The sequence below is a fragment of the Poecile atricapillus genome, chromosome 3 (genome assembly GCF_030490865.1).
Source record: "Poecile atricapillus isolate bPoeAtr1 chromosome 3, bPoeAtr1.hap1, whole genome shotgun sequence".
Lineage (NCBI taxonomy): Eukaryota > Metazoa > Chordata > Aves > Passeriformes > Paridae > Poecile > Poecile atricapillus.
This window is the reverse complement of record NC_081251.1, coordinates 47,048,635-47,192,813: the sequence shown is the minus strand read 5'-3', so window position 1 is coordinate 47,192,813 and position 144,179 is coordinate 47,048,635. Positions and strand designations below refer to the sequence as shown.

Below are 144,179 nucleotides of genomic sequence, written 5' to 3'. Positions count from 1 at the left end.
CATCTGCTGTGTCTCTTCTCGCACTACCACAAGGAACCCAAGCCTGGAAGATATGGAGCTTGAAACAGAACTGTCACCGCGTGTCATTCTCATTGAGTTTCAGGAAGGGGTTGCGTAAGGGTATGGAGAACTGATGCAATGCAGAAATGGATACAAAAGGCATATATGTCCTCTAAAGGTCCCAAGCTTTGCACAGAAAATGAGACTGTCCCTATCCTTTCTTTGTGAAAATAAGGATTTGATGTGTACTAGCGCATTAATGAATGAAGGCATATAGAACAATCTTCAGTGCCATAAGATGCTTTAAGAATATTTGGATGAGCTGCTGACTTTTATCCTATCTGAAAATTGATGCTAACCCCCAAGAGTGAGCCTCAGAAAACCTGTCAAATATATTTGCATATATTCCAGCTCAGAATCTCCCCAGGACAGGAGCTACACTCTATTTATAGATAAAAGGCTAGTTGATAATCTGAGGGAGCAGCTGGCCTTTTGAAGTGCTAAGAGCAGACCACAAAGGGTTACACAGGAATTGCAGAGTGAGAAAAGACATAGACTCATCACAGTCCAGGACTCTGTGAAGGAAACAGGAGTTTGTCATGGAAACCTTGGGAATATTTTCACCCCTACCACACTCCTGCCAACTTCGGTAGAACAAGTCATGGCATCACATTCTTCTCTCCGTAAAATGGGTATAATCCAGTGGCACCTTGGTGCATTACAGTCTAGCTCTCCTTTCTCCAAAAAGGGGACAACATCTGTTCATTTAAAACTTATTCCTACTTTCAATCCAGATCTTGTAACCTCTCCATACATACTACCATTCTACCCCATAACTTGTTTTCTGCCTGTTTTTATCTTCTTCGTGGTATTTTTCTCTAACTGAACATTGTAATGATATGGAAAGAAAAATGTGGAAGAATTCCTATTGAAAAAGCAAAACCTCCTTACTGACACCACGCACTCTGCTTGGTTTTACCAGACTTCAATCTTATTTTTGCATCAGGGCAGTGAAGGTTAAGTCATGAAAGTTGATTCAGCATGCTTTAAGAATGAGTGTCATTTTTAAGCTATCTTATTTTCATTATTCTTTCTAATATGTCTTCATTATGTCTTGGTAACTCAGTGCCTGAAATCTTCTATAGTCTAAAATTATTTGAAACTTACCAGGGTACAACCTTACACAGGTGGGTTTGTTTCCTCAGTCAAGCACCAATGACTCTTTGTGGGCAATAGCAGCTCCTATGAAGTTGGTACTTTTTTCAGTCTGTGGGACATGGCATTATCACACTTAACCTAATTCATATGAATTACAAGAAACTGCTATCCCAGGGTGTAGAATGGCCTGGCAAACCATACCAGGGGAATTACATGCAGCTTTTATCAGGATGGAGCTATGTATCCTGTATAGTCCCAAAAGGCATACTCGGAGTCCATTGCAACACAGCATTGTCATGATTGCTCTGGGATTATCATATTTGCAGATATGGAAACATACTGAAAGGTTCATATAGAACTCAAAATTATCATGATAAATCAGAGGTGCAGTCCAACAGAAATAGCATATTCAAAGGAGACATGCAGAATTTACTGTTGTTAGACTGTCAGCTGCTCAGGTGCTGGATGGCAGATGACTAATCAATTCTGAAAAAAAAGGAGCTGGCAGTTACTATGGATCACAAGCTGAACATGAGTCAACAACATCATGCTACTGAAAAAAAAAAAAAAAAGAGAAATATCACACTGAGGTGAAAAAATAGAAATCATATCTTCATCCTACACAGCTCTGGCCAAATTTTAACTGGGGTATTGCACTGCATGCTGCTCATAAAGAAAACTTCCAACTTTTGGACAAGAGCACCCAAGAGACTGATGATTAAATGAGGTCTGGAACATAATCTGTGAAGAAGAAAAGATGATATTTGACCTGTTCATCCATAGCAGAAAAGAGCCAAAAGGAACATGAAAACACTACAACAAACTAGGAAATTGCCATCTTTGAGGATTTGCAACACTTGATTGAATGAGGTGAGACTCAGCCTGCAGTCCCAGAAGCTTGAAAATACTGTAGGACTGGAGCACTTCTCCTGTGAAGACATGCTGAGAAAGTAAGGGATATTCAGCATGGAGAAGATTGTAAGACCTCATAGCAACCTTCCAATACCTTAAGGGGGCCTACAAGAGAACCAGTAAGGCAAACTTTATCAGCAGCTGTAGTGATAAGGCAAAGAGCAACGAGTTCAAACTGCAACAGGGGAAATTCAGGTTAGGTATACAGAAAAAATTCTTTACCGTCAGAGGATGCTGAACACTTGGGAAAGCTTGCTGAACAACCTGGGAACACGTTTCCCAGAGAAACTATGGATGCCCCATCCCTGGAAGTGTTCAAGACCAGGTTGGATGGGGCTCTGAGCAGCCAAGGCCAGTGGACTGTGTCCCATCTCATAGCAGAGAGGTTGGAACTAGATCATCTGTTCTGTCCCTTCCAACCCAAATCATTCTATGATATGATGGCATTGGGAGGAAAGGCTCCATGTCTTAGAGTTTTGGGGTTAGGAATGCTAGGTTTTGTTTGGTTTTGCAGGGTAGAGGTCTGCTTGGATTTTGACTGCTAAAAAAAGTCTCTGGTGGCAAGAACAACTCCCTTGCCAAGCAGAGGTATTTGCAATAGAGATTTATACCAAATTGCACAGAGTGAAATCTATGCAAACACTAGCAGCAGACACCCCCCGAGAGAGGAATTTTACTGAAAGTGCTGACTGCAATGCACATTAAACACTCCCTTGTTCCTACCTCAGTTCCTAACCAAACTTAGCAGTAATGGAACTTCTGCCCTCATCTGTAGGACATAGTGCTAGAAAGAATTCACCACACTGGGTTTTTCATTCCTTTCCCGTGTTTGCCCCCAAGGTAAAAGATCTATTTTGTCTTGTTTACTGCTGATCATAGTCTTTATCTTTAAAGAAATCTGTTTCTTATAGTCAGGGTACTTAGTTCTATTGTGTGTGTGCTACATTCCTTGTTGTTAAAAATTTATTCTAAGGAGCCAGTGGCTGTCACTGATTTTTTTTCAGTTTTTTAAGATCATTGCAAAAATATTTCTTTGAGGGCTGAGAAATGAACATCTGCAAAAAATTAAACTTTAGAAAAAACTTAACTTTAGAAAAATATCCAAGAGCAGTGGTCACCCATGCTGGCATAATGCCAGCCTTGACACAATCTCTAACTCACTGGCAAGCTGTTTTCAGGGATATTTCTGATATAATTTCCTTACATCCATTGCAAATTTCCTTTTTATAAGGTGTAAGGTTCTATACTGCAGCTCTGGGAGCTATATTAAAGGATCTTATTATAGGATAGAAACAACAAGATAGAAAGCTGGTGTGGAAGCTAAATATTTATAGGAAATCCAAAGGGATTCCACAGAGATTGCCTTTCAGTGGTTTCATGTATTGTGAATGTTAAAAAAAGCCATCTGGAATCCCAATAAGCATACCAAATAATATAACAGAATTTGGTTAAATAAGAAAATCCCCAAACATAGGGGGAAAATTCCTCCGTATAAAGATCCCTCCTGCCTTCAGCAAGCCAACATCAAATACCATCCTGGTACTTAGTTGTGCCTAGATTCATTTCTCTTACCACAGACAAGTATAGTACACAGTCACCACAGAGTTGTTTAATGGAGATGGAAGGAGAAAGGCAACAAAACACAAAATTTTTTTCCAGACTGGATGAAGATGCACATTTTCCTAGGTCAAGTATAGAAAGATCTAAGAAAGACACTAAGCTCCTGCTCTAACTGTTGAATTCAGTGCCTGGAACTGATGGGAGTAAATGCAGCCAGCAGGTCTATCTACAACATATGGAGCAGCTTTTAAGGAAGGTGGAGGTTCATGCCTTGGTTAAGGCAGCCTCTTGCAAAAGCCAAGCTCTCACCTAGGTTTTAATGGAACCTGAAGGAAGCAGATTAAGTCTTTAAGACTGTGTAAATTCGTGACAGAGAAAATGAGAACCACATATTTTGGTTAACATAAAAAAAACCAGCCCTCCATACACCCTCAAAAAATACTGCCAGACATTGCTATAGATTCAAAACAAAGTGCAAAGCAAAGTGTTTCCCCCTGGGTTGTCAGCAGCCTTCTTCAGCTCTCCTGTTGTTACATATCTGAATAAGAAAACATCCATTTATTTATGTAGTCACACTGACACCAGGGCTTTCTACAAAATCTCTCCTCATGTTGCCTCTGCACTCCACCTGGTTCCACTTAAGCTCATTAGTGAGGAATGATACCCCACAGGGTGGTTCCCAGCAGGGCTGGTCCTTTCCTCACAGAGCAGGGCCAGCTGCTCTCCTGCATCCTGCCGTGTCAGGGCAGGCTGTTGCATGAGGATGTGGTGCTGGACTCTGACCATAGGCAGCAACTACAGCTTGCAGTTTTGCCACTGGCCTAATTTCAAACAACCCCAGCATGGACACAGTGGCCTGGATGTTTACCTCTCTGAGATAAAAAAGTTGCCTCCAACTTACCTAAACTTATTTGGTGATGTTGAACTAATAAAATAAACCTTGAATAGCCTATTTTTCAACACTGTTCTTGTCTCTGTATGCTGTAAATACTGTGATGTTCACTGCAGGGAAGCTGAAATTATGGAGACTCCATCAGAGAAAATGAAAGGAAAATATCAAAGTATGCATTAAAAAAATCCACTTGACATGTTGGCAAATAGACTTTCAAAACTTTTCAAACTTTTTGTTGCTGAAATTACAGTTGTTGAATATTATCAGCCAGCACATGTTTATCATGAGCAATAAGAGCAGAACAAAATAAGGCAGTTCTTAGAAAAAAAAAGTAAAATGTGACCGCACCAAGAGAGGCAGATCCTCTTTTCAGAGAGTAGTTTCTAAGAGTAAGGGCAATAACTTGCAACTGATTTTCCTTGTAGATGCTCATCACCAGAGGGAAGCAGTTATCTGATGGTTGGTCTGCAATAGGCAAAAAGGCAAGCCACTGGTGAAGGGCACAGCTGCACAGGCACCACCCTTGCTCAAGTCAAGGCATTAGCCTGTGGGTGTGGGTCAGAAAGGTGCAAATCCAGGTACAGGCATAAGCTTAACCCAACTTAGGCAAGGACCAGCTTAAACACAGCTTCCAAGTCAAGGTCAGGGATGCTGCAAACAAGACTCATGTTGAATGAAGCTGGACCATGCTCCCTGCAGCTGCCAGGAAGGATACACACCATGAAAACCTGATTCAGCTGCTGAAACCTCTGCTGTCATGGCACACAGGGGTAGATTTTAGGGTGGAGCATTGTGTATTGTTAGCATTGATGAAGCACTGTGAGACACAGCTCACAGGCTTCCTGGTGGCCAAGCCTTCTTAACTTGAAGATATTTTGCATGTGTCTGAGCCAACATTAGCTCTTTTCCCTAGCTTCTCATGCTTCAGCAAGATATTCAAGTGTTTTAAGATACTGCCTGGAAGACTGCTCTAGTGCTTTGACAGCTGTGAAATATATCATGCTGGTTTCACAAATGGCTTGTTATGGCCTTTGCTCAGAAGATTCCCCCCAAGTAAATTTTGCAAGCTCACGGGTCTTTGATAAGTATCAAATTACATAAGGGCTTATCTCTAAGGAGCAGATGAGGCCTTTGATATCAGTGAGTTTATTACCTGACGCAGGATTTATCAAGAGTGAAACTCCTTACTCTGAATGCATTCATATACCTTTTAATATACAAAAACTGTATATTTACATACCGCATACAGAGCATTTGGCTGCTCCATCCTAGAGAAACATTTTCTTAGAGGAATCCTTTTGTCTATCCTTCATCTCCATCAAAAGCAAACAAACTTTCATAGTGACTGCTGCCTACCAGGAATCAAGTAGTTGCCTCCTTCCATATATAAACAACAGTCAACTTTAATCAGCCTTTAATCTGTCAGTAGCCCTTCGATAAGAAAACTACCCATTTATACTTCATTAATCATGTTTCAGCAGAGCAGGCCAGGATCTGCTAGTTCTGTGAGCAGAAACAGACTCTCTTGGGGGCTTTGGTTTGGGGTATTTTTTTAAGGCCACAAAAAGGGAAAAAGCATGAGTAGGTGTATGAATATGTGTCAGTGAGTTCCACAGGAGATTGCCAGCTGGAGAGGCATTAATCTGCATTGCGTTACATCACTGAGCAGATATTAGAAAGCACCACAGCCATTTTTTCTCAACCCTGCATTACATCTTTTCAGGCTGCACTGGACTTTACACTTTTAGAATACCTCAAGACACAGAAACAGAACAAGAAAATAAAAAAGCTTTCAAAAACAAATTTTAGAAAACAGATACATTGCCTATTCTCATGAGTGTCCAGTTCATGCTTCTACTTTGCTTTTGGGGGCCTTAACATTTTGGGGAAAAGGGAGTCCCCACAAACAATTTTAGTTGATTCAAAAGACAGACATTATATTAAATAGCTAAGTTAAAGCTCTTATTCAAAAGACTAGGTGAAATTTTTCTACTAGTTTCTGATCCATCTCAGGTTTTGTACATTCTTACCTAAAAAAGCCTGATCTAATTGAACACACTTATTGTAATAAGTGCGAAGGCCCCATGATTGTCACAAGTATGTGTAATAACAAACGACAGGATAGAAGGATAAAAAGTGACACAGAAGATTAATTAAGAAAAGTAAATCAGCTAAAAGTTTACTAAAAAAAAAATAATTCTGTGCTTCTCTTCCATCTTTTGATGTTCCATAGCTTCCACGAGAGCAAAAAGAAGACTTACATGTAAGTACTGTTTTAGGTGACTTTTGAATTTTGCAAATATTTTAAGTGCTCCTTATTCTTTTAGCTTGGTTTTGTTAGAGTCACTGATGAGTCTTTCCTGAATTGCCACTTTTGTTTTGCTCTTGAAGCAAGTGCCTGTAACCCCGTCTATCTCTGTCTTTGCCTACATAGAGCAGTGACAGGCTGGGTAAACTGCAACAATCTCCACGTTGTTTTTTAAGCTGCTGAGAGCTACCACTTTGGTGCCTGCACCTAATTAACTATAGACTTGGAATAAACAGAGGGGAAAAATCTCATAAAGTAGAGTGATGTATTTCATTGGCATATCTGATATATCTACAGCAGCAGGATGAAGTCAGACTCAACAGGTCACTTCCACAGGCTGGTGGGAGGCAGCTCCCCTCCCTCTGAGCAGAGAGCGTACCATCATCGATGACAGAGATGAACAATAAGACTCACACCCTGAAAAATACCTGGGTGCCTGCTGAGAGGAACTCACCAGAACCAATTTACATGCTGGCCTTAGGATGAGATGACTCACTGAAGTTCAACAAGATGAATCCCACTTTGTACACCTGAAAACTTGCACTCATTCTCTTGCAGTACCCTGTGAGCTGGTGGAGGATCCCAAGAACCCTTGAACCACCCACCCCAGCCAGAACACCACTGTTTGACATGCAAATAGCACTTGACACATCACAAACACCTCCCCTGTTTCTCTCAGATGGAATCTAAGCTTGACAAAAGGAATGTCAGAAGTGGAATCATCTCTAACCATACTATCCCTGGCCATCAAAAGCACCCGCCTCCCTCCTCTCCCTAGCAATGAAGCCCTTCAAGACAAAGGCTCATCACAACCATCTCAATAGGAAGTCTTTTAAGTTGCAGGAATCATCAATATCTCATATTTCCAGAGGCCAACTCTCTGTGCTAACTGTCCACAGGGTCCAGCTCCAAGGGAGAATCACCATCCTTGTGACTTCCTTGCAGGCAGCTTTGACAGCCCATCTCAGGGCAGTTTCCCTGCCAGCCCCAAAAGCTGTCACCTCACAGGAAGGTGAGGGATGGCAGCACTGGCAGCCTCAGGCTGCACAGGAGGAGCTCACTTCCAGGCATGCATGGCTTCATGCCTGGATGCCCTTGCAGCAGCATATCAATCTCTCATCCCCAGTGTCACAAACCCCCTGCTCTTTTAATCTAAATGTTCACATCCTCACTCCCAAGAGTAAGAAACCACTTATGCCTGGGAATCAGCAATTAAAATCACAGGCCATTTCTTATCTGATGGTTAATGCTGTCTCCAGCAAGATCCCTTCTTTTCCTCAAGCCTTCTATCCAGCCACCAGCTCAGTAGGTACCACTTGCCCCTCCTTATTCCACAGATAGGCAGGATCAGACCTCAAGGCCCTGCTGCCCCAGCCTCCCTTCCCAAGCCCAGCCCTGGCATTCCCTATCCCTGCTCAAGCAGCCCAGTCCCAGCCACCTCTCTCATGTTGGTGATACTGCAGAGGCACAGCCCAAACACCCTGCTGGAACCCAGGTCCATCCAGATGCTCTGCTGCTGGCCTGTATAACTATCTAGGCCATCAGTACCTGCTAGAGCTTGCCACTCAATTTCAGGCATCATTTCACATTAATTACTATTCTCTAATTTCATTAACAGCAGTAAAACACTTTGATAGAAGTCACTTCACACCATGTCTCCATTTAAGTTCACCACTGGTACTTCTGAGACGAACAGCTCAGAGTTGGCAGCAATGGGTCAGCTGAGAGCTATAGACCCACAGATAGTCACATATTAATTTCGCATTATGGAAAATGGGGAAAAAGCTCTGAGATTTGCTACTACTACATCTAAGAAAAAATGTAAACTGATGGAAAGCCAAAGGAAACACAGACAGGCTCTGTTTAATATGATGCCATATTGCAATTTAAAAAGGTCTTGTGCTGTGCTGTCTGACATGCTTCACTTGGAAATGAAAACTTCTGGATTCATCTCATTTCCTCTCCCTTAAGCTAATGGCAACAAACATTTGAAGCAATTGCTCCCCCTAAGCTTCACTCACTGTTAAATTACAGACAATTTACAATGCAGGTCAGAGCCATGGAAGGCTGTTTCCATGTAGATGCTCAATCTGGCACCCTGCTGAAGTTAATGAATCAACAAAATTTTGTAAAATTTATTTTAATAATTTACTTGTCTTTCTCTTTCCTGAGGAAAAAAGAGTAAGTCCCTGTAGACACATTTAAAGGGACTAAACCCTTGCTAAAGTCATTCTGAGCTGTGGGAAAAAAAAAAATCAGACCAAACTTTCTAATAGATATATTTGAACTGGTGGAAATAAAAGATCATTTGCCATATTGAACATCTGTATTCCTGTGTTCTGTGCAAACTGTGCATATTATTTCCCCTGATCTTAGGATGCAGGATGCACAAGGCAGATTGAAATCCTAATGATGTTTTAATTGTCCATATCCAAGAATCAATAGATACACTCAGGTACTACATAACCATCAAGACACTGGAACTGCCTTCTAAAAACAATCCCTACTCGACACCTTCCCTTGAGTTTTTTTCACAGAGGGTACATGCTTGGCTCTCACTGGTGCTGCTGTGTTTTGTACCTGAGCCCCAGAATGGTTTTCAGTGTTGGTGACCCCTCTTCTGCTTCCCGGGGTCCAACCTGCAGGGCACCTCCAGAGTGTGAGCAGCCACCTCAGCATGCCCACATCACACAGCAGGTGCTGTGAGCATTATTTCCCCTGAGCACCCCTGTTGAGACAGGGCTGACACATGCCAAACAAAGCTCTAATGACTCTTTTGCAGAAGGGATTTTGATTAACAACTCTGTCTCTTCATGGTGTTTTTCACACAGCTAGTTATTTACCAGGTGTCTGATGGCCAGCCAGCCACCTGCAGAATAGGTTAACACTGACATTGATTGTCCAGATTTGCTGATAGCTGCAGAGCTGAGATATGTACTGAGTCGGCAGAGCTGACTCTAAGAGGTCACTTTCTAACAGAGTTTATTAAGACTCTAAGAAAATCTCTCTGAAGGGCAGCAATACCACTTGTGAATTTGTGTAAGATTTGCAGGAAAATTGAGATGCTGGTATATCCAGACATTTATAAAAGGTCATTAGGAATTTCCATTAATGAGCAAGTAATTTGATTATAAAAGTTTGAGGTCATTTCATCAGAGCCAAATAAAAAAGGAATATTTTATATCAGCTTAAAATAATATGAGATCATTTTGCACTGCATGGGTGACATTTGACAGCGCTCCTAAAGAAAGCACTGTTGTGGGCAGTTCACCTGGGAAGAGTGTCCATAAACTATAAGTCACTGAAAAAAACCTCTATACTGCTAAAAGAAAAGAAAGGAATTTCACCCAGGAACGAGAATTACATGAGGAAATGAAAATAATGAAACATCTCAACGAGGAAAAGATAGCCCAACACGGAGCAAACAATATCATAAAAATGGCATTATAAAAATGACATTTTTATAATACATTCAGAAAATATTTGAGGCAGAGAAGGGAAGGGTTACAATGGATTACATATGATAAATCAGAACAAACTGAATGACCTGGTCCTTCACTAAATGCAAAAGAAATCTGGTAGCAGATGGCTTTTGCAAGGGCAATTCATTTAATACCTTATTTTTTTCTTCGATCTTTCTGCTTCTGTCTTCATTAAGAAAGTAAACTGGGCTCAGGTGGCTGACACGATTAACATCAGTGATAAAGTGGTAACTGTTCAGGCTAGAACAAAGACAAGCCAGAGATTACTTACCTGTGATACACGAACACTTAGTCCCACTTCCACCATCTCTAACAAACTCAGGGACCTTTTCACCAAATACATCATGAAAAAGAGAAGTACCAGAACAACACAGAAGCCCAATATAGTACCCACATTTGAAAATGGAGAAAGGACACAAAAAAAAATGTTGTAAAATGACTGAGCTAAGTGTCATGCAAGAACACTGGAAAATATAAACAAGATTTTTGAGACAATAAGGAGATAATCATCAGGCTGATATAAATGCTTTCAAGACCAAACTGTGAAAAATAACAGAACATGAATTCTCAATATAAAACTGGCAAAAAGAATGGATCTGATTCTTGTGATCTCTTTGTGTAAAGAGAGCAGTGAATAATGTAGTAATGCTACTCATTGAAACCACAAGATTTCATTTCCCATCATGAAATCATGAAATTAATTCTCAAAATCAGGGAATGAAGTGAAATGAATAGACTGGACATGACACATGATGAAATGAAATGCAATTTCAACAAATAAAGAAAATTTGAAAATGGAGTGCATACAATTAATTGCAATGGGATGACATGAGGTGAAAAGAACCAAAGCATGCCAAAACAAGACTCACTGAAATCTCAAAATCTGGAAGAGAATTTAAACAAATTGAAACAAACAGGCAGAAGAAGACATATGATGTAAGAAATGCAACTGGGGAAAAAAAAATCTAAATTACAAAAGTGAATAACATTAAATGGAATGGGATGACATAAATTGCAGTGAAATGGATTGAAACTTGCTGAAATGATATTCATAGAAATCACAAAATTTCATTTCCTTTCATGAAATGAATATACATTAAAGGAAAAGAAATCTCAAAATCAGGTAATGAAATGATACAAGCACAGGGAAGATTAATTAAAATGGAATACAATCAAATATAAAAGAAAATTCTGAACTGGAGTGAAAATTAGTCAATGAAATATTGAAGAGGAGTGCCCTCTTCAAGTCACATACAGACTGCTCAGCCTTTGTCATCCTTAGCTGGCTTTGAATTGATAAACTGAATGTATGGAGAGTCAAAGCTAATCACCAGTCTTCATTTTCCCTAAGAGAGATGCATGATCTGAGAGTCATAAAGACACCAAACACAGTGCATGGAGCTTGTAGGTTTGGGAGGTCCATCTTTTATTCCTAGTTCAGACTTCATTGTTAACAGACAAGAAACAAAACATAGAGAAGGAAAGTAGCATATTAGTGATTTCCACAGTTTTAGTTAGTGTCAATAAGTTAACTACAAATGCATTAGAGTGAAATTATGCTATTTGCATTAGGAATTATGTGATGTTACTTTTGTGACTGATGTAAAACCGTCTGTCTCTTCATGGTGTTTTTCACACAGCTAGTTATTTACTAGCTCAAAGCTCCATGTGGAAGGGCAATTGTTTTGCACTGTTGTTCCTGGTTATCTCTATTAGCTATGTGATAGTTTACCCTGGAGTGCTAGCACTTCAGCATGGTGAAAGGGATTATTTTGCTAAATTCAAATTCCATTTAGAAGCTGTGAGTGGTTTTATTCCCTTTTCGTCACTTTTCACTGCAATCTTATTTCTTGGTCCTTCCTACAGCTGTGACACATCTGTATGTCAGCAGAGAGAATTTGGCTTTATAAATTATCCTTTCCAAGCTCACTGCCTTCCCAAAGCATCATTGTACCTCTGACAATAGACATGAGAGTCAAGGAAAAGACCGTGTTTCATTGCACCATAGAAAATAAATGAAACATGCTGTTAATTTTTAGTTTATAGGTATTTTAGTAAGCAACTATATTTGTAGACCACTGTGTTCTTTCTTCAGAGTTTGAGGAGGGGGACATAATCCAGCATACAGTGCAATGCAGACAGAGCCTTTGCTCTGAACTAGAATGGGAGAAGCACACAAATAAGAAAGTTTATTATCAGTAGGTTTTCCAGTCTGCACAGACTAACAACTTCTCCAGTGGCTCTTCTCTAATCGGTCTTTCCAGCAGATTGTTGGACCCTTTGCTTTATTTCATTATAAAGCTGTTAAGAGTCATACCCATTTCTAGAAAAGGGTATCCCCCAAGTCTCCCATGTAAAGTGATTTTCACATTAATACTGTTATATCTATCTAGCCAAAAGAGAAGGATATGTGTCAGACCTGACACGAGTTGATGTGCAGCCCCATAACCTTGAACCAAGGAGAAGAGGTGGTGACAGTGAGGCCTCAGCTGAGCATTGCTCTGTTTTGTCTCTCCCCTCATTCATCCCTTTTGTGAAACCAATAAAATGCTTTAACCTGTCTTTCAAATTGCTTTTTCACGCAGCTGAGAGGATGCTGTGGAAGCAGTGCTAATGATATGGTTTGCCTGAAAGTGCCTGAACAGATGATATATCATTTGGGGTAGTCTCAGATGAGCTAATATCCAAGATGATTCATTAAATTGCAGTGTGAGAGAGAAATGTATTAACCCTTTGACACACTCCAGTAGACCTTCCTTGACAAGATTTTTGTTTAAAAACAGGGAAGCAGATGTAAGGGTGAGAGAGCAGGTGGTAGGGCAGGAGTTTGGGACTAAATGGGATACAAGCAAAAAAAACTCTGGAGGATTAATTATGACCTGGGAAAAAAAACTACTGAAATCCAGTTGTAATAAGGATATCACCACTAAGTAAAAAAAGGCACAAATTGAGAGTTAACAAAAATATTAGGAATAGTCATGCTACAAAAATCTCACATGACACAGAAAGAGAAACAAAACTGGTTTTCTAACTTAACCATCATCACTTGAATGTTCCCCTTGTCCAGAGGTCTTGTCTTTCAAAGAGAATCTGTAGGTACAGATTCAGTAACACAAACAGAAAGATCAGCTCAGCAGGAATAAAATGGTGTTCCATTATTCACTTGGTTGGGTTACTCACCAGATCAGAAAACAAGAGAGATTATTTTTTTTTTTAATCTATATCACAAATAAAACAAATTAAAAATTGATAAATACTTGGTAGTTGTCAATTGAAATTCTTCACGGTTACAGAAGCAGTTTGAGGGGTTTAAAGAAGCTACAGTTCAAAGAAATTCTTGACAGGTCCATATCTGGGAGTTTTAAATAAAATTCAACTCTCAATAGCATAGAAATTAAAACATGCCAGATGTTACATGGATTTGACATAGTTCAATGAGGGTAAAGTTACAAGTTTATTAACTACAGCAGCTGGTATTGAAGGATTCGCAATTTTTTATGTGACAGAGAGCTGGTGCATGTAAGCACACAAGGGACATGAAACACTGTTGTGAAAGACCCACAAAATGAGAACTCATTAAAAAAATTGGAAGAATGTGAAGGGTAAGGGAGTGTAATAAATTAAACGAACAGCAGAGGTCCTTGTTAAACAGCCTGCAGCCATACAAAGATGAAGAGATGCAATAAAGGATTATTTATTTAGTTTGCCAGCAAGAAATTTAAGAGCTTTTGTGAACTACAAAATCTTTTCAAATTATGCCACTTGTAATTAAATCCATCTCCCTGGAACTGAATAGAAAATGGGCCCTGTAGATCTGTCCTCAGCTCACACATCTCCACAGCAGAGGTCCTGCAGTGAATCTGAGCTGGAACTTGGCAACATTGGGGAAGGACTGCTCTCCAGACATGCTTGTGAGCCCATCCTGAAACCTATTAAGAAAACATTTACATGGGTGATTGACTTATATTTAAGCAATTTTATTAATTAACAGGATGGATATAAAGAAGTTACATATTTAGATTTCACAACTATGTTTATCTAAAATAACACCAAAACGCTTCATGATACCTATTAGTTTGTTTTTTTTCCTTGAGGACTTTAGAAAAGCGATATGTAGATTGGTTTTGTTTCAGAGTAGGCAGAGTTTTTCAATTAATAACTTTTAGGAACAGCAGGCCTTGCTGAGGCATACTACTGTGCAGATGGTGGCATTCAAAATGTAATTTAAGTTACATGTAAAGGCAAAAAATAAGACCATTTGTTTGTTGGGTTTGTTGATACTACATAAACTAGATTGAATTCCATCTGTCTGTATTGCATGTATATGCAGATAGATCACTTTTTCATGGAAAATTGTATATAGATAAATACATCCATGGCATAAAAGCATCAAAGAGCAGCAAAGTACAGCAAATACAAGAAAATAACTTAGTAGAACTGTGTTAACAAAACTATGTCAGCCGGCTGGAAGCCCAGGCTGCTACCAGCCTAAGCTTCAAGTTCTGCAGCCTACATTTCACTATATGGCATTCCCAAAACATCTCCCTTTGGGGTTCAAATTTTACACACTTTAGGATTTATCCCTCCCAGCCTTTACCGACCCAAGAGGAGAAACGAGTAATACTCAGTTCTGGTAAATTCTGGCAACATTTTCTTCAAAATCTAGAAGTTTAGAGCACACATGTCATAGATGGCAATGACAGTACAGCTTGCCTGTTAGTAATTGTTTTTCCTACCCAGTGAAAACCTGACCAAATTCAGTCAAGTTGCAGACCCTTCAAAAGTACAGTTTGTTCATGTTCAATATAAGCCAGGTTTACCTTTGCAGCTGAAGAAACTGAAGACCACACAGTGAAGCATAAAACTGCATTATTGAGCTGCTCTAGGGTTGGTCCAGGAGCCTCAGCTTGAGAGGCAGATTTCTATATGTTTTCATTGGTCCTCCCGCTGGGTCTATGAAGAGCAGAAGAAAATTCTTAATTCCCTGATGCAAAGAGAGATTGGTACTACCCATGTCCAGCCAGCCACTCAGAATCACAGACATTTCCATCTCAACCTCTGTAGCTATTTTGCATTTACAGAGCTGGTTCCTTTAGCCAAGTAGATACAAAAACACATTTACTAACTCTGAAAAACCCAGATTCTTGAGTAATGAGTGTTACAGAAAGCCCTGGGGAAATAAAATGCTTTAAAAATCCACAACATGCATTTCAATGGTGTAGGATTGAGTGCAGTGACTTCTATTATGGTGGTGCTCTTGAAGGGCTAAGTAGATGCAGAGCTGCATTTTGCTGAGTTCTGTGGGTGAGGTTCCTCCTCCCAGCTAGAGGTATCTGTATATCAATTCATAAACTGCTCATCATCCCGATTCCCTAGGAAAATGCTGTCCCAGGTGGTTCAGACAAATTTATGCCTGCTTAGGAAATTATGCAGACCCAGTCCTGAAAAGTACATTTTCACATAGGAAATTGACCACCCCTATTTTCAGGCACAGGTTCTATGATGAGGCACTTCTGAATCACAGGCAATGATTATACCAACTTTGCACCATCTTTCAATAGTCAAATAAAGCTCAGGAAACCACCATTAGAAAAGATGCTTTTGTGTACCAGAATATGAAATAGTTAAAAATACATTTCACTCTCTTTTTGTTTCATATCACTGTAGACAGAGAGCAAAGAGGCATGTTAAGAGCTGGAGTGACATTACACAGCTTGTAGAAAAAGTGTCAGCGACATTCTCAACAATCCCCTTTACCACACCTAAGTCTGCAGAGTGGTTTACATTCACCCACAGTGTGAATTTCCAGCATAGGATTTTAAATGAACTGTCTCTCTGAAGCATTGACTGATTACCCAGTCAAATGAGGTTTGATTCAGCACATCTCCAGTATAACTGCATCTCTAGTAAACAAAAATGTGCAATGATACTCTATCTTTCCACTCAGTTTGCATATGTTAAGTGCTGCTCTTTATTTTTTCAGTCACTTTTATTTTCTGTTTCCAAAAATTCTGTCACTCTGCTTTTATATTATAACCTCACTTAGAAGATTTCTCAAGTTTCAGAGTTTTCCCCTGACAATATGCAAACACAGAATTACCACATGAGAGCACTGCCAGTGAGTTTAGCCAGGAACACTTCAGACAGGATGCAGAGTAAATACCTGAAAACAATCTCCTGTCTATCAGTGTTTTATACAACCAAATGATCCACTGATTTTCCAGCAATAAGCTAAGGACCAGTGAGTGAAGCGATGACCTTTGCTCCACATGCCATGCCTTTAGCAGTGACTTACCACCCCTATACCAGTGCATGCTCTGCTAACTAATCACACAGCATTTATGGCTGCTACACTTAAATCTTGGAAACTTGCCACATATGTTAGGAAATTACAAAGGAAATTACAAACAGCTTCCCATATACTTTAGTGTGTATTCTCCCACGTAGTTTGGGATTTTTGAGTTTGGAGGAAGCTGAAAAGTTCCCAATATTTTTTCCATACACTAAGGTGTTGCAGAAAAATTTCATTTGCAAGAAATAGCTTTTCTTTTGGGTTTCAATATTATCTAGCAGAGGTAGACACATTTCTACATCATACAATTTCCTGTATCCTTATTTACTCCTGAATGTTAAACATCACTCTAGCACCTCCCTCTCTTAATGTGGTGTCACTCTTCCTGTTTCCAGTGTGGCTGCTGGAGTTTTCCCGCAGCTGGACCAAGCGGAGGTGATGCATGCACCCTTCCGGGAATTGAATTCCATCCTCAGAAACATTCACTGCTCTTTGTTCCATATCTTTGTCATTTTCCAGCCAAGCCTCCCTCCTACAGTGATATGCCTCATAAATCAAGGCATGAAGGTTTTCTTCATTCAGGAGACTATATTTGTTGCCAAGGAGGATGCCACACAAAGGCAGAGAATTTAACTTGGCTTGTTTTAGTTTTGTTTTTTTCTTTTTAACCAGTTTGTACTGCCACAGACATCAACAGCAAGAGCTGGATCTGAATTTCACCCCACTGTGTCATTTTTCACCCTTAAAAAATAATCATCTGATGCATTAGTTCAACAAGAACATAATTTGATTGCACCAAAGGAATGATGGGAGACTGTAAAACCCCAGATAATTAAGGGGGGAGACTTTATTTTATCAAATGGCACCACTCTCAAGCAATTATGCATTTATTGGTATGGCTGCTTTTTTGGAACTTAATTAAATCAACAAGATCCCATATAAGCTTGCACAGCTGTATTGCCTTCTTGCAGTTTCAGATATTTTCATAATCTTGGGTGGAGCGTGGGATACCAGGTGCTCCAGCAGCTAAGTCTGAAAACAAATTATTTTTTTTAAACTATGTTATACTCCCAAAGTGGAAATAAACATCTCTGCATTCCCATGACTAAAGAATCCTCTTTTATTCTTTACCAAGCAGCAATCAGAATACAGACTATTAACAAAATAAAACAAAACAAAATACACTGCAGGGAAGGATATGGAATTTTTAATGTTTCCTGGAAATAAAGAAGATAACATTTCTTCCTTTCTCTTCCCTATGTGAATAAAAAGAATGCTGAAATTAAAAAATTTATCATACAGCAGCTTCTCCCTTGATGTTAAGAAGTGACACAGGCCTTTTAAAGCAGGTAAATATGCTATCATTTTCAAGCAGATCACTCTTTGAAGTACTCTATTTTAGGAAGGGAGAGGAGGAGAAACAATTGAAAGACTGGGGAAATGCAAGATTATTTTCAAGCTGTTTAAACCTAGAAGTTAATCACATACCCAGATGGGTTGTAAAACGAGATAATACAGTGGTAAAACACCTCTAGAGCTTTTTTTCACTTCTTGTTATTTTCTTAACAATCTAACATTAAATGTAGATGAGTAGCCAAAAATGAATGAAAAGAACTGCTAGGTATCAAAAAGCTTTCTGCTCAGTGTGTGGTAAAATGTGATTACCATGATGGTTGAAGAGTAGCTGAAACCTTTGGTAACAACAACAAATCTCTCTTGTGAGTTAGCACCTGTTTGCTACAGGTTTGATTCCCTCCTCAGACAGGTCTGTGACCATGCTACCAGGGTCTCCCACAGGGCAAAATGCAGACCTTGTGCCTAAGAATGCCCCTTCTGTGCAATTTTTAGCAACCCAAATATGCCCAAAGCTCAGCTGCCAAAAGCTGATCCTACAGTATCATGCTGAGACAGCAACAGAGTTCTCCATAATTTCTTTTCATATTATTCTTATCACCCATCTTTGACATTTTCTTGTCTCAGTGTCAAGCAAGATCTCTCATTACAAGAGCACTCACCACTGCCATCAGAAGCAGGCTACAGGTGGAAAAGGAGGCATTTCCTGCCCAGGGCAGGAGCAGGAGAATGGATTTGTGGGCCAGCAGCCTGTGCTGGCTCCATGGCTTCGCTCTCACACGCTGCAGAAAGACAGACCATCGGTACAAGTTACAGCTCTGCACCTCCAGGCAGGCCTAAGAGGGTTTATAGTCTCATTTGAAGAAGCCACTAGTAACTGCTGATACCAAGTTCTGCAGCTGCCATCAGACCTCAACCTTCCTCCACCTACAAATACCCACAGAAAAATTAGTGCTAAAACCCTGCCAAAACCAAATCCTCACAGACTGCTGCCATCAAAGCCAAGCAGTGGAAACTGCTGAGGGAGGCAGCACTCTACAAGCTTTTGTGCCAAAATTCAAGTGTGCAATAACTAGGATGGGGAATGTAGTTTCCTTTTTCTGCCACCTCCCAGAACTGGGCATCACAGAAGGGCAACCCCGAGCACCTACACACACCTGCCTGGAGAGGATGCCTACCCAAGGACTGTAGTTTGCATTCTACTGCCTCATTGTAGGTGAACAGAGACGAGGGGAAGGAGAAGATATGACCACATAAAAACCAGACAGCAGATTTCCTTTCCAACCGGACCCCCAAAGTTATACTCTGCCATGGACTTCTTTGGACTTCTTCTTTTGGCTTTATCCATCCTCCCTTGCCTCCCAAATAAGCATCGGATGTACAGCTCAGCTCCAGAAAGCCACACACTAAAAATGCCACATATCAGGAATGCCACATATCAGGAATGCCACAGCATGGATATAGGGCCTTGCCACCTGTGCTGCACTTCACTTCCTCCCTCAGCATGAGCAGAAGATTGTACCTCCCGAAAGAAAGGTAGCCTCTTTCTTGGCTATTTGTATTAACAGCTAAAAAAGCAAACTTGTGAGACTTTGCTTTGGCTCATATTGGGTTTTCCTCAATGCGTTCCCTTGTTGCAGAGAAGGTCAGCTGCTGCCACTAAGAAATTAGATATACCACATTTTCAGCTCCAGGTTGTGGCCTAAGAGTAACCACTGCAATTACTTTGGCTGTGATATCTCCTATTCTTCAGTTCTGCTGTTCTAGACATATGGCTGGCACATCTTTCTTTGCCTGTGCAGGGAAATAATGCCCACAAATAGATTTATATCCAGAAAACTTGAAACTATTTTATTTTATCACAGTTTATATTTACTTTGGCTTTACTTTTACTTCACCCATTCACTTTTTATCTTTATATTGCCTTGGGTTTTTTTATTTTAAATTCAAAAATTCTGGTTTCACATAACTTTTTCAGCATCACAGCAGACCATGGTGGAATATTTCCTAGTTGCCACAGAATATGAATTATAAGGCACACAATTATTAAATTTTCACCTGCCTGTGCATTTAGATTCCACCTTCACTAGTATTAACTCCCACTACTACTCTTTTGCCAGGTCATCTAGACATTGGTGGAACAGTAATACCTTACTTTAACTACAGGAAAACAAGATTTAGGGAAGAAAAAGGCAATCACTCAAACATCACTAGGAGGCTTATGTCAGCTCTAAACCAGGAGTAAAACAGCTGACAGAACAAAGAGTGTTTACTTTAGAAATCTACTTAAATCTCTCCTGGGCCTGTTCCCTTCTAGTTCTTTGCTGGACAGGTGGCATCAGTATTTTACTCTTCTCTCAATATTTACAAGTATACGCATAAAAGTCAGAGGATGATACTTTCAGAGATGATTCTAAATCCATTCCTTCTGTGTTTGCCAGCCTGGGACATCTTGCAAACTTGTTTCATTGTACAAAACACAATTTAGTTCTATATGGGAAGTGCTAGTTATAAACAACCTGGTGTGACTGAAAAGCAGCTGGTTTTCATTATCAAGGTAAGTCTGACAAACACTCCAGTTAACCCTAGCACATAAGATCTCTACAGGTTACAGTTGTTATCACTGGTCTTTTTCATTTACAGAAATAATATTTGCAATAGTCTACCCATAATGCAATGGATAGGCTGGGAAATTAAATCCTCACAATAAAACAACTGAACTGCTCTCAAAACTGAATTTCTTGTGTGTCTTAGAACTTAAGAAAAAGAAAAATATAATACTCATTTGTAATGAATAGCTGTCTCATTTTAAGTGAAAGATGTTATCTTAGATATGGGACACGAAGATGCACAAGCTACCCTGAAACAACCCTTTAAGACAGCAAAGTCAAACGTGAGTCACCTGAATTTGGCACATTTCTGCACATCAATTAGGACACTGCTTCTAATTACAGAAATGGATAACAAGCTTATCTGTGCTCGTCCAGTACACTAGAGGATGGTGTTCATTTAATGAGCATCCCACTGATAATTTGTTTTCTTCTCATTATTCACTATCTGGGCCTCAGACTCATGTACAGCATGCTGTTCAGTTGTTCATTTTCCCGATGGGTTTTTCCAAAGGCTTGGCACAGCATCTGAGTGATTCATAAGCGGCATCCTTACATGTTGTGAGAACGTGGCTGTATTTTACAAACAGGAATCTGAAACAGAGAGATATCCACAGGAAAAGTGCCCACTGATTTTGCAACACTTGTGATTGGAAAGTAGTTGCATAAAAATATTCTTATACAATAAATACTCTAAGAATCAGGAGGCATCAAATGTCCCTGGCTGATGGCAGCAGTCCTTTGGAACAGGGCACTGGGGAAGCAAATAATTAAGACAAGTTCAAACTTTGACCAGAAAAACACAAGGAAAAAAAATCCATTGAGGATTATATGACATAAAGATGACAACACTGGCTCAGAAGACTGTTCAGTGCTAATTTTTGGAGTAATGAAACACACCACAGAGAAGTATTGCTATGTGACACTCTTGTTCCTGTGTGCTTTCCAGCAAGCCTGCTCTCAGCCACTGCCAGAGACAGGATGGAGATGGATTATTGGTCTGGGTCTGGCACAGCCACTCCTATCTCTGCTGTGAAACAAAACCTGGCTAAACACCAGTTCTGAGTTTGGCCTTAGATTCCACATGGCTCCATAGAGCTTTATCCACTATTAGGGAGTTTTTAGAATACCCAGCAGCAATATGTTTGGCAGAAGGTGGATGGTTTGTTTTAAGATGTCACATATTTCTGGTTGATAAGGTCTTGGCCCAAATGATGCAGGTGATTAACAGACTTTGGCTTTCAGAGCTCAGTTTCCTCAATCACACCTCTACTCTTGAAAACATTGGCCTTTGGCTCCTACAAAGTAGCATAAAAATGCAGTAGCTTTTGATCACATAACTGGACAGTGAAACAAGAAAATATATACATTAAATTGTTGCACTTTTCATTCAACCTGACGCATCTTTTCAGTACTCCTAATAACATAAAATTAATGGAGTTAACATATGTAGTTTCCTTTAGGTAGGCCACGTTTATCTCAGATTTTTCCTGTCAGAAGTCACCAGACTTTTTGTTGTTGTTGTATTTTATTTCTTCCCTGGTATGCAACAAAGATTTGACATCTAACTGTCATCATGAATCACACAAAGAACTGAGAGTCCATCACCACACACTGGCAGAGGGATCTGTTGCCATTTTCTTGGAATATCAGTGTGTCACCTTGTGTTTAGGGAAAGATGATTTTGATGCTATGTCTCTTGTTCCGCTCTAAAGCATATTTACTTAGAAAAAGTATTTTTACTTTTCATACACTCTTAGAACCTTTGAAAAACAAGAACATCAGCAAAATTTTCTACACGTAATTCTCCATTCCCTGCAGATCTGTAAGTACAATGCAATAAAAGTCTGACCTGAAGGGATTTTCTAACGAGTCAATGCTGCTTCTTTCATTGCTGAGAAACATCACCGTCAAAAACAAGTTGATGTAAGTATTTTCTTTGAATAAAGGTTAGTAAGAAAAGGTTGATAAGACTTAGAAAGGGATTTTAGGTCTGAGAAGTCTCCATTCCAGAATAATGCTCTCCTAGGAGTCAGAAAAGGACAATAAGGAGTAACATGAAGGGTCCCATAGCCTGGGTAAGATCTTGGATATGACTACTGCCTGTGCACCCTTCTCTCCATACAGCAGCTCAATATTGAAGAAATTATTAAATAAACATGAGGCTGAGGAGGCAAACAGACTTTACAGCTTGCTGGTCCCAACTTGGAGAATCCATAGCAAGTCCTAGTTCTATATCACAAAGGGAAAGCTAGAACAAGGTCCTAAACCTGGCATTTAGATGTTCCAGATGAGTGTCCTGACCAACACATCATTGTTTCCTTGGGCTGATCTGGGTAAGGCAGAGAGGTTTCGTGGAAAGTGGCTTGAGAAGAGTTGGTTTCTTCTAACTTTTGAAAACCTCTGAACTGTATCTGTTTCAATTTTTCTCTGAAAGGCAAAAGTTCAGAAACCACAGTAAGTCCTGCAAGATGAGAGAAGTACCCCGCTTCTGCCCAATTTCCCCTTCTCTCCTGGGGTCCAGCAAGACATGGCAGGTTTATCCCTACAGAAACATCTTCTTGCCTGGAGTGCTAATGCATGGAGTGCTAATACACTCCTTCCAGGCCAGATTTTGAAACAACACATAACCCAGCCCAGTATCTTCCACATGGTTTCCACCTGAAAGAACTGATTGAGACATGCCTGTCTCTACCAGTAGGAAGTCTCATCTTCTCATGTTACAGCCAGCAACTGTTTCATGTAAGGGGCTTTGAGACAAAGGCAGGAATCCAAGTCTCTTCAGCTGGGAACACTATCCCCTAAGGACTCATCTGTAGGTAAAGCACATAGGGCATGGACCTAGCCTCTGTAGCATGATCATTTATTTTCTTAAATTATTATCATGGTTCATTGCCCAATTTTGGCTTTTCTTGATGTGGTTTGGAGGATAGCACAAGATATTTCATTTGTTTTTATGGAATCTTCTTATTTAAAGAGAAAAGATAAGTCCATGAACACAAATTCTTCATTGTGCAACTTTTCTTAAGGGACATGACTAAGTCCCGAACTCTTTTTCTTTTTCTTTTTCTTTTTTTTCTTTTTTTTTTTTTCTGGATATAGATCTTGACCTGTGTGATTCGGAGTGAGGACAACATTTGACATACAAGGCACTCTCTGCACCATCTGATAATTAAGGTATTCTCCTGCAAAACCAGACTTTCAGATATGAATCCCATCAGACACAGGAAAGATTTAAGCTTGGATCTGCTGTAAAGATAAATTCTCTTAGCAGGGAGCCTGGGCACCTACAGACAGTGGCTTCATTTCAAATGTCCCGCAGGCACAGCATTTGCATTTGATTGTGCCATGTTGAGCCTGAATGCAAAGGGATTTGACAAGTGCTCCTTCCCAGAGCAGGCAGCATGGGATTAGTGCACATAGAGCTGGCACAAAGACAAGTCTAAGTCCAAGCACACAAATCCCCAGGGACACATCTGTACCAGTAAAGCAAACAGGGAATGGACCCAGCCTCTGGAGTCGGATCATTCATTCTCATTATTAATGTAATTATATTACTATAATGGCTACTGGTCAAATATAAATATGTTAATGCCACACTTTTACTGTCTAGGACGGTGAATATTTATTGCTCCTAAAGCCCAGTGCTGTACATTATGACCAGACACCATCAAGCAACCATTTAATTTTCTGCCCACATTAGAAACCAGAACAGATTCCTATAATGGAGTATGTTGCAGCTCTGCTTATGAGTCCTGTAGTCATTCTTCCTCAGCTTATCCTGGCACTTGAACATAGACTGAATATCCCATTACTTCTGAAATATAACATTAATAAACTCTGAAGAGCCAAACTGAGGGCTTAATTCCCGCACCTTCAATGCTTTCATACACGTTGGAGAAAAGCTTTCTTTTGTGTTGGTACAATAATCCACTTTGCAATTACCAACAGCACAGCAGGTTTGCCTAACTGAAGAGATAATGTCAGTGAAATAGTTTCCTGTTGTAAAATATTTTGTAAACAGAACTGTGTAGAGAAAATAGTAATTTTGATTTTTTTTTTTTTTTAGGGGCAACGTTTTGAGTAACTGTCATTGCACTAAAGCATCAACATAAAGAAACAAAGAGCAGATGATGCTTGTTTTTTTTACAAATTAACAATTTACTGAAATGATGACTCTCTAAGAAAATATAACCAAATCATGTCTCATGGTGTCCCTATCTCTCATATATTTCACCTGGAGCAATAAAAATTCAGCAAAATAAGACCTTGATCCTGCAGAGCTTAAAAACATATCCTTATCTTACTTCATCATTTTCAATAGTGCTAGTGAAATCAATAGTCATTAAGCTGAGTCCAGGCAAAAGCTTTTTCAGGATTGAGAAAAAGTACAATTTAAGGTAGTTAGCAGTACCAGTCTGATTCTGAAAGAAGAAATGTCATCATTTTTTATAAAGCTTTAGCAAATTGTCTCCCTTGCATTTTTGGAAGTTATTTTGACAATCTTTTCCTTAATTTCTGAGTTATGTCAAGCTTGTGAAAACACACCATAATGCCATCACTTTATGAAATTTTGTCTTCCTTTGAAAGGTTCACATAATCCTATTTTTACATGTTACTCACTGCATTTCAAAAATAAAGCAAGTTAATTCTGCACTACAAAGGTGTGGATATAAGTATCTGAGGTGACCTAGTGTTGACAATTGTGTAAAAACACATTTAATTTATTGTTCACTGATTTTCCTTCTGCCATCTGTTTCCCCATCTATACATTTCTCTTTCTTTGTCCAACAACCTCAGTTTCAGGTTCTCTGGGCCATGCAGCTACAGACACTTGGCCTCGTGGGAAAACACCACTTAATGGCACACAAGCTTAAATTTCAAAGGTGATCTCTGTCCCTCTTCTTAAAATTGCACCCCACCAGTGGCAGAGACTTCAGCTTTTTACAAAATAAATGCAGCAGAGGACAAGACCTCACCTGTGAGTGGGTGATGCTCTGAATGAAGAGGACGCTGCTGCTCGGGAGAGAGGAGGACTAGCTGGCACCCAGATACCTCCTGCCAAGAGGAACAGTGGAAGGAAACACTGAATTAAATGTAATTCTTTCTTGCTGATCTGCACCTGTTACAGCCACTACCCTACTAGGACTGTACTTATAATCATATTTAAATTTTCTTAGAAAAAAGACCAGGTCAAACAGTGGAGAAAGGGTAGCAGTTATTCAAGTCAATCTAAAATCTGTGGTAACATAGCCCAAAATTCAGACAGCCTTCATTGTTGCAAAGACTGACTCATGCTCAACTTATTGTATACCAGAACCCCAAGGTTTTTCACTGCTAAGCTGCTTTCCAGACAGTAAGCTCCAATCCCATCTCCTTGCAGCTCCTTCAGGAGCTCGGCATTGCTTGATGCTGATGGAGGTTTGAGTGACAAGACTTCAGCAGCAGGGTCAAGCTGTAAGGTGTGCTTCCTTTCTCCCTGCACCATAAACAATATCACAGGAGAAACCAGGAAAATGTCATAGTCTGTAGATCACACCAGTTTACAGGGAAAGGTGGAAGTCCATGGGAAGAATTGGTAAAAAACATTTCCCAGCTGAAGAAAAAGGTTAGACATCATCAGACCCATGTAGGAGGGACAGAATCCAGAGGCGCTGGCAGTGGGATCTGACCAAGTCCATATGAAAAAGCTGACATTTTTCAGCACTAATACCTCCAGCACTTTTTAGAAGCTGGGGATGGCAATAGACTATTTTGTAGCACATCTCTGCATGTGTCAGCCTGGTTTAGGGAACAATATCAAACAAAACAAGATCAGCCTAAGTTTTTAACAATATACTACTAGCAAGATAACCATATTTGTTTGCAGTACTTCTGAATATAGAAAAAAGTCGCCACGCTGTAGAGGACTTATAACTTACCCTGATACTTCCCTTGGGGACTCAAGTTGTCACCTGGATATCTGTGCAAGCTTGGGAATAGACAGGGAAAATATCCAGTGTGGGGGCCTGTGGACTTGCAGCTTGTATGTGTACTAGAGGTGCTAAAAACAAGAGGGAAATAAAACTGAGAAAGATTTTACTGAGTTAGCAGTTCTACCAGGGAAGGACCCTGCTATCCCCAAGGTAAGAGCCATACAGGTTTCCCAGCCTAAGGCATAATTCATTTCTATCTGCTTATACCTGCAATAATCAAAGAAATGTTACTGCGCCAAAAAGGACAAAAGACACCACTGATAGAATTCATCTGAAGCTACACAAAACCAGAAAAGAGAAAAACAGAACCAGTACAACCTCATTCACTAAAAACATCACCATCTTTCCTCTCAAATCCTTTCACCTCTCTTCCTCCAAATTTCCTCTTCTCTGATTCATCGCTTTTGTTTCTCAGGCAAAATGGTTGTAGATGCTGATAAAAAAATCAAGGAGATGATGTTTTTCTGGTTGTTTGGTTTTTCTCTCACTAATATTCTTTGATCTTTTTCTCCAGAAATAATAAATCTAAAAATCTCCTCTTGTATCTGCCTCCAAACGTGGTCAAGGTGAATTCAAACTGCAAGTTGTTATGTTTACAGCTTCATTCAGATCCTATTTCCATTCCTCTTCTCCTGTCTAAAATCAATCTCTTTATGGTTTTTGACTTCTGTACAAATTGAATTATAATCACTAACCACTACTGCAAATTATAATCACTACTGCAAATTTTGTAGTTGAAAGGCACATGAAATGCTTCACAATATTCATTTCATTGCAGCTTTGATATTGTCTGATCCATTGAGCACTTGCTTTCCTCAACAGAATGTTAATATGTAAAGTCCCCCAAAGCTCCCTTCTAGACTTTATAACAAAATAATGAAGCAGGGAAGTCTGAAGAACAAACAAGTCAGCTACAGTATTTCTTAGAGCTTTTCTCTCTAAGTCTTGAGTTCCCCTTGCAGATCAGTAGACCAGAAATGCTGTCAATTATGACAATAACACCACCAGTTCAGAATCAACTGCTTCAGAATGCTCATATCCAGAGTAAGGGCTATTCCTCAGTAGTATCATTGTACTTAAGCTTAGTTTGTACTTTCCAGAGTTTCCCAAGTAACAAATAAATTGCTAAAAACCAAGGTACTATGTTTCTTTTCAAACACTAAATAGAGAGTTTCTGAGAGGTTCAAGAAAAGCACCTGTTTGGTTCCACACCTGTGCATACACACCCCTTGGTGTCAGAGACCAGGATGTCTAACATCTGGCTGCCACACAGCCAGGACAAAGTCCTGGATGCTGTGGCTGCAGTCCTCTGGGGCTGTCTGGGGTGGTGGCAGGGTCAGCTTGTCTGTACGCACTCGGCAGCAATGAAGGGAAGGTGTCCTGGTGATCATTCACAGAGGGACAGGGACACAGGGACAGAGCAGGGTATTTCAGAGGCTGCTGCACAGCGCTGTGACCCAAGCAGCAGCAGCATCCTTGGCCAGCCAGTCACCCTGGCTGTTGCAGTACCAAATGACCTTTGCAGCACAAACAGCTCACACGAGCACAGGCACCCTGGGCACCTCCCAGCAGCTACCTGCAAGCACACCTGCAAAACCAGTGCAGTCGTTGAATACTATAATATATTTATTGGTAGTCAAACCACAGACAAAACCACGAAGTTGAAGCCTTCAAATTGAAAAGCATTTGCCCTTTGACTAGGAGCACATCACATGCACAAAAGGAATGCAGCCTTTGCCTGTCCAAGTCTGACCTCTGCCCATCCCCTTCATGGCTCCTCCCCACGCCCTGTAGAGGCAGTCAGCCCTTCCCCTGGGAGCAGAAAGGCATCTCAGTGCTGAACTCCTGTTGTGTGATGTTAATGAAGTCTCTGTGCATTTAATCCCTGGGGTTTGAATACCTGCCAAAGCCAGGAGCTAACACAGAAGAGAAGAGCCTATATAAAGTCTGCTCACCTGAAAAAGGGAGACATACATTCAGTGTGAGAATACCTTTGTCACTACCCTCGAGGGAACAAGGGAAAATTCTCAGAGTTCATCCTCACGTGTTTCTCCAGTTGAGAGTGCTACAGCAGTGTGCTGGTTAAGAAAGTGATTCAGCCTCCAAATATTTCATGGTCAAGCAGGAAGCAGTTTTTAGCCAAAGAAACTGAAGGAAGAGCACTTTATACAGACTTCATTTGTGACAGGAGTTTTTTCCAAAGGTGATACTGTGCTGCTTCTGTCTCCAAATAAAACTCTTTTGTTTTATATACAGCCCAGTTTTGTGTTTTAGGCAGACTCAGTGCACAAAATCAGGGAAACTTTCCTGTTGAAGGTAATCAGTTGCCATGGTGCCATTCTGGATAAAGTCTAAAATGGATGTGGTTTCCAACCTCAGGGCAAACACAAAATATGCTGTCCCAAACTCCTGATGCTGCTAGCACTTTTTACTTGTTAGACAAAGCAATGGCATCTGCATTACACAAGGAAATAAACTTGTGAGTCCACGCTACCTTTGTATGTGTGTGAGCTTCTTTCCTTCCCTGCCTGTTTACCTCAGAAATGAAACAAAGCACTCTAGCAAACACTTAGTGAGAAGATGTCCTCAATCAGTATATTTGTGTCCAAAGATTCCAAAGTTGGCTTCTTACATGGCAAAACAACTCCCCTTCTTTATCCTTTGTTAGGATATATAAACAAACATATCTGAGAGTACTATACATTTATATTGGTTTTTCTCCCCTTCAGAATGCAAAGTAAATAATTAAGAAAATAGTTGTCAACACTTTCCTCGTTTTGCTCTTCTTACTTCAGACCATTTGAAAGGAGAATCTCTTAAAGGATATTAAGAGACATTTGACAAGGAGAGACAAGCAGGAGGTGAACAACACTCGGTACCTAAAAGTCAGTTTGGAATTGCATCTTCTTGGAGGTCAAAAATATTTACATTACCTACAGTGCAATCATTTACATATTATTTTAATGCACTAGTATGTCTGTGAATCTATGTCTTTCCCATAGTGTGTGTGATGGAATTATTTTTGCTTGAGAGACGTAGGAAAGATGTTTCTAGTCAGTTACTGCTGCTCTTTACTGATGAAAAGTACTTCAACTCCAGTGACTGCAGTCAGTCCCATATCCCAGAACATTTGGTGATGGCCATTGAGGAGGAGACCTTCACTAAATGGTGGAAAATTATAGTTTCTTGTCATACTTACTTTCTCTGAATTCATCAAGAACCAGGGAGAAGTAGCAGGAAAAAGCTAACAATGAAGCAGTCACTGCACTTAGAAATGCATTCCAATTCCAAGCCACGACATGATCCCTCTTGAAAAACTTTGGCAGTTGTTTCAAAGGTCATCATACAAGGGTAATTTTGGCCTTGAAAGAGCTATTGTGCTCCCAGACATGTGAAGTCTCTTTCTAGACCAAATTAAACTCACAGCATTTTACATGTTAACATTTTCCTCTTCCTCTTCTTCTTCTTTTTCTTCTTCTTCCTTGTCCTCCTCATTTCTACTTCTTCCTTTTGTAAGAGAATTAATTTGCAATACTGCTGAAAGGAAATTAATGCATTGGCAGGGGGATGTGCAGAAGATGTAATCCCAGTTCTCCATGATTCTGTACAAGAAAACCAGCTGCCAAACACTAGGCTTTTTAAAACAGCAGTGTTGTGTATTGTCACAGTCTCTGGAGTGGATTAATATAGGGTGAACATCAACAATACACTCTGCTAAATACAGCCAGTGTTTAACACCATCTTTTTCTTTTCTTCCTGTTGTTTTTCTTTTTAATAGAATCAATCACATTTGCTGAGGCTCAGTTGTGCTCTGGCTTTCAGTCTTGACTGCCAAACTGCTCTGAGTCTTCCTCTTTTATTCCACGTTGAAGCTTTGACCTTTGAGAATTTTTCCCAGATTAAGTGCTGAGAAACATTACTCATATTCAAATTGACATAGTTGTGTTGAAAAGGTTGTTTTTCCTCTGCCCAAACAATCAATGCTGTGTCAGACTAATAGCCTGACCTTGACAATGTTCTATCAGAGAAAGGGATCAGCTGCAATATCTGAGCTGTCTCTGTCAGACACTAGATATTGTCTGCTGTCTTACACATTTTTGAATCTTTCAGTGATTTTTTCAAATAGATGTAAGAATACAGGAATGTAAATTCCAGGCTTAATTATCTGTATTGTATTGTCTCCCAGCAAATAATCTGGTAAAGTCTTTCACTCATACAGACAATTCTTTAAGCAAGTAAGGAGCAATATTAATTAAAATAAATTTATTAAGATCTATTAAGTTTATATGAGTGTTTCCCAAAGCATTCCTTTCCTCCTAAGCATCAGTTTTTTTCTTGGACTACGTGTAGCAATGATCAATAAGTATATATTTAATGTCTTCTGATTTGATTCTAGAAATTTATCTCCTTTTCTTTTTTTTTTTTAATCCACATTTTATTTCTGCATTTTTAAGCCCCTTTTACACAGATACATTTTTATATTCAACCATGAGGCCACTGTAAATGCAGAGAGAGTAAATTCTGGTCTTCTGCTTTATGTTGTAAGAAAAAAATCTTTGCAGTCAAATCCTAGTTCAAGTAAATAAAAAAATTCCTATGGATTCCTAAAGGGTCAAGACATCACCTTCTCTGTTCATTTGGCAGAACTATTAAATGACCCACATGACCTGGTTAAAAGGTTGCAGTCTTGTTATATGTTCAAACCTTTTACTTACATTTTCTTACTGACATGTGGTTATCCATTAAGTCAATTCAGCTATTTGGTTTGCATTTTATTTCATCAAAGTGTGTCTTAATGAGGCCAAACAACCTCTGCATTTGAGAAAAAGGCAAGCAAGTTTTTTGAGTAAAGAAATCGATGAATCCTGACCAATGTTTCTGAATGATCCCTTCATTTAGAAGCCAGGGATCAGGTAAGATTTAGGATATCCTGCTCCTGAAATACAGAGTTTTTTCCTAGACTATTCATTAAACTTGCACTATCAGTAGTGCTTGCTGATCTCTTAGCAACCAAGTTCAGGGAGCCACATGGACTGAAAACAATTTGCTGTGCTTTGCAGAGTAGTCTTCTTTCCTCTGCATCTCTCTGAACTGGCTCACTATAGCATCAGAAAAAGGCCAGTGCTAACACACGGACTTAGATCAGCATAAATTCTCGGGGAGTTTGAAAATAAGACTTAGAGGCAGTTAGGTAGAAGAGTGAGAGCAGCACAGTAAGAATCTGACTAAATTGACATTTGATGACTGCCTTCAGTTTCAGTGCATTCTGCTTGTCATCGTCATCATGTTGAACAGTTCTATTGGACTGTAAAATACCATGAAATTGTCAGAAGATCTATGTAAATATGAAGCAAGTTTGTTCAGAAACTACCCACAAAAAGATCTGCACGAGCTAGTTCATTTAGTTTTCAACAGTTTTAGGGCTTTTATTATCCCAAATAGTTCTATAAAAGAGGAACAGTTTTATAAATAATTTTTTGAGATTCTTAGGAAACCTATGGAAAAATTCTTCTTTTCTTTCATGACACAATTTTCTATTTCTGATAGCACTATCAAAACTGCATGGAAAGTTTGTAATGAAAGTTTAAAACCCAGTTGCTTGTATGTTGCTTGCTTTTTTCTCTGCAGTCTAGAGCAAAAACTTTAGGTTACCACAAGCAAACCCAGGCTAGCCTAAATTCACCATTAACCAACAACAGGTGGGAAGAATGACAGAGGTTCCAGAGCTGAACTTTCAGTGCTAATGCACAAATCCAAAAACTGTGAAATCTAGCCTAAAGCATGTAGGCTTAAAATGTAACCCCAAAAATTGGACATCTCATGCCAGATAATGGCAGTCAAAACTTCCTGCTCTTAAAATCTATATTTAAACTTTCTGGGTTTGCTTCATCAAAGAAAGTTAAGGGAGCATCTTAGCACAGAATAACATCCTCAGATCAAAGCAGTCACAGGGTGATCCAGGACAGGGTGTGAACCACTGACATAATAAGAAGGTAAAATAATCACAAAGCAAAGGATATCTTGTATGATGAATAATGCCAAAATCAATGGCTCTAAGAGAGGACTCAGGCTGGAATGTCTCATGGAAACTGGCAAACAAAATACTTTTAGATATCTTGATTTGATCCACAGGAAAACCTACTCTGTCCCAGCAAGAAATCACAGTATGAGGCCCACAGCAATTATTTTTGCCCTTCTGATGATGCAATCATAAAGGGAAGTTTCCTTTGTTAAATTTGATGGCCTGCATGAACAATCCAGTCTTTCATGCAAATCATAGGATTTGCATGAAAACACAGAGTCCATTTCCAAAGTAGCCAAGTGTGATGCTGGCTGCTGTGGACACAATAAGTGCAGCCACTGCAGCAGCCATGAATATTCCTGTCACACCAGGAAAATTTAAGAAACCACTGTATTGTCTGGTTCAAGCACTCGAAAAGCCTGAAAAGATCTGGAGCTGGAGAAAGATCGTGAGAGATTGTCACAGAAATAGAAAGCAATCTAAAGTTCTACCTGTAGTTATCAAGTAAAAAAAAAAATAGAATGGGAAATAGAAGCTTAAAGACAGCCTTTTGCACTGCAAGTAAGAATAAAACCTAAATGATAATGAAGAAAACTTTTTTTGGCAGCTAGAAGTAATTTTTCAGCTATGGAAACTAGTGATAGGCACTAAAGAAAGTGTTGGTTTCCAAGAAAACCACAATGGGAATGGCATCAAAGTGCTAGTGGGTTTACTCTTGTCTCCATACCAGGAATTTTGACAACTATATTAGATTAGTCATAAGTAAAAATGTATATTGTTTTGTGTTCTGTAGCTTTGTCAGGAGTAATCAGAATTATACCGGCTACACAAGCCTCATTTGACCTTCCCATCAATTATGAGGATAATGGCCAATGTTGTGGAGACACAGAATGTGTGATGGAATGATCCAGTGGACCCTGAATCAGAAGAACTAGGACACATTATTGGTGTTGCTTTTAAAATCAATATAGAACCTGAAAAGCCTGGCTGTACCTCACAGAGTAGAATTGAATCCCTGGTGAAGTCAGTTGATTCTGTGTGGGTGAGTCTTCTGCTCCTGACTGCTTCCACACTACGGACGGTAGCTTGACTGGTTTGCTCCGTTCAATTGCACAGCACACAGCAAAGAGTTCTGTGGGGAGCAGAAAGGGAGCACTGAAACTGGAATGCAAGTGGCATCCATCCACACTCATCATAGGTTAAAGGCTGTTATTCCAGCTGGCCTGACAGCCTGTAGTTACAGACTGGTTTACAGTACAGACACAGTACAAAGATGACCCATTTATTAGGGTTGTTAAATACTTGCAGTTCAGAAATCAGGTCTTGTCACATCCTTCACCTTAATTATGAAGAGCAATTTCTCAAAAAGGTGCTGTCAGCCCAACCCAGGGGAATCACCTGACCTCAGTGCAAAGCTTAGAAAAATCCAAATATTTTCAAAGGTATCTAAACAGCCCAGTGTTTCTCAAAATGTCAGGTATCTAGCTGTGAGAACTTCCCAGCAGGCCTAAACTTTCAATGTGCAATTAAGGAGACATCAAAAGGGCAGTTTTTCCCCAAAATAATAGCTTGCACCTTCATCACAAGTGTAGCAAACTTGCCTTTAAAACTCACCACATCACACTTGTGATCATCTTGGTTTAAGTTAATAACTTTCTACTACTTAGAAAAAGCCACCAAGTAAAGCATCTGATTCCTCTGAAAGGCAGATTACTTTTCCTGTTCCAGACAAGGTCTGCCTAAGACACCAGAGGAGAATCAGCTGCCCGTGGTCATGCACACAGCCTGTGTACCTAAGGGCAGCTCCCTGGCAGCGCTGCTCAGAGATTTACACAATGCCTGTACACATGCGTACACATTCAGGTCTCCCATAGCTTAATAAAAGTGGACAAAGCAACATGGACGTTCTCACAGCTATGAAAGCAAGTGTCTAAAACTGAAGGGACTTGCTTAATCTTGGAGCTGCCTGACTGCATAGCTAATAGCTTGGCAATTAGGGAGCTTCTAGGATTCATTTGTACGTGTGGGTAAGCAACTAAATCAGCCGATTTTCAACATGCATGCACACTGCTCTGTCTGTTGGCTCCATCGGGGCTGGCTGCTGTCATAGCAAAACACTCTGTGCCAGCTGAAAGGTGCTGGTGTCTCCCAAACCCTTTTTCATTCTGCTTTACCAGAAAACACAGCATGGTTGATTTGTGTCATGGCAACAAGTAAAGTCACTGTGGACAGAGCATGACCCCCACAACTGAAAGAAACTTTCTGTGGTGCTGGGTCTCTCTCAAGACAGCTGACATCCCAAAGCTGCTGTTCTTTTTCCTCAGATCTGGACGGATCTGGGTAGCACTTACGCAATTCATTAGCCATCAAAACTTGCTATGGAGCCAGTTTGCAGCTGAAATGGTGTAGCTGTTGCTGTCAGCATTTCCTGGCAATGGGACAGGGGACAGCTGCTCAGCCTGCTCTGCTGCTAACAGACAAGTTGGGTGAGCCGGTATTGTGCCTCCTGTCAAAGGGAATTGTTTTGTTATTCTATCGAGCCTGTCAGTTGGCCAAGCTGAAAATAACAATAAAATACAAAAAAGGTTTTATTAAAAATCTGAAAAACAGTGCTTACTGTACATGGAAAAAAACCTTTTATCACCCTTGCTTTTAAGAGAAAATATGAAATTCCTGCAAAATTGTGTGAGAAATTTTTTGGGTTTTGTTTCTGGTCTTAGTTTCAAACAAATACGTTCAGTTTATTATGCAAATTAAAACTGTTTTGATTGCAGTGAAATCAGCAGTACAGTTATGTTCACTTGTGGTTTAGACTTAAATGTCAAGGCCAAATGGGAAGTATAATAAACACAATTTTAAAAAAATCTAATTAACTGCCTTAGTTCACTGCCTTTCTCATGTAGAGAGCTTCTATTATTCTGATGCCTTTGATTAAGCTCTTTCAGAAAAACTCAGAGAGCTCCAGCTGTCCATCATAATCGATGAGCTCAGATAATTGCATCATACTAGCCAGTGCCCTTCATCAGATAGTCAAGACTTTCATGAGCATTCATTTAGTGCCTGCAGACTTGACATTAACAAATTAAGCTGTCATGAGTACAGGTGCAGAGTGCAATCAAAATGTATTCCTCCTCCTTTCTTACTGGGCCATACAAGGGAATTAATTTTAGCATCCCAAACCAATAATCTGAGACAAAGAATATTCACAGGTCCCTCCACTTAAACAAAAAAAGAATAAATTCAGAACTAGAAAAACCAAGGATTTGAAAATATCGCCATCAGATCATACTGACAGGTAATAGGTGTGATACAACAATCAGGACATATAAGTCTGGATCTGCCTTGCTGAACTGTTTGTGTTATAGGGAAACATTTCCTTTTCACATCACAGCAGAAAAGATTTTGACTGCATTTTAGGCTTGCTATGCAAGGCAACTAAGGACGGTTTTCAAGCACTGCTGGCACAGAGCAATTTTAAAAGTGGTGTAATGCTTAAAAAGGGAATGCCTGAGCACACAGAGCTGGCTGGTGTTGGGATGCCCGCCTACGGGATGTGGCTGGTTGGAAAAGAATGTTCTTGCAAGTCCACTATCTCTCTGCTACATGTAGCACAAAGGGACATGTCAGGGGAAGTTCAGAGTTTTGAGGAGGCTTTAAAACCCACCAAACTTGCCAGAAAACAAGTCACACCAAGAGCTTTTCTGCCCTAGTTAAACTGTTGGTGATCTCAGTATTGCTCCAGTTTTGTTAGATCACATTTTTGCTGTCAGTTACAGGTGACATACTCCTTTTTGGCCACCAGCATATCCTTGGAGTGAGGAGGATAAACTTGAAGGGATCTGAGACAATTTTTTCTTTGTGCTGACCCAGGAGGATCCATGGGAAGTATTTTGGCAGTAAGCCGGAATACGTACTTCTGTGTTGGATTTGGGAGAGCTGTTAGCCAGTTTTCCAGGATCTGGGCTTTTGGGTGGGGGCTCTTTTTTTCAGTTTTGGAAAGCTGTTTTATGGGCACTTCTACAGGGGTTATAAAGTTCAGTGTGGATTTTTATGCAACTCATTTTCTTTTGCCAATGTTCCATTACTGTGATCAAACAACTGATGAGGAAGGGTGGGGAAGCTTCCCAGGAGGAAGAATGAAATTTTTTTTTAAAAAAAGAGTAGCGATATGCAGCTTGAATTAGACAAACAGTTTGAGAGAGAAAGGGAAATGTCTAAAGACTCCAAACAGAGAGGAAAGAGGCCAGTTTAGGTCAAAGCATAATGCATGGGGAAACGTTGCACTGTGGAAGAGTACACTATGTCAGTTAATCAGAGTATGAGTACCACAAACAAGTTGAGAATATCTGCTTAGAAATAAATTAAATAGGTTTTTTTTTGCTTTAATCTTCTTTGGTCTTGTTGTTGTTAGAATAAACCCTTCCTGTCTTGGCCAGGAAAAGCAGCTAGCCCCTTGTGTCCAAGGTTACAGTGAAGGAGACAAGATACAGTCAACAGGAGGAACCATTCAACTAAGAGCAGCCTCCCAAAGGAACTGCTGTAGATTTGGGGACTCTCCAATGAATTTTCAGAGGCAATAAGAGCACGAGTGGCATCATGAAGAATTAACAAGGAGTACCTTTCTATAGATATGAAGGTTTACAAGAGCAAAAGGAAAAAATGTAAGGAAATCTGAGTTTGGGACAGATCTTCAGTTTAAGAGAAGGATTTATCTTAGTGGGATCATTGTTAGTCAGGGCCTGTTGTTTTTATCTATAAAATCTGTCAACAACTCAAATAAACTACAAGCTATGCTAAAATGCCATCTCTTTCTTCATCAGTGTGCATACTGATACTGATACTGAGCATTGACATTAAAAACATACCTGTTCTATTCCTCCTAATCAGATTCCCTCTAGACTCATACAAACCTACAAGCATATTTGATAAAATTAGGGACAATTCTATTGTAAAAATAGCTTTTTTAAAAAAATCTCTCACATAACATTTTGGTTTGTTCTACCAAAGATACCACTTTACTGGCTATAACAGATTGATTTGATTTATCTTGGCTAATTTTATCTTAACAGATAAGCAGACATGCCCATAACTTATAAGAGAGACCATCTGGCAATATTAGGTTCAGGATGTGCAAGCCAAAGTGTTAGAGCAAAACACTGGGTCACAAGAAACTGAATGATTGGAATGTTACAATGGTTCTCTTGCCACTGCAAGATGGCATGAGAATTGTAACAGGAAATTAAAAGATTCAACTGTTTATCCCCAAAAGACAAAAAGCACAGCTTCCATCCCTGCAAATACCACCTTCATCTCACCAGTCCCACCTCTTCTAGTTCAGTTTTTAATATCTGAAAGTCTTTGCTATTTATGCAACACTACAGGCTAACACCTCTTACTCACCTCTAAGCAATTTGGTAGAAAAGCTGTCTCAGAAGCATACAGAATATTAGAATCCACAAGGAATTAAGGAGATATTACCATTAATGGTAGCATAGAACATTTATAGTTCAGGCCATTCAACAGGAATAATGATATAGCAAGAGTACCAGGATGTTCAGATAAGACTGTTAAAAATGACCAGAAGTACCAAAATACTTTTGTATTGAATAACTGTGAAAATATTATTATTACTTATTGGTTTCCTCTGTGGAGAAGACACTGGATTGGGAAAACACTATCCTTAATCTGACTGATTTCTAGCAACCAGTGTAGGTTGGATTTTTCAAGTTATCCAGTATTAATTTGTGGCTCATTTCTAATCTTTCAAGGTCCATAGAGTTCCCAAGGACAAGGCTTTTAACAAGAGAGAGAGGCTGCTCTTTCTCTGTTACACTCTGGAGGTGGAAACCTCAGACATCTTTCCTGGTAAACGAGGTTGCCTTTAATACTGTAGTAGTAAGGAAATTAGTACTACATTTCCATCAGATTTGCAAGATTTTGGCATTCTTAACTGAAGAGTTTTACAGTGAAAAAATTGGGCAGTGACAAGTGTCATGGCCCAGAAACACTATGAGGCTGGTTGTAAGCAACCTGGAATGAGCCAGATCCCAGTGTTGCCAGTAACTAATAACATGAGGGATGAGAGCTATTGGCTTTTAAGTCTCCTCATGTGGGAAAATAATTCATTGATGCCCTTAAATAGTATGGCAAAGAAACAAAGAGCATGATTATGTCTCCCTGCACCAGGTGTACAACTTGAAGTCTGACAGTATGACATCCTTGAACCCTACAGCATAAATTTTACCTTCTACCTGCAAGCTAAGATTTCTGGTATGACATAACCCAAAACACACAAAATAAGTTTTAAAAAGTGATGTTTTGTTTTCATAGCTACAATTCTATTAGCACCTCCCTCTGGCACAAATTGTGATGGACAAATTCTTGCTTGATGCCCCTCAGTTGCCACAGGTTTCTGACTGTAGATAATTAATTAATTTGATGATACACAGATATGTTGCTAACATCTTCTAACCTTTACAAAGGTACTTTGAATGCTGGTTCTAAAATATTTTGGATGCCAAACATCAGTCAACTGTCAACATTTCCATTGGACCACCATGCAACATTATCAAATGTTCAGCTGGTAACATTTGGCACTAGAGCTCAACAGGCTGTTTGCAGATGTCCCACTGGGAAGTGACAAACCACCAGTGGCTCACACACAAAAGCTTGAGATTGGTTAATTTGGAATATGTTATTTGTAATAAGCTTTCCGCTGGATTCTTCCCTTTGTCTTTCACCAGTCCCACTGTCTATCATAGTGAATCAAAACCAAATGTTAAAGATTGTGGAAAGAACTCACAAAAAAAAGCAGAGGATGATACAGTGAAAACAAGGGGAGAAACTGTTGTTTCTGCACCCTGCCATATTGGAGAAGTCCTGTTCCAAATCTCAGTCTGCTTACATAACATAGCTACATCATCACTGCCAAAGATAAAGAAACTGGAAGTCTGTCACAGCATAAATTTATATTTAAAGGTTTATATTTCATGAGTACTCTATGCATACTTTTTAATGTTTTTCAATTTTTACACAAATCTGCACTTTTTGAAAAGCAATAAAGTCTTTTAAAATATTTGAAATTAAATCTGGAAAACTGCTTTTGTAAGCAGTTGGTTTTTAGCAAGCTATTCCACTGTATAGTGATATTTAGGGAAATATATTTTCTGCTCATAAGACTTTGGTCATATTTTTTCTTGTGTGGGACTAATATATTTGGGGAGACAGATCTCGTGAGCTTTGTTCTATTTTTTTATATTTCTGTATTTCTTTAGAATAAATTATTCATGACTTAATAATTCTACCATTTGAAGTTATCTGTGTTTGCTTTGTTATATAGAATCATAACATGAAATTTTTCAACGTTTTAATGTCTGCGGCCAGTCTGGAATTTTACAAAGATACTAAGCTGACATGTTCCTCCTTTTAGGACTTTGACCCTGAGAATAATTACAATATTTCCTCTCTCAAACTGCTGTAAATTAGCATGGTGAACTCTTTTAGAGGGATACAAATATCTTTGTTCTGATTTTACATAAAGAAATATGATGGGTAGCAATGTTTTTTTCACTTGGTAACTTTCGCTCATTTCAAGAATAATATTTTGTGTTTTCTGTAAATATTTTTGAGGCCTTTTGTGTTATTAATAACTTAATAGGTGAGATACCTTCAAAGTCCATTTGGTTACTCGCTACGCATGTGCAAAAAATATCAGGCTTTACCTGAAGAACTTGTAATCTTAGCATCCTTAATGACATTTCTAATGGTGTTTCTTGCTCTGGTGAAGCAGATGAATACTTGAAGGAAGTCCCTCAATGGCGTGTGCAGGGTGCAGATGGTCAGTCGTCTACACTGAGCCCCCATGATGCTTCTTCTTCCTGACCAGGTGAAGTACCTGTATTTCCTCTAAGTAAACCCCCACAACAGTGCCATCCAACTGAATTCTTACTCATAAGCTCTTGATTCTTCCTTCCTCCACCCCTAGGCAGAGCTCCATCCATTCAATTTGCTCTCTCACATAAACAGCAACTCCTCCACCTCACCTTCTGGCCTGTCTTCATTTAAAGTACATGGACAGCCATGACAGCACTCCAGTCATGCGAGCTATCCCACCATGTCTCCCGCTGCAATGAAGTCATGGCCCTGCGAATGCTCACAGATCCATAACTCCTACTGTTTATGCCCCATGCTGAGTGCCTTGGTGCACAGGCATTTCAGAGGGGTAATGGAGCATGCCAGTTTCCCAGGAGGAGTACAAGAGGTCTACATACCCTTCAGGTGGTTGGCCTTCTGTTCTCAGCTTGAGAAGCCTCTAAGGAGAATTTGCTGCTGCTGTGGCTGGCCTGCTTATTATCACCTGGATACCATGCTGTGAGCACTGTCACTTTGGACATCATCTCCCAGGTCTTTCAGTTTTAAAGCCTGCCTTCCCAAGCTGGCCAGCCTCCTGCCAAATGCCTGGGAGCAGATGTAGAAGATTGGTTGGTGACTGCTTTTTTAAAAAACAAAAATTATCAAAAACATTTTCTCACACATGTTATGGTAATTTGCTGCACAATTCACTGGGTATTTAAGAATCTCTACTGCCACCATGGGAATTGTGATTCTATCACTTACTGTCAAGATGTTTTGTTTTCTTTCTTGGCCCCACTTTAATATTCTCTTTACACCTCAAGGCTGTCCCTGTAGCAGGTGGCCTAATGGGATGCTCATGGAGACCCTGACTGGGGCCTCCCTGGTCTTCTACCTCCTGAGCCTTCAGACCTATTACAGGACATTTCCAGGACTGCCATTACTAGAAAAAATTAGGAAAGTCCTGGCAGCCCTGACATCTCAACCTCAGGCTCAGGGATGACTGTGTGCTTGCAACCATATCAGGTTCAGCTAACAGGGAGAAGCATCTATTCCTCCCAGGATAGAATAACCCTCAACTGCCATTTATATCTTTTTCTTTCCCCTTACTAACCTTGGTCCTGAACCTCATAGACTTGCGTCACACAGCATTTTCTTCTCTGCTGGTGGAATATTTTGTCCCACAAGCTTGAGTGGCCTTGCCTGCACAGCTACACCATTTCTGAATCAGGCAGAGTTTTTCACAGTGAACTTCCTTATGTCCCTCTGTACAGCATTTATGTGCCCAAAGCTGTCCCTACAGGTGTGTGGAAGTTAACAGATCCCCAAAACTCTTAATCTCACCCTCAAATGTCTACTGGCTGCTTCCTTGGTTCATAATACCTTCAACCAGAAAGGGTAAAGGGAGGGAAAAAGAAGGAATCCACTCCCAGAATGAAGCCTGGTAAGACAATTTCTGTGAAGATTTAAGAATGAAGTCTGACAGGCCAGTGGAGCTACCACTCCCAGCACACAGGACCGTTGAGGGACAGGGTGCTGACCCCTTGGCTGGAGCACTGCACATTAGTATAATTATACCCTGACTTCATCCAAAAACCTAGCAAGGGTTACTGTCTTGTCTTTTAGAGATCGTAGTCACAAAATGAAGTGAGCTGTGGGCAACATATCCAGCTCGCTTTCATATACACACTGCAAGCCTTGTTACCAGGGCCTCACAAAGCATCTCTTGAAAAGGGAATACAAGATGCTCTTTGTAAATAGAAGTTCATGAGTCTGAGGAATGAAGTCATTTTCCAAAATCACAGTGAACGATATTTTCACGAGCCAACGAGAAGCTGAGAGGTGGGCTTGAGGGAAAGGAACTGAATGAAACATGTTAGAGAAACCACTTAGCCCTATTAGCCTATGGCACAGACAGGCTGTCTCCCTCCTCCTCTTCCTCCTCCTCCCGCCCACAGTCTCCCCTCCCCCATGACATAAGGAATGGCTACTCTAGCGAGGGGGGGGGGGCTTTAATAAATTTGGCACCTTTCTGCCTTCCGCTGAATAAACTGGAGATGTTAAAAAATAAACAGTCAGGAGAGTCAGTGTTCGGAGCAGTCAGATGGAGTTGTGGGGGGTTGGCATGGAGAGGGAGGAAAGGGTGACCTCACTTTCTGAACAGTAAAGTTTGAGTGGGAGGGTCTCCACACGAAAGGTAGAAAAGGGAATGATGTGAACATGTGAAGGAAGCCAGAGCACTGAACGGAGCGTCAGTCTGTATCCTGACAGGGGGAGATAAGGTGGCTGGAGAGCTAGCGGTGCTTTCCTGGAATACAATCTCTGTTTGACACTCTCTGCCTAAGCACTGCCCATCTGTATGTTATTGTGCTGGAGCCTCTGGGGAAAAAGAGGAGCCACAGGCACGGAGAGAGAACGAGGGAGGCAGCAAAAGCGGTTTTCTTCCCTTCTTTTCTTTTTTTTTTTTTTTTGGTTTTTTTTTCCCTCTTTTAAGTCGGGATCCGGTTAGACTGTCTTGAAGTGCCACATCTGGAAACTGAATGCTGAAGGAAAGTTAAAATAACTGAGGCACCACTAAGCCAAGGGGGGCTGATTGCAGAAGAGGGTAAACAATTACTGAGACGCTAGAAGACCACTGCTGGATGTAAGGGGAGGAAATGGCTTTGATCTCCGCCTGGCCCCTCGTTTCTCCTGTATTATTCTTTTTGAGATGCTTCTCCTCCAGCACAGCCTCGAGTGAGGGAAGCGTTTTTCAGTTTGACATTGAAGGTAGCTCAGCGGTCAGCACGCAAGAAGCCACTGTTATCAGAGGGCAGCAGCAGGCAGTAGCTACTGGAAGTTGGGTGCCTTTTGCTGAGGTACAGTAATTCCCTTCTCTCTCTGGTGTCTGCAATTTTCTCTTTTCACCTGTCTGTGTCAAAGCTCCCATCTGGTTAATTTTAGCTTACCCATTCGAGCCTTAAAGCGATACAGGAGGATTTGGGGGTGGGGGGAGGTGGTCTGAGACATTGCATTTTGGGACTGGAGAGGTACAGTTCAGACTTCAAAATGTACACATGCCCTGCCTGCTGTGAGCAGACAGCTGCTGTACTTTGCAGTGAAGCTGGCTTAACATGTCTCTGACTTTCCTGCCAACATAACTAAACAGGCCTGTCCAAACAGAGCTATTTTACAAGAGTTAATTGTCACAACACTTTTCTGCTTGCCTTGTAATTCCTGCAATTGTAATTTACTGAAATTTCCTGAAAGAGTCTGTCTTTTGATGGCAAATTCTGTCCTGTAGAAGTTTGTGCTTTTGCCTCTGAATGCCATCCGCCCCCAAAATCTGAAGTTTGTTTTCACAGTGAAAGCAGGGGATGACAAATCAAATGCATCTAGGAAACTGCCTGCAGAGAACACACCTGCAGAGATTTTGAGTTCCAAAAATTTTGTGCTTGGGATTAGTGACAAATGAAATTAGAGAGATCTGACAAGCAATTTGAAAATGAAAAATTTTGGTTTTTTTTTTTGTTATTCTGTTATTTTGGGATTGATTTACTACTTTTCATTTTAGCAACACTGCATTGGGAATGGGCTACTCAAAAATATAGCTTGAGGAAATAATAAATTACCCCAGCTTACACAGGGGGTGGGGTAAGGTTGGAAGTGGAACGGTGGACACAGCACAGTAATATCTCATGCATGGTAGATGCAAAGTAGGAGGCTAATTGAGTTCCATAAGGTCATGGGAAGGGAAAGAGTAGTTCTTCTAGCATAACATTCAAAAATGAGGTGAGATTAGCACAGCTGTGTCACTGTGACAATATCAAGATCGTAATCCCCAATATCACATCGCTGATTTTCCACGTTTACTCCACTTGCCAGAATTAACAGCCATGGAAATAAGTGCATAAAGCCTGCAGACAGCCAGGGTTGCTGCAGGGCTAGGCAGAGCTCACTCCCCTGCTCCAAGCAGCTGGACAGCCTCAGGAAACGCCTGCCCACCCTGCCAGAGAGTCCGCATGAAACATGACCTGTGTGAGAAAACTGAAGACTAAACCCCGCTTTGCTCAGCATAAGGACTCTCAAGAGCCATCCCAGTTTTTGGACAGGCTTCATGATGTGGGATGTACAGATTTTCTCCTCTGGCCTTGGATCAGCCCTGGGAAGCTGCATTGCCACCTGTTGCTTACAACATGGAAAGCCCCTGAATGAAATGACTTACTTAAGAGCTGGATGGGTTTTGTAACTGGGATAATGAGCAGAAGTGATTATTAGTCTTTCTTGATATTATAGCAATGTATGGTTTTCCCAAAGACACAGTTCACATTTCTTGACATAAATATATTAGATTTTACTTTGGGAAAGTGCTGTGAGATACACTGGACAGTGCAGGGGAATTACATTTTATGTTTCTTCAACCATTTAAATCCTTCCTGAATGTTTGCCAACATAATAGACTCAATAACTGGTGTTTCCTCTGGTAGTTTACTGCAGCCCATGCAGTGGCAGCACTTAGACTCTGGATCCCATGTTACAGCTGGATGACAGTGCCTGGTATCCTCATGCCAAGGCCCTTGGCTGCAGAATGCTATGGCTGCATGAGGAAGAAGCAGGGGAAGAAGCAGGGGCTTCAGGACCTCTTTCTAGCTGCATATTTCAGGCCTCACCTCCATGGCAGTTTTCAAGGAGGCCCAGTAGGATGCTTTTTTTGGGATAGGACACATGGCTTTGTAAAAGTGAGAACCTGCTTACTCATTGACCCATGTGTGTGGTTGGTAATAGGAGTCAAGGAACAGGCTTTAAGCCTGGAGGTTGATGTAGGGGCCGGAGACTGACGGTTTGGTAGTCTCTCATCCAAGGAAGGAGCATTACTTTTGGTCCTCCGAGAACTTCTCCCTCCCACAGGTCACCTCCCCTTCCTCAGCCTCAAGAACAGGGCTATCCAAGCAGGTTTGAATTAGCCTCTTTTGAAGCATGAGTGCTTAACCCACAGCTCCCAGTGAACCGCAGAGTAAACTCCCTTACACAGCGCGGTTTGATTCCGCTCCTTCGTCTAAATATTGACTCAGGCCTACAGCTCTCCCGAGCAGACAGAGGCTGTTAGTCATGTCAAATAGTGCCAAATTATACAAAGGGGGCAGTTTCATATGGCAGAGTTACAAAGCCACAGATGGGCCTTCATTGTGGTCTGTGGTGAGTCAGCTGCAGGATGAAGTGGAATGCCCATGCCGGTGGGAGTTTCTGAGATGTAACTAGTGGGATGCTCTTAAATCCCAGTAAGGGTTTGATATAACAGAATATAACAGGAGATCTCAATTAAGGTAAATACATATTAGTGAATATTTCACAGCTTTCCAATCCTCTTCCTTTACCATGTGAGGCAACCCTATAGTAATTGGGAAGAATGGGGAGAAGTGATTTAAAAAATCAGAATTAATGTGGAACTGTGGAGCTTTGCCTTCTTTTTCCTTTCTTTTTAGTTTTTTTGGTTTTAGTTTTTGTTGTGGGTTTTTTTGGGGGGTGATTTGGATGAAAACCTCTTAAGAGAACTAACTACACTGTTATGTGTAGTTATGCTATGCTGATATGCTGCATCCATGCACAGAGAGTACCATGGGTCTGATTAGGAATTCAGTCAATTCAACTACCCTGGTGCTCTCATTTTTAATCATTATGTGATCCAGAGCACCTAAATTAGGCACATAAATTTTTCCTAGATGTTTCAATCAGAATCATGGACTGTCTTCAGGTACAAATTCCCCATACAGTAGTTAAAACAATAGACCTGTTAAGCCTCTGATTCCTAGTGGTGTTCCCTGGAAACATTCAAAGGAGTCTCTTCCTCTTTAAAGACCTTGTTGGATGCCTGCTTCAGGACAGTTTATAAATTAGCCAAAGTAGATGTTTAAATTAACTGGACTAGATTCCACGCAATGAAATGTTGTGTTCCCTATATAAGGAGCATTGTTAGTGACCACCATGGAATATGATAGCTGCCTCTTGTTTCAAAAAAAAATTGCTTATAAACTTATTAAAATTATTCAGAAAAGTATCATGAGAAGGATTACAGTGTTAGGAATTTGAAGATAGCTGAGAGAGTCTGCAATACAATTTGCCAACTCAGAGGGAGGTTAAGAAAAAATTTGAACTTATTGTGTAAGTACATACACAGGCAAAAAAAAATTAACAATAGCCTTGTTAGTCTAATAAAATAAGGTCTTGGCATATGCAACAATTGAAAACTGAAGGTGACTGTTGAAACAACAAGTTAGTCAAAGAATTTATTTTCAAAAGTGATTAAGCACTGGAGATTTTATTCAATTGTGTTGGTTTGTCCATGAAGAGGCAGATCAATATGAAAAGCACTCTTAAATACTCAGAGTATTTGTGTGCTATTTAGGAAAACTAAGTTTCTTGGCTCACAAAGATAATAAGGGGAGGTGTGGAGATGTTACAGTGACGAACCCTGATGTCTATGGGGAGACAGAGAGAAAAAGAGGGAGTGCAGAGCATTGGATCCAGCTCATCAGTGCAACCCAACAGCAGCTGGTGACATGGAGTCAGAGATTGGTTTTTCCAAACAAGGATAGATTAAAATATTTTATAAGGAAGATTTATAATAGATGGAAGCAAAGGACTTAAAACAGGCACATATCAAATGAAAGCAGACAAGCAAGTGGCAAACATCAGAAATTTTTGTTTTACTGTTCCACTCACAAGCTTGGACACAGCAGAAAGAAAGGGAATGGTGAGACACTTCCAGGTTTGGTGAGGCACAGAGTTGAAACTGAAAAGCAGAAGTTAAGTTCTGAGAACAGTTATAGCCCACTGTCAAACACATGGCTCTAAACTAAGAGGCAGATCATACATTATCATTTAGGTCTGAAGGCCTGCCACTGTCAACATTTGTGTTTGTAAATTCCACTGATGCAATGGTTTTAATCATACAGATGTGGATTTTGTTCCCCATTTCTTCCCAAGGAAGGAAGTTCCTTACAGAGTCTAAGGTGAGAATAAAAAATGGTACAAGACTTCAAATACTAGAGAGTATCACAAATTATTCTCTCTGATCTACACTTCGTTGTCACTCTTCTTAATGTAAAATGAATATAAGGTGACACGCAGTAAAATATTCATTTCATTCTAATGTAAATGATTACAAGAGGCCAGAGACCAGTAGAGGAGATGAGTGTGGGAAGGATTAGGATAAGACAGACATTCTGTGGAGACATCAGCCAAGCAAAAAAAAAAGATAATCTCAAATGTCCTCCATGGAAAGAATTGAAGTAGTGGGAAAGGAGGTAAACTGAAGCAGGAAGACAAAGGAGAGGAAAAAATTAGAGCAAGAATGAGATAATCAAGAGTCTTAAGAGTAAAGGAAAAATATAGAGTTGGGACAGGGCAGGAAGCCAATTCCCAGAGTGAAGGAAGGCATGATATTGTTGGACAGATGGAAGAGGAAAAGTGGTTCCAGCATCAGTGGTTTTGGCTCAGGAGAAAGGCAGAGAGGCAAAAGTCCTTTAAAGGAAGCAATTGTCAGAGACAAGTCAACATTAGCCATTTATTGTAAGAGAAAGTTAGAGGCATAAGTTATCAGATGGGGCTTGTATGAAAAAGTGACATGTTTGATGATCATTTTTTCCCACCTGATCTTTACCAACAGCTGCTGATAAAATGCAAGAAGCAGTATTTGAGATGTTTGCTTTCTGGTTCTTTAGAGTGATAAGCAATGATTAGCATGGGACTTGTGACAAATCTCTCTAAAATGGCTCACATTAAATATATATATAATGACAGCAATCATAAGTGCCAGCCACTTGTTAACAAAGACTCAGACTATCACCAAATCATCTTCAGTCCTTTTCTCCAAAAAGGCTGGAACAGAAAATTTTACAATGTTGAGAGAAACCACAATTTGATCCTTACTTGCAGCATTAATCTGTTCAAAACAAACTAGCACTACAAGAAGCAGCAGAAGACCTAATCCTGAGGTGTGAGCCAAAAAGGGTTTTAGCTTGACAGGAACCTTTATATTCTTTTAAGCTAATGTGAACTGTATCTACTTTTAAAAAGCAGATCTTTAAATTAATTCACTTCAGACCCTTGAGGTTATGTTAACTCCTATAATGGGAAATTTGGATTTCTAGCTGCTGTTTCTTCCTGATACAACAATGTTATGTTCTGAGAAACATCTATTAGTGGGGAGGAGGTTTTATTGCAGATGTTTGTGATTCCAACTTAAGTTTCTCATCAAAACTTTAATGAAAATCAGCTGCTTGGAGTAGCGCCACCAGTCCCCAAACCTTTTGAACCATAGGAAGCTGAAGCAAATGGAAGCACAGGACAGAGCAGATGCATAGTTGGAAATCTTCTCCATTTCAAAAAGGTGTATAAAACACCCAGCAGAAAACAAAATTTAAACTCCACTGCAGTGTATTCCCACAAAGTTTTTGGCAAGTACCAGAAAAGTGCACCAAAGCTTATTCTGGGCTGTGAAAACCAATAAAAAGCATTTTATGCCCACTCTTATTCACAACATGGGAAGCAAGGAAGGAATTAAAAGTCCAGTTTTTCTAGGGGGCATGAGAAGAAATAAAAGAATTGCTTTCTGAAGGAAAACATGGCTTGATTTAAACTGATAAAAATTAGAGCTTCTAGTGTTCAAGAGCTGTGTAAAAAAGGTCTAGTTTCTGAGTAACACATAAGCAGCCTCTGATAATTTACAGCTTGCTTCTGGACCTAGATTTCAAACACCAAAATATAGACCCTTCGGGTCTTATATTTTAATTGGTCCTCTTGAATGCTTGGATCTGATCCCAGTCCATTTTCACACACCACCATGAGCTGGGGATGTTTGGGTTATGCAGCCTAATGTAAGATTCAACAATTGCTGAATAGCATTATACACAAAGCTGTAAGAGCTCCAAATTTTTTGAAATCTAATTCTTTGCCATTAAAATCTCAAAAAAGATTTTCCTAACTGTCAGTCAGGATACAAAAAGTGTGTATTTGACACAATGAAAACAGACTGACTGAAATATAGCAAATATGATCTGGTTTTGTTGTTCCTGTTTAGCTGTATTTTACAATTCTTTATATAGTTATTCTCTTGAAATAAATATTTCATAAATACTAGAACTCCTTTTTTTCGCTCTTGTGACAAACCAGCAAGAAACAGTGCTAAACTCACAGCATTCAAGAGTCAAAGAATGAGAGAGGGCTGTGAAAAATATTTTAGAAATTACTATTCCAACTTTACAAGACTGTAAGAACAACTAAAATGTTATTGTTTAGGTCATGACATATGGAAGCCAGAGAGTATGAGAGGAACTGGCACACTTTAATTCATTTGAAATTAGTTAATTTTTGGCACACATCATTAATTTAAAACATAATTTAATAATTACAAAAAAAAAAATACTTTACCTGGATGAACAACTTTTAATTTGTTCTGTAAAAATAGACTTTTTAACTATAACTGTAACACTCAGAACAGTTGCTTGACTCTGCCTACCCAACAAAAAGAATAAAAATTAGCTCATTCAATCTTTGACTATTTTTGCCAGTAGAAAAGTAGCTACATAGAACCAGCACCTAAGCCAGATACTTTCTGAGCTGTGTAGTACCCTGTTACCACCCTACAATGCATCTTTTTACTCTTTTATGAAAGACCTTCTAAGTGGCAAGAGGTTAGCAGATTTTCTGCCAAGGGTAAGGCAAGACCAATGTGTCCCAGGGTTTCCTACTGTGTTTTTCCACCGCTGAGCCTGGATGGGAGCCCATGGAGAGCCACAGAGAGACTACCATTAATGACTCCCTTACACTGTGCTCCCCACTCCTGGCTCCAGGAACTCTTCCTCAAAAGCATTTTGTGGAAGCAAACATTTGTCTAGATCCAGTATCCAAAAAAGGAAAATAATTAATAAAAAGCTGGCAGGACAAAATATAACATAACCCTCCCTACCCTAGCTATTAGAGTCCTTCATGCTCCAGAAAGGCTAACACAGGGCTAACAGGCCCATTGAGGGCAGGCAAGGTCTCCAGAGCACCAGTACCTAGTGCAGATCCATTCAGGGGGAGGTGGACAGGTTTTGGAGATCTAGACATGGTGTAAAGTCAGGGGGAATGTGCATATCCTGCTCAGCCTTTGCAAGTTTGTGGTTTTCTGTGGCTCTTTACTTCCAGTGAATAGCAGGGATAGTCTGCAGAGGTCTCTAAGGCACCAGCTAATTCAGGGTGTTTGCTGATGGAATTCTGTGGGGGATGAGAAAAGAAATTGTTTTTCTCTTGATACATCAATTCTTCCCTCTCCTTGAGCCAGAAGAAGATTTATTTCTTCATGATCAGACTATGCCTATGATGAAACAAGCCCAGAGCCGCTGAGAGACGGAGGCAGGTTACCCCTTCTCCCCAGCCCTGGCTTTTCCTCTCTCCTTTCAGAGCACAGCCTCTGCCCAGCTTCATCCTGAGTGAAAGGCATGCAGTACAAAGTTAACCATGCTGTGCTGTCTTACTCCCTTCCCACATGTTTGTAAAGTGCTAGGATGATCCCAGGGGAAAGCCCTGTTTCTGAGAACTGCCCAGAAACACGGGATCTTCCCATCAGCCATCCCAGCAGCTGTCTGTCTTGTCCATAACTGGGCTGCCCTTGGCAGGCAGAGATGAATGAAAGCTGCTCTTCATCTTTCAAGGTTTTCATATTGGTTTCTTTCTAAGAGGCTTTTAACTGATGTTATGGCTAGTGGTCAAGCAGATCACTGTTTTTCTCTGCTGTGATTCCAACACTTCAAAGAGCTGCAAAATCAAACCAGGAAATACTGGAAATCTGGAATGGGGGGAAATTGAAGCTTGATATTTACCCTCTCAGTATTAACAGTGTACCACAAGCACATTAGTACTTGCTTTCAAGCCCACTTTTCTTTTTCATCCCTTGAAAATTTTTGTCTCTATCTGTAAATCTTTCAGGGAGTACTGTAGTTTATCAACTGATTATGCCTCACTTATCTGAGCACCTCAGTGACTCAGAATGTACATTTCATGTAAGTGGAGACTGGGTGGAGGCTGGTTAAGGAGGAAACAATGTATCCCTTTTCCTGTAAATTGAATAACTTGGGATTTTTTGAAGAGGAAAATCAACCAGCTACCCTTTCAGCTGCAGATTTTCCATTTCTAGCAGTGAGCATCTGTAAAAGTAAGTTTTTCACTCAGTGGCAACACTAATAAGTAAATTAGAGACTGGCATTAATCTCTGATTCTTAGCCAGCTTCCAGACAGCTAAAACACTTTAGCCCTCCCCCTTTTCAGAAAAGAATGCCTTTTAAGCAGAGGCTTTGTCTTTCCCACTGTATATGGAAAAAATGACTGTGCAGTTCTATGGAGAATGCCTAGCTGAGATATGTTTATGTTGGATCCAGCCCCATCTCTGTTGCTGAATGGCAGTTTGTTTTCCACTTGAACTGGGGAAGGGATAACAGTCTGGAAACTTTTTCAACACAGGAAATTTTTAAAAAATTTGATACAATTACTTAGTCAAGGTAAAAGATAATGTTGTTGTTCTGCATAAAGCCATCTGGCTTGCAGCTATTTCTCTTTTTTGCATGAGTCTGTCGTTGCTGCAGTGGAGGCACACACAAGCTGACCCAAGGAATCAGGACACAGAGTGACACTGGGCTGGGGAGAGGGTTTCTTGCCATTTTCCTGCATGCCATGCTCTGCTTATTGATTTGGAGGTTACCCATGTGGAACTAGCCATATTCACTGCCTCTCCAACTGCTAGCTCTACCATGCCATAGGGAGAAATACAAGTAACATTTTTTTCTGTCTTCGTGCCAGCTGGATTTTATCTAGAGTTGTAGAAACTAGTTTCAGTCTTGATAGTTTTAGTTTTAGCGATCTCTGATCATGGCTTCTGAAACTTTAAGAAGAAGGTTTCCACCAGCTTCATAAACTGTCTTTATTATCACCAAAAATAAACTTCTCTTTTGGTGGCTGATGATAACTCATCAGATAATACATAAATAATCCAAATTGTCATGGATAAGTCAGAAAGTGAAGTTTTCAAGTTAAAAAGTTATGAAGTTAGTGTCCTGTATTTCTTAAGGCAATCACAATTTTTCCAGTAAATTCTGAGGAGACCTCAACCCCTCTGTATACATAAACGATGGAGAACTAGTGTTCAGCTGCTGCTTAACACAACAACAGCTGGAAAACCAGACTAAATTCAATCATCAGATTTAGCAGCTGCAGACTGGCCAGACATGGTGTGCCTGGCTCCAAATCAGCCCTGTGTTCTCAGGTGGGACTCTCACTGGGGATGCAGGCAAAAAGGAACAATATTGAGATCCATGCACATGAGATGGCAGAAAGGACACTGGTAACAGAAAATAACGCTTCAATTGTTTTGTCTCTTATTAAGTAGTTCATTTACTGAAAAGGATTATAGGTTCACAACCAGTGTCACTGGTTTTTTTTTTATCATTGTCTTGGTGTTGGAAGATTCAAATTACTCAGATTCACAAAAATACACTGCTACATATTTAATGAGCATTTCATAGCACTTATCCAAAGCACTCCATTATTACATTAATTTGCCCAGATCTATGGCAAATGCACTCACTGAGGTTTTTTTGTCGAACCTATCTCATGTTAGAATTTCATTTAAAAAATAAGAATATGCAAAAATATTGGAGGGCTCTACTGAATAACAATATAAGCAGGAAAGAATTTGGTTTTACATTTTCAATTTAATTAACAAAATAGAAACCTTGTTAGTGTGCAATAATTACTTTAGTTTGCAGTCTCATTAAATGCAATTAGAACTGAGATACCTGTCAAGATAAGTGGATAAAAAATTACCAGAATTGTGCCCAAATATCTTCACCAATTTATGCTTAATTTCTAATTTACAACATCAGTTGGAACACTGGAAATAATAAATATTTCACAGTTAACAATGTCAGAAATTTAAAAGAGCAATGTAGGGATTTAACGTACCACACCAGGGTGCCTATTATAGAACTATCATGAACACTGATTTGGAGACAAAGCTAAATATCGTGTTCCTCTCAGAAATGTTTACAGTTTTAGAAATAAATTTGAAATTGCAAATGTCTAATTTGCATGAGGTTTCTGCCTTTGAAATGATAAACAATATAGAGTGGCTTTTTGCATGTAGACAGTTCCCTAACAGCTGTAGTGTCCTATTAAATGGGATAATTAACTCTAGCTATGATGTCACACACTGAATTCATTTCTTCAGTAATAATAGTTAGAATGTGACCTTTCTTGCTCAGAAGAATTTGATACTGTAGACCAAAGGTAATGAAGGCTTATAGAAATTATAAATAGGGCTTGGAGGCCTAGGGGAAGCTGGTGAACAAGCTTGTTTGTTTTTAATTCTCTAGTTTGTAAGGCTTCAAAGCCCAGATAAATTTAGCAAAAATCAATGGAGAATAAATAAAATTGCAGAGCAGATGTCCACTTTTGCCTGCATGTTTTGGAGTACCTCGTGGCGGAGAGCAGAACTTCTGTCAGTCTCTCTCTATGATTACTTTGATGGTAGAGCATGTCTGGCCAACAGGTCAGTTATTAACTTCTGAGGGCCTCATTCTCCAGAGGAAGACAAAGATCCTTCTGAAATGTCACTCCATAGGGATTTATATGTTCAAGTACAAAGACAATTTTGAATTTATTACTCACGGTCTAGGAATTTAAAATCCATTTGTTTCTTCAAATGATATCTTAGAGTGAAGTATGACAGCTCTGTGAAAGGCCACCACCAAGGCATTTCATTTTTAAAATTAGTTACAGTTTACCTCAGTGGTTTGAAGAACTCACAGAAATCTCCTCCTTAGCCAAGACTTGGTGTAGGAAGATGCATGTAGTAAATTAATAGAAAATAACAGGACAGATAAAGGGGAAGTTACCAGTAGAATTAATGTTCTTTGTACCTTGAGTAAGAGCTCCTGCTCTTAATTTGTTTTTTTCAGGAAGAGAAAAATGCTTTCATCATTGTATCTAACAAAAACAAATGCCACAGATGATAGTTTAAAAAACCAACTTCTATATCAAATAGATTTTTCCATATTCATATTTCCTTCCTTGTATGAAGAAGACAGATTTTCCTTAAGTATCTTAAAAGTTCCCTTACAAAGTTACTTTGAAGCTTTCATGGGAAATTTTATCACTGAACTGTAATTCTTTCTCTCTATACTCTTTGACTAATCCTTTTCATGTATCTGGTATGCTTTGGCAGTAAATAATTGCAGGTCATTCATAAAAGTCACCCTCAAATACAAGAGTGAGGTCTAAGCCTAAAAAAATGGTGGGAAAAATGGAGAAGGCAGCACAATGACAAGCAGTGCTGTGAACATACCAAAATGTCTTCAAAATATGGCTGTTTAGCTGAAAACCAAGAACATTCTTTCAGCAGTGCATTAAGAAAAGTCTTGGGCCCAGAAACAGCTTTATATTCACTGCAGGCATCAAGAACAAGCAAAACACAACTACCAGAAATGCCTGCCCATGTGGAGATGTTCAGGGTTCCTGGTGGTTCTGACTAGTCTCTTAAAAGACATGAAGTTGTTGAGGAGTGTCTCTGCTGGGTACATTGGATAAACTGGGATTACATTGTGCACTCTGCCATGGATTAAATGGGGTGCATTTGGATACAGCCACAGATAATTGGCTCTGGGCAGCCGTGCTTGGACCAGTCCACCTCCAGAGGTCACTTCCAGCCTCAGCTGCTCCATGATTCTGTATGGCTGTGGTCATTACTCCATTTTACTGATCGAGGAACTGAATGAAGGAGTAATGTTCATCACCACACAAGACGAGCTGAAGAATGTATTTTCAACCTTGTTTACATAATTAGAGAGAGAGCAGCTTGTGCATGGAAACAAGGTGACAAGTTTCTTTGATGTTCCGCAAGGAGCATTTTTTGTTATGTTAATTTCAAACGTTATAATGAAACTATTGTTGTGGAGGTGTTTGTAGGTTGGAGGTGAAGCATATGTAATAAAGTGGGTGAGTGGCTGGGACCAGGTGCAGGGACAGGCAGGGATAGGAAAGATAGGGGAACAGGAGTAGGAGGCCAAATGGAAAGCAGAAGCATGAATAGAGAACAAGACAACAACAGAAGGTCTGTGGGAGCCAGTGGGGGCAGGTGGAGATCCAAACCCCTCAGTGTAGTGTTCAGTTGCTCCATTAATAGATACAGCCCAGGAGAAGCAATGAGGCCTCCGCCAAGAAGGGCCAATGAACAATCATCTCATCCGGTTGGCATTCACTGTAAGACTGTTTAAATCGTATTCAAGCCTTGTTGCCAACTAGAGAGACATATAATATAGACAAGACTAAAAGGTAACCTATAAATAAGAGCTAGGGTGAGCTATAAATACAAACTGAGAAGCCATGGATTTGATCAATGCCTCATGACATACAAACAGACTTATTGGAACATCCTCTCTGCAGCAAACCCCTCAATGCTACAAGTACTCACTGTGCTTTTGAAGAAATTGTGGCTGCACAAATCTCTATCCATTAGAGTACTCTTTCTCCTTCAGCAAACTCAAATCCATACAAATTTTGGGAACTCAAGGTCTAGAAGAAGTTAATAAATAAATGATTCTCAACTACATAGTTACTGTTGTAAAAATGTGGCAGCAGTATGAATGACAGAATATCAGAGCTGTCATCAAGTACTTGTGTATAAAGAGGCCAGGGACACAATCTAGAAATATTTTCTCCCTTGTGTCTCAAAAAAACAGGAGAAAACAAAGCAAAGAAAATTTAATTACAGAATTTCTACCCCAAGTCAGGATCCATCAGATCACAGAGTCACAAAATGTTAAGAATCAAAAGGGACATTAAAGACCATGTAATTCCAATCCCCCCCTGCCATGATTGGCATTGTTGGAGAAGCAATAAAAATCTAAGTGTTTCAATACACCCATCTGTAATCTCAACCATTTCAGCTGTTGAGGAGCAAAGACCACCAATTCAAGCTTCTTTCTTACAAGGTGTTATGTGAAAAAATGTAGAGCTTTGCTTTTCCTTTTTTGATTTTGCTCTGCTAATGATCTTGTGAATAGTCTGGTGTTCATGTGTCAAACAGATGAGAACAAAAACAGTGAAGAAGAGGATCAATGCTAAAAAATATTCAAAATAGAAAATAATATTATGAGTACTGTTTTCATTCAATTATCTCTGGTGGGCCTATTCTTTTGGAAAATAGGAATCAAGAACCATGCAGAGGTATCTGGAAGCATCTGGTGCTGGGTGCAGTGATTTGATATCTCCTAGTTACGAAATGTGGTGAGTCAGTCTTTCATGGTTAGCTAGGCCAAATTAGAAAGATGGATTACCTGCTGATGCATACTGCTATCATACATGTACCTGTAAAATATGAACTTTTCTCCTGGGCACACATATAAACACCATAGTTCTAACTTTAAATGCATCTCAAAATTTTCTGAGCAGTGTTTCTCAGCTATAGTGAATATTTTGTCCCAGAGCATTTTCAGCAAGAATTGGTGTGCTGGCATCACTGAGACCCTCATCCAAAAATGTGGACAAGTCTGGGTATGAAGAGCACCAGAATGCATTAATTAATAAACACCTTATCAGTCTGGTAAACTCAATCCCTGATGGGCTCAGAGCAGCTGCCTACACATTCAGAAATGGGAGAAATACGTGCAGGTTTTCCTGTCTGCTGACCCTATGCAGCAAGTGCAGTTCATTTGTTTTCTAGTGAACATGCAAGTCTATCCAAGCCTCTGGGACCAGGGCAAAATCCAGCATGTCTCAGCCAGCAGCAGGGCCCTGGAGAGTAAATATAGGTATACATCCTTTTCCCCCACTTAACTGTCCATCCTCTTGTACCCACGTACTTCTGAAACTCCATGCAGTGAAAAGATACTCCTATAAACTACACATATTGAATTCTCAACCCAAAATTTAACCTCCAGGAGTTTAGCACCTTCCCTGTGATCAATAAAATGCACGTTAGCTGTGTAAGCCAGGGCTCCTGAGTGTGCTGCACACCAAAAGAGGGGCTGGCATTGAGCTGGAGTTGCACACAGTGCTTTCTGTCCATCTGCTGGATTTTATATTTTGGCAACAAATGGAGAGAGGTTTCTCCTGCAGGTCACCAAAGGCAGGAGGGTCGGGAGAGTGGGATGCAGCGTTATCACAGCTCTTTTTGTTTGCATAAAGTTTCCCAGTAGGCTGAAGAAGAACTGTCTTTGTGTCTATGCTTATGAATAACACGTCTTTGACCTGAGAAATTTGAAACATCTATTAGTTTGCTCCCAGGGAGCAAGAACTGGTCAAATGGCCGTCAGTCTACAACTGGAAGACTGGATTTTAAAAATCCATGTTTAAATGCACTGGAAGTCAGTGATGTCACAAGCTGAAATGCACATGTAAAAATTACATTTCTGTCTTCAGGACCTTTTGATTAATGAAATACCAGAAGTATATTAGTATATCTGTCCAAGGTAAAGAAGACAGTTTTGTAGTTAATGATTTCCAAGCCAAGCATGATAAGCCATAGATTTTGTGCCTGCCCAGAGTGGTTTAAGACAGGATGTCCATGGATTGAAACACTTTGTTTATTTATTTCCCAATTTGGCAAAGTAGTATTTTTAGTGTGCCTTTTGGAAGGAGCCAGAAGGCGTCCTTAGAATGGGGTCATTGTTCTCTAGGCTAGGTCTTTCCTGCACATAGGGAGAGCATTGGTTGGGCCAATTAGACATCAAGATTTCCTTTATGTCCATCCACTTTCTCTACCTGAACATATGGACTTGTGGAACAGACTGTAGGGAGACTTTCCACTTCTCCAAGAATACAGGGCCCAGCAGTTTGGCCAGATCTGAGGCATTGCTGTTGCAGCCTGGACTCTTCTACAAGGCACAGCACATCTGACATGTGCAAAAGGTCTCATCTCATGCACTTTGTGTACAGAGCTGGCACCTACACACGAGCTACCCCTCCACGCCCCTCTACGCAGTCTGGAGAGAGCAGCAGGCACAGCTGAGCTAATTTAGATGCATTTCTGTGTGCAAGAAATCAAACCATACAGCGAGTGTCCAGCTGGCTCCTGGCCACATGGCATCCCATGTGGAAGTCTCCATGTGGATGACTCCCAGCTTGCTGCGGTTTGGTTTTCCTACACAGGCACGCGGCTGCCGAGGCCAGCTTGCCCTCACACCAGCATGGCCACAGCTGTGTTCACTCACAGCTGCACCTGGGCCACAGAGCTCCTCTGGGCTCCAGCCTGGGACTGCCTTCAGGGCTCACACAGACCTGCTGGGTGAAACCTGCTGAATGCCGAACTTTGGCAAGATTTCTGTGAGATCTTGGCTGGGGATTGAATGTGAAGTCCCTATTATAGGTGATCAAAACCAGCAATCTCTTTGGAAAAGAGTCCAGAGAAACTGAAATAACATCAAATGTACAGGAGAGGACTGCTTTCTCAGGCTTTTTTCTCTAATGTTCTTATTCCTAATAAAAAATTATGTAAATGAAAGTACTGGGAGATATTCAAGCAGGAAAACATTTTTATTTTTAGAAAGGGCAATAGGCTATTTATCTCAAGTTGGCCTAAGCAAATAATCTTCAAAAAGGCCTCAGAACTGTAGCTGCCAATTTCAAATACTGTTTATAAAGACAAATATACAAAAGCAAACATACTTGGTTTGGACTTGAAAATGTCCTCAAGAAACAGAAGGCTGGTGTTTCCATGGTAATGCCATGCACTTCCAGCAGACTGGTCTCTACTTTAGAGACAAAGACTTTAAAATTGATGGAGGTGGTTTAGAGTATTCACTCATCTCTGTATGGTAAAAGATGTAGAGTTTCAGAGACTTGATATAACTTTGAGTCCCTGTTAGTCTAAACTATTTCTTCCAGATGGATTAACATTACACATTGATGTGAAGCTGTCAAGAAGAGACATTGCTCCACTCAATTTGTCTAATTGTTTTCATCAATATGTTGAATGTGGACTTAAATTATCCATGTGTCCCACTTTTACGGGTATCTGTGGCTGATATGATGCCTGCTATATCAGAGGAGCAACATTTTTCTATTTTCTTTTCCCTGTGTTCTGCAGCAAAGCTTCATAACATTCAAGTAGAGTTTTTCTTTTCTTCTTCTTTTTCTTTCCTTCCATAAGAGACAATGGAGAATTCTTAGGGTCCTACTGTTCCAAAATTGTTAATCAATCTATGTCAAGTGATAAATATTATTATGCAAATAATTCACAATATGTGTCACAGTTCTCTATAAACGTTTTGACTGAACGATAGACTCTTAGGCCATATTTTGCTCTCCTCAAACTATTACCTCCTTAGGCTTATGTATTTTGACAATATTTTTACCACCTTTACAGAAAAGATCAGAGTGCAGAAAAATAAAAACTGGAATGCAAAAATATATTTTCAGAATTAAACTGTACAGAAAATTAAATTGCATCAGGATAAAGCAGGTGAACAAACTGTCAGCTTAACCAGAGATAGCTATGTATATCCTTGGCCAAAACCAGATGATGGGTAATGAGAATTAAATATATTCTCTTCCACTGAAGGCTAAAAGAACATGATCAGGAACAGTTTATAAGAATTGAATAGCATATCATAAATGATGCTAGTCATTTATCTAACCTCTTGGCCTATCTGTCATAAGAAATAAAGCGTGGAGGCTGCCAGAAACTAAGAAAATGTGCATTTTTTCCTCTTGCCATCAAAAATCATTCTACTCAAAATACAGTGTTTGCAATACAGGATAGAACTTCTTTGTATTTTTGCAGATAGATCTGGGATATTATGTTAACTAAGTTAATTCTCATTTCATCACGAGCCCGTGAGTTCATCAGGCTCAGCTGTGTCCTGATTGTGTTCACTTTTGCTATCCTGAGCAGGCCTTTCTCTCCAGTAGTGAGAATCTACTAAGTAATATCCTAAAGTTTCACATTTCCCTCATGCCTGAACATCTCATTCCTGAGGGTCCTGCTCAGACCTGGAGGGAAGCACACCTTTGGACTCTCTAGCAGCAAAGACCGTAACACTGCTGGGAGCTGTAAACAAGGCTCTATTGGCACTAAACTTAGCAATGACTTGGCAGCCCATGTGCCATGACAACTACTTTGAGTGCTGATCCTCAGATTCTGTTCCCCACGTGCACCAGCTGTTTCCTCTTTTTTTTTTTTTGGTTTTTTTTTTGTCCTGGAGGACAGCATCATCTTTTTCTTCTGGGTTTGTTTTGGACCAGATGTGATGGGATTCCTGGTCCAAGACTGAAAATAGTATAATGGATGTAACAAAGGCTGAAATGTCCTAAAGCAGACACTGAATACACATGTTTTTGTGTACCTCAGCACGTGGGAGGAAACACTGTAAATAACAAACATTGGTGCGGATCCAAGGGAGCCTTTTGTCATGGAAAGGAACTTTTGTGTATTTATATATTCACAAGTTCCAGTACTAACTAAAGATACATGCCATGTTTTCTTGCCATTAGATGAGAGAGTCAATGGCTACATCTGAAGTACTGAATAAAGCAGTGTTGGGACCTCCTAGTCAAGCAGGATAACACAGCCTGTATGCATGTGCTGAAACACCCCCCATGTTTGCCTAGAGAAGAGTAGTCCTATAAAAACTGCCCCTTGGGAACACATTCAAGCAGATGACATGCCCTGAGCTGGGCCTGGTCATTTGGAGGAAAATCACAGTCTGTCAAGGAGCAAGATCAAGGCCTGAAACCACACCTTGCCTTTCTTCAGCTGGCCAATGTAGATGTGACCACAGAGAGCGCTCTGTGTGCTACTAGCACAGTACTCTTCTTTTGGGGAAAGCAAACCAGAAGAGGCAGGTTGACAGCAAACACTCACCCTGGCACAGCTGCACCACTCCTGTGAGCTGGCAGCAGGGAAGGAATGGGGGACCTGGCTCTGCCCTCAGTTTGCAAGAGCAGCTACAATGAAATTGGTGGAACTGCTTGAGTATAATATGGGAGTAAATTCATACTGTGTATATGAATTGTCTTCCATCTTCAGTCTCATCTTGCACCCAGACCAGAAGAAAGGTCTGCAGAAGCAGAAAATTACTACAGGCTTCCCAGCACTTTCAGCATGCAGCTGGTTCTTGTTTTTAAGTAATGTAATCATTAAATCCAGATGCAGGGCGGGAGGAGGGGAATAAATGCCCCACGGGTGCAGAGATTTTCAGATCAGTAAGGCCAACATTTGATTGGACTTTTCAACTTGAACTGGAACAAACTTTGTCCCTCAGGGACAAAAAACATATAATAATTGTGAAAATGTAATTGCTAATGCAGACCTAACATTTTGGCCTTCTAATTGTCTTCACCGTTCAGAAACAGACAGTGGATGGAAATGTTCCTCACTCAATTGCCTTCATAACGATTTTGCAGGGAGGGTATTTCCATTTTGTTCCAGTCCTGTTTCTGCTTTGTGTGCAATAATGTTGTGCTCCCAGAACATTCGGCAATTTAAATCTCTCAATTAGCTCAACAATCTGACACTTCTTTTTATAAATATTATGTTGGCTCAAGCTCTGGAACAACCAACCAATCACTCCATTATCACTAGTAGGGCAAGGACTGACAAAAAATATATCAGAATAATTGAGAATGCCTGAGAAAACTTCAGAGCCCAAAGGAAACAATCTGGATCCCATTTTCCCTTCATTCCCTTGTCCCTCATAACATTGATTATCAATACTTCATTTCTGGTTTGCATTGATGCAACCCATGGTTTAAAGTACTGTTTTAAAATAGTGAGCATCAGCACCTTCCAAGATTTTTGTGATTAATTGAGTAACATGGGGTAAAAGGCTATGAAAAAAATACCCATATGACTTCCCCACATCTCATTTTGAGGAGGTGAAATGAAAACAGAGGGATCAGACTTGAGGCAGATGTCTTGAGGAACTGAGAAGTGTGTCTGCTAATAATAGGAGGTAAATTGGTTCCCAGGGGACCTTGGCAAAGTCTGTGCAGCCCTTGCCCTTACACTCAAACCAACGATGTAGCACTGACCTGCACTAACTTTTTTACTTCTGGGTGTGTGGATTAGATGGAAGGTCACTCATGGCTGCAGTGCAGGCACACCATCAGTTGAAGTATGAATGAGATTATCATCATGGGTGACTAAAGGATTTTCATAGACATTCATGTCTGCAAGCATTCCTACATTTCCACTGTCCATATTCACTATCATAAGTAAAAAATTACTCTGCTTAGACCTGCAAACCAAGAAAGCTTTTGGGCAGACACTAGAGGAACACAGCTAGGACCACCCACCAGCTCTGAGGCATCAGAGAATATAACAAGCTTTAGATCTGTATGGGTGGAAAGAAATATTGCAAAGGCAGACATTGGGACAAGAACCTGTTTTCAATTTAGAAAATAAGTGTCTCCCTTCTACAGTGTGTGGTGTAATCACTCAGCTGCAATCCTTAGTCTGGCGGGAGCCAGTCCTACCACTGTGTAAAGACTAAACAACTGAAAGAAACAAGCAATACAAATAGACAGTATTTCTGCTGTCCCAAAGAGTCTGTGGTCTGAAGGCTTTGCCTCCAAAGAGCTGTTATCAAAGAAAACGTTTCCAAAACAAACCAGATAAAATTCTGTGTGCAAGAATGGTAAAGGAAACTAAGCTTTCCATTTATGTTCATCTCAACTTCTCAGAGCTGTCTGGGATAAGACTGGACTAATGATTCATTTCTACAGCTCATTTTTAAAGCATGTTATTAGCCATTTCCTAAGATACATTGTTTTTAAGTGAGCAGCTCGTCTGGCTGGATAGAAGGACCTGCCCACACTTGGGAATGGAAGTTAACTCGCAGATGATGCTCAGGGTTGCTGGCTCTTGCGACCCAGCGCTCCACAGCTGTAACTACAGCCCAATGCAGATGTGCGAGTGCAGGTCCTGGGAGTGACTTGTCCATGGCATAGTGCCAGGGCTGGCTACCCCAGCCACCAGGGTGGCTCTGCATGTGGTGCTGCATACCTGCTGTTCTGCCATAGCTTACACTGGGCATGAGAAGCTATGGGTGCTAAGCTGTTTTTCTGCACAGTGTGGAAAAACACCACCTTGATTTCAGGGCAACCCAGGAAAATAAGGAATATGAAGATACAAAGGAGAGCTAATCCTGATTTGATCAATACCATAAGAAGCCTGTTAGCTTATACAAATGCAAGAAGACACACACCTTTCTGAGTTACTTCAAATTTACACTTCCTGCTTTTTTAAAGGGTAGGTGACCTCAAGAGCCACAGAATACAAAATGTTCTGTAGAGAGAGCCACAAGAAATATTCCAGGAAAATCTGGCATACTTTAAGCTCTGACAGCCATCTCAGGGATGCTGTTTGTATGTGACAGCAGAAACACCACTGTTGGCAAATCATTGGTGTGGAAAATAATTTTTGGAGCGCTAAATGACATGCCAGTGTCTTCATATCAGCTCTGCAAAACTTAGACAAGAATGAGATATTTAAGATCCAAAAATTCATGGATCTAGCATAATACATGTGACACAGGGAGACTGGCCAGGGTGAGCAGGGTGACACAAGGTATCTGAGTTAACAGAGGTTGCTCCTGAGGTCAGCCTGTGTGTGCCTCACCAGCTTTGCATAATGAGGGAAAAGTTCCTCAGTGAAGAACAAGAATTTGTACATAACACAACAAGAACTCTCCCCTTGTGGTTTTGATTCCTTATATTATTGATTTAATTATTATTTAAAAGAAGGTGATCCAGATATTTATCATTTCTCTTTCATTTTGCTAAGTTTTGGTAAGTTATCAAAATTCCTAAATTATATACCACAGGCAAAGCCACACATTTATTCAAAAGGTCATTGATCTTTGTAGGTATGTTTCTGTTTCCCATAGGTTATTCATCCAAATCTCATCAAAGCTTTGATGTAAAGTAAATTTTCTAAAGCTTTTCTTTTCTTTTCTTTTCTTTTCTTTTCTTTTCTTTTCTTTTCTTTTCTTTTCTTTTCTTTTCTTTTCTTTTCTTTTCTTTTCTTTTCTTTTCTTTTCTTTTCTTTTCTTTTCTTTTCTTTTCTTTTCTTTTCTTTTCTTTTCTCTTTTCTTTTTCTTAGTAAAAGCTATTCCTTTCCTATAAATACACCTTCTTTACCAAATAAGGATTACGATTTCTGGTTAACTCATCCTCTAGTACAACATGCAGCAAGAATCTGCCAGCTCCACACCCATAGCTTGTCAGGGACAGGATGCAGGCAGGAATGCTGACAGCTTTAACACTCTAAGGCAAAAACCCAAGCACCAGGACAGAGAGTGAAAAAACAGACTAAAGTTCAGCAGTGTGTGTGGTCTGCTATGATGGGGTTGTACAGTGGGCTCTGGGGAGACCTGATGGCTGTAGTCTTGCTTTCCTCTCCTCTCACCAAACCCAACTCTCCAGCTACATATGTATAAGAAATACTTTTTTTCTCATTGCAGGGATGCCAAGAGGGATTTTATCGTACCAGCTCAGGAAAATGCTCTCCTTGCAACTGTAACGGTAATGCAAACAGATGCCTTGATGGATCAGGAATCTGTGTGGTAAGGAATTCCTCTGTTCCCTGATTGTCTGACTTTTAACACCAGTGCTCACTTTCAATATACTGCAAAAGCAGTGTCTGTACCACAGGAGCTTTTTGCTGAAGAAGGATCCTAAGTAGGGCCAAGATCAACACATGAATGAATTATCCTGATCAAAATTAATTCTCACGTAAATTATCTCTGCAGATTCTAAACATTTCCCTCATGCAGCATTTGTGAGACTTAGCATGTGGAAAATTTTTAGTCCATCAGAAATATGGGAAGAGTTTTGTATACCTCTGGAGAAAAAAAATTATAAATTCAAACACATTTCTTTCTCCCCTTTATGAATACAGTGCTGTGTATAATATAAACAATTTACAATGGTGAGTGACCCCTGAGAGTGTATATGCATGTGTTACCCATAGCAGTTCAGCTGCATGGCAGTCTCCTGCTGTGAAGGAACAACATGAGAAGGCTGAAACAATACACCAGGGGAAGAGTGTGTTGAATTCCAAGGTACTGTTACAATTTCCCATATGTTCAATCTGACTCAGAATCACCTCATACAGAAAGCTGTGTGTTAGTAATGGTAGTCAAACATTTGTAGCTCCAGAGCAAAAATCAGCCCTGTAAAACTAATCCCAACTACTAGCAGGCAATCAGGGCACTAATACACTAAATAAATGATGCAAGTTAATACTGTATTTCAACCACATAGCAAGAGCTAGGCACTAGAATGCTTTTTGCAATCTTGTAAAGCAGGAGTAGAGCCCAGAGCCCCTTGCTCTGCCATGTGTTGCTTTTGACAAGTCATAAACCTTTGCCCTCAGTTTATCTCTCCATAAAATGGACTCATAATATTCGCATACTCTGCATCATTGAAACCACTATCAAGTTTTCAGTTATACAAATACATCAAGTTCCATGGCATATTTCCTACTATTTTTATTTCTGTGGGAAGAAGACAGTGCAGCTGTTCAGCAAATTTTCAAAAGTGGTTTTAGACCACCAGGCATTCTCAGCTATTCTCTTTCACATGCACAAGGGGTTTTGGCTCATGGGATTCTTGTCCCCTTAGTGTCAAGTGACAATGATGCCAAGGGGAAACTTCTGGGAAGATGGAAGACTTGGGAACAAGACAGAGAGCTTGTCAAACGTCTGCGTCTGATGACTCTGGTCACCACAGAGTTTCTGGATCAGAATATATGAGTTAGGAAGTGATAATACCCTCAGGCTACAAACACATCAGAAAACCTGTTTCCTATCTTCTACAAAAATAAGGCTGAAGTCAAAGGTTCAAGGCAAACAAACAAACAAAACCAGAAAATTTACAGTATCAGGAAGAAATAATCTGAAAGTAAATGTGCATTCCTGATTGGTGTTTCTTCTCTTGGAACCAGCTAGGTAGTAAGGAATAAAACTAAAAGTTAAAGCCTAGTTTACTGTTTGAGTTCAAATTGCCCTTTGACAGCTTATCTGAAGGATTTTAAATGCCATTAAGCTCAGGTCATTTATTTCTGAATAAAAAGGAACAGTGAAAAGGCTTAAGTGAAGTAAAAGTGAAAGTAGAGGAAAATTGCAGAATGAAAAGGAGGTTTAAATGTTTGATAGCATAAAACAGAACCAGAGATGCCCATGGGGACTGCAGTAACAGACCTTCCTGAAGATTCAGAAATTTCCAGAGAAGTTTGGAAGACTAATGAAATTGGTAAACAACGAAACATGACTGAGAAAGCCTGGGAGAAGAAAAGCTTAGAGAAAGAAAGCAAGAAAGATGTACCTTGAATTACAGCAGGAAGAAGCATGTGAGATGAATTAATTAATTCAGTTTAGGAAAAGGTGACTTGATGGTTGGTAATGCAGTTTGTATTACAACCAGTGGACAAAGCAGCAAGAGCTGGAGAAGGACATGTACGGATCTGGCCAAAGCCTGCTGGGGCAGAAATGAGTCAATACCTCTATAGCTGGGAGTTCCTGTGAAGAGATAGGACCATATGGTATGGAGAGCTCACCATTCTCTCTATTCTCAAATTTTTAGGTAACCTACTCCAATTACTCTTGTAGTGGAAACCACCACACCTGATAGACAAGATTTTCTGCATTCAGTTATTTTTTAATGAGCTGTTAAAAATTAAATTTTTATTTATCCCACATTACTATAGTTGTCATCCTCTATTTCCATGATTATGAACTTGCTATCTACCTGCTTCCAAGATGCAACAGCATTCTAAAGTTTTATCACATATGGTCTCTCCACTGTAACCATATCTTAACTTTGAGCCATAGATATATAACATCTTTAGAGTGGATCTTTAGGAGAACCGATCTTCCCCTAAGTTAAAGTTTCCTATAACTTCATGCTATATCTAGATATATATCTATATATCTATCATCATAATTGAATGTTTCAAACATTAAAAAAAGCCATCACTTTTAAAAGTTAACTCTGCTAACAATGCTGGAAGCAATAATAACATGAAAGTAATAATGACACTGCATTTGGTTGGTAGATATTTTTTTATAGTCTAAGTAATAACTAATCTGTTTAGACCTGAATAAATGGAAAAGACAGTATGAAAAGGGAAAATACTCTGCTTCAGAAGGGATGAAAAGAAAGGGTCGGGCCCCATATGATGCTCTGAGGCCATCATGTTAGGCAAATCCCTCAAATCAATTTGGCAAATGTACTTCCCACAGCATACAAATTAATGAAATTTTCGTTGGCCTGTGCCCTGAATTCAAAATCAAATAAAATTAAACCCTTTTTAATGATGCCTTAAGGTAGAGTGCTCATATGTTTAATTTCTGCCGACATATATATCTTGAGGTTCTGTTTAAAAACTTCTCTCAGTTTATTCATAGAATGCAAATCAAATCCAAGAGTCATTAAAAGCTTATTGAATGACACAATCAATGAATCAACAATCTTCTCAGATAACCCGACAGAAGGAATTATTGCAGACAGAGCCTTTCTTGCATAGATGTCTACATAAAAACAGTAGAGAAATCAGTCACGTGGTCCTGTGACTAAAACTGAAGAGACACACAGTCCATTTTGTTAGGATAGAAAACCAGTGAAGTGCTTAGAAGAAGAATAGCCAGCACAGTGTAAGCTCTACTTAGATTAAAAGAGAGATGTCAAACAATGTTTAATTTCAAAGACACCATCAGGTGATGCATGTAAGACCAGTAGGGGAAGAAATACCAATTCATTGTGCTGATCTTGGACTTTGGATTTTTAACATAATTTTCTCAATCCTGGCTACAAGGAAAAAAATTAAATCTCTTTTCAGGCTCTAGCTTTTGATTTTGGAAACATGCATATATGTGATGCTAACTGGGTGAAACTGCAAGAGCTTCAAGTGGCTGTCTGCAGACCCAGGGATGTGCATTTCCCCTGCGCAAAGCCCATCATGTTCTTCTAGTAAGATAGGAAGATATGAAGGGAATGTTTTACTTCCTTCACCATTCCCCCAGACTGCACCCCACAGCTGACAAATTTCCTTAGAGCACCTCTGCTGAAGGTTCGACATTTGAAAATTCAGACATGGGAGTGGTGTTCAAATGGCTGATCATCAGAGGGGCTGTGATGGTCACCTCTGAGAAGAGTGTCATATTTAAGTGAAACAGCTTTCCTAAAGCAATGAACTGTCACCACTGCATAGGATTGTCCAAGTAGTACAGTTCACAGGGCTTTACCATACCTAAAAATTTGATTGCACAGTCTAGGGAAACAAGTTGTTTGAGGTGACTCCAAATGAACACAACAAAATGGATTAAAAGGTTGAAAGCTCTTTAAAAATACCAAGATGTTTATCCAGGCAAAATTTTTGTTAGACTGAGCTATCAGTGTCTTACGTGAGGTGTCTACTGCTAACGAAGATGACATCTTCCTTGATGCATGAAAACACAGAACAGAAGTCTGGAGAAAGCATTATAGCAGGAGGTGAAGGTAAATTTCTTGTTGTCTCCCTAAAATCTCTAACTGGTTTGTTATCATTTCAGTTCTATATATTTGATCGGTCTTTATGTAAGGCACCTAAATACTCATAAGGAAATAAATATATGTGACCATTCTGGAACAAGAAAGACCAAATGATCCTAGCAGTGGAGAGGATAAATCCACTGGTATCCTTTCCAGCCTTTTATGGAATTTTTTACAATAGCGCATATTGTCATGTAAGTGATTTGTGTTTAAGCGTTTGGGTTTACAGCTGAGTGGAAAGGTTGGAACAGATTTGGCAGCTCTGCCCAAGAGGATAATATGTTCCACATGGTTGCCAAGGCTGTTCTGGAGAATTGCCAGTGGATCTACAACCATCCATCAAGCATGAGCAAAAAGCAGTAGGGAGCTAGCAAAACTCCCCAGCTCGTTAGGTACTTCTGCCTTCACAAAGAGCCTTGCTGCTTATAGCTCACTGCTTCTTTCTGTAAAGATGGGCTGCAGATACCTATTCAGCATTGGTGACATATGTTTGAAACTCTAACAAGAACACAGTATTAGAATGCAGTAATTGTCAAAAACATTAGTGTTAGTCAGGACATTTTCTCAGGTATAGATATCTCCCTCCCCCTCAGCTATCTAACTTAGTATTACATTTGTTGTCCTACCCAGTTTACTGTTGAAAACATGCAACATAGTGGCCCCCAGTATGAAACCACTTTGTCTCTACTCCTGCGCAGCTGGTGTAAGAGGCACAAAAGAGCTCAGGCCAGGACTGTGAGGAGGGGCTGCTGCTGCTCTCCCACCTGCTCAGCCACATTTGTCACAGTTGGCTGCCACAAGTGATGGGCTGAGAAAGTAGCAGGTCTGGTGTGTTTGGCAAGGCAACATCTCCCACTTCACTAATACAGGACAAGGTCTACAAATCAAAACTTTGACATAGAGGGGGTATTTTGACCCAAACCACATCAGGAAATGAGTTTTGTAGCTATTCTCTTCTTTTCTTTCTTTTTTTCTTTTTTTTTTTTTTTTTTTTTTTTTGCTTAGACAGGTGTCTTTAGTAAAAATTACACAAGATTTTATGCTTACTTTAAATGCCTCATCTCCTTCTTCCATATGAAATTCTGAAAACTGACACTGCATCTCACCCACAGTGGCTGGAGAGAGAAAGCTTGAAACCCTAAACCTCATAGATGGAAAAGATAAAACATGTACAACTCTTGGCTTTCAAGTCGCTATGCTGCACTCCTTTTTTTTAGGATTATTATTTTGGGATAGCAACAAATTCTGCTGTGCTGGCATGGGCAATGCTATGCAGTTCTGTAACCTCAGATACAAGAGCATGTATGAGGGGAAGTCTAAATGTACCTCTAAATACAGACTGCACATCCATGTGAGCCACCTGCATCTCTTTAGCTACATAACTTATTTATCCTTGTGCAATCTTCTGCATTAACTGTTGTTAAAAGACTATCTCTCAGAAGGACAAGTAACAAGGGAGAAAAAGGTAAACAAACCAACAATTCCTGGTACATTGTAGCAATTACTATTTTCCTCTCCAAAGTGGCAAGACTGTCAAGGTTTGAGGACCCTTTTAGATTTCACAGACAATATTTAAGACCCTGGTTTTTTTTTTGGGTTTTTTGGGGGGGGGGGGGAGCATTTGTGTTTTTAGTGGGTGTTTGTTGTTGTACTAACTTCACCAGAGGTAGGGCTGAGTATTAAATTTTGACTGTCCCCAGAGTGTCTCCATGCCATCCAGCATTAGGTGTCTAACAGGTGCTCTGCATCACTGTGGCAGGTTCTGTCTTTCTTTAATTTTAGAGGGTACACAGAAAAACAGTGTGCTACCTGTTTCCTATGGAGAAGATCCAGACTGCCTAAATTGCACTTTGTTATCCCTCAGATCAAATAATTTCCCTAAAACTGCATAAATGGCAGATTTAATGAAGCTGGCGCCTTCAAAGACCATCAGAATGAGCCCTTCTCTTGCAAGTTCATGCACCTAAATGAGGGTGGAGCAGATTTCCACCTCAGTTTTTCAGTTATATCAGTTTACACAGGCATGCTTGTCTTGTGCTGGGGAAACTTGTCCTAGTACTACTGCCCGAAGAGGATCAACAAACTTTTCACTATTATTTGCGCTCAAATGTATCTTCTGAGAAGAACAGCATCACATGAAGTGTTCTGTGTTCCCAGAACAATAGTTCCAGCTTTACTTTCCAATCAAAAGGGCCTAGGAGCTCAGTGCTGACAACCATTTCCAAGTAACACCGCACACCCCCCACACCACTCACAGCACTATTTCATGTTCTTTTCATGTGTGCACAAACAGTTAGAGTAAGAGGTAAAAATGCTCACACTGATTGTTGGCACTTAGGGAGAGTGCCAGAGCAGACTACTATGACCAGCTAAGATATTTTCTTACACAGGCAGATACAATCCAGCCACTCTGTCATCAGACAAGCTGCTGGTGTACTGATGGATGACTGACTACATGCTCTAGACTCAAACAGAAGCCTTTAGAAGCCAGGCTGCTATTGATAATCCACTCAATACGATCCGCTGAGAAGCAAAACACTTTTCTCAAATTACCACACCAGTGTCACTCAATGCTGAGAATCACCCATGAGCTGCAGGGGTGTTCTCTCAGCCTTCAGAGATGTCTCTGGGGCTTAATGCACTCAGCAGTTTAGTTGGAGTTGCAAAATAATGAACATAAAATATCAGGCCACTTTTTCTATCACTGTAAAAATATGGTTCTAAATACCCACAAAAGTTCTGTCTGGCTAAATAAGTTAAATTCGCTTTTACATAATCACTAACCAGAGAAAAACTACAAAGGTGCACTCAGATAATGGGGTATCTGGGGTAAGAGAGCCCTTTTTCACTTCCCTTCCATTTAGAAGATGAAAAACTGCAGATTTGAAGAGCAGCACTTGCTGTCTTGCTCTGCTCATTGCAGTCATATTTGAGCTTTGGAAACCAGTAGCAGATTTACTCTGTTAATACCTGTGTGTTGTTTGGAGAGCTGAGGACAAACAGGGTGAAGTGAATTGATCAAACACGGTGAAGGCTACAACCAACACACCCGAGGCCTCTGCCAGTGCTTCAGATGCAGGGTGGCTCAAGCACTTCAAGTGCTCAGTGCCCACGCTCTCCTGTCTCTCTGGTGATACATTAACATCACTTTTTCATTGGATAATGACAAATGCAAAATATTTTTAAAACTGTATAAGGCTTCCATTAGCCTTCTGGTTCTCACCACATGCCCTTCTTAGTCCACTTCTTTCCTCCTCCTTGCCTTCCTCCTGTTCAAACTGCCCCCTAATATTCTTTCATTTTAGAGGCTCTTTGTTAAAATAACCTTCTGATTTACTACATATAAAATATTTTAATCCTTGCAGCAAATATGACTAAGTAAAACCATCTTTAACTCTAAAACTATTGATGGCTAATCTGTTTTAAGATCTATGGAATAAAAATCAACTTTTTTTCCTTTTTCTCATCACATTCCACATGCTATAACGTTCTCTGGCCAAATGGCAGCCTTGTACAAAAAAAAATTATTTCTGTGAAACAGGTTCTCTGTGACTATAAAGCATGCAGCAAGCAATACAATCAAAGTCTTCTAGAATCAAAAAGGATCTGAGCTAAAATAAGGAGTCCTAATTGGGGAGCCTTTATGAAATTCAAATAAGAAATACTGGGTAAAAAAATCAGTTGTGTTTTCACAAGCAAAACCAAAAACACCAGCGTTGCCAAAACAAAATTCTGCCACTAAATCCAAGTCATAGCATGTGGATACAAAACTAATTTAGGAATGCCTGTGCAAGTGAAGCTTGACTGTTTTCATTAAATGTCTTCCCTAATCGCATTCCTCTCATCTCATACTCATTTCTCCAGAGAACACACCATGTTTGGAGAAGAAAGTGAGTGTCAAATCTGCAGGGGATGCTGCAGGTGAGCAGTTGGTTAGCTGAGCTCACCCATCCCCACTCCAGCACAAGGTGTCCCTTGCCCCAGGATAGGGAGCTCCCTCCCATTTGGAGCACTCCTGAAATCCCACACACAGCTTCCCTGTCAATTCCTAGCTCCTGGGCCAAGTAGCACAAGAGGTCCCATGCAGGGCCTGACTGAATGTCTCTGCAGCCAATGGATGTTCTCCATCAGTGGCAGTGAGAGGTCTAGGCTAGGAGAGAACCTAGACTGGCCCATTTCTGAAGTCTCTGTTTTATACTCCACTATCACCCACAGCTGTTGTAGTAGAGTATGTCACAGGGTACATACCTTTTGGGTCCTTGGAATATCCATTTATAAATCTTTTGCCCATTAATTCTTCTAAGGAATCCCTTTTTGTCCCTGCAGGTCCTCTTGCCTCCTGTCAACAAATAGCAGAAGTCTATGTTTTGTGTTGGGAAGTACCTTTTCAAGTCAGTGCTCCTCAGTTCTTGTATTGGAGAATTTGGGTGAACTCTTGTATTGCATTCAGCTTGTTTACAAACTTCTGAGTTATACATAACCCAGCCACACCCTCCTGCCTTTCCATCCCAGCTGAGCAGCCCTTCATTTTCTGTCTCTGTGAGACACTGGTGAATAGAGAACAAAACTCCCATCAGTACCAAGGTTTAGGTGATCTGAATATTCTTCCCACTCTGAAAAGTTACTGCCATATCCTACCCTTGATTTCCTACTCTTTATCAGCTTTCAGTTTGCAAAAGAAACCTTTTTCAAGTATCCTGTCAACTTAGTTGTTGTTTTGTGGAAGTCTAGATAGGTGACATCCTCTGGTTCCCCTTCATACCCTTGCTTATTTGCACCATTTTGCACCACATAGTGAAGCAGGAGTTCCTGAATCAGTTGATGCTTATTCATGTACTCAGAGGTCTTCTTCTTTATTATAGACACTGTCATCTTCCCAGGGATGGCAATCACATCTGTCAGTCTGCAGTTTCCTTGAGCCATGGTATTAGCTCAGAAGAGGGAAGAATCAAGGAAGCCCAAACCTATAGCAAATATACACTGATAGAGTAGCTCTCCACATATGTCTGCCATGGATCTGCTTCCTTGCTGTCTCAAGGTTGGCACAGCTGCTCGCATCTGTACTGTGTCCTTACAAAGCACTGTAACTGGAGAGTTCTGATTCAGGGACACTGCAAAACCCCTTGCACAATTGCCAGGGTGGAAAGCCTTTCTGCATCCTTCCTACTCTTCTAAAGTAGCTTGGTGAGACAGCTCTCAACTCTCTTTTCCAGTCATCAAGTCCCAGAAGCAGTCTTGCTGGAACCTGTGTCTTGGCTCAAGTCTGTTGATGGGATTTACCAGCAGATACCTTTTTTTTTTTCAGTTTTGGAGTCTTTGAAAGGGACTTTTCCCTTCTGACACATGCAGTTCAAAACAGGGCTGGCAGCTACAGCTGAGTAGCTCTGACATCTCTGCTCCAGCATCTGCCGGCCTCATATGTCTGTTTTGTCCTGTACTGCTGCTTGTCAACCCTTGCTGCTGGTCATTGTAATCAATTATAGTAGTTTTATTTGCAGCTGTGTCAGCTTGTTTGCCTGAATCCGTCAACACCTTGAAAGGTCAAGACCTGGTATCAGCCGCTCTTCCGATTGGCCAGGTCTTCAGCCGAAAGATGTCTTTCTGAATCAGGCAGCACCTCCATTTAACTTTCACCATTCTGTCTCTTTCCACTGCAGGACTGCCAGAGAAACACAACAGGACAGCACTGCGAGCAGTGTCCAGATGGCTTCATTGGTGACGCTGTCAGGGGAGTGCCCACGTTCTGCCAGCCCTGCCCCTGCCCCCTGCCAGCTCTTGCCAAGTATGTAAAGAGTCTTTGCTTCTCTTGGATTTTGGTTGGCTTTGGCCCTTGCCAAGGTGGGGTCAGCATCCCTTCCTGAATACAGGAGACAAAAGCTGTTGCCCTGGACAAACACAGGGGAAAAGAAGAGGGCTACCAGCTGCTCATGTTTATAGCCACAGGAAGTAGTGTTTAGTTTAGAAGGTGCAAAATATCTTTAGATGCTCATACCAATTCTTACCAAGAGAGAGGAGAATGAGCAAGTTCAAGTTCACCCTTTTATGTAGAAGAGATTATTCAGTTGCATACCAATTCTTACCAAGAGAGAGGAGAATGAGCAAGTTCAAGTTCACCCTTTTATGTAGAAGAGATTATTCAGTTGTCTGATTGTTTTTAAAAATCCTTTAAAGAGCAATTCTCAAGAAACGTGGCATCAGCGATTAATGTGGCTGAGACAGAAAAAAAAAAAGAGAGACATGTCACCTGAAGGGTAAGACCAAACACACAAAAAAAAAAGCATGACTTTCAGTCCCCTGAATCTACAGCAGCTGGATCTGGTTAGCACAGTAACAGTTCAAAGGAAAGTGCTGGAGCACCCTTTGACAGGTACAGTCCCCCTTCAGTTGATACCCAGCTACTTTTGGGTAAGAAACTCTGAAGCCTGATAGAAAACCAAGACCACATCAAAGAACTCCAGATGTTGTGTGCTTTGTGCCTTCAGATTAAAAAAAAAAAAAAAAAAAAAAGGAAAGAAAAATAAAGAAAACACAAAACTACAAGCCACAACCAGCCATTAGAAACAATTAGTGACATGTCAGTAATGCAGCTGAAAGAAATTACCAACTTCCTTTTGCTCAGATTCATGCTCTGGGAGAGAGGTATCTATGCAACTCCCACCATAGGGAGATGCTAGTAAAGAGTTGCCAACAGGCTGACGCTGTTTTTCAGGGAGCTAGGTATTCCTCTTACGTTGTTTCCCAATCTGCTTTCAACAGGACTTCAAAGGGGATTTTGTCCTTCCTGTACTTGTTTGCTGTTGCTATAGGATTACTCACACAACCTTAAGGTGGGATGAGCTGCATTTTGCTCAGCTTCTTGGGACTCAAACTGGAAAAGGAACAAAATCACTCTGGCCAAATTTCCACAGATCCCTTCTTGACATTTGCAGTGAGCTGCAGACATGTGAGAAGGGCCCTGGGGTGAAGAACAGCTATTGTTGAAAAGCTTCAGCTTTGCCTGGATTACAGAAAAAATCCTTCAGAGACAGTGGAAGAACCTGGCTTTGCTCATATGTAGAAAAGCTTAGGAGTGAGCAAGCTCACAGATGAAGCAGACTATTCCAGTTTCAGTAGCAGCTGTAATGCCTGAAAAATTAGAAATACAGCAGTCAGGAGCAGTGCTTTTTCCTTGGCAAAGGGTTTCTTGTAATCTGCTGGGTATAGAGCAGCCACTTTGGTGTAAAAAGCTGTTCTCTAAGCCACAACCTGGGCTGCACATGCCTGAGGCACTACTACACGAGCTTCAGGCTCTACCAAGCAAGGTCAGTCAGGCAAGGTCTGGTCTGTGCTCCCTAGAGCTGGATTTGACACAGCATGACTGGGTGTGCATTCACCCAGACCTGCCTCACCCTGCAGCCCAACAGGCTCTGCAGAGGTGCTCCCTGAGAGCAGGGAGCTGGATGGCCCACCAGGCACTGAGCAGGGCTCAGTGCAGTGGGACCAGCAGGGATTTGGGCTGCAGCTGCTCTCTGCCAGTGCTATGGGAGAGGGAGGCAGAGGCCAATTCCCTGTTTCAACATGCTCCTTAGCTAGGGACATTATGCCTCTCCTATTCCAAACCACTAAAGAGAAGGAAACCCCAAATCCAAAACTCAGCAACATGGGATTGGGAAGGGAAAACAAAGGTTGCAAGAAACCTGAAAGCAGATACCTCAATATTAGCAGCAATACATGGCTTGGACTTCATGAGCCTCAGGGGTCCCATCATCTCAGAATATTCTATGTTCTATGACATTGTCTCCTTTTTGAAACTACATCAGTAAAAATTCTCTTCCTTGGTTTTCCCTCAGAAAAGTCCTGAAGGTAATAATTAAAGAAACATCCCATCCCAAGTTGCTTCATACCCCTATTTAAATAATGTGCAGAAATTGCCTGTTCAGCTTCTTGCATGAGAGACCTGACCACAGAAATAGTCTTCAGCTGGGGCTGGAACAGGCAAAAAATAATTAGGCAACATTAAGCTTTAAAAAAGCTTAACTAAATTCAAAGAAAAAATGTTCTTTATTAGTTTTTTTTTTTTCAATTTTCCTTCATTAATCCTAATACATATAAAGAGTAAGGCAAAATTATAACTGTACCAGAAGCAGAGAAGCATAAAATGGCTTAAAAAAAGAACATTCAAAGGATGTTGTTTTGCACCCTTATTTCCTTTGGAAATAGAATACCAAATCTGTAAACTGACAGACTCACCAGATAGATATTTTTTCCAGGAATTCAGTAGTGTCTCTAGATTTTCTGACCAGACTACCTTCATATCTTCTATCCTGGGGACTTTTTTGGAGTAACTTTTGGACATTACACATGAAGCATAATGTCATCTCTTTGGAACAAAAAAGGAGGATGGAAGTTGTTTCACAGTCCAGCAGATGTTATTTATTTTCAAACTCAAGGGAATTGTAAAGCCTTTTTTTCCCCCTAAAAGTTCACAAAAAGTATAAAACTTGAGGAAGATTTCAGTCTTACTTCATAACTTAGATCCACAATGTGGTTTTTGCAACTACGTGAAGGAATTAGACTTTTTAAAAGAGGAAGGCTGCCAAACTATTATGACTTTCTCAACATGTTCTTGTAAAAGTCACACAGCAGTTGATTGGTAAATTTTATGAGAAGAATCCCATTTTATGTTCTCTCTGGTTATATCAAATATTTTGAGACAGCAGAGATCCAGACAGATTTTTCATCTCTGGTTGTCCAACCAGTTGAGAAATGCTGGCAGGAACTGAAATTTTACGGGAATTCTTGTCACCTTTCAATGCTGTTTGTTCCTGGAACAAGCAGTACATGGATCATGCACTTTCCCATTGCTCTGAGTCTTCTGTCCTGTGTGAAGTGGATGCAACCCAGCCACAGCTGCCCAGTCCCGTATGACTGAGGAGCTGTGTTTTAGCAACCATGGGCCAGAAGCTGAAAAATGCTGCCACTCACTACTCTGGTTGCGTCTAGTGCTGGCAGAAATATATTCACACATATTGAAAACTAACTAGAAACATCTTAGGACCGTATCTCTTTTTTTCCTTTCAAGCTATGCCCATCACTGTGTTTGAAATGCATATAAAATTTTCACTTCCCACATCTGGCTACTGCTGTTTCTTGGGTCTCATATTTACTTAGACGTTTTTTAAATCTTGAAAACATAAGAAAACAAAGGAATCCATGATTTAGAATCACAGCAGTAGAAATTACAGCCCAAGCCATTACAGCAGTCAGCATCACTACTAGGCGTGTTGGTCTCGGAAGAGCCGCAGACTGTTTCCAGCTTGCTTGGCAAGATGGCAGAGCAGCCTTGGTTACTGTAAACTCAGTTACTCTGAATGAGGACAGCATTACTGAGATCATTTTTCACCACTAGGAACTTCCAGGTTGGAATTTGAGGGAAAACTGTAGGATTTGCATAGGAAACTGCTGCACCCATTCCAGAATCTCAGTTCCTGAAGTGCTCACTGCAGTGTCTTCCATAAACATTATTTTACCCCTTAGGATAACAGACAGGAAACAATTAGGTTCACATGACATACACATTTATCTTAAGTCCCTTATCTAAAGTGTGTGTTTCAAAACCTGCAAATGTGTCTGATCTGTACTAGAAGACAACAACTTTCCTACATGTACTTATACATGTATTTATATAGCTCTGTAGTTCTATACACTAATTAGTGCTTCATAAACTAATTTAAAGTCTAAACAAGGGGTATAATATAAATTATGTAAAGAGCTAAATACCTATTCAGAAATTAACAACCAAGAGCCAGAGTTCTCATTGACATATCTCCATATTGTACCAAAAAAACCAGTTCCAAGTGTCTGTAATTGCCTGGTATTCTAACTATTCATCCTAATGAAATTCCAGCTTTGCAGTCTCCTGTTACAGAAAAAGTGGAAGTGTGCGTTGTGTCTGCAAGGAAAACTATGCAGGACCCAACTGTGAAAGGTAAGAAACTCATGGGATGACTTGCTGGTCAGCAATACAGAAGTCCAGAATTTTTTCAGGAGATCTTCCCTGAAATCTTATGCACTTGTTTTCATCAGGTAGGGTTGTGTCTATTAAATGATCTCATTCAGTTCCAACTGAAAAGCACTAAAATTTGCTGAGGGGAAGTGTCAGCACAAGACAGACATTTACATATCATGTATTTTGATCAAGTTCTTACACTTTGTGCACCTTCATGTGGTGATCCTCCTAAAAGGAATGCAATTTAAAAATACAAAATACAAATCAGAAACAGAAGCTGAAGTGAAAAATATCCACCACATTGATGCCTCTTGCAATTCACCCCTCTAAAATATGCATCATGTTTCTACCAAATAACTTTTAGAAAAGCAAAGGAGAAAACCCAATATGGAGTCAAATTCTTAAAGCAGATGCAGGTTTATTCAGTTACATTTTAAATGCACTTCACAGGCATAATTCAATAAAGTCAAGCAAGCAATTATAGGCCAGTGTTGCTTTTCAACTTTCCCTTATGTCCATAAACAATTTCCAGTAAATATCCCCTAAATAACAAAGGACACAAATAAATTGAACTATACAGCAGAAATATAACTTCATGTGCTGTAAGAGGCCTCTCTTACTTGTTATGAACACACGTGGATGATGTTTCAATGAATGTCAGGGGCCTGATTATAATTCAGAAATTGTCCTTGAGCAGCCAATAAATTAAAATAGCTCTAACACAAAGACTGAGGGATATAGGATGGATCAGACAATGGCTTCCTGAACATCTCCTTTTGTTTTCCCTTAAAGCCCCTGAAATATTTAAGTCTTTAGTCAACTGTCAATAATGGGCAAGCCTGGAATTCAAATGATACTTAATTTAACCATCAGAGAAGGGAGAAAAGGGATGCTTAAGATGCAAAGACAAATCAAAATTAAAAACGTAAGATGAACAATGAGTAAAGGCTCTTCTCCTTACAGATGATGCAAAAACATCAGTCTATTACTTCCACATCACTAAAATTATGACAGCAACAATGAAAGCAGATGGCATAAAAATAAAAAACCCATCCTTGTTTACAGGCCTACGGCTATATTCTTTTGTTCTTTCAGAATGTCAGGTTTGTACACAAAGGATAATGCAGATAATTAAAAGGTCATTGAGGTTTCTTAATGGTTATTAAAATGTCAACCTAGACTAGAAGCAATACAAATCCTATGAAATGGGTAACAGTAGCATAGAAAGAGCAGAAAATAGCATCAGCTTTGTTTTCTAATGGCCACTACCGAGCCTGGCACAGTGCATCTGTCTCAAGGAAGGCAGAGCTGTGTAGAAAAAGCCACAGAAAGAAATCAGCCTGTCCTGGTCACCACGTGAAGACCTTGGCTGATTGCTGGGGTAAGGTGCAAGCAGTAACAAACAGGACTTGCCTTCTGGTAGGCCCCTGGTTCTACTCTCATTTGTATTGGAAACATTAAAATGTGTTTCAAAGCTGGATGATGCATTGTTTGCCCCTGCCCACTTGCTAAAGAGCAAGTCCTACTTGGCACACACTGCTGCTTGGCACTGCCAGAAAAAGGAAGTGTGAATTCACAGAGGCCCTTGTTAGGAACTGAGAAAACCAGATTCCCAAATTTAGGAATTAATCATTTTTCCCCTGGACTTCAGCAGTAAGGCATCAGGGTAGTAACTGATGACATGCAGGTTTTGATAATGCACAAATGTTAAAAAGAACAATTGAACAAATTACATTTTACTGTCAAAAGCAAATAGATGAAAAATGTTCTTTCGGCATTGCCAGAGAAGAGGAAATTAATTTCTTACTCACTGATGATTACAGGAAGCAACTATGGCTGCAAAATGAAACAAAGACAACTTTGCAGTTTTATTGTGGGAGAGGAAATATTCTCTTTTAGCAAAAAAAGGGTCATTTATTGATACAATCTAGGAAAAGACATTTACTGCAGGGCTCTTAATTTTTCAGGCCATAAAGTGCAGAGATGGAGCAGTATGTTTCCAGTCAGTGGCCTCTGCTCTTCTCACATTCTACCCACAATTCAAAAGAGGTTAAATGCCTTAGCACTGTGAGATGTACTGAGTGGCAAAGGGAAGGGGACAGTCAAGGTAACACATTTATTTTCAGCTCTGAAGGTTTCTTTTTGCTTTAAGCAGCTGCTTCAGATGAGAAGTTATGGCTAATAAAAGTGAGTCATAGAGTCATAGAAGAGTTCAGGTTGGGAGGGACCCTAAAGGTTACCTACCTCCAACCCCCTGCCAGGGGAGAGGACACCTTCCACTAAATCAGGTTGCTCAGAAATCCATCCAGCCTGGCCTTGATCACTGCCAGAGATGGAGCATCCACAGCTTCTCTGGGCAACCTGTTCTGGTGCCTCAGGTGGTCATAAAAAGCAGCACGTGTAAAATATATCTGTGGTGATGTGAGGAAATGTCCTCCACATTCCTGGCAAGGGAAATGAACAGTTTATTTCAGAAAAGAAGTGGGGAGAAATGGCCTTGTCCTGATGAGAGGGCAGACATTGCAGGCCTGGTGGGGATAACATGCTGCTGTTGATAGATGTGGGCAGCACTGAGCAAAAGGCTGGTCTGCCCCCAGCCCTACTCAGTGGCCTCTGTGAACCTGGCGGCCACATTAGGCAGATGATCATTTGGAAAATACCAGACTACAGAAAAACAAAAAGAAACTGAAATCTTAGGAAATCATAGCAAGACTTCTGGCATGACTGACTTGTAGTTCTACCCATCACTGTCTGCTCTAACTCCCATGGGAGTGGGGAATGATTCAACCAAACCAACTGATGCACTCAGTGTTGAGTGAGTTCTTCAGGGGGTGCACAGAACTCCCAGCCACACTTTAATTCTTTATATCTGGGTCACCCAAACGATAAAATCTGCACCAAAGATTCTGGCAGTGCTGCAAAGAGACAGAAAGAGCCTGTGTCATTGACAAAAACAGTATTTGAGGCAGCCAAGTGCTGGTTTATATTAAGATGCTTAAAATTTTATGTGTTTCTACTGTGAGGATTCAGGACTGGAACATGAACAAAGCAGTGTTGAGGAAATCACTCTATCAAAAGAAAAAGAAAATATAGGAACAGATCAAAACTCAAAGCTTCTATCAGATCTCCCACATTTTCTTGGATCAGACATGGCAGAACCTGAATCTGACTGTGTTCATGACTTTAGAAGACAATGGTTTAGGTACCCAGCCAGAATCTGGGAAAATTAATCTGAACTGCCTGAAGTGTTCACCCTCCCTGCCCACCAACAGCAGACAGAAAAAATAGCATCTTAAACAGGACTCTGGATGGGAGACAAGGACAACATGGTGATAAAACAGAATGAACTATGATAAATACTCCTTACCAAAATCATTGCAGCAACTATTCAATCCTCCAGTTCCTTCAGCCAGCAATTGTTACGCCAGCCAGTTATTCCCCTCCTGGCAGGAATTCCTCATTTCCACTCTGGGGTATAAGTCCCTGATCCCTGAGCGCCAGACTTCTGCATTATGGGCCCTCCTGCCACCACGTGGTGACACCATTAACAGTGTAGGTTGCTCCATCCTTCCAGACACTGCTCCATGCGTCTCCACATGCCAGCTCCCCCAGAGAATCCCTTGCTCAAGGATTCACTCTCATTAGTGCTGCATGCCCACCCCAGTACTAGTTCTTGTGTTCAATGGTTGCTTTGCAAAAGCTCCCCTTACTTGTAGGATTAAGCACATTCCCTGATATCAGCAGAAACACCTTTACCTGAAACACTTTCTTTCCAGGTAACAACTCTATTACTACTCTTTGCTTAGGGACACTGATCATCCAGGAATGTTACACATCACCAGTGGGTCTATACTCTGAAACACCACCACAATATCAACCTGCCTCCCATTTTAAGATGTAGAAATTTCTCAACTGAAATGCCTTCCAAACATGACAAGACATGATAAGAAATTTGGACTTATTTCAGACCTTTGCTGGGGTGCCTGCTATCCACTTCCCTCTCTCCCTCTGCAAACCAAGAGAGGAATCCTCCCTTCCTGGTGACTGCTTTCAGCTTTTTACCCTCATTCAACAGGATAACATCAAACAGATCTGTAAAATGGATTCTGGTTCAGGACCTACTCTGTTTTTAAAAAAACAGAAATCACCCCAATACCTCACCATAGAAGTATTTCTATAAACCTTTCCTGGTCTGTACTTTTTATGTACATTTATAATAGAAATAAGGCCTGAACTTCCTCTGAGTTTCAGCATCCTGAAATGCAGTCTTTTACCCCAGTTTCCTATATAACACAATATAGTTGGTGAGATACAGAGCTGAAAGAGACCAAAAAAAACACTGTAGAGCTGCCTTGCTGCCAAAGTTATTCTGTCACAGATTTTAAAACAATAGGGAGCAAATCATTTCACTGCTACAGACATGCACAAAAAATAAATTCATGCAGACTGCTACATTTGAGATACCAGGGGAGTTCAAGGGGAAAATACATAACAGTACAGATTGAGATTAGAGCACAAAATAGCCTCTGTAGGAGTAACGTTCCTAATTGGCTCTCTGTCCATTAGAAGCTGCAGACAGTGATCAATTCCTGGTAACATAAATAAGGTCAGAGATAAAAAGGTGTCGCAGATAGGAATGTCACTCTTCATCATTGCCAGTGTTGCTCTTCCTTTCAGGTGCGCCCCCGGTTACTATGGGAACCCTTTGCTAATTGGAAGCACTTGTAAAAAATGTGACTGCAATGGCAACTCAGACCCAAATCTGATTTTTGAAGACTGTGATGAAGTGACCGGCCAGTGCCGCAATTGCCTGCACCACACCACTGGGTTCAACTGCGAACGATGCGCTCCGGGCTACTATGGGGACGCCAGATTCGCTAAAAACTGCACAGGTATTGTCTGTAGTTTGGTACAGCAGAGCTGAGCAACAGGCAGCACAGCATGGTCTGGGGATGATCTCACAGAAATCACAGATGCCTGAACCAGTTGTCAGATGCCTGTGTCTCTGGGAGGCAGGTGATGGGATAATTTGGATGCCTGTTCAGTTGAATCATCCCAGGTGCCAGAGAAATACCTCTTTCCATCTCCCATGAGCAAGTCTCAGACCCCAGACTCCAACGTCTCTAGTGCCTGGGCAGGTTTAATGGAGGCAGGGTTGTGTTCTCCTGAATCTTGTTTTAAATAAGGTTCTCTAAGAGTTCTTTGGGCAAAGTCCTCACCTTTGTGCTTGTCCACACCATGACCACTCAGTCTGATGGTGCTTAAAGACTTGAAAGTATTTTTTATGGGAACAGGATCATCCTTCCTGTCCTGACCCAATACCCACTCACTTTCTGCTATTTTCCACATTGGGAATATATTCTGCATTTCCTACAAGTCTGTATAATCTTGCTGGTTACTATATTTTCACACAAGAGGTGATTGTACTTTCAGAGTCTGGTAAATGGCTACCCAGAGTACCTCAGCAGAACATACCTGCACAGAGGGGTTGCAAGTTTTTGTCTCCTCTAATATTGTCCTAATTTACATGGAGTTCAATCCGAACAGGGCTTTGATCTCATACCTTTTATCCTCACTCTGGCTCTGGAAGAGAAGTTTACATCCTCTTTCAAAAAACTTAGGAACAGCCACTGCTAAAGGCAAAATGCAGGTTTTCAGAGCAAAGACCTTGGGGCTCCCTCCCAAATTCTTTGACAGGGGTCCCTCAAGGACCAGAACACAAAGGAGGAAGACAGATTATTCCTACCCCAGTGTGACACAAAGGTAAGGCAGTTGAAGCACACACTCAACTAGAACCTCAGAAGTGCTCCAGCGCCTCCAGGTACAGAGTTACAGGCCTCAGGGACTCAGCAGTGTCTTGATCCTTCTTGCAATTTGCCCTGTATTTGGACTTTATTTTTACTTCTTTATTATAAAGTTAGTTTTGGAACGATTATATGTGTTTTTGGGACACAGGATGGAGGCTGTGAGGATGCTGTGTAATCAAATGCCCTTTGTGCTGCTATCTTCACATGCAGAGGACCACATATGATGCCATGATGCCACTACTGGTCCTTTCTGGTTTTATATTCCAGTGACAGCTAGAATTTGAGTGTCCATCTCCAGGATGTAACTCACATTGCAAAGTCATGTGGTTGCATTCCATTTATGCTGAGCAGGAAGAGATGGTGCTCATGCACAGTGATCCCAAAAGCCAAAGCCATGTATTCCAACCAGCTAAAAAGACATCAGCTGTGGGGAACAGCATGGCCCAAAACTCACCTCCTGCCTGGATTTAGGTAGCCAAAATGTTAGTGAAATGCAATATATCTGTGATTTTGAGGTGGCAAAAGAAAATATTGTTTATAAACTTCACTGCCTAATTCACTTCACCTGAGATGACTTAACTGCAGCTGTCCAGGAAGGAATGATAGGACCTGTGGGTCTTGAGCTCTATGAGGCAGGAGGAACACACCCAGCACTTCAACTCTGCAAACCACAGCAATCCTGCCCTGCCCATGGCCAAAAGCTTCAAGCACCCAGGAGTATCTTTGCCAGAAGTCTGAGTTACAGGGCATTCCAAGTGCCTGAGTGGGCTATGCAAGAAGTGATTTTGGAAGGCACCTCTGAACGTACAGTTTCAAAATTCAAATCAAACTTTTCATCACCTCGGTAGAGTTTCTTTGTTTGCACCCATAAGGAGGTACACAGGAATTCTCTGTACAGGCTGCTCACACAGACTTCAAATCAGTGTGGTAATTCTCTTAGTTAGTAGATTTCCTTCCATCTTTGCTAAAAATAGAAAGTGCTTGGGCACTTGAATACCTTGTGGGAGGTACAGCTTTTCTCCTTTCAGAAGTGAATTTAATCTTGATGGTCACTCTAGCAAATCCTGATTTCACAGTATTATGTTTCAGAGAATTACACACTTCTTGTTTCATCTTCATTTCTGCTGAGCACCACAGTGTGCTGTACTTGACAGTACTGTGCAGATTGCAGTACATCCATACATCCATGATGTTCAAACTATTTGTGTAGTTCACAGGGAAAGCTTATCCTTTGTTTGTCTCAATTAGGAACTATTGGTTAGAATTGATTGTGAAAGAAGTCAAATATCTTCTTTAAACTGAAAATAGAGAAACAAAACTATTGTAAAAATCAAGATAGTCTGCATACATGGTTTCCATAGAGCATCTCAAAGGGAATACAAAACAAAAAAAGGCAAGAGAACTAAATGAACAAACAACTCTATCAATCTAAAATCATCTTTTTTATTTTTTTTTTTGAGTGGAAGACAAAACCTGGGTAGCTGTGAACAGTAGTTTTCAGCTGCTTTTAATTTTATTTTTTTTTAACCACATATCCTTTAGCCATATTTCAAAGCTCTCCACAAATGGTAAAGCTTAGAAGCTTTCCCCACCAGCAAACTATAGTAGACTATCATTGAAAGTCTTAATTCCCTACTAAAAGTGTGGTACGTCTTAAACCAGTAGTTGAAAAATGGTCCAGACTGCTTTTGGAATTAATTTGCTATAAATTTTGTGTAGCAGACTCACCGGTATTCATTTAAATAAGAAGACACAATTTTATTTTCTTGAGCACCAATCTCGTCAGAATCTTAACTTTTTAACTTTAATCTTACTACCTGACAATAGCCTAGTCCCCATAATACAGGTAAAATCTCTACTTTCAACCAAAACTTTACCTTCAAAAAGAAATAACAAATTAAAAGTAATCATAGATCCAAAATCTGGGAGGCACAGGTTGTGATAAGGTCAAAATGCTGACTACTTCAGAGAAATCATAACCAATTTCTGTTCTTACATGAGTACAAAAACTGATTTGTTCTATTAACACTGATCCACTTACACAAAATTATTCTCACATTAGTGCACGGTGTTGTCTTTGAAGTTGTATTACATATTTTCACTTGACAAATCCTTGAATGTGCAATGGGAAATGTAAACACAAGGGCAATTCATAGATAACAATTAATAGGCTGCAATAAAAAGGCAGTAAAATATTTTTTTGTATGAGCTTCTGGTGAAACCATGAATCACAAGACCAAAATAAATTCCAGATAGATTGCTGTTCTTCTTATGTTCTGCTTGAGTTTTTGTTATTGTATCAAAGTGTTCCAAGAATATTTTAATCTTTAAAATAATATTTTTAAAAGGCCAATTAAACCTTGAAAGAGGCTTAGAGATGTTAGATTAAAAACTGGACTTTTTAAAAAGCCAGTCATGCTGGAAATAAAAATGTTGCTTTCTCAAGTTTGAAAAAATATAAAACATCATTTATTCTTGATTGTAAGTGGTAGGAGATATTTACTTTTTGATATGTTCAAGCTAACAATGTAACTGGAGTCCACTATCAATCCCTGATAGCTGCAAAGCCTTTTTAGTGCTGGCCTGACAAAGTGCTGATAAATTCCACAGGGCTGTGGAGAGATTTGCAACTAATAATTCACTTTACTTGCCCTGCTCTTCTTAATACATCTCCTAAATGTCACCCTCTCTAGACATTGATGTACTGTGGCCCTTCTGGGCAACTTGAGCCTTGCTGGCTCTACTTGTGACCAAGCTTTGAACAAGTAATTTCAGCAGAAGTGTTTTCCCCTTCATTGAATAATGAAATTAATAAATATTTCATTTATTCAGATTTGACCAGTGCAAGCAACATCTTTCCCAAGTACTGAAAGGAAAATCAGTTCAAGACGTTCTTGATATTGGTTTGAATATCCACACACAATCCTAAGTATAGTAATTTCACTAGTCTTGGGAGGGGGAGCTGTACATTTTGAAGATTCTCCTTTCAAATGTCCTTTCTTTTTCCTCCAGCATGTAACTGTGGAGGGAGGATGTGTGACAGCCAGACTGGAGAATGCCTCGCAGACAGTCCTGAAGTTTCTACTGACACAGACTGCCCAACCATCAGTAAGAACATTATCATGAAAACACCAATAATTAATATTGTTCTTATATTTAGAAGCTTACAAATACTAACTTAAGAACCTACTAGTCCAGTGGGCCCAGGATTTTGACAGTGGTCCCAATATACACAATGTCCTGTTGATTGAGTACTTCAGCATGTTCTTACACTCTTTTCTGAGTACAGGCATATATCCAGCTCTGTGATAGAGACTGCACATTCAGGTCTAAATTGGAGAGTAATAGGGAAGTATCACCAAATCCACTTCCGTAGACCTTGAGACACACTGCCTGAAAAATACTATTCTGGCCCTAAAAACTGTCCTCACAACTTTACCTGTGACATCTTGCATATAATTTATGGTTCTCTATTTGTAGTTTAACCCCATCAACAACACAGTCACTCACTGCAGGAGGAACAGGAGGAGAATCAGAAGGGTAAAAGCCAGAAAACTTGTGCGCACACAAGCCATACACACACTTTTGCAAACAAAGCAAAATGCTCACTGCTTCCCATGGGCAGGCAGGCATTCACCCATCTCCAGGAGAGCAGGTCCCCACCACACATAGTATTTACTTGGGAATACAAATGTCATCAATCCAAATGTCCTCCCCTTCCTCCTTCTTCCCCCCACTGTATTTACTGAGCATGGTGTCACATGCTCTAGAATATCCCTTTGGTCAGCTGGGGTCGCCTGTCCTGGCTGTGTCTCCTCCCAGCTTCCAACACACCCCTAGTGTCAGCACCAGCATGGCAGTACAAAAAGCAGGAAGGGTATTGGCTCTGTGTTAGCCCTGCTCAGCAACTGCAAAAGCATCTCTATATTATCAACCCTGTGTTCAGGACAAATCCAAAACATGGCCCCAAACTAGCCACTGAAATTAACTGTGCTGAAAATTACCCCAGTCAAAGCCAGTACAACATCTAATATAGATTGCTGCTGCTGCTGCTGACAACTTGGCATATATCCATCAGTCAGTTCTTTTCTCACTATCTCCCATACTCTAAGGATAAGAAGCCTGGGGAGTTTCCAGGAGTACTATGTTGTAGCTGTTAGCATCCACAGGTATTTTTTAAATGTTAGTGTATTTATACCTGTATATAATGCAGAGCATGTAGCACACACGGGTTCCTGAACCACCTCCCAAGAGGAGAGGTCATGGGCCTGAAGAGCAACCAGAAGGAAAATATTAGGGACCTGCTAAAATATCAAGCAAAAGTGTCTGTAGAAATCTGTGTTTCACATTCATCTAAGTCTCTTGCATTTAGTGTTTGTGCCAGTGTCACTATAAACAAGGTGGCATTGCAACCATTCTGCAGGAACAAGGATATAGTTCTACACAAGCATTTTCCAAGCACATTTTAACCATATTTTTAGAAGTTGCCCTCGTAATCAAGTAGGTGGCCAAGAGCTCATGCACTGAACATCCTTATTTCTCATACCACTAAATTTTAAATAGAGAGTTCAAGGTTCTGACAAAGTGCAGTTGGTTTTGGTTTTTTTTTACCCTTATCTGCTGTCCTTCAGTCCATAAAACATGTAGAGCCTAGGGAATATCCAGGAAATACCTCTCCCTCTCTCCCAGCTGATTACAGAATCCTTGTGGCAGCCTCTTTGAGCAGTCCCATCTGGTGCTGCTCAGCTGGAAATGTCATAACTGTACTGTGGACCTTGGAAGTGGGAGGATGAAAGCAAAAGAAAAGCGGGTATCCACCAGGAAGCATCAGTGACAAAGAGAGTGAACACCCTGGGTCAAGAGCACTATTACATGAATTTAAGGTATTTTCTGTTAACTAACATAAAAACTAAGGAAAAATTACGCTGTCTTATTTTCTTATCAGGCTGCGACAAATGTATTTGGGATTTGACAGATGACATTCGATTGTCAGTTCTGACTATCGATGAAAGCAAATCCACTTTGCTGAGCATTTCTACAGGTGTTGCAGCTCAAAGGCGTTTGAATGACCTGAACCTCACTACTATTCATCTCCAGGTACGCTATCTTATATAATTGATTATATATTGATTTTCTCATGTAGTTTGAATCCTTGAATTTCCACTCCATTCCTGTAAATGTCAATGCCTACCCTCACTAGAGAAGGAGTTTGTTTTCAGATGCACTGATTTTTTTTTTCCCACACACAGGAGGCAATGTCCAAAAAAAAGAATCATGCTATGCTTTGGACCATCCAGGTTGATGATGCTGCAGATGAGATGAATGATCTCCTCAGAGAAGCAGAAACACTTGATGAACAGGTTTGTTTGCAGCCTTCTGTCAAAGCTCTGAGGGTTGGCACTTTGTCATATTCACCTGTTGGCATAAGAGGCAAGCATAGAATATTCCCAGCTGGAAGGGACCTAAAATGATCATCTGGTCCAACTGTCTGAGCAATACAGGGCCAGCCAAAAGTTAAAGCATGTTATTAAGGCATTGCTCAGATACCGCTTAAATCGTGACAGACATGGGACATCAACCATTTCTCTAGGAAACCAATTCCAGTGTTTGACTGCTCTTCATAAAGAAAGCATTCCTTAACATCTAGTCTGACACTTTAGGTTCACCAAACAAGAGTGGGTGTGCCCTGACAGCTGGAAGAACCTTCTCTTTCTATTTCTGTTTTATAACTTTCTACTTTTAAATCTGACTTAAAAGCATAAATGAATTTTCAAGTCTTCTTCACAGAAAAGGAAGGAGGTAAAAAGTGTGTTGAGTGTGCTTGGAGGTTTGTCACCAGTCACAAAACCTTCACCTCAAGAGCTGAGTTCCCACACAACGTGTTTGATATGGGATAGACACACTGCCTTTCTCATTCACATTTTGATTACTAATTAAGTGAAGTAACCAGCACTAAACTAATGTAGATTGACTTTGGGAGTATTTGTACTATATCTATTTTACATGTATGCTCTCTTAAAAGTAGATCAATCCTCATTAGACATTTCAAAATACATTTCAAAACTTCCAGTTTAAAAGGTTTTTCATGTACCCACTGAAATGGGAGCTTGATCAGCACTCAAGATATTTTTAATGCAATTAAAATCATAAATGTTGCATCCACATCCAGCTGCCAGGCTATAAAATTATCAGCTCTCATCTCCCACAACACTTTCATTACATCCTAGAAGAATACTGCTATGATATATGTTAAGAGAAGACATAGAGTTCAAAATTGCTTATCCTCTGTTTTAAAAAAATAATATTAAACATCTTCCTGTTGCTACAATATACACATGTCAGTAAAATTCATCATTCTGTGTTATTATCAAAGATAGCCACAGCTGCCATAGAACTAGATTATATTTCATGCTTATTTTAAAGTGCCAGACCTTATATTCATTTTACCAATTCCTTCACAAGACAAATTAAACTTATACCTTAAACTAAAACTCAAATATAGGAGCAGGTAGGGGGCAAAAAAGCAACACAAAGGAAAGTGGAAGAGAAAATTTAGTTTTGCATGTTTTCAATCAACACTTACTTAGAAGAAAGGGCACATAAGATTTATACAGACTATGCCTGTGTTCAAGAGAACTTTGATTAAATCAACTCACACTCACAGCTCTGTACCTGTGAATATCTGTCAGAGCTCACTCGCCTCAGTGTCCTTCTCTGTAGCTGGTGGGCAGACTGATTAAGGCATTAGGTTTTTCTATGAATATTTAGTGAGTTTGGATAATAACATTTCATTTGCAGTACTATCTGGGGATTTCTTTCCTCATTCCTCAATTTTACCATCCCTGAACAAATAAATTCAGTGTTTTCTCTAGTCTTTTCTCCCTGGTTACTTCTAATGCTGGTTCCACATCAATACTTTTGGTTACTTGAAAGGCAAGAGAAATAATGACCCCAGATTCTGACAGTGGAAAACCACAATAGTAACTCTGAATATATTGAGGTCTTTGCTATTTCAGGGTACATTTATGGAAAGTGGATGCTAGGGCCTTGAGTGGGTTTTGCAGAGACACACAGCATTTTCTATTCAGAGGATTTTATTATTTTATGCCCCAAATTTATTTGGAGCACATCTCCACATCTCAGGGGTTGCTGCAGATTCTGACCTAAACCACAAAGGCTGGGTGAATGGACAAACTGTAGGCAAATCTTTCCATTAAATATAACTCCTGTAACTCCCAAAGTGTGCATGAGATGAGTTTTGAGTAAAACAGCACATAGCTTGATTCTGAATATTTGGAAGATGGGAACCAGAAACACTTCTACTAACCCTTAAACTTGTTTTATCAGTCTTGTAATACTTACAGTTTGTTTTATCATTATGCCCATATCTTTCAGTGGTGCTGCCCACCCTGGCCTTGCTTTCAAATGCCACCTGGGGCCTCCACAAGCCCTAAGTAAGGGAAGACAATGCAGAGTGCAGCCCCCAGCACAATGTAGTACAGGGCCGTGTCTGTGCTCCTCAGAGTATTTTCAATCCTCAGTCTTTTTCTTATTTTTAACAAGCTGCAGGGAGACACAGATCTAAAAACATTTGGTAGCTTGACACCTTTTTCTTCATTCTATTTGTTTACTCAGGAAATGCCAGATGAAGCAAAATGAGCCAGCCCCACTGAATGCCTAGGAGACTCAGCAGATAGAGTTTTACATCTGTACATAATTTATGAAAATCACATTGCAGCAAATGACGGATAAATATGGGACAGGTTTTAATCTCTCACTCTGCAATTCTGAAAACACTGACAAGACAGATCTTCACTTTGAACACCTTTAAATACTACTTTATATGATAAAAAGGACTTCCATGTGCTCACCAGGAGAAAGCAAAAATGTGTGTTTATACTGCTCATCCTCACATCTGAAAAGAAATCTAATGTTTACCTCTCATGGTTTATTCATAGGGAAATGAAGCATCCAGCAAAGGCCGACTGGTACAGAAGGAAACCACGGAGATCAACAATCGTGCTTCTCAGCTTGTGCAGCAGCTCAATAATATAAGAGATAACATTGAAGGTAAATAGATTCATTTCTGGTTCATCTCAGTGTCAAGAATGTATTAACGAAAGCTTCATATATTAATGGATCATCAATAATTTTTGCTGTCCTATATATCAAAGGAAAACCTTTTGATATATAGGACAATATGTAATTTGTGGCAACAGTGAACACCCTGTCAAGCACAACTGCACTTTAAAATTATTTCCTAGTCAGAGATAATCATCTTAATCTGTAATATCTATGACATACCATTATCATCCTGACATATAAAAATGAGATTAAACCAATTGCAGCCTCTTCTTCAGTACCTGCAGAAAACAATGAAACCCCAAATCAATGCTCCCAAAAACACCCCTGTCCCCTGTACACCTGCAATGTGAAAGCCTCCACCCTGCTGCAGAACACACTGGGTTCCCCTAGTCTTCAGCAAAGCCAACACTATGCAAAAGCTGCCTATGGCACCAGAATAGAAATGCTGACTGGTAGTTGAGGTTAAACAGCCTTTTTCCAATGGAAATATTTGATTGATAGACCTGAGCAGTTCTTTCTCAGCAGTTATTGCAAGCTGGTAACTTGTGTAAGGAAGAGTGGTCACATATCAACTTTTATCCTTCCTATCCTTACTTCCACAGATGCTCCATTACTTTCTCTCAGGAAACACTGTTAATACGTCCCATCACACAAAAGAGGCAGGCTAAGACCATATAGTATGTTATATTTGTGCTGTCTTTTCACACCTCTGGTGCTAAAAAACCATTGACTGCCTGGCCATCCACCATTATTTTATTTCTACAGTTACTGAGTAAAAGTGTCATCATGAGCCCCACTAAAAATCACATCTGACAGCTGTGTCAAAATAATCACCCTTTAGTATCATTAACTGGTTTGGAGCAGGACAGGAACCAAATAAGGCACACATCTGATCTGGCACACAAATAGCACAATCACATTAAGCTGTTCTAGAAGAAGCAATGTCCGTGGCTGTGAATAGAACTAAAACAGTTGGACACAAGTAAGTGAAAATTATTTCCGCTCAAAACCGTTCCTCTACAGAGGCACCACCCTGTGTGCATACACATGTGTGCCAGCATAAGGAAAAAGACATCCATGTAGCCCTGCTGGTCAGACACTGCTCATGAGCCTTTAAAGCATAACTAATGAACTCAGGGCCTAGCAAGAGCAGGCATACAGACATTCTGCCAGAGAATCAGTGGTGCCACAATTACACACCTATTTTTTAAAGAAATCTTCCAGAAGAATAGTCCTGATTTTGCCAACTTTGGTTATCCACAAAGCTAGTAACAAGTGCTAGCCAAAGGCATGCACGTCACAGGGCATAAAAGAGGAGGTGATTGGTATTCAAGGCCAGGGAGTGAGAAGTGAGTAAACTTTGTAATGATTTCACTGGGAATGGGTAAACCCAATTTCAGCTGCAGAGAAACAACAATGTTTTTTGAACTGAGACCAAAACCTTGAAATAGTATCTATCTCCAAACCAGCTAGGCAGCATCAGGCCAGAAGCCATATGTTACCTCCTTAGGGTGCCTCAAACTTATGCAGATGGAAAATGAGGTTACTTCAGTCTCCTTAGCATTGTTATTATTTTATAAACAGCAACACTTAAAAACCATGATCCTAGATAAAAGTCCCAGCCTGATGCACGCCACAGAACCCGAAATAAAATGATTATCCCGGCCTACAAGAAATGTCAAGCCAAATAATGCACACAACCCACATCTGCCTAATCCCATCCTCTTCTGATGAGACCTCCACACATGAAAGAAAGTGTGATTTATTTACAGGTTTAATTTTAAGGCTGGATTGAACATAATAATTATCTACTGTGGAGTTGAAGATAATTAAAACTTTCTTTTACCATCAGTATCATCACAATTCACAAAAGGAAAAGCAGTCCACAGTATTTATTTCTCCGTAGTCATACTGAATCGACCATCTGTTCCCTTTTCCCCCCAGAAATCAACAGCAAGTCAAAATACTATGCAATTCAACAAGAACTGAGCCCTGAAGAAATTGCCCAGAAGCGGAGTGTGGCTGAGGAGATGCTAAAAGAGATCAAACGTCGAAAGCCTTTCACTAATCAAAGGCAACTTGCAGATGAGGAGGAAAATGCAGCAAAGGAGTGTGAGTTTTAAGTCAGTTTTCCTTTCATCCACATGCTGCTGCTCAGCTGGCAAGTGCTGGGCAGCTCTGGGTGTACTGCTGAGCGCCTGGGGAGGACCAGCAGGCACTTGGTAGGCAGCAGCAGCTGGTGTGCTGGAGATGCTGCTGCTCCCAAATTCCTGCCACAAATCTCTGCTGGTGCTTGGTGCTCCTCGTGGCAGAATGGGGAGAAAAATGTCAGTGTGTTTTTGTGCCTGTGTGTGCCTGTGCACTGCAGCACCTCAACAATAGCTGCTTAGGTAGGTTGATGGCAGGGCTGGAATTGCTCATGTGAATGTCTTTCCCCTGCCAACTCTGCTATGGGGACAGCGAACACCAGCAGAGAGAAAAGAGCTGCCGGCACGGCAAAGAGTGGCAGCCTAATTCTCACAGCTTAGTGAACATGAATCAGAACATGAGGCATAAAGACTGTCTTCTTCAGGCTGCCTAGGTTTAACAATGAAAAGCATACCTAGTTTCTTTTAATAAAATGTATTTCAGAGGGGGAATTAATAGGATTAAAATGAAATAGCAAAATGAGAGGCATCTTTCCTTCTAAAAAGAGGAGGGACAATTAAAACCTAGGTATATGATCCCCCAAGTGAGGTTTACAAAATGTGTTTTACTGTTGCCTGAGTAACAGCAAAAAAATTGCGGTATAGGTTAGTTTTATCAGAAATCCAAGCTTTGGCTTTATTGGACTCTTATTTTTCTCCCAGTGCTACAGCAAATTGAAGCATTTCATGAGAAGTACAACGACACCAGATCCCTGGTAACTGATGTGCTGGAGCAGCTCAGCGAACAGGATGTGAAGCTGTCAGACCTGGAGGAGGCATTACACCAAGCACTTGACTATGTCATACAAACAGAGGATATAAATAGGGAAAACACAGCCAGGCTCCAAAGGCAGGAGGTACTGTGCACTACATATGTCATAAGTGTTGACTGTGAGCACTCCATCTCTGCCATTGCTTAAAACATTAGATTGTACACAATTTAGATTCAGGAATCACCACACCAAAAAAGAATTTCTTGGACCACTCAGCAGGATGAGTTTGACTCTTCAGTTCTAAGAAACAACTTGTGGAAGTGCAAGGTACTATTATCTATTTGTGGAGTGACAGTAAATGAGAAGCTTTGGCACGTCATGCCTCATCAGACCAAGGAAAGGATGGATACTTATGTCTAGACTAGAAAGGCATGTTACAGTAAAACCCAAGAAATTTGAGATTTCATGTAGCATGGCTACTAGAAATATTGTGGTGGGATTGTTTCATCTGATTATGTACTGATATATAATCTGGAAGGGCCTCATGTTCATAAAACTAATTATATTCTAAAAAAACAATTACTTATAAAGATTCTACACTGCATCTGTGCCCTGGGCTGAGTGCATTCATACTGTCTGATCAAACTTTCTCTGAACAGAATGCATCCCCGCTTTTTCAGGGGGAGTAAACAGTTGTCCTTGAATCTTCAAGCACAAATCCATTGTCTAACTGCTCCACAGCAGATACCTTGAAATCAGGTTTCCTACTTGCTAGGTGAACCTGCTAGCCTAGCCATAAGGCTGCAACAGTTTTCCCCTGTGTCCTGTCCAAATGAACAGTTCAGGATTTTGAACAAAGTAGCCACTCTGGATGAGAGCTCAGAGATGGCCTGTCCCCTGTAGCCTGGAAGTGGTGCACCTTTGCCTGTAAGGGTGGCATAGGTTCAAATCCCATGTGGCTTATGAGAAAACTGAATTTTCAGGTTTCGTATCCCAGAAAATTACCCAACCCATCAGCAAAACAAAAGAAACTATATTTTCTCTTCACAGCAGTTCTGTGACCTTTTCCCTATTTTTGTAAATTTCTTTTAAGGAATGCAAAACCAGAATATCCCTCCTAAAACTTCTATTTATCTTTTTTTCAGCAAGGAAAAAAAACTACAAAGAGAACAATTAGGGACCATTCAAAGCAAACTGTTTTCATTTCAATGGCTGATTTTTTTTTATATTCTGGAGGAGAGGGTGTTAGCAAGCAATTTTGTGATTTGAAGAATGATCCCACAAATTCAGGCCAACCTCTGGGTTTTATAACATCAGTGGCTGAGTTTTGAGTTCTTGAATTGTGCCAGAAGTTCGTGTTGATATGGAAGGTCTAAGAATTCAATAGAGAAATCAGGCGTGCTCGTCTAGGGAGTCATTTCACAATAGCTTGAGATCCTTAAGTACAAAGCCCCTTCTGTTATTCCATTGTTTCATAATTACAGTGCCAAGCTGCAGCTTGTCTCACAGTTATGAAGCAAATCCTGAAGTGTGTTCAGGCATTTGTTCATTGTTTTTAACCATTTGGATCTCCATTATTCTGCACAATGAAGGCAGATGCTGTACAAAAGAGATTGTTCACATTGGCTTTACTAGTGGCAAGGAAAAGAGATGTCTGTACTGGAGATTTAAAATAACTCCAGAAAAATATAGTATCCAGATGACTATGAAAAATCCATGTTTAATTTGTCTCTGCTGTGAACTGAATAGTGCTTTATTCCAATATCTTCTTAGGCTGTAATAAAATAAAATTAATATTTTTAATAACCCAACATTTCTTTCACAAAAAAAAAAATCACATCATAATATGTAGTGATTAGACATGTCTTGGAAAATCAGACTTCAGATATGTCTAAAATCTATTTAGTTCACCACTATCTTTTAATTAACTCTAGAACATTTAACAAAAATGGTTAACACTGTATTTTATCATAGCACAAATGGCATTGGAGGTGATTTATGTTTTGAGCTTTCTTTTTAGAAACAACATGGGAAGATAAAAGAGCAAATAAATGAAGTGAACAGCACTCTGCTTAGTGCCACAACTATTTTGGAAGGACCACAAAAGGTCAACTCTGAGCTAGGTGAAGTAATAAAGGTAGGTGCCTTGGTGGCTTGTTTAAATGATGCATCCTAATTTTTGGAAGTCATATGTTTAGATCACTAATGGAAAAACTCATTCATATTGCTTTAGTGAAATACTGGTTAATATTCCCTGAGAAATTAGATGGTTTTCTTGGATAAAAAGGTCTGTTATTAGAATTTACTGCCTAAAAAAAAAAATAATTCTAGAAAAAGGACACATTACAGTAGGCAAATCTTAATGAAACATTTTGCTGTAGAGTTCTCAATTATTTTATTACAAGCAGCTGCCAAAAAGATGTTCTGGTAAAAGACTGCATTTTATGCTAAATTCCTTTCCTAGTACCTATGAGTGAACATCGAAGAAGAACACTAAAAATCCCAAATATCAGCATTAAACCAGGCATTGTGCCAAACATATATAATCAGATTGTCACACAGAAATCCTTATCTGGAACCATAGACTACTATCTACTATTTTGAATCAGACTTGGTGCTGAAGGAAATTTTTATAAATTTTAGGGGTTTGGCTTTTCTATGAAAAGATGAAGAAAATAAAATTGGGAATTTTCTAACTAAAATGTTTATCAAAGCTGGTTTCTTTCTTCATGACTTAATTTTAAATTTTGAAATAATTGAAGAAAAAATAAAATTTCCCACAAGCATTCATTTTGGTCACAGCATTCATTTGGCTTCTTGACATGAAAGCATATATCAAAAGTCATTAATTTTTCTTGGAAAAAATAATTTGAGAAAACAGAAAGACAGTTTACTTTGTAACCATCCCTGTGATCAAGCATTATGTTGGGGTTTCCTCTGGTGTTTTGTGCAAAACTAATTGTTGCAGTTTATCATTTTGGGTTCCTCACTGCTGTGAAGAAGTTCACACACAGAGGATGTTCACACTTCAGGCAAGGAAGTACCAGGCGAACATTGTACATCACCAACAAGTATTTTCACCTTTCACTCATTCATCCCTTTTCCCTCTCTCCATTTCATGCTTTTTCCTGTGTTTTGAAACACATTTATATTCACATTTTGCCACATTTATAGTCCTCAAACACTTTGGCAAGCTTGTGTACTGGAGAGAAGGTGAATGCAGGCCATTTGGTCTTTCCACAAGTATTTAGTAAAAGGAAGAACCATGGCTAAGGCAATGTATTCTCCTTGCCTGTACATATATAGGTAGTATTTAGGTGGGCTGATTTACAAATTAGACTAATCCAAGATGTTTTAGCATGAGTAATCTCCCTGAGCAAGGAGGCAGAAAGGAGACTTCACTCTGAAAGACTTGTCATTGACACAATTCTGGAGCAAACATACAAGACATATAGTGAGACTTTTGCCATCTTTCTTTTATATTTTATGCATCTCTCTCCAATGCTTTCTTAAGTGATATTTTAAATTTTCATTGATTTTCATCTTCCTGCATTTGTCTCCATACTGGTATTCACCACTAGATCTTTCCTCTTTTTCTCTTAAAAATGTAAAGTAAAACAACTGTAACAGAAATAAAGGAACATTGTAACAACATAAAGGGTAAAATAAAACAATCAAAATACGGACTTGATTTTTTGTAATTTTCATCTTCTTTCCTTCCTTCCCTGTTTTGTTCAGAATGCGTCAGGGTTCTATGCAGAAATCGATGGAGCTAAAAAGGAACTGCAAGAAAAAATAGCCAACCTGTCCCTGTTTGATGATGATTTGGTAGAAAAGGCTATGCATCATGCACACAACCTAAGAAGACTTGCTGATGAGCTGGATGGGTAAAATTTAACTTCAGCAGAATCTGAATCATACAAGTGCCACTTACTGAACAGCTGAAAAGACAAGCAGAAACACAACAATAAATAGGCACTAAACAAATCAGTGTTAAGTCATGTAGAAGGACTTGTCATGGTGCACAGAGAACAGATGAAGTTTAGCTAGGGAAAATCTATTAAAATTTTTAAAGAATAAATATATATCTTGCATGACATTCTCTCTGATCTAATTGGGCATGTTCTTGTCTTCCTACAGCAAAAGAATAGGAAAGGTGGATTAGTGAAAAGTAAAATAATACAGGCAAGATTAAATGGGGTCTGCAGAAACTGTTCATGTCAGTAAGTTCATTTAAATTAAAAAATGTTTAGCATTAAAGGGCACAAAATGAGCTTTGAGATAATTTTATTCCAAGAACAGTTTTACAGATGGAGTAGTTCTGATGCTTAGTAAGTTGTGTCACAATTAAACTGGCTCACAGTAACATAAAAAACTTAAAATAAGTCTTTCTGTTTTGCAGGAAGATACTAAATGCATCAATATTGCACCAATTTACTAAAAAATCACTTCTAGATATAATTATTTTATTTGCAATTGGGACTATCCATGGAAAAATCACTGCTGTAAATGAATTCTTAAATAAAATATGTCACCGAATTCTACCTTAAGTCATATCATGGGCATATGCTTTTGGAAGATAAGCTTACAACTACTCTTCAAGTGTATTATCTAAATACCAGTTGTTTCTTAATATCCGTATGCCCTAGATAGGAGATTAAAATAGAGGAAAAAAAACCAAAACAGATGGTTTTCTTTTATGCAATTGTATAAAGCTGACATCTGAAACTGTTCTATAATGACACACAAACTACAGAAACATAAAAACCAAACAATATGTTCAGTCTGAGATCAGCTAACTGGGGACAGCAGACTAGGAAGAAAATACCCCATATGGCTAGCCTTCCTCCCTTACCAAAATAATTTTGAAATTATTACTAAGTCAAACACACTAGGAATTTCACAAAAAGCAAAAAAATGTAATTACAAAATGTCCAGATACAACAATGCTAACTCTCTTATTTGTTGAGAAGATTGTTCTGCAGTGAAACTTTAATCCTTTAAAACATTTAGCCTGTCTTCAAAACATCTTGGTTTTATAGGTTTGCTTTATTAGCCTATTAGGCTTTTATTTGATGGAGTTTATTTATTATTTTTTTTTTTGCCTTAAGGAAATTTAGCATAAAAGTCTTGCAATAATGCTGAATCTGGAAATTTAATAATCCCTCGGTGTGCAAACACTTTGAAGTGAATGCAGACATGTGCAAATACATCTATATTTAGAATCTATTTCTAACACATACTTTGAAATATGATTATCACCAGAACATTAAAAAATAGTATTTATTCAAAAATTTTAACACATGAATATAGAGTCCTGAACTATCTTCAGTCTGGAATCTCCCCTGATGATGACCAGTTATCATCAGTTATCACCTAACACACAGATCAAAACCATGCTATCAAAGGGTTTTTTCAGTTTTTAAATCTAACTGCCTGCAAATTTTCATGACTAGGGGTAGTTGTTCACTTGATTCTCCTCCTTTTCCCACTCACCTTTGGAAAACACGGACAGGACAGTGACACAGCTATCCTGGTCACTGGCACACATAGTCTTTCCATTCATGGGTAGGAATTATTCCTAAAAAAGGATTACTGATAGACCTGTTATTCTGTTAATTTATGGAATATCTAATCTAGATTTTTAAAAAAGGTAAAAGCTGAGCAGTCATTTCTTGCTGCTCACATAAATGTTAAAGGCAAAATTCTCAGAGCTAATTGGCAGGGAAGAGTCTTCTATCCACACAGTTTTCACATGCTTCAGATTGGTCAAACACAATGAAGAGGATACCAGTTAGGCCAAGTACATTTATGTGTACTTGGTAGTTTATTTCATTCATGGAAAGTCCATTTCAGACACAATTACTGTTTTAATATATGACCCTGCACACTGGTGTTCACTGGTAAATATACTCAATTTAGTAGTTATGTGTGTGATTATGTAGTCAGAAACTACTTTGATTCAGTTTGGTTTCTTTCACCTTTTACTCTCTTTTGAACAGGAATTTGTATGGTGTTGATTCAAATGGTTTGGTGCAAAGGGCAATCAATGCTTCAAATGTGTATGAGAACATTGCTGGTTATATCGAAGAAGCCAATAAAGTTGCAACATTGGCACTGAACACAACAAACCGGGTCAAGGATGTAAGTAATTTTCGTAACACCAGCTTTTATTTTACAATGTTCAGGGACTTCAGGCACCTAAGTGTAAAGAAAAAACAAGTTTAGCTTAACTGGCAGCATTGAACTTCTCACTGCACTTTTTTTCCTTTATTATTTCCTGAATTAAATCCCATGTAACTAATTACTCTTCCAGTCTGAAGTCCCCTGGTATTTGAAAAGAAATGAGAGGTTCTTCTGTCCCTATCCCATAGGGTGATGCTGCTCTGTGTTGTCACTCACATTGCAACATTTCTGTGAAATTACAGACAACTCCCTGCTCCTGTAGGAGCCTGAGCTGGCATTTAGTGATTGAGTCCTTCTACTTCACTCAGTAGTGAAGTAGGAATGTAGCAAGTGGCTTGAAATGTGGCCAAGACATCACTGCATCTCACAGAAGATCAGGTTGAAATGGGACAAAGCCCACTTGTATACTCAGTGGAAGGAGTAGGATGCTAATTTTGTCTCTGGCCTTACTGTTCAAAAATACTTTACATGAAGTTTTGGTATGCCTATAGTTACCAATCGGTACACATGCTATTTAGCATCAATTTATTAGTGGGATAGCAAGAGAATTTGGGTAGATTAAAGGAGTCTGAACCCCAGAGGGCTAAGGGGTTCCAAGTCCAGCCCTCTGTACCCACCATACTTGCTGCAGACTGCAAGACAGCTCTCCATCAAGTGAAAGCACTTATCAGCTGAGATGACAGTAGAAATGAACAGTCACAGTGCCTAAATAACATGCAGCACTCAGTCACATTGACTAAACTGGAGCTGATAAATTAAGAGGATTTTCTCCATCTTTGTTACCCAGTAGTGTTTTTGGAAAACCATATGTTTGCTTTTCAGACCTTTTTCCAATCCAACTGCCAATCTTAAATTTTAACAAAGCAAATTAAACTGCAGTGACTTTGCAGTTGCATTTATATATAGGTAAAATATTGTCCACAACTAAACACAATAAAGTAGAATATTTGATGAGGATTATTCTGACTTTCTTTTTTGGAACATGCTTGTAGGCTGCAGTTGGAATTGATACTCAGGTCATTTACCATAAAGGTAAAAGTGAAGAACTTCTCATCCGAGCCATGCAGCTACAACGGACAGCACATGACAGTAAATATACATCCTTTCTGTTTTCCCAATCAGCTTATAGCCATGCACATTAAAATAAATTTCAGAAGCACACCACTAAGCAGAACTACTTATTGATTATAACAGCTTATAATCAATAAGTATAATAGCTTATTGATAGAATTTACCACACAAAGTACTTGAAATGGTCATAGGCACAGTTTGAGTAGTTCATGTTTTGTCATCCCACTAGATACTGATAATTTATTTCATTCATGGAAAGTCCATTTCAGTTACAGCTACTGTTTTAATATATGACCCTGCAAGCTGTTGTTCACTGGTTAATATACTCAATTAAGTAGTTTGATTAAAACCAAATCACAGCAGCTTAAATGTTCAGAAAGCTGGATTTCACCCAGGGAGGGTAATAATAAATGTTAAAGTAGTTTGGCCTTTCTTCACTGCAAATGGAAGAAAGATTTAGAATTACAAATTTATCTTTTAAATGTTTCAGGGCCTTTTGAGTGCCTTAAAACTATTCCTGTGTACCAGTTGCAGCTATTCTCAGCACTTCTGGTAAAGCAAGGAGAAAGAGTACTGACTGAAACACAGCTCTCCAGATTTTTGGAAGACACCCTGTGGCAAGCAGGGGTGCTGCAGGGCTGGTTTTTCCTTTAGATTATGTAAAGTCAGGAGTGCAAGTATGTCCTAAATTAAAAGAGGCCATGTCATACTGTATACAGTGTATTAAATGCCTAACTACATACTGAATTTCCCCTTTTAGATGCCACTCTGATGCCCCTCAGCTGTGCCTCCCCTTTTCTCCCCACAGGCAGCAGTTACACCATTGCAGACACCAGCTGGCAAGTCAATGGCACTTTTGCCAGAATGAGTTCCCTGCGGAGCCAACTGATGAGAGCCATCGCAAAAATGCAATCAGCAGAGACAGGTTAGAAGGGGAACTTCATCTTTATGATGCTTTATATTAATACATTCAAGAGCACATTTTTATCTTTGAATATGGATATGAAGTAGCTACTAAGAGTTCAACACTGTGGGCACTACCAGACCTAGGTATCAAATATCCAGCTCTAACATTTTCATAATGAAATTAAATGATTTTTCACTGAAATTAACAACATTCTTCTTGAGCCTTGTGCAGGTCTTGGCTGCAGTAGAGTTATTTTTCTTCACAGTTGCTAGCATGGGGCTGTATTTTGGATTTGTGTTGAACAGATTTGATAATTTTGATAATAAAAGAGATGTTTTTGTTGCTACAAAGGGCAGGGCTTACACAGAGGCAAGGCCTTTTCTGCTTTTCATACTGCCATGCTGATGAGGAGACTGGGGATGCATGGGAAGCTAAGAATGAGCAGAGCCAGGACAGCTGACCCCAAGTGACCAAAAGAATATTCCATTCCATTTGACATCATGCTCAGTGTATATAAACTGGAGGGAAGAAGAGAAAAGGGAGGGGGAAGACAGAGAGTGGAGAGGGACGGGACACAAAACACACCTGAATATTTGAAAGAGTTAATTTCCTATCATTCCCTATTTGTTCTGTAGAGGAGGCCAGAGAGCGTTTGGAGCAAGCTCAGCTGAAGACTGCAGAGGCTGTAAGTGCTACCACGACAGTAACACAGGCTACAACTCCCATGGATGAGAACGTGAAGTTGTGGTCCCAAAACCTGCAAGACTTCCAGCACAATTCAGAGGCATATGACAGTGCTGTGCATTCAGCTGGAGATGCAGGTATGGTGGCCTGAAGTTTGCCATTCCTCAGTGTCAAAAAATCAGGGAATCATAGCAATAACATATTGTATGAATTGTTTACATTGCATATTCATTGCATATAATCTTGTAGCATTTTGCCTCCATGAAAATTTTCAAAAATTAGCAGTTGTCTAGGTCTTGACTATATTTTAAAAACACTGGATATTCAGTGGACTTCCAAAAACTATTTAAACACTTATGTGCTGAGGACTTACTGACTTTTATTTCATTTTTTCAGGGTACCAAGATCACATGGTAAACAGCTTGTTTAAACACTTATTGCTATTATGGTTGGTGATTTAGGGTTTTATGTTTGTTTGTTTTTTAACATTGAGAAGCATTTGAAAACAGAGCCCTTTTGTCCTCAGGAGTACAAACATGAAGAAATGGTTCCTCACTTGATGAGCTCGTAGTCTAAACAAAGGGGTCAAAGAGGATAAAGGAGGAAATAAAATATTTAAGCAGGGTGATTTCTGGAGAAGCTTATAAACATCACATTAATTCCACTTTTATTATTGGAAACACAGGAAACATTGGAAAAGTTATTATGAAAAATTTAAGGCAAACATAAAGATAAAAGAAAAGCTAAGGCAGACTACAAAATTGAAATGGAAATGATAGACAAGAGTAGAAAAAGAGTTGTGAAGATGAAGCCGAAAGGAAGTCACTGTAGAAGGAAGAAAAGGAACAATTGGGGAAGAAAATAATCAATCTAGAAATGAAAATAGTTGGAATAAAAAATTGATTACAGCAGCACTATTTATTGCTCCATGTATTCTTGACTCTGCCCAGAAGGCTCACTAATCCTAAGATAGTTATGGCTAGGGAGGTTGGAAATCCAGAACAAGTAATTTCCTTCACACATTTGATGATACTATCACCTGCAGACCTGTTCAGTGATGTCTTGCCTCCTAAAAGTGTCCCAGAGAAAGTCCATAATTTCATTGACTCTGTCTCCAGAAAATCTGAATCTCAGATCTACTGCCCTAAATCCCTTCTCCTTCTGTCAGGAAGTTTGCAACTCAAGTGTCATTTTACTGTAAATGGAGTTATGAGCCCAACCCAATCATTGCTTCTAGTGTTCCAAAGTCACAGTCTTCCCTCTTAGCTGGGGAATCCCAAGAGTCATGTTATTTTCAGAATTTCAAGATCAATAAGACCCTTACCCCTGGTATGTTCGGTTAAATGAGTGCTCCCAAGAACTGCCATAGAAGTGGTACTCTTCACAAGAAGAAACTCAGTGCTATTCAATGTCCCAATTTCTGGCTCCAGAACTGGAGGAAACTCAGATTTCTCTGAACTTTTCATCAAAAGGGAGCAGTGAACCTCTCCCTCTGGGAATGGGTAAGCTCACTGCTAGTCACTGCACAGAGCTCCATAAGAGTGTAGTTAATATAGCAGCACTTGGATTGGATTGCATCGCTATAAAATGTTTTGGATCACCACAAAGCACAGTTTAGGCTATGGGTTCTAATTATCATGTAAAACAATGCAAATGTGGATATGCTTGGCCTCCCAGGAGGGAATGATGAGAATTATGAGAAACATCCAAGAGAAACAGTGTGCTGTAGCTTACACATGAAGCTTTCTGTTTTTATTCACCTTTACACTTGATTTACATTTAACATTTACCTTTGCCAGCTTAGTAGGTAGAGCAGCAACACAGACTGCATTTGGCTCTTCATGCTCAAAATGCCAGCAGACATTCAGGATTCAAAAAAATCTGCTCATACTAGCTCTTGTAGTGGAGGAAATATTTCCAGCAGCATTTGAGGTGCTCTGTGAAAAGAGTTAAAATGGCCCAGCTGTCCCTTGGTATGTTCCCAAAAAGGAACAAGAACAGCTTCTATGTGATGTGCCTGGAAAAAATGCCTTCCCTGTGATGGTGGGCTTGCAGGTAGGGAGTCACCTTGAAAATACTTATTCATATCTGAGCTCCTGAAGGGCCTTCTGAGCTCAAACTAACTGCTGGAAAGACGCTAATATGCAACCTACAGCAAAGTGTGCCCTAGTACATTTGTGGAGGAAGCTTTTCCATGGCATTTTTGTTCCAAAGGCATTTAATTTGTTTGCTTAAGGTATGATTAGCTGTTTTTTGCCAGAAAGATCAGGTGGAAATAGCTGAGAAGGGAGATCAGTGCTACACAGGAGGCTGGCACAGTTAGTGCTCCAGACAGATGTGATTGTGATTCACAGCCCAGAAAGACAGATGTAGACATGCCAGGCATGGTGGAGCATTCCCAGATAAGCTGTGTATTCTGCCAGGAGAGGTTGATCTGACAGGAGGAATGTCCATCAAAGTCCAAAGGAAAGTTCCAACAAATGTTCAGACAGGTGCCTGGAACACCAAAACACCTGATCTCCATGCCAATAACACTACCAGAGCAGCTGAAACCTCTAAGCAGGGATGTCTGCACTGCCCTTGAATAAAGCTTGCACTTGGTGTTCGGGGAGGTGAGAGCATGTCTTGGCTGTGTAGTTTGTCTGGGAATAGTCCATGTTGCCATTGTGCAGGGAATTGGTGGGCTTCAGCATAGAGGCTGGCAGACAGTTTGGGAAGGAAAACATGAAAGGGAAAAGTGTCTGGAAGGTTACAGTCAGGGTGTTTCCTCCTTGACAATTTCCCTTCTACTCTTTTTCATATTTTATCACTGGGTTGGACTAATTTTCTTTTCCACTCTCACATAAAGACATAAATCAAAATCAGTGTTCTTCTCTTTAAGAATGCCATTATAAAGGCCAAGAGGAAGAGATTTATATTGAGATTTCACAATAGTTCTAGTAGTTACAGATGTTAGTTTTGTGTTTTCTTGCTACAGTAGCATTTCAAGTTTAATACATCAAATTTCAAACAGTTTTAAAATATTGAATCAAACACAATTCCAGTTCAGTTGCAGATCATTTTAAAAAATTTAAAAAAAATTTGCTGCAATTTGCAAAATCATTTTCTGAGATTTAAGTATTTTTGCCTTAAAAATGGAGAAAGGTAACGAAAACTTTCTATAAGCTGACTTGGGGTTTGTTGGGTTTTTTTTTAAGTAGAAAATTTAACACATTTTGGAATCACCATTATATCCAAAATTTTCTGTAATTCTTTGAGGATTCATTAAAATTATGATATTTTAATGTACAGTAAGCTTTACTTTCTGTAAAGTGAAGTTTTCATGCAGAATAGCTGATTACTAACTCCCACTACATAAGGCCCTTCAGGACTAAATGGGAAAAACTGGAGGGTCTAAAGTTCTATATGGCCCACTCCTCAGCTGAACTTGGAAAGCAAAACACAGATGAAAACAGCCATGCAGAGACAGGACAGGACTGGCAAATACAGATTTTTCACTCTATCCAAAACCAAGCAGACTTGTAGGAATCCATGGAGTCTTCTCATATTCTGGGTTGATATGAATGAGGCTGAGGCTTATTCAATCCAGACTGGAAGCACAGAAAAGTGATTGGAGTCGGGTCCTTATCCCATTTTTTATACAGTCTCCTATATCTGATGATTAGCCCCTTTACCTGCCTCTGCAGTCTTCATGCAGAAATACTCAAGGCCAGGTTGGGTAGGGCTCTCAAAATGTGGACCAGTGCAAGGTGTCCCTGCCCACAGCAGGGGGCTTGGAACTAGGTGATCTTTAAGGTCCCTTCCAGCACAAGCCCTTCTATGAGTCTCAGACAAAGGTAAAAACATGACAGGAAGAACACAAGAGCAGGTGGATGTAAGTTGACAATCCCTAAAATATTACTTCAAACTCTACAAATCTGGTCTTAGCCTTTACAGTGAATCCATGCCATTAAAATTAACTCTGAATGCTGGATCTTTCTTATATGCATGTAGCCTTGCAGCTAAAATCTCATTCCATTATACTCAGCTACTTGTACCTACATTTAATTAAAGATGAAAAATATGTGATGTGTAAATATCCTTCAAAGGGCAGCATGTCATTGGAATCTGATGTGATGAAACTGGATTATAATTAGGGGTAGTTATTTTTCCTTCTTGATAATTTTTCTGCTTATCTTCCTGGGAAATGACTTTTCTCACTTTGAACATGACAGACCCCCTGCATTTCCCTTCAATAACAATGACACTTGCACAGGTACCACCAGAAGACACAGCAGCAAAAGATCAAAGGTCCAGGACTCTAATTCACAACCCCTGTCATATGCAGGCAGGAAAACTAACAAGGTTACCAATCACAAGGGCTGGGGCAGGCACTAAGCACAGTTCAGGTGCACACACACCATCATCATCATCTAAGGCCTTCTATTGTCCACCACAGGCCAGTTACCACAGCTTGAAATTGGCAGTGTTTCTGTCATGAGAGTGGACTGTGAGCCACAAGCAAACACATCTCCTGTGCAGCTACTGCTGCTATCTGGGTGGTAACATCAGGCTAAAAAACAAAAAAAAAAAAAAAAAAAAAAAAACAAAAAAAAAAAAAAAGCTGAGAAAATCTTTTTCAGCTGAAAGTTGAGGAAAACAGCCTATACATCTCCCCTACAGTGAATTTGAAGAGCTCATGAACCATAACTCTTAGATGCAGTTCCCAGGTCAGCCACAGATATCCAGTGAGATGCAGAACAAATAATCCTTCTGTTCCAATTGCTGTAGCTGTAAAATTAGGCTTAACATTCGTTTGTCTTGATGGAAGATTAAAAGGTTAAAACTATTAATGTTTGCACAGTTCCATGAGGAAAAAATAACAGAGGTAACACACCACAGTATTACCTATGAGTCCTAAGAAAACACAGTGTCCCTTGTGCAAACTTATTTCCAAAAACTTTAGCAATACTGGATTCTTAGAAGTCACTATCCTTTCTGAAATCACCGTGACTCACACATCATAGTTATGACTTGGTCAGAAAGTAGAAGGAGACAGGTGAGCTAACCTAAGAGGATAGGGTGTAATATTCCTGATGCAAAACCAGCCTTTCAAAGAGGAAAAAAAAAAAAACAAAAAAAAACCAAGCCTCTAAGCTCTCTCTTCTTTTCTAACTGCAGTGCAGAAACTTACAGAAGTTTTCCCTCAACTCCTGGACAAACTGCGAAAAGTAGAACAGAAGGCACCAGCAAACAATATTTCTTCCAGCATTCAGCGGATCAGAGAGTTAATTGCTCAGACCAGGAGTGTAGCAAGCAAGGTGAAACTTTTGGACGTTTGGGACATTTGGTTACTAGTGCTAATAATCAAATCTTACTATAACCTCCATTTTCTCAGGCTATGCTAGAAGCCCAAACCTGGACATTGTCACCTCCCCAAAACTGGATGAACAAAGCACATTGGAGGTCATTAAATCTTTACAGCAGCTATTTGCAAGCATTTGACATTATCATAGTATTCATGGTAGACTATTGTTACTGCAGTAGCAACTTGACAATAAAGATTTGGGCACAATGTATAAGATGGCCAGAACAACAAAATCTAATTACCTACAATTTGCAGGCAAATTACCTACAAAGCTAATTACCATGAGTAATAATTACAGCAATTTAATGTAAGCTTTTCTGAGATGACAGCATTTCTTTTTTTTCTTTCTTTCTTTTGAATTAATTTTCTGCAGTGTTAGAAAATCCTTGGCTCCCATATATTTAATAGAGAAGAAAACACTTTCATTACCATACATAAATAATGAGGGTTTTTTCTCTAACAAGAAAACCAAGGTCAAGTATATTTGAATTCATTCAGAGAAATAAAAAATTCAGTGCACTATTGTATGTTCACAGTGCTAGAATATAACTTGGAAAAATCAGTTTGTGTGTAGTGCTTGACTGTTCTTTAAAATGTATTTTGTGATTCTGGTATACTGTGTTTAAACTTGAAAACATTAGTTATGTTGAAAGCATTTTGAACTAAAATGAACAGTTTTACAATTCTATTAGCATCTCATAAATATCACTGTAGATTCAATAATATAACAGGATTACTCATGAACAGAAAATGGTCATACAATTCCCAAAGCAAAGAAACAAATTATGGGCAGAAGTTTTATAGCCGTGTAAGAATTTCATTATGTGCCATACACAGTAACGTAGCCCTGATTCAACTAAGCACACATCTATCTCCCACTGAAATGTAATTTACTTTATGAATATACTTAAGCAGAGTTCATTAGGACATTTAATTAATTTTAAAATAACTTCCTCCATATTCTTTACAGTGTCTTCCAGAAAAGATTGTTTCAAACATACAATTTTAGATGCCCAGTATATAGGTGCCAACTCCACTCTTGCAGTAAGCAAGGCTGCTGGCTCAGTATTATGACACACTTACCTTAGGTAATGACCCCAGGCAGCAACACGTGTCTCACTTTGCACATTTGCAACTGCAGGTCCAAGTTTCCATGATGTTTGAAGGCCAATCAGCTGTTGAAGTCAATCCAAAGATCAACGTGGAAGAACTGAAATCTTTCACTTCCATGAGCTTGTACATAAAGCTTCACAAAGACAACCCACAGCTGGCAGCCTCTCCAGACAGATTCATTTTGTACCTCGGAAACAAAAATGTAAGAGAATAACCCAGTTAATTTTTATGCATATATTTTTTTTTTTAAAAATAAGTCAGTTCAAAATTTATTTGCCCTCAATTTTCCCTCTCACTGTTTCTTCATGTTTCAAAATTAGAGGTGTCTGCTCTATGACCATAATTGATTTTGTGACAAGCAAAGAGCAAGGGTTCCTCAGACCCCTGTCCTTGAGACTTGTCACCCCAAACAATGAAGGATTCTCTCTAAAAAGCAAATCAGACTGCCTGGCAGTGTACTGCTTTGATTGTCACTGCTGTGAGCCACACTTGCTATCTCCTCTGCCAATACCAAGGTGCTCTGAAGCAGTTAATGTCACCTGCCTGGCTTCTGTGAGATATGCCTTAATCAGTTCATGCTGCTGACAGTGTCAGTTCCAAATCTCTGAGGTCACAGGCCCACAAGATAAGTAGGCTTCTTTATCTGTGGCTTGTGCTGCTGTTGTACACTCTGTACACTCCTCATCACTACTTTGAAATAGCTGTTCTTTAAACTGTGGTTCTGAGGAAAAAAAAAAGTCACAACTCACAAGCCAGGTATCACTCTGGAAATCTGTTACTTGGGAAGGTAAAGAGGCAGGCTTTCATTTTTAAGCTTTCCTAAAAAGAATGTCTGCTGAATATAAATCAATTGAAACACCTCTTGGCAGAATATTTAATTGCAGCATAATACCTGGGCTTTAGACTATTTCCTGCACATGGCACTGCACATTAAATAATGCTGAACAGCTTCCCATTGAACATGAGTAATTCATGGGCAGCAGAGATCTCATGACTTTGAAATTACCTCAGTCAAAATGCATACAAAGTAAAATATCAGAGACTTTTTTTCTGTACAGTTTTATGTGGTGAAAGCAACCAATTAGAGAACAAAGGTTTTGTTTCTATTTAAATAGCTTTTGGTAGTATTTAAAGGTGTCATTCAGTTTATCAAAGCTTACCCCTTACTTATGTCCTGCATTAAATCTCTTTCCATGTTGTATCTTTAACATCCCTCTCTGTTGGTGTTCTAGGCAAAACATTACATTGGCCTTGCAATTAAAAATGACAACCTTGTGTACATTTATAATCTGGGGGGCCAAGATGTGGAGATACCTCTGGATTCCAAGCCAGTCAGCACCTGGCCCTCTTACTTCAGCATCATCAAAATTGAGAGGTAAAGTGATAATGTGTATTTCCCCAAAATCAAATAATTTATAGGAAAAATCAAGCAGAAAAGGCTGTGTCACAACTGCCCATCAGGAATTTTCTGTGCTTGGTTCTACACCTGCTGAAATAAATGGAAATTGTTCCTGCTTTTGAAAAGCCAAGACCCAAGGGGTCACAGAGAGGAAGAGATAGTGTCTGTGGTCCCTCCCTTTTTTTACCTCATAATTGCTAGTCTTCTCTAAGGAAATAAAACTCTTCCTGGAGTTGGAGGCTTGTTTTTATTTCTGTAAGTCTGGCCAACATGAAATTCTCTTCTCTTACAATTCTTTTCTGCAGGATCGGAAGACATGGCAAAATGTTTTTAACTGTGCCCAGTCTTAGCAGCACAGCTGAAGAAAAATTCATCAAAAAGGGAGAGGTCCTTGGTCCTGGGTCCCTTCTTAATCTGGAACCTGAAAATGCTGTTTTCTATGTTGGTGGAGTGCCTCCAGGCTTCAAGGTTGGTCAGATAAATATTCTCGATTCAAAATTAAATAGTGCAAACTAATCTTGCTGGACTTCCATTTAAACACAAAAATGGTTGATAAATAAAAAGTCCTTATTTAGTCATTTATCATCTTAGGACTCCAACTTTTAGCCATGGTGAAGAAGTTTTCCCTAACATATTTTGTCATGCAAGTAAGATGATCAGGTGTTTCCTGAAAAGTACTAAAAGGAAGGCTTGCTAGCTGTTAAATAGCGTGCATAGACAAAGGCCTATTAGTTCAATGTTACTTGCAGGCTACCAGTATTTTTCAATGCTAATGAGTTATTTGTACTTAGAATTTGTCTTTTACAGCTGTCACAAAAATGAAAAGCGTTGTTAATATTAAGATCATGTGGTAAACTAACAATATAGCTATTTGTTTGAATTTAAATTATCACTGGTTTAAATCCAGACTTATAACAGCATGAAAGTTGCCTGTGGAGAATATGTCTGAAGACCCATGTGAGACAGTAGCTTCAGTCTAGTTCCTAATAGTCAGCATCAATTAGCACCTCACTTACCTGCTTCTGTGAACATGCCAGTTCCTATTTTGGGATTTAAAACTTCCTATGAATGATCTTGGCTGTGAAAATTGCATGGCTGAATAAAAACACATCTAGAGAATCCTAAATTCTTTAAGCTAACTGTAGCAGGTGTTCAAAAGATGCAAATACTGATCCACAAGGAACTCTCCTGAAAACATAACAACAAAGAAAGAGTAACTCAATACACTTATGCATTCCTGAGATTGGCATTTTTATGACATATATATGCCATAGCAGGAATTTTGGATTATTGATCCCTGGGTGCAAACTGCCTGGAAATAGGACTGAAGATTGAATAACCATTTCGCACACACATGCACATACAAAAAGCAACCCAGCAAATGAACTCTCCAGGTCTGTTCCAGAGCAGAGCAGAGGAAAAAGAAAAGAGAAGAGTGAAGGAAAGAGGAAAGAGAAATAGGAAGAAAAGGATTAATGGTATTATTTGATAGGTCCCCTCCCCCTTAGAAAACGACACCTCACATTTTTATTAACATAGAGTCTGATTTGTTAAAAGATTTTTGCTTCCGTTACATACTGTGCAAATATGGAATGCACCACTTAACCCATACAACTCCCAAGTTTAACATAATTTCAAAGAACAGAAGAAACAAAGGAATAAAGAAAACATGATCATTTACCAAATGTATCTGTGCTGCAGATAAGAACAAAATTTGCTTTTACAGCTACTTATATTCTGTATTGCTGTATTATCGTTACTATTGTATCATAAGAAAATGGAAATAATGAAAATATTAAGAAAAGCTACTAATAGTGATCAAACTCTGAAGTACAAGAGCTATTATTATCACACCTGTTCTACAGGCAAAATATTTTAATATAAAAAGAATGCCTAGGTATGGTAACTTTATTCTTTTGCATTTTGCCCCTCACAATTGTGGCTGTTTAAATTCCATTTGCAGTGGCCTTTGTTAAAAGAAGAAGTTTCTAGACCCTGCTAGCTGTTCAAAATAATACCTACTGAGGATTACCCACTGGCACACATTTTGAATCCCAGCCTCCTGGGTTTAAGGAGCTGTCTCATTTCTCTCTCTCTAATTATGGTGTGGAGTTATTTTTTCTGGCTGTGAAGGATATCTATGCATTAGATATGAAACATCTACTGAGTTATTCACATACATTGAGTAAGCTCTGTTATTAGTAAAGTCTTAGCCTTTTTCCCTGTTTCCAAGCATGCTCCCACCAAAACTACAAAATAAGTTTTTGTTTGCAGTTGCCTTACCTGGCCTAATTGTGTCACTGTGAGACCATTTATGTGCTCCTTTTTTACTTGCAGCCCAAAGGCCATATCATGGTAAGGACTATGAAGACTATTCACAGCAGTATTAACCTTTTGTTTTGAAAATGTGAATTGCACGGGGACAGAACTGATACCAGGCACAAATGCCCTCACAACACCCAACTAAAAAGTGCCGCCTTTCTCCTTTTAACTCTTCCTTGTCCTCTGCACAGCTGCCTCCTAGCCTAAACCTACCTGGCTTCATCGGCTGCCTGGAGCTGGCTACCCTGAACGATGATGTGATCAGCCTGTACAATTTCAAGCACGTCTATAACATCGACACCACCACATCGCCACCTTGTGCCAGGTAGGGGACAGTCCCATCCTCACCCTGGCACTCCTGTTTGTTATAAGTGCCGGTCCTGGTGGCTCATTCCTGCTTTAGATTAAAAAAGTGAAGGTGGTATTGAGTTGTCCCGGAAGGAACTTGGTCGCTCTTAGCTCCTAATTGCCTCAACGAGTTTCATATATATATATATACATGTGTGTGCGTGTGTGTGCATGTATATGTATGTATGTAAGTTGTACTCCTTATGAGTCCCTTTTAGCATGAGATATTCTATGCTTTTTCCACTTTCTCCACTAGCTATCTCACAATCATATTCCTGCCTTTGTAAAGGAAACTGCCACATTAGCTGGGGCTTGCTCCAGGCTCCCTCCTTACCCCGCTGCTTGCCTGGGCAGAGCTCCTGACTCAAATCACGCTGCTCCAAGTGATACAGCCACAGCCAGTCAGGTCTAGTGGGCCCGATAACCTTGAGTGTAGTCCCACCCCCAGCTAGAAGAGCTTACACAGAACTTTCCTCCTGCCATACACTTGAAGCCACAACAGATATTCCTTAGATAGGCCATTCGCAAACTGGGAAATGCAGTTCCTAAAGAAGAAGTGAACATTAACTGCAGCATTCGTTTAGCACAGACACAGCAGGCATTTTGCTCACACAACAGGCAGCAACAGTGGAACCTCTCTCCGGAAAGAAAAGGAGAGTAATTTGCATCCTGCACTGGGAAGAAATGCAGGAACTTTTGGGATAGAGAAAATGAGTTTCTCACACCATTCCCACAGGGAGTGCAAGCTGCTGCTCTCCAGAACAGAGCATACCAGAGTCCATGCTCAGCTAAAGTTCTTGGAGAATTCAAGTGGACTTCTGTACAAACTAGGAAAGCTCTTAATAGAAATAGCTGTGTATCTTTATAATGAGGAAGTTCTCTGGGCCTATCACTTTACAAAGACAAGCAAAGAATTTTCCTCTACATATAACACAGGATAAAAGCACAATGTTATGATGAAGGAGTTAAATGCACCTTCAAAGCTACACATTATTTCCCAGGAAAAAAAATTCTCTGAAAAAAATTGAAAGGAAGTCATCAGTCTCAGCATTGCCAGGCAGAAGCAGAAGTTCAGAACAACTATTTCAATAAAGTATGTAAAAGCATTTAAGTTCCCCTAAAGTAAAATGGGTATATGCCAATTCACCCTTCTCTGCTTGTTTTTCCATAGAGATAAGTTGGCTTTCACTCAGAGCCGGGCTGTGAGCTATTTCTTTGATGGCTCTGGCTATGCCTTGGCCAGAAACATTGAGAGAAGGGGCAAATTCAGCCAGGTGACTCGATTTGACATCGAAGTTCGAACGCCTACAGACAGTGGATTGATCCTGCTGATGATTAATGGGGTGAGTACCAAGTCCTGCTGGTTCTCTTTATCCATTAGAACCACAAGTTCCCCAGTACCTAGAATATCTTGGAAAATCCAAAATGTTTTTATTTCCTCTTCTGGGAAGAGGAAATATTTTGTGTTTTTCTGGTGCATACATATATTAGGCGGGAACTGGAACTTGCTCTGCAAAGTCCTCGGGAAGCCAAACCCCTGAGCTGGACTCTGCTTTTATCCAGAGACAGTCAGGACTTCAAACTGGTCATATCCCTGTGATGATACTTCAAGATAGACTCCAGTTGAGCCCAGCTGTTGTACATTTACTTAAATGTGAATGCACAATCAAAGCTACAGAAAATTTCTGTGAAGTAACTCCCAAGAAGCAGCCACTTTGTGGTAGCTGCCACTTTATAACTATGTCTCAGGGTGTACTAGAGTTAAATATTTAAGTTACTGAAAATAGAAAGCAGTCCAAATAAAAAGGCTTGATCTAAATGTCAGGAGCTTTTCTCAAGTGTGAGAGTGATGCAATCTCTTTAAGAGTTTGAAGACAAACGCGGATCTTTTTTTTTTTTTTTTATCTTTGGGCATTTCCACATCAAGCTCATGAGTTCTGTGTGAATTACAACCTAGAAAAACCAAAACCAAACATTTTTCTATCCAGTCCACAAACAGACACTTGTGTAGGCACCTACATGTAGCACTGCTTTAAGCATTTAGATGGAAAAAAAATCCACTCTTATTAGAAGAGCTACTCTCTAGTGTTTGCCTTTAGAGTTACTTCCAGAAGAGGGTCATGGGAAGCAATTTGCTCTGCAGAATAGCACGCTACCAATAACCTTCATTCTTTGGAGTTTTTGACTAAGCAGCTGCTGTTAAAAGTTTAAGAGCCTTTATTGCAGAGCACTTATTTTTCTTCCAAGCAAAAGCACCTAGAGGTTTCTTGGCGATGTATGCACTTTGTGTTTGTCAGTGGAAACTGCATTCAAGTTGGATATCAGCTGTGGGAGATCATGCCTACTCACAAGCACTTTTAGAAAGTCCGTGTAAGCTGGTCCATTATTCAATTCTGCAAAGACAGCTCATAAATATGGAATGTAATCCTTGTTTCATTTTCAAGTTTATTCTCTTCAGAACAAGCCCAAGCTGCAGTTTCATTTAAAAGTGCTAGATTAAAACCTACTCTTACTTCTTTAAGTAGTGACTTCTATATAAATGTATGTGACCACATAAATGGTGGGCTCATTTATGTCAAAGACAGCTGTTCTTGGCCTGCAGTAGTGTTTTGAAAATTATTGTTCCCGTGTTTCCATTAGGCATGAACACTAGGAGAGAAGAAAAACATTAGCATTGAAAGCATTAACCCAGATGCACATTTACTGTAAACTATTCTTTCTATTTCTTTATGTTCAGTTTTGGAACAAGGCTAATTCTAGGGTGCAAATCTTCATTTCAAGAACTCCCTAAAGATTTTCTAAAGTGCAGCTCCTGCTTATGAAGTTTAGGTTACCCAGCCACAGAACAGAAATGGAATCATTAAGTACAGTCAGGAATTCTAGAAACCAAATACATAGTAAATACACTCTAGCTATTGCTCACCTTTCAGTAAATACATCACTGCTGATCAGGGCTGTGAAAAGACAAAACCCTGAGTGATTGCAGACATTGTGATAAAAGCTGCTAATGCAGATACAGCCATTTTAGCACAACATTGCTTTTACCAGTGTAATATCTTTCATTTAGGGCAGGTGGTATTATTTTAACCATGAATAGATGTGCTTGCATCAGGAATACTTCCATGGTAAAGAATAGTGACATCACTGTGTTACCAAATACTATTTCTATGAGGAAACAGCTCACCAAGTCTTCCAAAAAAGTGCCACTTTTAAAACAATTGTGTGCATGTGCATATAACACATTTATTATAAGTATAAAAATATAGAAACTGTGTTACAATTTTGCAAATGAAAATTTCTTTCCCAACATCCTTTTCCCAATGTCAGTCTCATAATGCTGTTTATTAACTTTTTTTAATTGCTACCACATAATCCTTTTCTGACTGCTGTTTTGTTTTACACAGAGCATGTTCTTCAGCCTAGAGATGCACGATGGCTTCTTGTACCTCCGCTATGACTTTGGTTTCAGCAACGGCCCCATGCTTCTCGAGGACTCCATGAAGAAGGCTAGGATTAACGATGCTAAATTTCATGAGGTACCGATGTGGTTGCTATCACAGCCATTTGACCAACTATCCCAGAAGCTCCAAGCAAAAATAACTGCTCCAAAGCCCATGAAAGGCATAAAAGGATGAGGGTGTAGGTGGTGATATGGTAGAACAGGCAGAAGAGCAGACTGCATGCAAGTCCCATCAATACCCAGCAGAGGAAAGGGAAATCTGTCCCTGCCTCCTCATAAATCAGTGCTTGTAGACAGATTGTGTGTATTACTAGCCAAGGAAAGGACCATTCATATGGGAGAAAGTTTTATTGATTCTATATGAAATTGTATCAAGGACAATTCTCTATATCAAATATAAAACTTTCCTCAAGTAAAACCATGTCATTATGTTAACTTGACCACCTTAGCTGTATTACAAGAATTATGGCATTTCCCATTTCATTTGAAAAGACAGTTGATTTGGTAGCAACCTTCTATATATGCACAGTATTTCATGGAATTTGGCAGATGTAAAATATCTATTTGTATTTGGTTTCAGAGAATTTGCTTTAAGCCAGTGTAACTGTGACAGTAGTAAATTCATCTTAGTGAGCTGCTTCTCCTGCCTTTTATTTGATGTAAATTTGAAGTCTGATTTGTGACCAAAACTACAGCTATAATTCTATTCACATTTAAGCAGAGAACAATTAAGCTTTTTATGCTTTGAAAATGAAAGAAGTTTTTTAAGAAGTATGCCCTAACTTCTTTGATAAATCAAGAAAGCATTCTGAAGTTTACAGAGCTTATCTGTTTGACACAGTGAAGAATTTGAGTGTTTTCATTTGCTTTATTCAAAATTAAAATATCCTGAGGATTCAGTCATCAGAAAAATAGTGACATCAAAACAAACTTCCTACTAGTAATCACTGTCAGCCTCTCCCAATTTACAAACAATTTCTCTGTAAAATGGTAGGAACTTTTCAAACAAAAGGTATAAAGATGCAATCAATTTTGCAATACCACCATAACAGCTTACAAAAGATCACATTTTTAATCACATGCTTTTCTTTTCAGATTTCTATTATATATCACAATTCCAAGAAGATGATCTTGGTAGTAGACAGAAGACATATAAAAAGTGTGGACAATGAAAGAACAGCAATGCCATTCACAGATATTTACATTGGAGGAGCACCTACTGAGATCTTGCACTCCAGGTTGGTTGACAAATGGGATACAGTGAATATTTTCAATTAATCACCACATGTAAGTTAAGCTGTATGGCCTGTCCTTAAGGGGTAACAATAAAACAATTTCTTTGGCATCAACCTTATATAAAATAAACCTTCAGACACTCTTCTAAGTGTCTCAGAGCTCCTAAGTACTGAAGATTAGGCTTGATCCAGCACAGTTACATTCTACTGAAACTGGGCCAGTTTTAGTAAGGGTCACAGAAACAGTTGTGTTCTTAAAACAAAAGGCATTTTCAAAGACCAACATATAAAATTGCTACTGCTCCATGCTCTGAAAAAATTGACCAAGACCCTCTACCTCTACCAATTGCACTTTCAAATCCAAAGATGATCTTTTTCCCACTAAGCATTTCTGATTCATCTCAGGTTCTCTTTGGATCTAAGTCAGATGGCTCTGTGTAGCATGGGAAGAAAAGAAGAGGTCTCATTTTCCCATTGCACCATTTGACAGAAATGCAGTTTAACCTCAGGAGACTGTGTAACTCTCATTTCCTGCCGTAGGAATCTGCCAGACCCCAGGGTCATGCTCTGAGAGCAGACTGGCTACTTGAAGAAGAGTATGCTCTTCTGATAGGCAATATTCATTCCCAGGCTCAGACAGCAAGGCCAAAATTTTCAGAAGGATCCAGCTGCTGTTTCAAGTGTCACAACTGCTAGCAGGGATACCCTCCGTGTTAAAAAAAAAAAAAAGTGCAATGTTGCACCACAGTTTCTAGGACTTAGTGGTAAAATTTCATTCTTTATTCTGTTGACTTGAAAAATTACATCTGAGATACAAAATACTTAATCTTTAAGCTCTTAAGATAGTGACTAACTTCATGTAAAGAAAAATTATGCCTTTCAATCCCATGTAATTATTTGAACATGCAAGCAAAGTGGTGGGCAAGGGACAGAGTATAACTTACCTGTCCATTCAAACAGTTCTTTACAAATGTCTTTCATAAGGGTCTATTAAGAAAACTAGTGGAGTGGAGAGAGAAAAGGCTGTAGTGAATTAGAAAGCAGCTGGGAAAGGGAAAATAGGACATAGTAGTAACTTTTCAATTTTCACAGTATAAAAAGTCTACAGCATATGCTCAAAGGATCTCTCTCGGGGTTGATATTAAATACATTAATGATCTAGAAAGAAAGTACAGAAGGATGGTGAAAATTACTTTCATTAATCAAGCCTAAAGAACACTGAAAAAGCCCAGAAGGACCTAGAAATCTAGGCAACTGAGCAGCTCAATGGCAGATGAGACTTGTTCAGAAATATAGGATAAAAGATGAATCACATGAATTATGCCTGCAGTTTTCTGAGCAGATTGCGGTTATTCTGAAAAACACCTGGAAGGTACTGTCAAAGCAGGAAAAATAACATCTAAATTAACAATCTGTATAAAATAAAAAAAAAGACCATAGGCATTGTAAAAATATTATCAATTATAATGTTAAAAAATATATACAGAAATTATTTAAGCAGAGCTGCAACTTTGTCTCTGATATTGTACTCAGCTTTCATTCTCTTGACAAGGGTAGATATCAAAAAGTATGGGCCAAATATGGTGCCACCATTCTATTTTCATCAGGAGCCAAAGTTAGTATCCTACTGATGATGTACTCTCTCTACTGCTACTACTATCTGCTACTGATATTCATGCTTCCTCATAAATATCAGTATATTTGCAGACAGACTCACATTTAAATACTTGGCAGGGCAGCAACAGCATGGGGAAACTAGCTCTAGTCTTAGTCTAATATTCTTCTAAAGCAGCGTAATTTTCACTCACTTCAAATGCACTTTTCTCTGTCAATTGCCTTTTTTCTCCAAACAAATGAATCTGGAAGTACCCCTATATGTTATTTTTCTCCCACCTCAGTCACTGCATACAGCAGAAAGCTTAAGGGTAGGTAGGAGCACTGGGAACATAATTCTTAACTGAGTTAATAAACTCAGAAGCCTTTCTTTAAGCCTGTTTCTAGAAAATGTTGTGGCATTTAACAGAAATACGTATTTGTCACATCCAGCCAGCCTCATGGTCAATCAGAGTAAAGATTATAATGGTCAATTGATACTCCACACTTTGGTCCAAAGCCCAGTAAGAAAGACAGGAGCCTTCCTGTTGATGTTGCCTTCATGCTGATTTCACTGAGGAGTAAATTAAGCCCCTACAACACTCCTCCTCTCACCATATTTCAGACATGTACATCTGCACTTCACCTGATGGTCTGGTTTTTGCCAATGCAAAAAAATAGGCATTTCCAGATCTTGATTTTTCTGCCATGTTCCAAATATCTGCCTTACAATGAGATAACTCAGAGACAACAAGGGCAGGTAGCAGATGGGAACGTATCATGTCTCAAGAGGTGAAGAGAGTCCCACTGCTGAGGTACATCTTGCTTAAAGGACAAAGATTGTTTACAGGCAGCCAGATCAAACTCAGGATTTCACTTTCACTCCTCCTGTGTATATGTTCCCTAGTTGTTTCCTGGACTGGTACGTATTAGCTCCCATGTAATTTCCTTCCTGGACCCTGTCACAGACTCACTGTGATTTTAGGCAAATTACTTCTTCATGCACCTTGAGAATTGTGAGGATAAATTCAATTATACTCACCCTGTGCTGTAATGTTGTAGTTTCTTGGTAAGATGTGGAGTTGAAAAACTGAGAGTAATGAGTAGGAGCAGTTGGGATACACTGCTGTGCTGTCTACTTCATATACGACATAAAAAGAATCCTGGAAGCCCACCCGCTGCTCTCATTTAAATTTATGTGAACACACACATCAGCAAGTAAAATTTACTCTTATTTCCCTGACCTCTGTTAGTGTTTTTCTTAAGAAGTAGAACCCAATTGCTTGCAAAGGCAAGAATGAAGCTTGCTAGCAAAAGCAGGACAGGAAACCTAAATCAGAACTTCTCTTCAAAGCTAAAATCTTGAGATAAAAATCCATTTATTTTTACTGTAAGCAGTTATAAATACATAATATTTACTACAACTACTACAAGGTGCATCTTGACTTTTCAAAACATCAAGTGTGGCTCATTAGTTGTTTTACATAAAGATGCAAGAATTGGGCACTAGTGAGGCACATGACTAACATTCTTCCAGGCCTTTTAGAACATCTTGGCAATAAAATCCTGTTCAGATATGCAAGGGCTGTCTAACTGCAGTTTGTTTGGCATTGTTGTCCAGCAGCATTAGTTCACACCTGGCAGGAAGTATCGGCTTTAAAGGCTGCATGAAGGGTTTCCAGTTCCAAAAGAAGGACTTCAACTTGTTGGAAGAGCCAGGAACCCTGGGAATCAGCTATGGGTGCCCAGAGGATTCACTGGTAAGCATAACACCATTTGAAACATAACAACAAATTTTGACAATGGTTATAGTTGGGAGCTTGAGTTTTACTCCAAACAATGAAAAGACAGTCTTTCACCAAGGAAATGGCTGTGCACTCATTGACTGGCAGAGGTGGGGGTTTTGTGTGTGTCTCTTAAGTCTGCTGACATAATACCCAATTTTCACTCTGAGCTATAGCACAAGGCATTTCACTTAAAATTCTTCTCATATGTGAAATTGCAGTGTGAAAGCTCAATCTGAAATAAATTATGTACTGTATTCTGAATGGGAATATTCCAGTGTAATTCGTTTTTTCTTAGAGATACAAGAAGAATCATCCTTACATGCATCCTAATACAGATGTGTGAAATGGAAAAGACAGCAAAATATTCACCCTTCAAATGAGTTCTCCGTTGAAAGTCAGATCATCTCTTCCCCTGTGACACACACACCAACTGCACCAGCATTAGCTCTGAGAAAATTGCCATTTGGCTTCTGGTTCCTTCTATCATTCATCATTTGTCCATTACAACACAGGGCTGGCAAATCCAGACAGTGTTTGGGGTCTTCATCCTATGGCTGTGTCTATCAAAAGCCACGCTGCAAACCTGTGAAGAGGAAGGATTGCTTGTAGAACTCATCACACAACCTCACCCTCTGTCAACACGGAAGCTATCTGCAATTTGTCCTACCTTGGACCTAGCTTTGCTCATGGAACTCAGAGGGTTATAGACCACCACATCCAACACCCTCCACCCTACCCCAGTACCCAGAACAGCACACAAAGTAATATATCATATGTTGGAACTGTGGCTCAGTGCCACACAGCTCAGACAGGGGCATGAGGCCCTCTGCTTCTACTTTTCATGCTCTTTAACATCAGCAGACTTAAGATGGGCCCAAGATCCTGAGAAGCTGGGAATAATTTGACTTAGTTTAAAATTGCTACTCTTTCTCAATATTTTCCCATGATGTGAAGGAAAGCCTGTATAAATTAGGTTAAGATATGCAGAAAAAAATTGTTTTTTATAACTGAACTGGCTGCAACTGTTAAAATAAATAAATAAATAGAGTCATTCTTTGTATTAATGGAATGTTTTCTGAGCACTACTTGTAATTTTGTTTTATTTAATACACAGATGTCCCGCAATGCATATTTCAATGGTGAGAGCTTCATTGCATCAAGCCAAAAAGTGTCCCTCTTTACTGAGTTCGAAGGAGGCTTTAATTTCCGGACACTGCAGCCCAGCGGGCTATTGTTTTACTATTCTGAAGGAGTAAGTATCTAATTTTTTACTGTTTATTTTACCTTTTCAATTTTTTTCCCAGGAGAATATTAGGGGAATAACACAATTCCTTGTATTACTACATATACTGTGTATACTTTTATATAAGTATATTATATATATTTGTGTATAATATAATATATTATGGCTTCATGATAGAGAAAGTACTCTGCAATACAGAAGCATTCACTGGTGACCTCATTTTTGCAGTTTGCATTTGATCTACAGATGAAAACCAGTAATGCTTCGACGTCATTTTGATGCTGAGAAGAGAACAGGCTCATATGCCTAGAATTAACATGCATCCATTTGTGCTCGCTGAAGCCCTCAGGGCAGAAATGCACAGAGCAGCTTGCTGTGCTCAGCAGCACTGCAATCCCCACTTGGACCTGCAGGTGCTACCAAAGTACAGATAATATTAAAGACCTGACATTTGCCATCCAATCCCCTAGAAGCAAAGTTTGTTTGAATTAGTGGCACGGCATTTTGAGCATGGCTGAGCTGACAGAAATCAGTCAGAAAGCTGCCTATATTCCCAGATGGCACTCAGACAGACCTCCACGTGTGACTGGGAAAGCTGCACTTGATAATGGCTCTTTGCAGCTATGGGAAGCCAGGCTGCTCAAAATACCCCCTCAGAAGTGTGACATGGGCACAAACATGGACTTGCACTCACAAAATGTTGTGTGAGACAAAGCCATCCCAAGATCCTTCAGGCTCAGACTGACATCTGCAGCGAGCAGGAGCTCAGATGATAGAACATTTGCAACCACCCCCAAATGTCTGCTCTGCGATGCTTGCAGAATATCATCAGCAGTGCAGCAGAGAGGGCTGCGCGACACCGATAACCACTTCTGAACTTTCACGTGCTGCAGCCTAGAGTATTACCTTAAATTGAAATCAGTAACCGTGTCAGTTCCCCACATCATCTGCATGAATGAGGCCTCGCACACACCACTTCAGGTTTTCAACTCAACAGCTCTAATCCTGTGAGGTTCCAAGTGCCCTACTTAACAAACAGAAGTTCAGCTATTTAGCGCTTGGCACAATGAGACAGAGCGATTCCTACCAGCGCACAGTGGCAGCGCTTGCTCTAGTGGAGCTGAGGGTGTTCCTGCTAGTGGCACAGTGATCCCGTATGCCTGACCCACATAGCACATCTTATCTCTGAGACAATTTTGTGTGATTGAAGGGGCCCGATCAGAGGGAATTAGAAAAATAAAAAAGTCTTTTTTTTTAGAGCAGGAATCTTTCAGTAACAGCTGCTCAGTACAGTACCAGGGTACCAGAAACACAAATGAAATGTAAACATCATACATTTGTGCTACATGGAAGGAGCTCATGGGACAGGTACATGAGACATAATCAGCAGCAGAATTCCCAGAATCCAGGCTTTAAAATTGGCAAGAATATAAATTCTAATGATATCATCTCTTTTTTGCTTCTCAGAGTATATCTTTTCGCAAATAAAGCGCAAATGAGGGAATCAGCCAGAAGAAAAATAAATACAGCAGGCAAATTCACAGAACTATTATTTTTTTGTGTAATACTTGCTTATGAAGGTGCTTTTGTCTGTATTTCAGTCAGATGTATTATCCATCTCTATGGAGAGAGGTGCTGTGGTTTTAAATGCAAGTGGAACCAAAATTCAGTCGCCAGAACGAAATTACAATGATGGAAAAACCCATTTCATCATTACTTCTGTCACCCCAGAAAGGTAAAGCGGTACAGAATCCTTTATTCGCTACCTTTAGAACATAAATATTTCTTGAAAAGCACATTATCTTTTAACACCCACTTTTAAAGTGACACTTGAGTCGGGCTTTTTTTAAGTGACTGATTTTTAAATGTGATTGAAAACTGGCCAGCTTGGGCCTGAGGTCAAGATGATGGGAACTTTTATTAAAATTAAAATAACAGTTTTTCTGAAAGCTTAGACTTTTTTGTTCTCAGGTAAGAAAACAGTTTAATAATGTTTAAAGCTAGCATGAGATTAATTTTTTAACAGGTTTGATTATTCTAATTTGTTAAAACAATTCCCAGTTTACCCTAAAGTAATTGAAGCATCTTCACATAAAGCATTCATGTGGGATATACACAATGAAACATGTTAAAAATATTTTTAGCTCTGGCAGCCACAAATGTGACTAAATACAGCAGTAGAGAATAAATCTTTCTCTGTGCTCCTTGAAAGACTTGAAAGCTTCGGTTTATTGATATGTTTTTCTATTGTTTCTATGTTTAAATTTTTTTTAGAAGGTCACATAATCAAAGCAACTTTCTTTAAGAATCTTGCCTATGAGATACAAGCATTCTTACTTTCCTAATGGAAATAAAGGTTTGTACTTGTCACTCCTGACATCCAAGAATCACAGTTTGAAAAGCTGAAGATGTGAAAAGGTGCCTTGGAATAACCTTGGGGATTGTCATGTTTCCCTGCGTTTGCAAAACAAATCAATGTCTGATACTCAGTTTCTTATTAAAGCCAGAGAATTATTCTTGACTTCTGCAACAATTAGTAGGTTGCAAAATCAGATTAGGTAAAAAGCATTGTATAGACTCAAACACCAATGCACTGTGAGGAAAGAGAAGGAAAAAGGGATAGGGGCATAAATAATTAGCTTGGATTAAATGTGCTTGGATCTTATTTTACCCAAATGCTGGCTCCATCCCTTCATCAGCAATCCCCTACTTTATCTTTCTTCACTGTACTATTTCGGACATCACGATTAACTGCAGGGTAATATTAAATCCATAGGCCTCTGTTCACAACTTTGCCAATGCACTGCTACTTATTGCACAGTTGAAAGAAAAAGGTCCTCTCATGCCTTTGAGCGCTACCATTGAGTGATGTATGCACTGAGTGGAACATTTTGGGTGCATGTAATGTGCTGTCTGACCATTGGCACTGGCATTTCCAAGGCTAGTCTGCAAAATGGATGCTTTGCCTTTGCAGGTATGAGCTGACTGTTGATGACAAGAAACAGAGCAAGAAGAACCCAGCAAAGGACAGAGCAGGGAAAAGCCCAGACAGCATCAAAAAGTTTTATTTTGGTGGCTCTCCCCTCAGAACACAGCAAGCCAACTTCACTGGCTGCATAAGCAACGCCTACTTCACTAGGTGAGTAACATCCTCCCAAACACATTAACAGGCAGTCACTGCTCTGCCTGACAGCTTGAATAGTAGCTCAGAGAAGTGATTTATTGTCACAATAAAAATTCCTGTCTCATTTTGTGAGGCTAGACAGCATGTGTGAATAAGATTCTTACCTTATTTACCATGGAATCTGTTGGCACAGATCTGCTAGGTTAAGATGTTGTTAAGGTGGGAATAACTTGATGAAACAAGCTCTCAGCACTGCATCTGCTAATGCTGCTGGTGCAATGAGTAATTTGCATAGCTGTAATTTACATTTATATTATATAGCTTTCAGGTCTGCCTTTTGAAACAAAATTATATTAAGGCATCTCATAGAAGCTGGGGAGGTTAGGACTTCCATGCAAAAATGGTCATAATGTGTTGATTTTAATTGCTTTATGAAATGTTCTTACATAGATTTTAAAGTTGAATTTGATGCTGCAGATTGACTCTCTCTGTTTATGCCAGCATATATAAAACAGGCAGATGTAGTATAGGCTGTCCTCATTACCCATACATTGGCTGATCGATCTGTACTTTATCCATGATCCAAGAATGAAAAACAGCCTATTCAAATATAATATAAATTATACATTTACAATTCTGAGATTTTTATGCAGACAATTCTAATACTTGGGGAAAAAAAACTGTTCTTGTCACCTCCTCTTTGAAACACAGGCTGGATCAAGAGGTTGAAGTGGAAGATTTCCAGAAGTACTCTGAGAAGGTTCAGGCATCTTTGTATGGATGCCCTGTTGAATCTCCTCCAGTTGCTCTTCTCCATAAGAAAGGAAAAAACTCATCAAAAGCCAAAGGAAACCGTAATAAAAAGGTCTGCTACAAATTGCTCAAGTACTACCCTAGAATTTTCCAAAATTCTCCGAATTATGGATCTAAAATGCATAAAGACAATGTCACATATATGAACAAGATCTTGTTCCTTTATATATTCCATCACTGGAAATTATAGTACTAACACTATCTATCTGGCCTACACTAACATCATTCTCTTTTGCTAGAACTCTGAAATAAAATACCTGACTTCTTCAAAGCAGTACTTCAGAAACAAGCCTTTTTGATTTCTTCTGTATTCTAAAGGCAAAAGGCTTGCTTCTGCTCTCTTCTACTTCTGTATGGCTCTCTACTAGGTACAATTAGCACACATTAATATAAATGGGGAAAAAACCTTCCTCCAGCATGCAGAATTTTTAGTCCAAGCATATCCTCTCAAGCTTTTAATATAGCTGATATCACCAAAAGCAAAGAGAAGAAGATTTAATTAGGAAAACTGCAAAAAAATTTAATTGTAATTATGTTAGCTACACAAGTATTTTGTTGATCCCTTCTTCTGTCCTATATCAGCATTTATAGTAGATCTGTTCAAGGAAAATTTGACTTGGAAACAATCCTGGTATTTATGTAGGGAAACAATATATTACTGGTTCATATATAAATGATACTGTTATTTATTATGTCCAATCTTAGCTAAAAATTCTGGTTAATAGTTCTTTTTCTGTGAAGGTGGGAAGAGATAAAGACAAGATTTCACAGCCTTCATCTGGCCTGAAAAAACTGTATCAAGTGAATTTTCAAAGAGAGCCTCAGTGCCACTTGCCAATGAATCCCAAGGCAACTGAACATGCCTATCAATTTGGAGGAACAGCAAACAGCCGGCAAGAACTTGATCACATACCCAAGGATTTCAGTCAAAGGTAAAGTGACTTTAGAAATAAAAATTAAATATGTTGGGTAGGAGAAAAATGTATTTTAATTTTTTTTTTTAAAGGGACACATTTCTGCTATTATCCTGGGTTTTTTTCCTTTATTTCTTAGGCTAAATTTTGTGTAGAGCATGTTGCTAGGTTATATTAAAAGGTGCTTCAGTTGAGTAAGAACAAAACATAGACTGTTCCCAGTTTCATCCCTCTTGTGGAATCTTCACCTGCATTTCATATTAACTAAATGTGTCTCCTTGCCTATTTGTGTGAGGTTTTTGAAGATGTTAGTTCTATACAAGCAATGCACAATAATCAATCTCTTTACACAAGAGGTAAAGGCATTAAAGCAGAAAGGAAGCAGTAACATGCTGAGTGGACCTTGTCAGTAGTTTAATATTTAGCAATCTTCACAGTGCAGTAGGACATAAAGCTATGAAAACCTTGTCCAATTCAAGCCATAATGAAAATCTAAGTAATAATGAGTCCAGATACTGTTGGCATTTGATATTCATGCTCCCACAGAATATGTCATGTAATATTCAAAATCCAACAAGGATTTTGATTTAATACTTTCCATTACAGACTATAAATTCAGCAACACAGCACTTCCTGGAAGCATACCAGACCACTAACTCAGAAAAAAGAATGTTCTTTTCTGATTTAAATTAAAAAATCATTATGTTCATTTTAATTCAACAGTGTTTTACTTAGTGCAATTCTGATGGTACTCATATGAAGGAAAACACAGATTCTAATATCTTCATCCCACCTTCATTCCTACAACACATATTTATTTGCCAAATGTTATTAAAGCTTTGCTATTGTAATGTTCATTTTTAAAAACCAATGAGTTGTGTCTTTTAAAAACAACTGATATTGGCAAGGGGCTGAGTGTCTGTGGAATGCACACACACATATCATCAGGAATACATAGATTCTTGAGAAAACATGAAGAACAGAAACTAGGTTAGACCTGACATCAGAAGAAGCAGGAATCAGTTCTGGCACTGTCCTACAGCAATACAGCTTTGCCGTGTTTTAGACTGTAAGTAGTAATAGCAATCACTCAAGAAATTTTCACTGTGGCAATGTCAAACCAACAATGGTATAATTTCCATGTTGTCTTGGACTTCACAAGGAACTACAAGGAAGGGGAAGCTTCGATGAAGTCTGGAATAACCTTAAACATTACACCTCCATGCCATCACACTTAAAAATTCCCCCAACACTGCTGTTTAACATGAAAGGAAATGTAGAGTCAGATTTTGGTGGTCTGCATTGAACTTACTCACTCCAAAGATTTTGATTTTTGAAACCAAATTCCTCACCAGTCAGCTTCTTCTCCAACTTTGACTTCTGCTCAAAAAAACCGTCACAGAATGTTTCTCAGAAACACCTCTTCCATAAAGGAGATGAATATTTCTTTGGATGAAAAGAAAGTCTCATCTACCTCTGCCTGATGCTTGATTTAAATCAAACATATCTGCTTTGATGTTAATATTGTGTTTTTATGTGCCAGAGCTCAGTTCTCTATCAGTCTGAAAACTCACTCATCTCATGGAATGATTTTCTACATTTCGGATGAAAAAGAGACCAACTTCATGGCCCTTTTTGTTGCTCATGGCCGACTCATTTTTATGTTTAATGCTGGTCACCAGAAGATAAGGATTAAGAGCCAAGAGAAATACAATGATGGTCTGTGGCACAACGTAAGTAAAAGAAAGCAATCATTATGATGGCACATGCTGTCAAGTAAAGACACTGCTCATGTGACAGCTCAGGGATTTTTTGTTCATGTATTCATAAACACGCCTATGTGTTGAGAAACTTCCATCAGTATTTTTAGATCTTCCATGCAGCATTTTATTAAGTCATTAACTAGGGACAGGAAAGTGAGTCAGTTATAAAAATTCAACAATTCCCAACACTAACAGCTGAACAGAAATAAAGCAAATAAGCAGAACAGTAAGGCAATTAAGAGTTAAATGGAAATGAAAAGACAATTTTAGAAGTCAAGGTGAATTTCCCTCTTTAGTTATGTCTCTCTCCTCATTAACTACAGAGGAAGTCTGCAGTTACTAAACTACTGACTTGGGCATTTAAGTGTTTAAAGCAGGTTGGATGAATCCATACCATAAAACTAATGAGGACTGTGAAAATGCTAACAGTGATAAGTAGATCTCAGAAGACTTTATGACACCTTAATTACCTCTGTCTTGTACACCAAAATTTAAGAAAGGCAGCAGTTTTTCTATCTAACCTTCATATGAATATGAAAAAAGAGAGTTGTCCAGCAAAGAATACGGGCAGTTAGTAAAAGGGGCTTGTACAGGATCACTCATACATTTTCTTCTCAAATATCTCATCTTCTTCCACTGCACAGCAGTGATTCCTTAACAGAGGAAAGTAATCTTCCACATTTTTTTTCTTCCCTTCCTAGGTGATATTTATTAGAGGCAAAAATATTGGTCGCTTGATAATTGATGGTCTCCGAGTACTAGAAGAATCTTTTGATGGGAATGTGAATACTTGGCAAGTCACTGAACCACTCTATATTGGAGGTGTAGCTCCCGGAAAAGCTGTAAAAAACATCCAGGTAAAGCAGATCTCTATGTACAGACCCCACACCTCTCTGTAAAGAATACAAAAGCTTATTAAGATCTTGACCCTCATCCTGCTGAGGAGCAGGCAGCTCAGTTTGTGTATAGAGCAAAGCTCCCACAGGGCTGGGCTGGTGGTATGAGTTAGGTTTGCATAGCCTTGCAGCAGCAGCTGGGGAAACAATGGTCCATAAGGAACAGAAAAATCCTAGTGACATCCAAAATTAGATGAGATAAGGAATGTTAGGCAAGATCAATGTCACCCTGAGGTCTGAGAATGAGTTTTGGAGATATTTTGATGTTCTTCTAGTACCTACCTCTGTTTTAAGACCAGGATTCTGTTCTACAGCTAGGTACAGAAGTATACAGAAAGGAGTGTTAAGCCAAAAATGAATATAACAGTCTCTTTCAAGGTAATCTTTAGTGTTATGTGCCTAACAAGATTGATAAACTATTCTGAAAAAGTAGACCCCTGTCTTGCCTTGAGTCTATGAGGTATATATATAGCACTGCTTTGTCCTAGTTGTGCTTTGTTTCTCACAGTTCAGTAAGGACTGGTTGAGACCCTGAAGTCATCAAAAAGACATGACAGGCTATGAGAATCATTTTTGCTGCTACCCTTGTCTGGAAATTGTTTTTTAGTTCAAAACTGATGCACCAGACAATCACAGCCTTATAGCTTATAAACAAGTAAAAATAAGGACAGAAGAATCTATTTCCTTCCACAAGCAGTTTATTTACTAATCAAGGCTTTTTTTTTTACCCCTCAGATTAACTCTGTCTACAGCTTTAGTGGTTGTCTCAGCAACTTACAGCTCAATGGAAGATCACTTACTTCAGCTTCACAGACATTTAGTGTAACACCTTGCTATGAAGGCCCATCAGAAGCAGGAACATACTTTTCATCAGAAGGAGGATATGTTGTCCTTGGTAATTTACCCCTATACAAATGTATCCCAAAATAGGACTGTAGTATTCACTGTGCTTCAGAATGGCATTTTTATTAAAGGGTGTGGTAATTTCTGAGGCTGTGAGCTGTAAGGATTATCAGAAACAGATCACGGTTGTGGTAAGCAGATGATATTCACAGGTCACAATGTCACCGTGAAACTTCCCAAGTTGTTACATAAACACATCTGTATGTGTGTAGTTCAAATAATAAGAAAAATTTTAATAAGGGAATAATTTTAATAAGGGAACAGACCAATATGCTAAAAAGTATTATGGAAGTCAACATGCCCAAGACCAAATACATCATCAAATGGCCATCCCTTATTTTTTTAATTAATAAACAACATGTGATTAAAAAATCCTGCAGAAAGGCTTTCTGCATGTCTTGATATAGAACAGCATGACAGAACACATTTTTTCTGTCATTTAGGCCTGTTGTGTTCCAGGAAGAGTTTTATGAGGTTGTTTTGGTCACATAAGCTCTGATTTGAACAAGAAAGGAAACTGCACAACCCTGTTCACTGGCAGCACCAAGAAGAATCAGACAAGTGTTTTTAATTTGCTCCCTGGCCTGTCACCAGTTTGAAAAAGGGAGTTTCTCCTATTGAATCATCAAAGCTCAAGCAAACTCCCACTCAATAATGACTGCTGAGCGTCTAGGAAATTGCACAATAAGAAACTGCCAAAAATACAGATCATTTACTTTCTGCTGTCCATTTCATTGCTAAGAAATATTTTTAAACAAAATATATTTTTTAAATAATGAGAAAAGTAAATAAACCTTTATTAGTACTCCAAACAAACACAAACAAAAAAGCTGAAACAGGTCATTGACAGTACACCATGCTATCTCACATTTCAATAGTTTTAAAGACAAATAAAATCCACCCTGATTTTGATATTCTACTTTGACTTTGAATAAATGTCCAGTATCATCACTAAATCACTACCAAAAGAATGTTTTTATTTTTATTTCACAGATGAGTCCTTCAGTTTAGGCCTGAAATTTGAAGTTGTTTTTGAAATACGTCCCCGAAGCAGCTCAGGAATCCTACTGCATGGTCACAGTGTGAATGGAGAGTACCTCAACATGCACATGAGAAATGGACAGGTATGAAGAAGGTCACATCTCCTCCACTGCCTTGACTCGTTTCTCTTCCACCTACTTGGGCTTTTCTAGGGGCAGATTTTGTCTTACAAATTTGCTATTAACTGATTCTCATTTCTCTCTTAAATATAATAACGGCTCAGATTAGGCAAACCAAATATTTATTTTAAAATACTAAAAATAATACTTGAGACAAGATCAGATCTTTACTAATACAAGCCACATATATTTTGTTATCAGCTGAAAAAAAGCAAAAGCACTGATTCTTTGGCACTGCTCTTTCACCCACACATTAAAAATGTATCACAGTTAAAAGTAAGGTAACTATCAATAAATTATTATTTCTTATTTCTTAAAAGGTAAGTCTGAGTTACACTCAGTCTCTTCTTTCTTTATCATATATATATGTGATTGAAAGAGTGAGGGAAAGGAAAAGTTCTGATTGTTGGCCTGGTTTCTACAGGCTCTGGATTTCAAATGAAGGAGAGAGGTTTGAAATCAACTCACCAGATAGTTGTTGCTATTGCTATTCTTTTATTGTGTTCATTGATAAAATCTGGATCTCTTCATGCTACTCATTGTACATATACAGTAATAAATTTCAGTCTTAAGTGAACAACACAAGCAAATATTTAGAGCAAAGGAAATCTTGGCAGTTTTTTTGGTCTTTCCTGCAGAGGAGAAACTCAGGGCACAATCAAGAGACTAAGCAGTGTGAATATCTTTCAATCACTGCAATGCTCCTGTCAATCAAAGTGCAAGGGTATTTAAGTGAGGCTGGCTGTACCTCAGTTAGAAATGCAAGACCTGAGGAAACACTCACCTCTTCTGCAAGAGCAGGCACCTACAGCAGAGTGACTGAGTAAACAGTTTAACATCATGATTCATCCTGTCCTAAAGTGAATCTCTAATTAGGTGACTAAATGAGCTGGTTTTCAGATTTTTTTTTTTTTGATTTTTTTTTTTATTGGCTAGAGAGAACAGGTGCTTCAGTAAGGCACCTAACTTTTGACAGGAGATTAGGTAAGATGAAGCCCATTCTTACCCCTGTATCTAGTCCTTGGTGAACTAACAGAGAAATTCTCGAGTACATTGCGCTTATTTGTATCATGCCACACTTAAAATCTGTGTTTGTACAGAACTGGTCCAGTATAGCACTTCTTATGTAAAGTTCTAACCAAAGGTCTGCATGTCCAATAATTTGTCTGGTTTTCCCAAATGTACCAACTGGTCTAACAAAAGGTAGTGCTTCACATCTCACTTCCTGTATATGCAATTCATAAACAAAATTCACCCTGGAAAAGCAGGTCTTCCCTGCTGGTCACAGCAGCAGTTCAGTACCGTCTTAGTAAGGATCTGTGTTTCTTTAGCATTAACTATCTGCTCTCTTTGAATGCATTACAAAAGACCTGTTTTGTGAAAACCATTTTGCTGGACAAAAATAAGATCAGCAACTTTAATTTATTTTTTTAAATGTACACATCTCAATCAGTACAGATTGTCTGGGTGATTTATTAAGGAGTCACTTTCTCCCATGATTCTTTATTTGCTTTAATCTATACATTTTGTCCAAACATGAATAAAAGAGAACATGAAGATCATTTTAATTGTGTTGGTTGATGCCCTTCTGGAAAAAAAAGATTTAATATATCTTTGTTACAACTGTATCAAAACAGAGACGGTGTAGATTTAAGTTTTTTCACTGTGAGAGACTATTTACAAGGGCATGTAGTGAAAGAATAAGGAGGACTGGCATCAAACTGATAGTAGATTTAGATTAGATATTAGGAGAAAATTCTTTACTGTGAGGGTGGTGAGGCATTGGAACAAGTTACCCAGAAAAGCTGTGGATGCTCCATCCCATTAAATGTTGAAGACTGGGTTGGATGTGACTCTGAGCAATCTGATCTCATGAAAGGTGCTCCCGTCCACGGCAGAGGAGTTGGAACAAGACAATTTTCACCATCCCTTCCAATCCAAAACATTCTATGATTCTGTGATTTTCGGTCAATATAGTGTCAGCATAATCAGGGACTACTTCAACATTTAAAAAGCCTGAATGGTTGGACTCTGAGTGTGGAGTTCTCTGCCAATCACTACCAGGAATCTCATGTCCCACAACAGGGGCACAACACTGTTTTGCTGTTGCTGGAACATTTCCATGAAAAAATATATTAATCCATTAACTAAAGCAGAGGTGCAAAATTCAGAATTATGTTCACTTTCTAGCTCTGCCAGAGACTTACTGCTCAATAAGTAACTTAAAAGTCATTCTTGAATTTGCCATATATTCCTTTCTCATATCTTTTCTGCTTGTTTATACTTGGGTTTTTCATGACTGTTTTCTTTATTAAGTGGCTAGCAAGATGCCAAAAACATCATCTGATGCCTCTAAACACTAATTTACCACACAGGAAATTACAGAGTAGAGGTACTAGTAAATGAGTAAAATTATCTCTTATTTTTATTTTTTTTAACTCTTCTTTGAGACAATTAGGAATGTCTCAGAACTATTGAATCTAAACAATTAAAAAGAAAAAGAAAACAAAAACCTAAATTTGGATTTAAAAGGTACTTTATTTTGAAGAATTTAATGAAGTTATGTTTTCCTTTCTCTTGGATAGTTCACATGTTTTGAGTGGGAAATACAACATTATTACAACAGATAGGTTGAAGACAGGTAAAATATAGAATGAGGGGGGTTACAGTGATAAATACATTATTTTTCCTCAGGTTACTGTGAAACTGAATAATGGAATCAGGGATTTTTCAACTTCAGTGACGCTGAAACAGAGTCTCTGCGATGGCAGGTGGCATCGAATTGCAGGTCAGTAAAAGGTGATCATCCTCTAAGTAACAGAGCCTATCTCTTGCTCCCCAGATATCCATCTCCATGGGCTAGAGCACTGGCAACGCAGAAGTATTTTCACTTCTTCTTTTTCACCTTCCAAGACCCAAGCTTTTGTGAAAGACACAGTCTTACTTATCCCTCAGACACAAAACTCTAGAGCTTCCTGGGAGGACAAGCACAAGTTCCTACAAAGACAGGAAGAACAAAGACGGAAGCTCCTTGTTCAAAGAACAGAAAGCAGCCTAGCTGAAATGCTGGCTACCTTTCCTAATTCACATAGCAGATTATATTCTTCCCTTCTCAATGAGAGATGAACTAAGTTGATAGAATGCAGTAGGCACAAGTATATGCTACTCTTAAAAGTCAAATAAAAAGACAGATGTGGGGAACCTTTTGCTCACAATAGAGAGATATATACAGCTGGGACTTTGCCTTTGTGCCAGACATCCCTCTTTCCTGGTTTTGAAAGTCAAAAAGCACTTCTAAACCCTGGATTTTGAACCCCCTCATCTTCCTATCTAAATGCTGACTAAGGATGTCTTCCACTATCATTGCAGAAGACATCTGAGTCTGTACCCTTTCCACAAGCATTCTGGTTTCCATCTGAAGGAAATCCAGGAACAAGAAAGGGAGAAGCCTCACTGTATTCTAATACATCCCTGATTGGGAGTGATTGGTCAGTTTTTCTAAGCCACAAGCTATTGTATGCTCATAACATGGAGCCTGAACACTGCCAGCAGTGATCAAGAGCCCCACTCAAAAGCATCCTTGCTACCACTGTATATTCCATTGGCCCTGCTCTATAGCAGAATCTGCTCACAAACTGTTACTGATGGCTCACACCCAATCTAGCAAACACTAAATCAGCTACTCACACCAAACTGATAATTCCTGTCTGTCATAAAAAACTCATGTGCTACTTCTTGCTGATCCCTGTTCCTTCTCCTTTCAGTTATTAGAGACGCAAATGTGGTGCAGCTGGACGTAGACTCTGAAGTCAACCATGTGGTAGGGCCACTAAATCCAAAGGCAACTGACCACAGGGAGCCAGTGTTTATTGGAGGTGTACCAGGTATGCTTTTGATATCTTTGTGGTACATTGTTCTCAGATTTCAACCCAGTTTCCAGAGAAAGTATAAAGACTAAGTTTTCATCTCAAAAAAGAAAAAAACTTGTGAACAACTTGGTAAAATTCAAAGGCTCAGGAGCTGAACAGAAATGTTCTGCCTCAAGTTCTCAAAGAAAAAGATGTGCTGCTTCATTGAAATTAAAACATTCACAGCTGCTGGAGGGTAAGGTATGGATTCAGTAGAAAAGTCATCCAACTACAAAAAAGATTTCTTTTTTTCTATCTTTCTTTCCCATATGGGCTTACTGTTTTTTTAAGAAGCGATTTATTTATTTATGGGACTGGAAGCTCACTGTCACCGTAACTGTGGACTGGAGTCCCAAGGCTTAGTTGCTGTAGGCTTAGTTGCTGAAGTTTCCTTTTCTTCAAGCAACAGTATCTTTGAACACAAGACAGAACATGGAGATTCTTTTTCTTACTAGGGGTTTCTGTTAGACAGAATTCTTCTCCTGTGTATTTGTGACTCACAGACCATCTGTATAGCATGGGCCAAGATTACTACATTTCCTCCCCTTATTCAACAGACAGAGGTACTCTGTTGGGGTTCATATGCAAACTGTAATCAACACTACGTGATTCAATTTTTAAGTCAACTCCAGTACATTTCTCATTGAGAACATGTAGCATTATTTCTCTGAGCCTTGCATGTCAATCATTAACAGCTCTAACTACAAAATTCATTATAATGCTTGTCTTGGATTAGAGGCTTGAGTGTGTGGTGTTCGCATCCATCCCACACTACCAGGAGGTAAAATCAGCCAAAAGGGAATCATAAAATCTATGCACAGATGCCTGCTCACTCTTTAAATCCAAACTGGAATTTTATTAGGACAGAACTCTTCCCAGAGAGGCAATATAAAGGGGTAATTGCAAATGCTGTTCTGCTTCATAATAGAGCTTTCTATTTCTACATTAATTATACAATACTAAAGCAATGTCATACATTGGCTCTATAATGCTATTATCAGCCTGGCACAGGAAACTCTTACACAGAACTTCACAACAACAAATGAGATACAATACTAAATAATGCTATGCAGATACAGCCAACTGAATGCAAACTAACAAATCAGACACAGATGACAATACATGTGATGTTAAATTACAAAAGGAGAGACTGGGACTCATCTACTCTGTTATTTAAAAGAAAATGTAATTGTCAAAACATGCAAAATTGTGTCTCTATTGATAATACAGTATCAAGAGTTTTACATAAATGTAGACAACTAACCATACTTTAATGGCCGCTAGGATGCTGGTCGTTGGCCAATAGTTTTAAAAGAAGATTCAGAAGAGCTGCACTTAGTAGCAAAGTTAAAAGATCATGCCACCAAACTGATTATTTTGCCCATCATGAGCTCTAAATTTTTTATTTATTTAATTTTTTTAATCTCCTTCTTCCAGAGTCTCTGCTAACATCAAGCCTGACTACACGCAATTCCTTCATTGGCTGCATTCGTAACTTCATGATTGATGAAAAGCCAGTGAGTTTTAGTAAGGCAGCTTTGGTTAGTGGTGCTGTAAGCATTAATACCTGTCCAGCAGCCTGAGAGTGAACTGCATCAATTCTGAAAAGTTCCTTAGACCACAGAAAGAAAAACAGAACAAAAGAAACCGTGTTCAGCAAGACAAGAAGAACAAAAATATCACAGCTACACCTACAGAAAGCAGGAAGGGGAGGGGTCACGTACTTACATGCAAACAAAAATTACTGAAGGATAAAAGCTGTTGCTCCTGCACTTCTCTTAATATACCACAAGAGTGAGCTTTACCATTTCTTATAGTGTATGTGTGGCCAGTCTGTTACATGAAAATATGAGATTATAAAAATAATTAAAATTATATTAAATATGTTACTTTCAAAATAGATCCTCTACATAATTTCATTTCATATCTTAGTCACTCTTTGTTCCACAGGAAAAGATCTGCTAATGCACATTAAAGAATAAAGCTAGATAATAGATTTACATTGCAAATACTGTATATTTTTAATTTTCCATTCAACTCATTTATATAGTCCTCAAATAAAATGGGGGGAAGAGAGTATACTAATTATGTAAGCTTACAAACAATGAAAAATTAAAATTTTTATTTCACTTCTAGACTTCATGGATATGTTCTAGCACAATATGAAGAGAGGATGTATATCTTTTAAGACAGATGCTTTATATATATGCTCATTTACCTAAACAAGGTAATTTTAGAGTAATGCTTGCCTTAGAGACAATTCCAAATTTCAAGTTTTTTCTCTGAATTTTTAAATGCACTTACATACAAACACAGCACCAAATTCACCATTTCATTGTGATCTCATTTGCACTAATGTTACACAAGTAAACATGAAGTGTAGAAAGCAGAATCAGTCACAGTTTCAGGTGACTCCCTTACCATACAAAAACATCACTTCCCTATGCAACTCCTTTAGGACTTCAGTTTACAGCAGTAATCCTCAAACAAGAAACATGTTCCTTTGGAAGATATGCTGCTGCAGAGGAACCAACAGTGAAATGGGAAGATGTAAACAGAAAGCAAAGGGCTGCAAATCCAAGCTCAGTTACAACCATAGAAGTCAATAGTAGGGTTCAACTCACAGTAGGCTTGCACACCAAATAGACACAAGTCACTTGCAAAACTTAGTCCCTTCAGTCATCATCTACAAGGAATAAAAGCCATTTAGCTTTCTTTTTTTTAAAGAATAAAGTAATGTTATATAAAGTTTTATGGTTACTGAGCAAATTATTGTTGGAACCAACTCAAAACATGACCAGCTGAAAAGCAGGAAACTATGAAATGCAAAAAATAAAGGAGAACACTCTAGAGACTGAAAATGAATGAGAATTCATCTGGAAAACACACAAATGAAAACTGGAATCCAAAGATCTTGAACGCATGGACAGATGGAAGAACCACCAGAATAAGATGCATATGTAAGCATTAATCAGCAGCTTCCCTGCTACTCTCAGTAGAGTGAAAAAGGAGTTTTGACACACTGCAGCAGACTTGGCTTACTCTGGATAAAGAACTGCAACCTCTGGGTACACAGGCACAGGAACTCTCCAGCAGCTGGGACCCCATCACAGACTCTCCACTTGTCTCTGGAGTCGAGTGATGGGTGGTAAGTGAACACTGTGTGGCTCCAGTAGCCACTGCCTCTCCTTTCACCAGCCTTGTCAGCTCTGCTTATACTTCCAGCCCCATTCCTGTTCCGTTTGCCTTCTCCTGAACACATCCTCATTTCTCTTCCCTGCAGCTCTCAGGCAATATGCTCCAAAGACTGATTCCCTTTCCAACTCTAAGCTTACAGATGCCCCCTTCACACGGGAGTGATAGATATATAGACGACCCTTCTTTTCATCACCCCAAAGCCCACTGTTCATACTTGAGAAGCAAGCAGTAAAAGTATCCCTTTTCAGTCTCTCTGGATCAGGTGTGGATCCCTAAATCCAGTTGCCTTCAAATGCCATCTTTGTCTCAGTCACCAAAACCAGTATGCTTGCTCAGCTTTTTCCTGCTCCTAGCTACTGTGGAGAAATGGAACAGAAAATGTAGGGCTTTTGCTTCAGGAATTTTTTTTTATTAGTGGTGTTGAGGGCAAATGTCCTCAGATCAGTGAGCTGGGTTCCCAGTAGTTACAGAGGCCATGGATGGTGTCAGGGTAGTGCAGTTGAGAGCAGGGGTAAAAAAGGAAGTCTCTTTCATCCCAGTGCCAGTGAGTGATCGGCTCAAAAAAGCTCATGACACCACAACCTGAGCTAAGCTTCCTCAGGCCCTGGTCTCCAGGACCCTGTTGCTGGAGAGAAAAGAACAGCAGATTCCCTGCTTAGATAGGTTGGTTACAAGGATTACTGAAATTCCTTTTGAATTGGCTGCAGCTGCTCAGCAGAGATAGCCAGGAATAGCAAATGCTTGTGCCCTCTAAGAGCATCAGAGTTTAGTGAATGCTGGTATTAAGTGGGGCATTGTATGTTAACTGGTACACACATACTCAGAATGTTTTTCTGTCTCACACCTACTTCAAACCAAAGTGTATTTTCTCACATCCAATTCCAAGCTCTGTGAATAAACAGTATTTTTCTTAGCCATATTTGCTGCAATATGATTTGGTTTTGTTCTGTGGATTTACTTTTAAGAATTACTTTTCTGATTTAATCAGTCCTTTGCATACTTTATATATGGAAAACTAAAAATACACTAAAACAGTATGTGAATAAAAACCAATTAAAAATCATAAACTGCTACTATTCAATTTACTTCTCTTTACTCTATCACCAGCTAATCAAACACACCACTATTCTGGAGAGTGTCTTCCTCAGTTTTCCCTTCTAGGCTTCAGAGGTGTGGGTTTTCCCTCTGCAGAACAGGGTTTCCAAAGAAGAACACTATAAACCAGAGGATATTGCAGACTCAGGAGAGAGCAGAAAATAATGCAAATTTCCCTGCCCCCAACATCCACATAGACCTTAAAATTACCATTTCATATGCGCCAAAGAAAGCCAGTATGTGATGCATTATATTGCACATACCTCTGCACTCATTTCAAGGCTGCTGGTGTTTAAGAGAAGGGAACTGCCTATGCAGAAATCTTCCCAGAATTCGTCTCCTGTATCTATCTTTAAAATTATAGCTTCAAAGTACAAAACCCTTCATCTACAAAGATTTGGGAAAAACCTTAAAGTTCTGAACTACATTGTCAGATTGACCATTTCCATTTCTGACATGAATGTAAGTATTTAAATTCTGCAGAAAGCCTACAAAAAATGAGCACTGACCCAAGATTATAACTTTTCCCTGCCACCTTCAAGGTTTTAATAAGTGTTGTTATAGCCATTACCTAAATCAGGGCCACAACTACACTGTTACTGTATCCCAAAATATTCTGAAATTGGACATTTTCATGACTATATAAGAAAGAAACTGATTTCAAGATCAAATGCTCAGGAAACTGCTTCTAAATAGAGGATTTAAATGGGATCGTGGACCCCTCTATCTCTTGCATCTCAAGATGTGTAGAGAACACCTTTCTCCTCAAGAATCCAGAGTATGGACAACAGCCTGACTAGAAAAATGAAAGATGGAAGTGTAACAAGCTTAACAGTAATTTCTCAAAATACAATTCTTAATTTAAAAAAAACTCTAAGAAACAAAAAAATGTAATAAAATAAATTAAAATTACAAACTAACAAACCTTCATATGTGAACTAAGACCTGATATAAATCAAAGGATAACATCAGTTCAAATTCCAGTGTATTCTCCCTACAGCAGCACATGGCCTAAATAGTCAAATGACTGTTATTAAAAAGATGCTGAAAGCATAGCACACATATTTAACTTGTGATGTACTTTTGGCTCTTGTTACAGCATGAGATTTAAGGGTTATTCACAGATTCACTGTGGTCCATGGCAATTGATTTCCACTAAATAACATAGTCAGTTATTTGTACAATTATTCTATTTGTGTTCCAAAGCTGTGGAACACCATTCCTGTATAACACATCAGCAGAATGTTACGGAGAAATTAAGGGTAAGAAACATGTATTATCATAAGTCTGTTGGTTAAATGATTAACATAGACAAAATTACTTCCAAGGGGATCTGTATCGATTCATGCATTTTATACTATGTTGATGAAGTGGAGCTTCAGCTACAACAAAATAGGAAGTCAAGTGTTTGATTATTTCTTTCACAGAGTTGAGGTGTTTCATTAAACATCTGAGCATATGCATCAAGCCAAACTGGCTACTGCACATCAACTTCCTGCCCTTGGACCTCCTTTGGCAGCTAAAAAATATCCCCACATGAGCATGAATCTCCATTGCATCTCCAGTTCACAGTGTTTCCAAGCTCAGAGAGAATAATCACTTTACATTTGCCTTCACAGACCACTTCAAGAACAGTGGAAGCCAAAGCTCAGAGTGTCTTGGTGCAACATCATGTTCAGTAGAGTGAATCTCACTAAGCTGAATCTTCATGGGACATGGAAGATAAAAACGACAACTAACCGAAAAAACAAGTAGAAAGTGGAGATAATTACACAAGAAGAAAGTCAGATACAGTAATATTAAGAGATCCTGTAGAATTTAAATTAAGTGTTAGAATGCTTATAAGCAATGTTGTACAGATTTTAACCTTAATTAAGGCTGAGAAGATGTGAAGAGAAGCCTTTAAAGACATGACAGTAGGCAGGAAGTATAGATGCAGTTTGACATCTAATAGCAAGAACAGAGCACAGCCTAC

General features: G+C 39.4%; 1 protein-coding gene across 2 annotated transcripts; it reads left to right on the top strand.

Moving 5' to 3' along the window:
- The first annotated feature begins 42,638 nt into the window (after window positions 1–42,638).
- LAMA4 (laminin subunit alpha 4) lies at window positions 42,639–142,190 on the top strand. Of its 2 annotated transcripts, none has more exons than XM_058835330.1 (38): window positions 42,639–43,272; window positions 64,888–64,989; window positions 74,614–74,738; window positions 78,843–78,923; window positions 83,622–83,836; window positions 87,764–87,859; window positions 89,697–89,848; window positions 90,001–90,111; window positions 92,710–92,821; window positions 94,781–94,948; window positions 95,686–95,879; window positions 97,756–97,872; window positions 99,474–99,622; window positions 101,738–101,879; window positions 102,914–103,010; window positions 103,801–103,917; window positions 104,535–104,720; window positions 109,744–109,883; window positions 111,072–111,245; window positions 112,276–112,418; window positions 112,748–112,910; window positions 114,956–115,089; window positions 116,284–116,455; window positions 118,517–118,648; window positions 119,668–119,810; window positions 123,025–123,160; window positions 124,302–124,439; window positions 126,032–126,165; window positions 127,405–127,569; window positions 128,266–128,419; window positions 129,109–129,299; window positions 130,825–131,014; window positions 131,746–131,901; window positions 132,676–132,835; window positions 133,837–133,967; window positions 136,698–136,791; window positions 137,768–137,887; window positions 139,349–142,190. In XM_058835330.1, exons 1-38 carry the CDS (start codon window positions 43,072–43,074, stop codon window positions 139,492–139,494), a joined length of 5,481 nt encoding a protein of 1,826 aa, XP_058691313.1. In that variant the 5' UTR covers window positions 42,639–43,071; the 3' UTR covers window positions 139,495–142,190. The 2 variants fall into 2 exon arrangements, with proteins under 2 accessions (XP_058691313.1, XP_058691312.1); XM_058835329.1 differs by having other exon boundaries at window positions 123,022–123,160.
- The last annotated feature ends 1,989 nt before the right edge of the window (window positions 142,191–144,179 follow it).

Bases quoted from the DNA above. Each gene is read 5' to 3' on its own strand.
- LAMA4 (XM_058835329.1), top strand. From the start codon at position 43,072: ATGGCTTTGATCTCCGCCTGGCCCCTCGTTTCTCCTGTATTATTCTTT. The intron at 89,849-90,000 runs GTACGCTATCTT...TCCCACACACAG, and splicing joins TCACTACTATTCATCTCCAG to GAGGCAATGTCCAAAAAAAA. The intron at 90,112-92,709 runs GTTTGTTTGCAG...GTTTATTCATAG, and splicing joins CAGAAACACTTGATGAACAG to GGAAATGAAGCATCCAGCAA.